This window comes from Juglans microcarpa x Juglans regia, chromosome 5D, assembly GCF_004785595.1.
Source record: "Juglans microcarpa x Juglans regia isolate MS1-56 chromosome 5D, Jm3101_v1.0, whole genome shotgun sequence".
Classification (NCBI taxonomy): domain Eukaryota; kingdom Viridiplantae; phylum Streptophyta; class Magnoliopsida; order Fagales; family Juglandaceae; genus Juglans; species Juglans microcarpa x Juglans regia.
In genome coordinates, this window is record NC_054602.1 from 8,352,904 (window position 1) to 8,477,450 (window position 124,547).

The 124,547-nt window shown below is 35.9% G+C and overlaps 11 protein-coding genes and 2 long non-coding RNA genes across 18 annotated transcripts; 4 read left to right on the plus strand and 9 right to left on the minus strand.

Annotated features, from left to right (window-relative positions):
• Positions 1-1,418: 1,418 nt before the first annotated feature.
• LOC121264181 (derlin-2.2) lies at positions 1,419-6,154 on the minus strand. Its single transcript, XM_041167252.1, has 6 exons — positions 5,860-6,154; positions 5,228-5,327; positions 3,423-3,637; positions 3,058-3,141; positions 2,786-2,839; positions 1,419-1,806 (listed from the first exon to the last, which is right to left on the minus strand). Exons 1-6 carry the CDS (start codon positions 5,956-5,958, stop codon positions 1,624-1,626), a joined length of 735 nt encoding a protein of 244 aa, XP_041023186.1. The 5' UTR covers positions 5,959-6,154; the 3' UTR covers positions 1,419-1,623.
• A 5,402-nt stretch (positions 6,155-11,556) lies between these two features.
• On the plus strand, positions 11,557-28,785 carry LOC121264182 (abnormal spindle-like microcephaly-associated protein homolog). The gene is given in 21 exon segments (XM_041167253.1): positions 11,557-11,743; positions 11,746-12,389; positions 12,733-13,201; positions 13,308-13,393; positions 13,631-13,744; positions 13,833-14,021; positions 14,145-14,210; positions 14,415-14,471; positions 15,180-15,302; positions 15,385-15,501; positions 23,433-23,540; positions 23,628-23,760; positions 24,417-24,551; positions 25,105-25,281; positions 25,368-25,960; positions 26,156-26,333; positions 26,421-26,662; positions 27,409-27,598; positions 28,023-28,248; positions 28,356-28,511; positions 28,644-28,785. Coding segments are annotated over 21 exon segments (4,134 nt in total). The 5' UTR covers positions 11,557-11,706; the 3' UTR covers positions 28,738-28,785.
• Positions 27,974-28,647, minus strand: LOC121264183. Its single transcript, XR_005940470.1, has 2 exons — positions 28,488-28,647; positions 27,974-28,299 (listed from the first exon to the last, which is right to left on the minus strand). It is a non-coding gene; the product is annotated as an uncharacterized LOC121264183 (long non-coding RNA).
• Positions 28,786-30,112: 1,327 nt separating the features above from the next.
• LOC121264184 (15.4 kDa class V heat shock protein) lies at positions 30,113-30,947 on the minus strand. The gene is made up of 2 exons (XM_041167254.1): positions 30,642-30,947; positions 30,113-30,493 (listed from the first exon to the last, which is right to left on the minus strand). Exons 1-2 carry the CDS (start codon positions 30,778-30,780, stop codon positions 30,228-30,230), a joined length of 405 nt encoding a protein of 134 aa, XP_041023188.1. The 5' UTR covers positions 30,781-30,947; the 3' UTR covers positions 30,113-30,227.
• A 1,845-nt stretch (positions 30,948-32,792) lies between these two features.
• Positions 32,793-35,988, minus strand: LOC121264186. Its single transcript, XM_041167255.1, has 3 exons — positions 35,779-35,988; positions 34,402-35,473; positions 32,793-34,367 (listed from the first exon to the last, which is right to left on the minus strand). Exon 2 carries the CDS (start codon positions 35,422-35,424, stop codon positions 34,513-34,515), a length of 912 nt encoding a protein of 303 aa, XP_041023189.1. The 5' UTR covers positions 35,425-35,473; positions 35,779-35,988; the 3' UTR covers positions 32,793-34,367; positions 34,402-34,512.
• Positions 35,989-38,021: 2,033 nt separating this feature from the next.
• On the plus strand, positions 38,022-42,710 carry LOC121264187 (polyadenylate-binding protein RBP45-like). Of its 2 annotated transcripts, none has more exons than XM_041167256.1 (6): positions 38,022-38,439; positions 39,484-39,955; positions 41,844-41,899; positions 41,977-42,107; positions 42,219-42,318; positions 42,416-42,710. In XM_041167256.1, the coding sequence occupies exons 1-6, from the start codon at positions 38,155-38,157 to the stop codon at positions 42,575-42,577; spliced, it is 1,206 nt and encodes a 401-aa protein (XP_041023190.1). In that variant the 5' UTR covers positions 38,022-38,154; the 3' UTR covers positions 42,578-42,710. The 2 variants fall into 2 exon arrangements, with proteins under 2 accessions (XP_041023190.1, XP_041023191.1); XM_041167257.1 differs by having other exon boundaries at positions 42,219-42,315.
• A 4,603-nt stretch (positions 42,711-47,313) lies between these two features.
• On the minus strand, positions 47,314-49,273 carry LOC121264189 (mediator of RNA polymerase II transcription subunit 21). Its single transcript, XM_041167262.1, has 5 exons — positions 48,914-49,273; positions 48,418-48,495; positions 48,261-48,312; positions 47,498-47,656; positions 47,314-47,460 (listed from the first exon to the last, which is right to left on the minus strand). Exons 1-4 carry the CDS (start codon positions 49,127-49,129, stop codon positions 47,580-47,582), a joined length of 423 nt encoding a protein of 140 aa, XP_041023196.1. The 5' UTR covers positions 49,130-49,273; the 3' UTR covers positions 47,314-47,460; positions 47,498-47,579.
• Positions 49,274-52,642: 3,369 nt separating this feature from the next.
• LOC121264188 lies at positions 52,643-56,835 on the minus strand. 3 transcript variants are annotated; one of them, XM_041167259.1, is made up of 2 exons: positions 56,572-56,835; positions 52,643-54,212 (listed from the first exon to the last, which is right to left on the minus strand). In XM_041167259.1, the coding sequence occupies exon 2, from the start codon at positions 54,158-54,160 to the stop codon at positions 52,889-52,891; it is 1,272 nt and encodes a 423-aa protein (XP_041023193.1). In that variant the 5' UTR covers positions 54,161-54,212; positions 56,572-56,835; the 3' UTR covers positions 52,643-52,888. The 3 variants fall into 3 exon arrangements, with proteins under 3 accessions (XP_041023193.1, XP_041023194.1, XP_041023195.1); XM_041167260.1 differs by having other exon boundaries at positions 56,651-56,832; XM_041167261.1 differs by lacking the exon at positions 56,572-56,835 and adding an exon at positions 56,434-56,513.
• Positions 56,836-61,509: 4,674 nt separating this feature from the next.
• Positions 61,510-63,607, plus strand: LOC121265634 (uncharacterized mitochondrial protein AtMg00810-like). The gene is made up of 2 exons (XM_041169324.1): positions 61,510-61,818; positions 62,891-63,607. Exons 1-2 carry the CDS (start codon positions 61,510-61,512, stop codon positions 63,605-63,607), a joined length of 1,026 nt encoding a protein of 341 aa, XP_041025258.1.
• A 7,582-nt stretch (positions 63,608-71,189) lies between these two features.
• LOC121265635 ((-)-germacrene D synthase-like) lies at positions 71,190-72,686 on the plus strand. The gene is made up of 4 exons (XM_041169326.1): positions 71,190-71,260; positions 71,358-71,573; positions 72,453-72,486; positions 72,573-72,686. The coding sequence occupies exons 1-4, from the start codon at positions 71,190-71,192 to the stop codon at positions 72,684-72,686; spliced, it is 435 nt and encodes a 144-aa protein (XP_041025260.1).
• A 1,335-nt stretch (positions 72,687-74,021) lies between these two features.
• On the minus strand, positions 74,022-79,813 carry LOC121264190 (protein DETOXIFICATION 40-like). 2 transcript variants are annotated; one of them, XM_041167263.1, is made up of 8 exons: positions 79,309-79,806; positions 78,447-79,078; positions 77,401-77,457; positions 76,769-77,007; positions 75,274-75,392; positions 74,908-74,994; positions 74,328-74,491; positions 74,022-74,220 (listed from the first exon to the last, which is right to left on the minus strand). In XM_041167263.1, exons 1-7 carry the CDS (start codon positions 79,651-79,653, stop codon positions 74,426-74,428), a joined length of 1,545 nt encoding a protein of 514 aa, XP_041023197.1. In that variant the 5' UTR covers positions 79,654-79,806; the 3' UTR covers positions 74,022-74,220; positions 74,328-74,425. The 2 variants fall into 2 exon arrangements, with proteins under 2 accessions (XP_041023197.1, XP_041023198.1); XM_041167264.1 differs by lacking the exons at positions 74,022-74,220; positions 74,328-74,491; positions 74,908-74,994; positions 75,274-75,392 and adding an exon at positions 76,024-76,281 and having other exon boundaries at positions 79,309-79,813.
• A 28,102-nt stretch (positions 79,814-107,915) lies between these two features.
• LOC121264191 lies at positions 107,916-111,907 on the minus strand. The gene is made up of 3 exons (XR_005940471.1): positions 111,823-111,907; positions 108,542-108,543; positions 107,916-107,928 (listed from the first exon to the last, which is right to left on the minus strand). It is a non-coding gene; the product is annotated as an uncharacterized LOC121264191 (long non-coding RNA).
• Positions 111,908-113,405: 1,498 nt separating this feature from the next.
• LOC121264192 (protein DETOXIFICATION 40-like) lies at positions 113,406-120,182 on the minus strand. Of its 2 annotated transcripts, XM_041167265.1 has the most exons (7): positions 119,757-120,177; positions 119,006-119,637; positions 117,631-117,687; positions 115,621-115,859; positions 114,570-114,688; positions 114,089-114,175; positions 113,406-113,747 (listed from the first exon to the last, which is right to left on the minus strand). In XM_041167265.1, the coding sequence occupies exons 1-7, from the start codon at positions 120,066-120,068 to the stop codon at positions 113,694-113,696; spliced, it is 1,500 nt and encodes a 499-aa protein (XP_041023199.1). In that variant the 5' UTR covers positions 120,069-120,177; the 3' UTR covers positions 113,406-113,693. The 2 variants fall into 2 exon arrangements, with proteins under 2 accessions (XP_041023199.1, XP_041023200.1); XM_041167266.1 differs by lacking the exon at positions 114,570-114,688 and having other exon boundaries at positions 119,757-120,182.
• Between the last annotated feature and the right edge of the window lie 4,365 nt (positions 120,183-124,547).

Below are 124,547 nucleotides of genomic sequence, written 5' to 3' on the forward strand. Positions count from 1 at the left end.
TTCCCGTAAAGGATTGGGAAATCATCCGACCCATTTAGATTACAAGGTCCCTCCATCCTGTCTCCCGAAAAAGGAACAACCGAAACAAAACTTTGATGGTAGGAAAAGCATCAAGTAGGAAAAGTAGGAAAAGCACAGCAAACAATCCCTCGTCTCTCCTCTCTTCCCACTCGGTGTGTGTATACAAGTAGGACTGTAATCAAACAGAGCCGACTCGATTTTTGTCTTGCCGAGCTCGGCTCAATTCAAAATAATCGAGCTTGAGATTAAGATTTTTTTTTTTTTTATTCGAGCTCGACTCAATAAGTTAAACTCTTAACTCTAGCTCTTCCTACAAACGAGTTCGAGTCGAGCCGAACTCGAGCTCAAATTGTTTATTTTTTTATTTTTTAATAAAATGTAATAATTAATAAAATAAATAAATAAATAAAAGATCTAATATTGAATTTATACAATTAATAAGTAAAACCTCTATTAAATTATAAAATTTTCAAAAATTTATAACTAATTGATATTTATCTAAAATAACAATATATTATATGCCTACATATATTATTAATATATATATACTTAATATGATAGCAATTATCAATTTCATATATGATTCTCACATATTAGTATATGAAATTATTAAATTTTATCGACTAATTATTATACAAATTATAAAAAATACCTATGAAGTATAAATACTATATAGACATAAGTAATTAGATTATATATTATATATTTAATTATAAAAGTTGTATGCTTATATAGCTAATACATATATATGTATATATACATAGGTGTATGTATATATTTTTCAATATATAAATGAGTTTTAATTGAGTTAAACTAACGAGTCGACTCAAGCATAAACGAGCGGACCTTAACGAGTCTTAGCCATGTCGAGTCGAGTTTTATTGGGTATGTGACATTATAAATCGAGCAAGTGTCTGCTTTCATGAACAAGCTTTTTTTTTTTTTACAAGTCGAGTTCCATTCAAGTTTAACCGAGCAAGTACCGAGCAGTCTACCGAATAGACTGGTTCATTTACAGTTCTTTACACAAATAACAATAGTCTAGCCAAGAGATTCTGTGTCATAATTTCACTACATAAATGTTTACATTCAAATTAAGCTCGTCTCCTTTTATAAGACAATTGTGGTGAAATGTGCGCTTACCCTACCCATACTTGGAAAAACTTAGATCATTCAAATCCTCCAGCACCTAAAATAGCATAAAAAAGACGAATAAAGGGAGTGGAAAAGAAAATCAAACATAGTATTGTGGTTTTCAACTTTTTTCCTTCCCCAGGAACAGACTGAAAGAACAACAACGAGAAACCAAATTCATATTTCCCATGACAACAGAAAAAAATTAAAAAGAAATGAAGACTGACTTGCAGAAAAAGAAATGAGATCAGTGTCACAAATCATAAAAGGAACAACAATTTTCTGAAATTTTAGTAAAACCTTTGATCATATTTTTGCTAAACCTTAAATTAAACAAATGCACAAAAAGCAAGTAGCACATCAGCGTAAACTTTAATATATTACAGAACTAACAGCTTCCTGTTGATGGTTAACCGTTTCTGATGCCTGATGAGGGATAGCTACCATAAGTCCAGTTCTCAGTCTTGACTAACCTTGAAGAACATCCTCTGCAGGTGGTGGAGCAAAACGTACATTTCCAGGCCTTGCCACTACAACATGCTCATCTGCAAATAGTGCTTTAATAAATGATGGAGTTTTTAAGGGCCGACGATCTGTCATCCGTGGATACACATCTTCAAGAAAATAGTAGGCATGACCAGCAATCATTCCCTGAAAAATGAAAAAGCAAAAAGTTTGACATGGAAGGGCCATAACGGGGTTTGGGGGGCAAAGATGCAGATAAAGGCGGGCGATAAATAGAAGAGTCTACACATTAATGAAAGATTACAGTGGCAACACATCGCAAGGCAACCATCTGAGTGGTACCATCCATCCCATACAAAATTCGTTTCTCTTCATCCAGCTAAGCCTACTGCAGTAATTTTATACATGGTTAATCCCAGCAAGCGTCTAATTCTTTAATCTCTTGTATACTATTAGGATGAGAGGTGGCGTTGAGGATAGGATCTAATGGGCTTAGTCTAAGAAAATAAAGTTTAAGTCAGAAATTTGTATCATATGTTGCAGCTTGCGTGCTTCATTTTTGTGGAAGGGCATTTTGCAGAACAAAGCTCCATTGTGGGTGACATTGTTAGCGTGGGCTGCTGCACTAGGGAATATACTAATTGTGGATACTCCGAGGCAAAAATTTTAGCAATGAATTGGTGTTTTATGTTCAAGAAGAGAAGGGGAAAAACTAATCATCTCTTGACAAACTGCAAAGTAGCTAGAACAGTATGGACCTCGGTATTCTATATATGGTTCCTTCATGTGCAAGGTAACACATGTGAAAAGAACACAATTCGTGGAACTTTGAAGATTGTGAGAAGACAAGGGATGAGCTTAGTACAGTGCTAATAACAACCTATGTCTGGGTCAGGTCATAATAACAATTTATGTCTAGGTCGGGTAATAATAGTTCTAACTTTTTCTCTTATTTAGATTTTATCTCTTATTTTCCTTCGCCTCCTTAGTTTTCCCTCTTGTATGCATCTCATGTCCTTAGGTCTAGGCTTCTCCCATTATGTAAGGCATTCATTCAGGAGGAATAAAGAAATTACGGAACTAGAAATGTGGTGGCTCAAGGTTTTGCAGGACGTTTCTAGCAGCCATATCAATTTGATATTTCAACTTTGGTGCAGAGTCTCACCAGTAGATCCACCCAAGCGCTGGCACCGACAAGCACAGAAAATCCCAAAAGAACCTGCAGGAAAACAAGGAAATAGGCATTACAAACTTTATTAGGTGGGGAAAGATTAACTGCAATGTAGAACATTTGATCGCAATAACTTATGTCTCAGGTTCAATTTTGAATAATGAACAGAAAAATAAAATAAATAGCAATGATACCAATGTAGTTATAAGTTCAAACAGGATACCAATCCAACAAGATAATACAGGCAATCATAAAAGGTCACTCACCCATGGTAGGTAAGCTGCTGTGAAAGTAAAAAGGCCCAAGAAACTCATATGTATGAAAGGATTTTGTTTGCTCCACACATAGACCTGTAAAACAGGAAAGAGAAATGAGACTATTTGGCAAAGTATAATCCTTATGGCTTCATTCGAGACATGAATCACTAAACTTATTAAACCAGGAGAAATCTAGTGAAAGCAAAGGTAAGAATAACTTAGTTTAACTGATATTTAATGATTTTTGTTTTTTTTTTTTTTTTCGCTTTTCTCCATCATACTATGACTGCTAGATGGCATTGCCATTGAAAAATAATTCGTAGTAATTGTAGGGAAAGTAGCCATAATATATCTAAAAAAAGAAAGAAACCAACCATCATGAATGTCAATGAATTGCTCAGGAATATAATTTTTGCAAACGACTCCGACAAGTAAGGTATCATGCCCCCGAGAAGAACAATTCCAGTTAAAACAGTGGCACCAAATAACAGCATGTAAAAGAAATCAGCTGTCCTTCCCCTGAACGAGTTCTCTTCAAGGAGCTTGCAGTATCGAGCGAGAAAGAACATGTGAAACATAAAGTCCAAGTCTGCAGTACCAAGTTAAAAATCATGTTTAAAATTACAGAAACTGGTGATTACTTAGCCTCAATCAGAATTCAAATAACCTACATAAATAATTATTGGAAGCATAGTCTTTGAGATACATCCATCAGGAGTATGGATGTTCTACTGTGCTAGATTCAATAACATGAATGAACAGCGGAAAACAGAAACATAACTCTTGTTTAATAAACTATTGTATTAGTACTGGGGAAAGTGCAGAGGGTGCCTGATGGCAAGAAGCCATCATGTCAAAATGTGCAAGGGACTTTATTGTTTTATGAGTAAAAGAGACTATTTTATTTATTTTTGATAAGTAATAAGAGATTTTATTAAGACAAGTAAATAGGCATAGCCCAAGTACACAGGGAGTATACAAGCGGAAACACCTAAATACAAGCTAGGGACTAGGAGCTAGGAAATGCTAAAAGAAAATCATTTAGATTATCCCCATTCAATACAAGAACTTTAGCCCAAAGACAGTTTGAAAGAAAAACTCTCTAAATTCTCCCAACGAGTGTTCTCTATCATCAAAACATCGTCCATTCCTTTCCAGCCTTAGGCACCACATCAAACATAAAGGAATCATCTTCCAAATAGCAACAATGTGGTGACTACCCATAAATCCTTACCAGCAAGCAAAGAAATTTTATTTTTGATAAGTAACAAGAGACTTTAGTTCAACAGGCTAAGTGTTCGAATAGAATCTGTGCTGCCAATATAGGGTCGTCTAGATATTAAAAAAATAACAACCCAGGAATATTGTCACTTTGCCTACAGACTCCCACTTAAGTGAAAAATAAATATATACATATTCAAAATTTTCTCAAGGAGAACCTGAAAAAAGGGGGAAAACATAGTTAGGATTAGAGACACCACAATCAACAAAACTTCTAAATTAACACAAGATTATCCCATATACAATCCAATGGACCAAAACCATCCAAACAAATGAAACTGACCAAATATATTCCACGACAATATGCCTCACATAGAGGACTGAATTAGCATATTCTTCTTAGGCCTTGAAATTTGTTTGAAAATAGCACATCAAACTACAATGACATTGCCCACCATGGTAACCAAACCGACTACTTGAGCAGCTGTGAGCATGAGTCCATGCAGAGAGAATGAGGAAAGAGCGAAAGATTGGAAGTGAATGCACACCACAGGCTTCTTACTTTATGTAACAACCATCACATGGTTTTCATTTGAGTCAAGTTGCAAAAAAAAAACCGCATCACAGACAACAACCATGGTATTTCACTAACAACACAGAAAACAAGTTCAAGCAGAAAAACAAAAACAAAATCCCAAAGTTGTTGGGAGATAGCCCTCTGAACCATCCTATTTCCAATATTCTTCAAGATTTCTTCTCTTTCATACACTCTTGCAGCTTTGTCATCATCATGTCAAGCTTTTATTGTAAACGTTAGAGTACGAACTACTGAGAGGAAACATCGAAGCCGTGAAGACAAATTATGTTACGTTAAAATTAAAAATCAGAATCCCACTAAAGAAAATGTCACTGCCAATCAACATGAAACTTCCAAGACTGAAGCTCAAAAAAAATTTACCCATTTTCCGGAAGTACAAGAAATTGGTGACGAGACGCCAGAACTGATAGTGCTTGACCACTAGTAGAGGGTTCAAGTACAGCTTATATGGTGATATAATCTGCAAATTTTAACTTTGTGAATTAGTAACCGGTTACTTCACCTTGCACACTTCCAGCTACCCTTCCTTAAATACCACCAGGAAAACAGGAAAAAGAAAACAAAAATGATTGCAACTACCCAAGCAAAAATTGAGAAGGAAAAGCCAAAACTTTCCGAAACTACAAAAAATCCAATTACAATCAATCAAACAATATAAATTCAGCGGCACACGGATGGGTGTCATTTACACCATCGCTAGTTAATCATTCAGATCACCCAAAGGCCAACAGGCTACAAACTGAAAAATTGGCCACAATACAATTGAGAATTACTGATTTTAAAATAAAAACTGGTTGAAGACTAACCAAACCATACAACCCCATCAGCCCACAAAACAAAACCGACAAAGTTCAATATATATATATATATATATATATATATATATATATATATATATATATCAAAAACAAGATCCAAATATTTCAGCACATTAAGCCCTTGACACCATCCTAGAGCGAGAAAGGTTTAGAGGAAAAGAGGAATGTACATACGTCAAGGGAGCAACCGACGGTGGTGACAACAACGGCTGTGAGATAGGAGCGGGTGATTACAGGCATCTGCTTGTACCATTCCTCGATTGCCTGAGCCATTCCAATATTTTCCGATCTCAATTTTTTTATAGCAACTTTTTCAACCAAGCTTTCTGCAATTCTGACTAGAACGTAATTAGCACTAGGAGGATTAGGAGCTTTGGGTTTTGGGAATCGGGTACACAGCGGACGGGAGAGATGGATAGACTATTAGTAATGAAGGACGACAAGAACAGGCGAATCGGCACGCGCGAATAGCCTGCTTTCGGAAGCCCATTGCTTAAGAGAAAATGGGCCTTATGCCTATATGTGGACAACCCTCAGTAGCCCACGTGTGACCCAAGCATTCTGTCTCCCCTTATCCTTATCTCGAGTTTGTGGACAAGTTTATTAGGAAAGGTTCTAGAATTAATCCATTCATCAATGAATTTTATTTTGTTTTAGAAAATAATTTATGAAGGTCTAGGCACATAAGTTTGGTGCAGACAATTTGAAAAATATGAGATTCATCTTTTTTTATGGTGGATTTTTTAAAAAAAAACTACACTCACTTTAAACGCTTTAAGCTTGTATATAACATTACTGTCGTGGTTTGATATAGTATATCAAAATATAAAGTTACTTTTATTATAAAATAAATCTAACGTATTCTTTGAAACCACATCAATTTGTAGGTTTGCTTTATATAATCTCTTTATGTCTGTAACAGTTTTCATGATCGGAGGTTTACACCCTCCTCCCCCAATATATTGGAAGTCTTTATCCATGCGAGATCCAAAACGAAATTTTCTCCAAAAGTTAATCATGGGAGTGGAAGCCGGTTAAGAAACTAACTGCAAGCTCATTATAAAAGAAAGAAATCATAATAATAATAAAAAAGAAATACAGAAATTTGGTGTAGAGATATAATCTCATATCACATAAAATGAAGGGGTAAAAACCATAGACAAGGTGTAGATATAAGCCTCTATAAAGTTTTCCCCTCAACCCATCAGGTCTAGAGATAGCACACCTCGTAATGATTCAGGAAAGAGGCAGCCTAATTTACAGAACAATTAGGACATGACCCACAACCCACTAGCCATAGGAGGAAAATAGAACAATTCACTTTGAGAAAATGAATAGTGCAATGCGTATTGACAGATATCTCACCATATTTAGCTTGCACAAAATTAGGAATCATCTTAATTTTAAGAATCAATCAAATTAATCTACTTATCTTATGTACAATTTTCTATACTTATTCTCTTATATATCTATTTATTTGTAAAGTTGAATACAAATCAATATACAGTTTGAGCAAAATACTTTTCCCCCTTGTTTCTTAACATAGTATCGGCCTAAATTGATCCATACACGCTGTCATATGGCCAACTCTTCCACCCCACCCATTCCCTCCCCTTACCTCCTTCATCCCTTAAATTCTTTAAGTTTAATCCTCGTCAATGGTCTCCTTACGGACGACAACTACACAAAATGGCAAAAAGTCATGACTAGAACACTTAATGCAAAAAACAAACTTAGCTTTGTTGATGACACCCTCAACCCCCGATCCTACCACACCTGAATACACTCAATGGAACCAAATGAAAGATATGATTCTTACCTAGATCCTTAACTCCATCAACTCTTCCCTCACTAATTCTCTTGAGTATCATATTAATCCCCGTGCTGTTTGGCTCGACCTCTCTTCTCATTTTTGTCAGGGTAAAAATGACTGAATCTACCACCTTAAACATGCTATTTCCTCCCTACAACAAACCACATCCTCCTCGGCCTTAACGACTCCTTCGCCCTTCTTCCCACACAAATATTGGCCATAGATCCCGTTCTCCCAATAAGCAAAGTTTTTTCTATTTTATTTCAGGAAGAACAACAGAGGTTGCTCAACCTTCAACCATCATCATCGAAAATGCTTGCCATGGTTGTCCGAACCGCTAGGCATCCAAAACCTCCTCTGAAATGCATAGTGTGCGACTGATATGGCCATGTGTGCGACCGTTGCTAGATCATCGTGGGTTATCCTCCTGGTCGAGAGCCTTGCACCAAATCATGCCCCTCCATTCTTGGGCAGCCTCCATCAACTGCAAATTAGGCCTCTCTCACTCCCTCGGCTTCAAGTCTCGTTCCTGGTTTGTCATCAGAATTGTACCAGAAACTCCTCACCTTGCTCACACCGTCACCCCCTGTATTTCATCTTCCTCTGCTCATTTTGTTGGTAATCGCTTCTACCCCACCTCTAATTTTCCTGCAATTGGCACCTCCATTGGGTGGTCAACAATGGCGCGAGTTATCATATTTGCCACCGACGAGAGGTCTTTGCCGACTTGAGGAGCCTTGCCTCCCCTCACTGCGTTCAGCTACCCACGGGACACATTCCAGTCGAAGGGTTGGGCACTTGTGTCCTTTCTCCCTCTTTCACATTAACAAATGTTTATTTTGTTCCCTTTCTATCCTTTAATCTTTTATCAGTTTCCCAAATTACCCTTCAAAACTCTTGTGTTATTATTTTTTCTTCTAACACTTGCTTATTTCATGACCCACAATCGATGAGGCCGATTGGAGTGGATGATCTATGCAATGGGCTTTGTACCGACCCTTCTGAATGTTTACGGGTGTTTATGGGTGATCAAAACTCCTCAACAAAATGGCATTGCAAAGCGTAAACACCGGCACCTTATGAATTTTGCCCACAACCTTCGTTTCCAAGCACGCTTACCTCTACCTTTTTGGGGTGGTTGTGTTCTCACTGCAACATATCTCATCAATCGCACTCACAGTCATATTCTCCAAAATAAATCATCTTTTGAAAATTCTTTTTGATAAAACACCCAATGATGATAATTTTCATGTGTTTTTGTGTCTTTGTTATGCACAAACTCTTCGTGCTCATCGCTACAAATTCTCTTATCATGCTACTAAATGTGTCTTTCTTGACTACCCAAGCACTCATAAAGCATACAAACTCTACAACCTTGATACTTAGTCTATTTTCTACTCACATGACGTCATATTTCACGAAAAAAAATTCCTTTCTAAGATCGCAAACACTTCCTCTTCTTCTCCTCCCATCATTCATCTTCCTATCCCTGAACCTGTTGTATCTATTTCTTCATCCCATGACTCTCCTGACCCCCCTCCCTCCGATACACACTCTCCAACCCCATCTCCACCCTTTTCTTGTCCTCGCCACACCATTACTCAGCCTGCCTACCTTCACAACTACATCTTCCCCACCTTACATACGGAGCCCATGTCGTCTTCACCTACTACACAGGCCTCAGGTACTGCTCACCTTCTATTTGTTTTTCTTTCATATTCCTGTTTTTCTCCCTCACTTATCACTTATTTAACTACTCTTACCTCATGTATTGATTCATTTTGCTATTCTGATGCTATCCGCCACTCCCACTGGCGTAAGGCAATGTCCATTGAGATCCGTGCATTATAGGATAACTCCACCTGGATTCTTGAACCTCTTCCTCCTAGTAAGAAACCCATTGGGTGTAAATGGGTTTTCAAAACAAAACTCAAAGCCAACGGATCCATCGAGAGGTACAAAACTCGGCTAGTTGTCAAGAGTTATACTTAGGTTGAAGGCCTTGACTATCATGAGACCTTTGCTCTGGTTGCCAAAATGAGCATTGTCTGCTGCATATTGGCAGTCGTTGCTACAAAAAATTAGATTAATACATCAACTCAACATCAACAATATTTTTTTGCACGGCGATATTGATGAAGAAGTCTACATGACCCCACCACACGGATAATGCACTCAGGGGAAGACTCGTGTCTATCGGCTCAGAAAATCCCTATATGGCCTCAAGCAAGCCTCCCACAATTGGTTTTTTAAACTAAGTATTGTGCTTCTTGATGCAGGTTTTCATTGATCTCAGACAGATCATTCTTTATTCACTCTTGTTACCCACACCAGCATCACTCTTATTCTTGTTTATGTTGATGACATTTTGGTTGCTGGAAATGACATTTCTCAGATCGAAGTTTTCAAAAGAATTCTCTCTACTCATTTCAAAACAAAAAGATCTTGGCTTTCTGAAATGTTTTCTTGGACTCAAAGTTGCCCACTCTACAAAGGCATATTTCTCAATCAACGCAAATATACTATTGACATACTTTCTGATAGTGGCCAACTTGGTGCTCAAACTGCCTCTTTTCCTCTGGAACAACATTTGAAGCTCGACAATCAAAATGGCAGTCTCTTCCCTGATCCTTGCCTTTATCGTCGCCTAGTTTGTCGCCTCATCTATCTGACCATCACTTGACCTAACATTGTTTATGCAATCAGCATTCTCAATCAATTCATGCATTTTCCTTGTGTTCCTCATATGATTGCCGCTACTCGTGTTCTTCATTACATCAGAGGGAGTCCCGGCCAAGGCATTTATACTGATTTTGATTGGGCAAGTTGCCCCACCACACATCGCTCCTCCACCGGTTACTTCATTCAGTTAGGCACCAGTTTGATCTCATGGCGTACCAAGAAATAGACTACAATTACTCGCTCTTCTACTGAACCTGAATATCGAGCTATGATCGTTACCACCTGCGAACTCACATGGTTGAAGTAGCTTCTTACTGATCTTGGCATTTCTCATCCCGAGCCTTTCACCCTTCATTGCGACGATCAATCTGCACTGTATATTGTACACAGTTCTGTGTTTTATGAGCATACTAAACACATTAAGATTGATTGTCACATTATTCGTAATAAAATTCGCTCGAGCTTCCTCAAAGCTATTCATACTTCTTCAAATGAGTAAGTTGTCAATATCTTTACCAAAGCCGTATGACATGAACTTTTTCATCATTTCTCGTGCAAGTCAGGCATTGCGGATCTCCATGTGCTAACTTGAGGGAGAGTATTGATAGATATCTCACCATATTTAGCTTGCACAAAATAAGGAATCATCTTAATTTTAGGAATCAATTAAATTAGTCTACTTACCTTATGTATAACTTTATATACTTAATCTCTTGTACATCTATTTATTTGTAAAGTTGAATACAAATCAATATACAGTTTGAGCAAAATACTTCTCCCTCTTCTTTCTTAACAATGTGTGTCAAGAGTAAATTATGCAAAGGGAAATAAGTGTGAGGTAAGTTAACTGATACCAACTAATGTAGTTAAATGTAATATGTTAACTTTTAACCTTATTTTATCTTCAAACAATTAATAAATGAGAATTACTAAAGCATTTAATAAAAGTAAATTCATAAATTGAATAATTTCATGTAGTACAGATTATAAAGAATAATAATACATACAGTCATAGAGTGTGCAGGTGCAGTGCAGTAAAAAAGAGGGAGGTCTATTATTAAAAATTTAATTTTTTTTCATATGGATCTTGTATTTATTTATTTATTTCAAAATAACTGTACGATATTTATATATTTATGACTACAAATATCATTTCTCATTTCATAAATTTATTTTTTTCGATTGTATTTATAAAGTTAAGATTTCTCAAATAAGAGATCCGTAGAACGGTATAATCAATCCGATTCAAATTGAGAAGCCCGGTAACGCTCTCACGGCCTATGAGGGCTTTTATAAAGCTGTTTTCATAATATCAGCGCCCGCGCACGTGACCCGCACTAGGATTCTCCACTCTCATAGACTCATAGTCATAGATTGCATTGCCCGCTTCTCTTTCACACATTTCAAATTCAAAGTTCTCATCATCGGCTACCGTTTCTCTTTCGTTCAGACACCCTAACGGTCCAAATCTCTTACTTTGCAACAGAAATTCGAGGAGAGTTACACAACATTCAATCAAGACGACAATGGAAGGCGAAGAACCGCCATTTCTCTCCCCGTCACCATTCCCTCTTCTTCTTCTCATCTTCTCAAAGACATCTCAAATTTCAAGACCCCCAAACGCCCCTCCCAAATTCCCATTTTCCACTCCCCCTGCCCACAGTTCTTCACTGCCTCCAAACAAACGCCTCGCATATCTTCGTCTTTACGCCGCCACCGCCCTTCTCTCGCCCCACCCTCCACCGCCTCGGCACGCTCCAAGGCCACGGCCCGCAGGCTCAAGGCCTTCGAGCTCGAGCAGTCCAAGTCCTCTCGCAGGGCCCTAATCAAGAAAGAACACTCGCTGAAATCCCTGGCCAAGTCGCTCACCGTCTGGCTCAACTTTCTGTTCGAGAACCCCGGATCCTGCGGCTGTGATTTACCCATCCGCGGCGATGGGGATCGTGCGGCCGCGAAGGGTAAGAGGGACAGTGGGCCTGGAATCGAGGTTGGCGTCGATGCCGCGTGGCGGAGCCCCAAGAGGCAGAGGGATTTGCTGTGGCGGGCCGGGGAGAAGAACGCGGCCGAGTTTTCGGATTCGATGTTTTCGAATTTACGGTGTTCTTTGAAAGATGTGTGCAGCTTCGACGACTTGAAGCAGCGAATGCGTGTTTATTTGAGCCTGGGGAGTTGCAAGCAGATTTTCGAAGTGATGACTCAAGTGACCAAGGTTCTCTCTCTCTCTCTCTCTCTCTCTCTCTCTCTCTGTGAGAGCACGCGCGCGTGCGCGCGCCAAATCAAGAGAAAATAAAATTGTATCAAGCTCGGTTGAGTTACGCTGAATGGAGGTTTTCATAATGCAGCTTCTGTAAGGCTTGGGACATTACCCATGCTGAGAATAATGGGTGATAATTACGTTACTATTAACTAAATCTCAGATTTCCATCATATTTCTTTAATTGAGATGTGACTATCCTAATGTTGTTTTTTAGATACTCACGGAAGATTCTTGATGTATGCATGTAAAAATACTGATTGGGGGTTGAATAATTTTGGTCTGTTTTATTTCTCAGAATATTGATGAAGGGAGGTTGAAAATGAAAGCAAATTGCCCTATAGTAACAGATTTTGGATTGAAAGAGAAGGCCACTAGAATTCTCATGAGTTATAATCCGATATGGCTTCGGATTGGATTGTACATTGTATTTGGTGGCGATTCTTTGTTGTCCAATGCAGATGTTAATTCCGATCAAGAAATCGCATTTTTGAAAATGATTATTGAGAAGCAGTTCTTCTCGCACGCGGGTCTTGCAAAGGCTTATGCCTATAACAAGATGGTAGAAGGCCTATATAGACCTGGTTACTATGAAACTCTTGGGAATGTTATATTGAAGAGATTTTTGCTGCTTGCTCTTGTCCTTGATAAAGCTAAATGTCAGAGTAGCCTTTCCCTTAAGTACGGTATCGATGGATTGGATGGGGGCTCTCCGTTATTGTTTATGGTGCAATCTGGTATTAAATCGAGCCATCAAGTGGTCCAAGGTAATTATTTATGCATTCATCATTTCAGTTTTTTGTTGATTCTGTTGACTGTAATTTGTACATTGTGGGCTGAATTTTGTCTCTATTTTTTTGGGGTTTAAATCAGATTTTCTTTCATCGGATGTAATGCATGGGGAGGGTAAACTTTTAGCACATCTGCTGATATTGGGATACAAGGTTACTTATAAACAGGTATGTGGTTCATTCTCGTATTATGCTGATTTCCGTGGATATATATTGCCAGAGGTATGGTTGCGTCCATCTGTTTGTAACTGTGTATGCATATTTCTCTAGGGTGTACATGTTGCTGTCTCGTAAAATTGGTTTAGACTAGCACTCGAGTGTTTGCTTTTATGCTTTAATGACGAGGCATAACGGAAATGATTTTTTCAGCTTGCCATTTGAGAATTGATGTGCATGATTGTGCAGAGTCCACTCATTGAATATGACTTCAGAGTTACAGATTTATTCGTGGAGCTCCAAGATGGGGTGCGGCTCTGTAGAGCCATTCAGCTCTTGCAGCACGACTCTTCTATCCTCACGGTTGATCTCTCTCTCTCTCTCTCTCTCTCCCCTATTGTTTTTCCTGAATGCGTTTCCGGTCAAATTTGATTCTTTATTGTGTCGGCAGAAAATTGTTGTTCCATCAGATACTCGAAAGAAGAATTTGGCAAATTGTGGCATTGCCCTGCAGTATCTTAGGCAGGCTAGTGTGATGCTATGTGATGAAGATGGAATGATGATTGTGGAAGACGATGTCGTTCAGGGAGATAAGGAACTTACTCTTTCCTTGCTGTGGAATATTTTTGTTCATTTGCAGGTATGTCGGTTTCTATCCTCTGAACCAAATTTTTCACAACAGTTGGTTGACGTTTCCTTTAAAAGCTTATAGTATTCTACTTACTCTCATTTTAATTAACTTACTCTGTCATGAAACTTGCAGCTACCTCTTCTGATCGACAAAGCAATTCTATTTGAAGAAATTTGTAAAGTCCGTGGAGTTCACGAGGTAGGACTTAATAAGGATAGGCTTCCTCTTATTTAGCTGACTTGTTAAAGAATTTAAACCATGAAAAAGCATCAAATTCAAGTTTCTTTGTTTTCCGATTTTTGGAAATCAGTTTAAACCAAAAGAACTTGATGATAATCTATCTTATCTTTCCTCTTCTGTTTTTGTTTTCAACTTGGTTTGCTTTCTCTTTCATTTTCACAGGAGGACTCAGGCAGCCTGAAATTCACTCATTTGGAAATGCTTTTGAATTGGGTTCAGGTATAGCTGTAGTGTGAGAAATTGTATTAGGAAATTCTCTATCTATGCCTTAGATACCACTTTTTTGCAATCTAACAAACAATGATCAAGCATTTATCTTCATCTATGACCTTGACACCGTTATTTGGCAAAAAGAAATGACTATGTATATAGGTGGTACATCCAACTACCATAAATGCATTGTGCATACTATCATCGCTGGCATTTTCATGTCATGGCATCAATTGTTTTTTTTCTGTTTAGTATTAAGTAACAAATTTGAACAAAATTTGTAGCACAGAAGTGGCACTATATTTTACCTTCAGAGAACTTGGGTTTTTCTCAGTCTCCCCGGTGGAAATCGCCATGTTTCAATAAGAAGATGATTGGTACTTGTGCTAAGTTTCACATGTTTTTTGTGAAGTTGTCAATTGGATTTAAAGCCACTAATTTCTTCCTCTCTTTCGGCCATCTGAGCTCATATCTATCTTTCTTCAATTATTTAATGACTTTTTGTCTAAATTTAGAATACTGATGAATTTTGAAATTGTGATTGCATGTACATTACTCCTTTTTCTTTTCACCACCTTGCAACTTGGACCGTCAGCTTGTTTATGGGCCTTGTTAAATACTATTGTTGGAATGTGCATATTGCATTTGTTCATACTTTAGGTATTCAGAAAAAAACTGATTTATCTTGACTTGACAGTCATTGTAATTGGTTTCCAGGCCATATGTCAAAATTATGGTTTCAAGATCGAGAAGAATTCTTCATTGGTTGATGGAAAAGCCATATGGTGCTTGCTTGATTATTACTTCCGCAAGGAACTTCATTGTTCTTGTTCTTTAAAGGTGTTTTATATACCTCTATCCTTGTTAATCTTGTATATGTACAGATCTGCTTTCTTTGCTTATTTTAGTTCTTTGTTCACAGGATTCTCAAAAAGCAACTAGTAAAGAATCAATCATGTCAGCTGCTGATTATCCAGATGCGGTGCACAATTTTATTTTATCACAGAAATTGACAACATTATTGGGAAATTTTCCTGAGGTAAGTGTTGCATGGTTTTCTGATTGTATTCAACCACCTTATCAATCTGTACATGCTGCCGACACTGGGAAAAACATTGGCCTTTTACCCTAAGTTAGAATGATGTTGTTAACAGTATAAAATTCCTGGATTTCTGTGGCTAAAAAGATCTTTAAGATATTTTTAATGATTTAGGTTTAGTTGCAATTAAATTTCCAGTGTCATTATTATTGGTATGCAGTGTGATCTGTTGCTATTGAAACTCCATCAAAGTTACAAAAGAAAGCAATTTAAAGGTTCAGACCTTCATGCACAATGCGTGTATAGAAGTGCATACTTGCTTTAGGCTTAAACTAGTATATAGAGCAACCCTGCTTCAAGTTCTTTGTATAAATTTCTAGAAACAATTTATTCTGAGTTTGTGAAACTTGGTTTCTCCATAGTGTTACAGTCTTGCACCAGTTATGGGTCCTATATCCGTATATCGATAGGCTAGCTATATCGTGGAAAAGCAAATTCAAAACTGAGGTTCAGAGTGGCAAATTCTCTGTTTTATTTTTATTTTTATTTTTATTTTTATTTTTACATAGAGGAGTATAGTGAATGATTTTTCTGTTTGGGAGGAATCCATCTGAAAATATTTCCACAATATGAGTTTAACTCCATATCTTTAAATTGCTTTGAACTGTGGTATAGTGAATGATTTTCCTGTTTGGGAGGAATCCATCTGAAAATATTTCCACAATATGAATTTAACTCCATATCTTTAAATTGATTTGAACTGTGGATTTTTTGTCTTTTCCATAGATTTCAGCAACTTGTATCTTTTCAAGCCAGATGCAATGTTTTTTTTTCAAATATATATATATATATATATATATATATATATATAATGTTTTGGTCGAAGGACATGATTTGGACCCACTACTTCTACTGTACAGTTAAGCCAAAAAACTTTTGGAAAAGACCACCAATAGGGGTGCTACACTGCTACCCACCCGTAGCTGGTGGGTAGCCAAAGCCCCCGCCCTCGGCCGGCAAGGGGAGGGGTTAGTTGGGTCTCGGGCCTTGGCCCTGTCCTGCTTGGGCTGGGCGGATTGGCCCCTGGGCCGTCTGCTCAATGGGCCCAGAACTTTTTTATAGGCCATAATCTATTTTTGGCCCAAAACCAATGTTTTAAATTTCGTACTGTACCAGCCAGTACGGCCGAAATTTTTCGTAGGTACAGGTACTATATCTATTTCGTACCGGTCAAAATACCAGCCTCAATTTCGATCTGTACCGGCCTATATTTCGGCCTGTGTTTTTTTTTTTTTTTTCGTTTTTTCAAACTACAAACTTATTTTTTAACCCTCAATTCAGACTAGACTATTTATAATTTATATATATATGTATTTGTATATAATTTATTTATATATAGACTATTATTTTGGAATATAATTTTTATATATATATATATAATTTATTTATATATCGACTATCCCGAAACGTTATCCCGAAACGCTATCCCGAAACGGTACCGGAACTGAAATATTTCGTTCCAGTGCCTTGACCGGTATGGTATTCAAAACATTGCCCAAAACCCGTTTTCACTTCAAAATTACATATATTAATACAAAATTTAAAAATTTAAAATATATAAATTAAATGTTATTTCAAAATATAAATAAACCTATTAAAGTTGCTAACTAATAATCCTAACGTATTAAAAAGTGGTATAAACTATTACACATTAATATAAAAATATTACAAGTTAATCTAAAAGTGTTACAAATTGTCAAATAGCTTGAATGAATCACAATGTTACTGTTGGGTTTTTTGTATGGAGCCCGATTTTTCACTTGTTAGTGACTTGAGTGAACACCAGACAGAAAGTTTGGTTTACATTCACTCGACTAGTCGCTTGAACGAACTTCAGACAGAGAGTTTGTTCGATACTCGCTCGATAGTTGGCTCGAGCGAGACATTAGGTAGAGAGTTCGCTCGAGCGAAATACCCGATAGTTGACTTTAATTAGGGTTTCGTCACACACACACATAGACACACATATATATATATATTGTACTTTTGTATGGTAGTATAGTGATTTTGGCCACACAGTGTATTTCGACTTTCATTCTAATAAAATCCTCTGCAGCTTCGTGGACGTAGTCACATTGCTGAACCACATAAATCTTGTGTTCGTGTGTGATTGATTTCGTTTCTCTTTACTTTTTTTATCGTTCCCAACAACTGGTATCAAGAGTTTGGTTTGAGTTTGAGTAAGAACGATGGCTAGAGAAGAAGTGAGGTGTGTCGAATCGAGAAGTCTGACGGCACAGATTTTGCTTATTGGAGGATGAGATCGAGGATTATCTCTACAGGAAGAGACTTCATCTTTCTCTGTTGGGGAAGAAGCCAAACAATATGGAAGATGCGGATTGGAACTTGTTGGATCGACAGGTTCTAGAAGTCATTCATTTGACCCTATCAAGGTTAGTTGCACACAACGTTATCAAGGAAAAACCACTACGGATCTTATGGCGGTCTTGTCTGGTATGTATGAGAAGCTCTCGGCTAATAACAAGGTGCATCAGATGAAGAGGCTGTTTAATTTGAAAATGACAGAAGGTACGTCTATTGCTCAACACTTGAACAAGTTTAACACTATCACAAATCATTGAAATTGGGTTTGATGATGAGATTCAGACTTTGATTTTGTTGGCCTCACTGTTGAATAGTTGGGAGGCCATGAGAATGGCTGTGAGCAATTTTGCTGGTAAAACGAAGTTGAAATATGATGATATCCGAGATTTGACTATTGTTGAGGAGGTGCGCAAGAGAGATTCTGGTGAGACCTTGGGTTTGGGTTTTGCCTTTAATATTGACACTCGGGGTAGAGGACATGACATGAACTCAAATAAGGGTGGGTCAAATTTGACAAAAAAGGGCAGGAGCAAGTCAAGATCTGGGCAGCATATCACTCGCTGGAATTGTGGCAAGATGATTCACTTCAAAAGAAATTGCAAAAATCCAAAAAAGATTGAGAATGATGTTGCAATTGCAGTGATCGAGGAAGTGCATGATGCTCTACTTGCAATTCACAGTCCGGTTGATGATTGGGTTTTGGATTTGGGAGCTTCATTTCACACTACTTCATGCCAAGAATTCATGCAAACTATGTTGCTGGTGATTTTAGTAAGGTGTATTTGGCTGATAGAGAAGCATTGGATGTCATGGGAGCAGGAGATGTGTGCATCATTCCACACCACTTTACATCAAGAAATCATGCAGGATTATGTTGCTAGTGACTTTAGTAAAGTGTATTTGGTTGATGGAAAAGCATTGGATATTGTGGGAAGAGGAGATGTGTGCATTATACTTCCAAATAGAAATGTGTGGTCTTTGTTGTATCCGAAGTCTCAAATGAGATGATTTGGTTAGTGTTTCTTGGAGGAGTTAGGTAAGAAGAATGAGAAGGGTACTCTCTAAAGTGGCAGTTAAAGTGCCATATTCCTTGCCCAGAATCCATCATTTCACTCCAGGACCAAACATATTCAAATTAGATATCATTTTATTCGATCTCTTCTTGATGATGGTTAGTTGATACTTGAGAAGATTTGTGGAAGCAAGAACCTTGCAGATATGTTAACTAAGGGTGTTACACTTGAGAAACTGAAATTGTACACAACTTTAGTTGGTCTTATAACCTGAGGACAGGAGCTATGAGCTACAAAGGTTGAGGTTGAGGTTTTGGAGGTAGTGGTTGAGTCTCCAATCCCGAATGTTGGGTCTTTTGTGTGGAGCCTCATTTTTCGCTTGTCAGTGACTCAAGTGAATGCTAGATAGAAATTTTGCTCGACATTCACTCAACTACTTGCTCGGGCGATCTTCAGACATAGAGTTCGCTTGATAGTTGGCTCAAGTGAGACATCGTACAGAGAGTTCGCTCGAGCAAAATACTCGATAATTGACTTTAATTAGGGTTTCACCACACAATACAATGATTTTGGCCACATAGTATATTTTGAGTTTCATTCTAATAAAATCCTCTGCAGCTTCATGGACGTAATCACGTTGTGTTTGTGTGTGATTGACTTTGTTTTTCTTTTTACTTTTTCTTCTTATCGTTCCCAACAGTTGCACCAATGGAAATACATTAAAACAAAAAAAAAAAAAAGAAAAAGAAATAAAGGTAACAACATAAGAAATCATTTGCCAACTCCAAGTGACATCATAAAACCTAAAAAAAAGTAAAAAAAAATGAGGATATAAATAATATGATGTCTAAAAAGAAAAGAACGTCAGTTATGAAAAAATAATATAGCATAAGTACAAACTACTAAGAATTAATTAACAAACCAAGTGTATCAAAGTCAACTATCAATTTACAACTAATGTAGATTAAGATGGAGTCTCTTTTTCCGAAGTTGTCCCTACAACAATTAAATTTAAAGTTAAGTGTTGTCAAATAAATATAACACAATCTATTATAAGCAAAAGCAAAAAATGAATTAAGAGCAATTACTGCTTCTAAGGTGATTAACATCCTCCTTATAGCTCTCCGCAAAGTCTATCATCTCTCGAACTTAAATTGACTTCCATTTGATCCAATTCTGAGTGCAAATCAAAGCCTCCATAGTGCTAGGAGACAATGAACTCCGAATCATTGGGCTGCCTCGATGTAGTTCAAACTTGATTGGGTCTCAGATTGAAAATATAAAAAATCAAATTTCGGATTTTCAAAGAACTTATGGCTTTGAGATGCCTACAAGGGGAGATAGAGAATCCCTAGGGGTTGGCTCAAGTGGCAAAGGCTTTGGGTTTGGAGGTATACTCCCTTCAGGTCTAAGATTTCAATCTCACTGGGTGCAGACAATTTCTAGTGGCCATTAGACTGAGAGATTTTTTCCTCGAATTACCTGAGATGCATTTGCGGGAAACTCCTTACTGAGAGCCTGTGCACCTTCGGGATTAGTCGGGACGTTGTTTCCGGACAACCAGTGCCAATAAAAAAAAAGTGAGATAGAGAGAAAATGAACTCGGCAACGATAAGTGAGAGAGTTTGAGAGTAAGAGAGGCCTGAGAGAGAGGTTGACGCCGGGGGGGGGGGGTTGAATTAAAGCTATGATGAAACGATGTTGTTTTATAAACTCTTGTAAACGACGTCATTTCATTATAAAAATTATTTTTTAATATATATATACACGGGCTGGGTGGATGGGTGAAACCCAGGCAGGACCAAGGCCCAGCGTAGCACCAGCCCCTTGCCTTTCTGCATGGGTGGGCGCCCGAATGATGTTGACGAATAACCCCACCCACCCCAGGCGGGGGCCGGGTACAAGTAACTGGCACCTAGGCCTACATACCAATACTGTGATTAGAACTCACAGACAAAATATGAAGAGAAAATTTGCTGTGTTGTTAGTATATACTGTGACGCTCTCGAACCCCATGTGTTATTTTTTTTTTTGTGGAGTTCGTGCACCGGGATGATGACCACACGGATCACGCACCCCAACGACCAGTGCTCAAGTGTGTACAACATACAATAAATGTACAGTATAATATTCGCAGCGGAGAAAATAAAAGAGTCTTTCTTTATTAAGTACCAGAATTGTACAAAAAGCAGTAAAATAACTTTACAAGAATTTTACAGTCTTCTGACAGATAATTTAAAGAAAACAAATAATATAAGGGAAATAAGTCCCAAAACGCTGAACAACATAACGGCGACTTAAGCTTCTGGCGGAGTCGGTCCTTCAGTTTCATACTCGGGCTCTGCGTCAAACTCTACGGCACAATAAAACGGAACCGTAGGGTAAAACACCACTATGAGATTATGACATCTCAACAAGTAATTAACCAAAACAATATCCAAGAGATTTAAAACACAATTATATAAACACGTGTTCCCATACGGACAAAATAACAACCCACATTCATTTTTTCCAAAAATACCATTTTTTATACTTACACCAAAAATTTCATTTTTTGTCCCAATCATATTTATTATGAAATTTAAGCATGCACCATGGTATCCCCTATGGACCGTCCGCACACCTTGGCTCTCTTCGTCACATCACGGGTAACGTCCGTGCATGAGACTTCGTAACAAGCGATGTCCAGTTTCCCGCCCAGTGCGTACATGGCCAAGCATCCTCTAACCTCGCCAGCCAAAAGGTCACGGAATCGGTACGAGAGCGTTACCGTCTCGTCCGTTCCCGTCGTCGCCCTGCGACAACTCAGAGGACGTCACGTCAGTCTGTTACCCTCCCGAGTGACCAGAAGAGCTCCACCGAGATAATGCCCCATCTCAGCTTGGGGTCGTGATACACACGCACCCACGCCATTAATAACAATAGTTTCAATTTCAACAGACAATGTGACATCACAGCACAATTTATTATAAACGATAAATATGCATTGCAACAGTTTATTAGAAATTTAAATATTTCATTTTCAATAAAATAAACCTCCATTTTACAATTATACAGTTTCACAAATACACGCAAAATCCCGTCCTCCAATCCGGCCCAAGGCCCAAATCCAACAACTCCAATTTAACAAACCCAACACTTCAACGGCTCAAGGCCCAATTTCCAACAAAAACCAATAGTTTAATAATTTACAAATGAACAACAGTTATGATGTTAATTTAAATCACTTGATTTACGATGGAAAATTACATACACACGATGATGGGTATTTCTGAAAGATCACTCAAGGGCATTGCTCAAGGCGGCGGCTCAACGGAACAGTGCCCAAAAATTGGGTTTTATCACACGGCAACAACAACCCAACCGATCAATCAATTTCTCCTAATTAAAACAAAACCAAGCACAACAAAAATCAAAGCTCTCGGATTCAACCACCCAAACTTCACAAATTTCAGAATTGAAGCTCTCGGATTCAATCACCCAAAACTCACAATTTTAGAATTTGAAGCTCTCGGATTCAATCACCCAAAAATTTTACAGATCAACACACAAAATACCAAGAGGTGAAATGGCTTGAAAGAGAGAAAGAGGATGAGGATCTCCGAAAAATTAATCTGAGGAACCCGTGGACTATAAATAGACCAACAATGGCGGTTTGAGGAGTTGTGTGTCGCACAGGTAGAGAAGATGAAAACGGCATCAAGCCGTGGAGGAGTGAGATGTCTTTGCGCGGACGTGTGGTGCGGCGGCAAGGACAGCACATTCGGAGCCCATGCCCAACGCCACCGAGATGCTTACGGAAGAATGAGGTGGTGGTGTGGGGAACGGCAGCTCGACAGCAAGCTTCGGAGTCACTACCGAAAGACACAGAGAGGAAGAGGCAAGGTGGAGGTAGCGGCTTGCGGCAAATTTGTGGAACGAAGTCCCGATTGGCGTCGGTAGCAGCTGCGTGGAGGAAGGGAGAAGAAATTTGCAGAAGAAATGAGAATGAAGGAGAAGGAAAAGTCGCGTGGTGCAAGGGAGAAAGGGATGAAACCTTAAGCCATCCTCCAAAACGACGCCGTTTCTGATAAGTGAGGGCTGAATCTCACAGGCCGCATGGGCTGGGCCGCGCTTTGCACACGGTCTGGGCCCTTGCTGGGCTGGGCTAGAATCAGCTCACCAAACTCACACACCCACGGCCCACAGTGAAAAATACACATACACACACAGCCCACAATGAATAATACTACAATAAAATTACACAAAAATTACTAACACATATATAAAATAATTAATAAAGAAATTAAAATCCCAACATACCAAAAATAATTAACAATAAAATAATACACTTTAAAAATAATAAAATAACCCAATAATATAATTTAAATAAATAATTTAAAACCCATAAAAATAGGGATCTCACATATACAGTTACTCTAATATTGGTAGGACATGTTGCTAAGCTGAGAAATTTGATTTGTCAACTGTTTTTGGTGAATTGTATCGATATATGATCTTGTGAGACAAAGTGGTTATATTGTTCTTTGACAGGTTCTGCAAATCAGTGATATACTTGAATATAATGGTGCGTGTAATGATCAGAGTGTGGCCATTCTGCTAGTGTTCCTTGCATCACAACTGGTTATGAAGAAAAATATGGTACTACTTGAAGTATTGTGTTGATTGATAATTAAATTCTATTGGTGACATTCTTAAAAAATTATATTTTATTTTTCCCCTTGCTAGGATCAGTTGAATTTCCATAAATTCTTAGGTTGTGATTGTAAAAGCCAAGAGAGAAAACATTTCTGTCTGGAGCGGTGCTCTGTCAGTTCTGAGGAAGTACAAAATCAAGAGACGGATTGGCACAGTACCAAAGGTTTCTTTCTCTATACTATAACTGTCTTGATCATTTTTTTGGTATGGTACTGAATTGAGGCCCAAATACAGCAGTACCTTCCATCTATATGGCCCAAATTTTAGTTCCTAGTGATTCAGCGGATAATATGTATGTGGTCTGTACTATAATGGCTGCAACTTCATTGCTGTAGCAATTCTCTATTTTGAGAAAGCACAATCCTAGAAAACTACAGGAATTAGACGAATGAGATCTCAGATCATCATTAAAATAAATTTATAAAAGCAAGTAACATTATATTTACATAATAATTTCAATGTCATTTTTGGGGGATTGGTGCTAACTTTTACACAACTATTGAGTGATGGTGCGGATTACTTTCTTGTCTCATGAGACAAGAACCATTTGCCTTTCTCAGTTATTCTCTCTAACAAAGCCATGAGTCCGTAAGTTCCTTGGTTTTTTGGTACTTGGGGTGGGTCCTATGCTGTGCTTTATGTTTATATATTTTTGAAGAGTTAGAAGTGAAATTGTACTATCAGGGGAAAAAAGAAACAAGTTGTATTTGAATGTGCAGAGTCAGCAAGTTAGTTGGGGCTTCCTTGTATTATGATACTTTTGCTTCTTCAAGTACTTCCGTTTTTGTTTCCCAATCTAATGTGTCTCTGTTCAAACAGATGCCGTCAAAAAGTTTAAGGCCATCCAGGCTTGGTGGCAAAATATGGTTGAACAAAATTACAAAAAAGTTACAAAACCAGCTCCTCCTTCACCATGCTTATCAACAGTCAAAGACATTATTAGCATTCACAGAGGTAATAGTCATGACCTTCTGTAGCTTATTGTCCTGTGATTGTGATCTTTTTCAGCAAGTACGGTGATTTCTTGCTACCATGTTTCCTTATTCTTTTCATTAACTGCTGCTTGTTTCAATAACTTGTGGAATCAATCTCCTCAATAAAATGTCGGTAGTCTGCTTGAAATTTTATCTAAAACAGTTGTAAAGTTTCTTTTCTTTTTCCCTCTCTTTTCTTATTATATCATTTGTTTTGTTATCTGATCTGTATTTAGAATTTTTCTGGACTAATCGATTGTATTATTTATCTGAAGTAGTGATAAGTTGGACCAGTAGAAACTTCAGTGTAGTCTTTACCCTCCAATTCACTTTTCTGAATTGAGAATCCAATATTTGATTTCATGCATTTCTACGTGTATGCATTTACTTTGTTTTCTCCTCTCAGTGGTTCAAAAGGTAATTCTTTATGGAAATATGCGGCCCTTACCTTATTGGTTTCCTTCATACTTTGATATCTAAAGTTCTGTTAGTCAAACCTTTTCTGACCGAGCAATATCATTGTATGCTACCAGAAGACGCAGCAAAAGTGATACAATCTCATTTCAGACGATTGATGGAACGTCGCTATTTCTTGAAGATGGTCAATGCTGCTTCTTTTTTGCAAATTGTAATCCGAGCTTGGTTAACTGTGAGAAATAAATTGACTAGTATAAATTTTGACACTGTTCGAGTTGAGGAGTTGTCGAGTGGTATGGTCTCTGCTCTGTCTCAATAACTCTTTTATATGCATTTGTGCATATTACTCACTAGATTATATGTTTGGCTAATCTCCCAGGAAGATGGAAACAAACAAAAATAGGGGGGAGATATTTGATGTTCATTGCTGATAGGCACAGTTTTGTCAAGTTAAAGAGGTCAGTGTTACTTATCCAGCGAGCGACAAGGACTTGGATCAATCGAAGACATCTCGGTGGGAGTGTTCTAACTGGTGATGAGTCCACTCTTGATATGGTCAATGCTTCTGTTGTTGTAGAGAAATCTAGTTGTGGATACATTCATGTGGTTGCTTTAGAGAAAGGTTCAAACTTGTGTGAAGAAAAGAGAGCAAATGATCTTCAAGCAAAAGCTGTGATTAAAATTCAGCTTGCTTGGAAGAATTTTATCATCTGCAGATCTCTCTGCAATCAGCACTCTGCTGCAACTAAAATTCAGAGTCATTTCCTTGGTTGGCTATTGAGAAGAAGATTTCTAAATCAAAGGCAAGCATCAGTAAAAATACAAAGTAATATCCGCATGACGAGATGTTGGAGGGCTTACCAACAATACAAAATTGAAACCATCTCAGCCATTGTTATTCAATCTTTTGTACGCGGATGGATTGTCCGGAGAGGAGCCTGTAGACGCAAGCATCTCATTGTTGCAATCCAAGTATGTTCTATTGGATTTAAAATACCTGTGTTGTAAATAATTACTATTTTTCTTGGTCTGTTTCTGGCTACATTTGCTCTATGCAATTAGATTCATTTGCTCCAACATTTCTATCATCATAGATAAAGGCGTAAACTAAATGTAATCTCTAATTCTAACATTAAGTTAATCTGAACTTTGCTTTTATGATTCCAGAGACATTGCCGTGGTTGGTTAATAAGAAGAGACTTCTTGTTCAGAAGAGAGGCTGTTACAAAGGTACAAAGTGCTATTCGATACGTGATATGCTGGAATGCATTCCAGTGTCAGAGGCATGCTGCACTTGAGATTCAACGGTTTGTCAGGGGGCACATTACTCGGAAAAGGCTCTTAGGTAGATTCATCTTATCAATAAACATGTTTGAGTTCAGAGTTCTGCTGTTCTTCATGCTATAATTTTTCTGGTAATTGTTTGTTTCAGGGGCTCGTAGCATGCGTGCTGTCAGTCCTGGTGGTTGCTTCTTAAAGAGTTCAAGATGGTGTCTCAAGAGTATTGAACTGGAAATGTTTTTATGCTCAGTTGTGAAGTTGCAAAAGTGGTGGAAGAGTGTTTTGTTTCTTAAATTGAGAACTGAAGCTGCTGTCATTATTCAGTCTCATTTTCGTACTTGGTTTGCCAGGCGAATTTCTGCTAGAGAGAAGCATCGTATTGTCGTGATCCAAGTAATCTGGATTCTTCCCTGCATTACTATATTTCACATGCATGGTAGCATTGGATAATGCATCTAGGGTGCTACAAAGTGGTGTTTAAGGAATTATGTTTTGGTTATCCGCGTTTCAATAAGGTAGAACAAGTGGGAAAGTATGGTTTATGGTATAGAGTATCATAGGAGGTGCTCTGCTAAAGGCTAATGCTTACTGATCTACAGGCTGGATTTAAGCTTTTTGGACAGATTGAAAACTGTTCCTACCTCCTAACCCCCTTACCTGATTTTCTTGGTGGAAATTGTAATGTATAAGAACGGGAATTTGGAAGAAAAGCTGTTAGCTGTAACCCACTTTGATGAACCAGTGCATACCATAGTGGTTTTCACGGCCAGTGTTAAATTCAGGATATGACAGTTGGCACTGGAATTCTTTGGGTGTTAAATTCAAGATTATTTGTGGCAATTGAGAAAATATTACAAGTGCAGAAGAACAATTTTTTATTTTATTTTATTTTTATTTTTTTTATAGTCATTCAGATATATTATGGAGTGATAGTATCATCCACAGTCTACATATTTGAGAATAACATGATGGTTATTGGGACTTACAGGATAATTTGGAAGTTTTGTTTTTGAGGAGGTTGGATGAATATGCAAAGTTGCCGTAGATTCAGTTACTTTTAACAGTATGCTGTCTTTTTCTTTGTTTATGGGAGTTGATTCATTCAAGGTATCCTTATTTATTGGTGTTTAATTTGACAGTCTTACTGGAAAGGTTACCTTGCTCGTAAAGAGCTAAGAGGGCAGCTTCTTGATTTGCGCGTTAGAGTGCAGAAGTCTTCTACAAATGTGGATGACAGTCGGCGTATCATAAACAGACTTCTTACGGCACTTTCAGAACTGCTTACTATGAAAAGTGTCAGCGGCATTCTTAATACTTGCGCAACTCTGGGTAAGAGTTTAGATTGATGGTTTAATTACAGTGAAAGCATCATTTTAGTGTGCAATTCTTGTGACTTTCTCGAATGTAATGCAGAAGCCTTCCATTGTTTTGGTTAAATTCTTAGGCCTTACATATTCTTAAATTTGTCGATCTAAATGGTGAACATGCTTTGGTAAAGATACTTCTAGAACATGCTTTCTTGGTAGATAATGCAGACCGTCGTAGCAGTTTCTAATATATATTTCATAAGACTCTTGTATATGGTCCTTGGTCTGTTTCTGAATCTAAATTCAATTGATTGAATTTTAGATTTGAGAATTTAGAAGAAATATAGTCTGTCTTTGTGTGCTTACTGCTGTCACAATGAGCTAGATGACCCTGACAAAAGTAATCATGGATATTCATACACTTTAGGTCCAACTTTTCCTTACAGATATGGCTACTGAACATTCTCAGAAGTGTTGTGAAGAACTTGTGTCCGCGGGAGCAATCGACACCTTGCTGAAGCTTATTCGTTCAGTCAGCAGAAGCATACCAGATCAGGAGGTTCTAAAGCATGCTCTCTCAACTCTCAGAAACCTTGCCTGCCATCCACATCTGGTTGAAGCACTAATTGATAGTCATGGATCTGTAGAAATCATTCTCTGGGAATTCCTAAGGTCTGGTATCTATGCTTAGAGTCAAGAAGAACAAGGGTTTCTCTTTATCATCTGCATTAATAATGGGAAAGAATAATCAAGTCCTATATTTTAATAACTCTTTTCAGGAGCAAGGACGAAGGATTTTTCATTGCTTCTGAGCTTTTGAAGAAGATATGTTCAACTCACAAAGGTGTTGAAGCCATTCGCAAGTTACCAACCCATTTAAAAAGGCTTCAGAGTCTTGTTGAGGAACTTACAAGAAAAGCAAGCCACGAGAAGAGGTTAGATTCTGGCAGAAGAAATGCCTATTAATTTTTACTTCAGCCCAATCTTATGGGAACATGAATCCATTTCTGGCTCATTAGGCTAACAGTAGGATATGGTGATATATCAAATCAATGCTGCTAATGCAGGAATACACGAGTTCCGGCTGCAAGAGAAAACGTAGAGAGAAGATTAAGAGAGGCTATCCAAGTAGTAAAAGTGGCAGCAAATGGTCGAGTTTAGCAAATGATGCTTGCAGTGCAAAGAGACATATCTTATGTTAGGAATGTAGCTGTGCATACAAATATGATAGGGGAACTTGACTGTCTTGGCGAGATTTGATTGTTGTGGTTGTCAGGATCTATTCTGCGTGCATGATCAGTGCATGGTCGTATGGTGGGAGATTGCAGGAATCTGTTGTAATCAGTGCCTGTCTCTGTACCTTGATTTGATAGATGATTTTTTGGAAGAAGTTCGTAACATGTCTGTCAGATTTAAGATGCCAGTCTTATCTTTCCCCCACTTGGTTGAAATCATGCCCCCTCGTTACCCTAGGAAGATCACATGGAACGGACCTTCAGGCTAATTTATTGTTCTATAAATTACTTGCTGAGTCATATATAATTGTGGTTCATACTTTGGGCAAAAGGTCCTAAAAAAGCGTGCAGGATTTTTAACCCACCGTTTACTCGACCTATGGGTGACCCTTGGGCTGCTTTTGAATTGGTGCCCCAAAATGAATGGCTTCCTCTTCTTAATTTGGTAAGTAGAGAGGAATTTATTTGTGATCGTATATCTGGAGACTGGAGTGCATGTGATGTCTAGAGACAGGCCAAATTAGCTGAGCAACTTGCCACTCTCTTTTTATTTATTTATTAATCTGGAATTTGGCAAGTTGCAAATATTCTAGTCAATTAATTATTAGACACTACTATGTGGGTCTGTAACATGAATCTTGTGGCCCGTATAGCTGCCGTATACAAATCTCTCTTTGCAAACAAATGAGATTCAGATTCCTCGAAAAAAAAAATCTGGCAACTATTGACGCTAGGGCCTAGGCTTGTTTGAATAGCCAGCTGATTTATGCATGATGCCCCAAAACATGGTCGCAAAAAGTATGTTGCGAAACAAATTCCCAAAAGAAAGTTAAAACTGTCGGCCTTTTGTCCTCGAAAAGCGTGCAGCACTGCCAACTTCGGTCATCTGGATCTGTTTGGCAGCTGGTGGGAAGTTGATAGTCAGGGGTGGGGAATATCTGCATCAGTGTTAAGCGAGGGTTACCCATTTCACAATTTAAGCTGTTTAATTGTCTTTCTATTTTTTCCCCATTGAACGGCAGAGGGTAAAAAAGATGCATTGAATGTGATTAGTCACAAAACAGAAGAAATAAAGATGCATTCATACTCTCAATCAAATTGTCTTATTCAAATGCAATATGACGGTGTGTTGAGAGGGGAAAAAAAGCGCAAGATATTGGCAACTCTTTTGCAGAATCTATTTAGGTTAATGTAATAGAATCTTAGGATGGCAGATTCATTCTACCCCATACCATTACAGATAAATTATCGATAGGAGTCGTTAACTCTTCTTAGTCAACTAGAGAGATAGGACCAACATATATTGTAAAACAATCTTGTGCAAGGAACTCCAAATCTAGCACACACCACCAATGATTGGAAACGCTCCAATAACCTAAACTATTTAGAACCTAAGCAAACCCCATGTGTTTCAATTCAAGCAGCTCGTGCAACAACTTCTAGCTGCTCTGGCTTGTCTGCCGGGTCGATATAGAAGCCATTCCTTCGAAATCTAGGCACTGTAATTGTTAGGACCCCATCTTCATACCCAGCAGAGATTCCATCGAAATCGATCATGCCCGGAAGCCGGAACTTCCTCATGAAGCTCTTAGCAGGCTCTGAGGATTCATCTACTGCCTCAGTTCGGATTATAAGGTACCTTGAGTCCTCAACTTCCACTTTTATTTCTTCTTTCCTCACGCCTGCCATGAAAACAAAAAGAGAACTATTCAATTCCTACGACAACATAACGGGAAAAATATGATGTTGAAGCAGAGACTCTCCAGCCTCTAGGTGCTTTTATCTCCCCACCAGTTGGGACGCAGAGAACGAATATAACCGAAGGCTTACCAGGGAGGTCGGCTGAGAAAATGTGAGACTCCGGGATCTCAGTCCAGTGAACATAGTTTTCCGGGATGAGGTGGTAGGGGAAAAGGAGATGAGTGGGGTAGAGATATTGCAAAGAAAGGTTGAGAGCTGGGAGCTCCATTTGAGAGAGAGAGAGAGTAGTGCGATGTGGGTTCGGCTTGTAGGTGGGAAAGGAGGGTCGTTGGTTGTCTTTTATAGGCCAAGTTGGGGTATGGGCTTTGGAGTTGGCCGGAGGGGATTCAGAGGTCTCGGGACATTACCTCCTATCTTAGCCATTCTTAGGAAATGACGAGTGTCAAATTCTGAGGTTCTGATTGGAAGTATTATGAGATGCTAGATTTACCCCTAAATGGGCGCTAAGTAATTTCTCTCTCTGTTTTTTTAACCATTCCGAATAGTCGTAATTAACATTGAGTTGGTATGCCGATGACCTTGTAATCTAGTGATATTTGAGTACTTTGAGAGATATTTAGAGATCGAGCCTCCATGGTTTATAACTCAATTCTTTTATTAAAAAAAGTTGAGTTGGCATAATAAAATCTGAGTAATATTAGATATAATTTTAAGGCAGAATAATACTACATACAATCGTAAAGTGCATAAACGCCGCACAATCACTTTAAAAAAGAGTAGAGATCTATGATTAAAAAATTAGATTTTTTCATGTGGATCCCGTATTTATTCATTTTTTTCAAAAAAATTATGTGACGTTTGTGCACTCGCGACGGAAAATATCATTCTCCTTTGTATAAATTATTTCCCAAGAAAAATAATGTGTAAAGGATGCTGCTGGCTGCCCAGCATTTACTGTTGGGCGTGCCCTTAGTGTAATTGCATTTTTTTCTTGTTCTTTTCCTTTTTTTTTTCAAGTATTTTTTAAACATCTTTAAATATTTAAAAAATACACATGTACATTATTAGTCACTTTCTTAATCATTAAAAAAATGTACAAACAGTCAAATCCTGAAACAAAATGAAGAGCCAAACTAGCATTTTCCAACGTGTAAAACACCCTTTGATCAATTAAGATACTTTGTGTTGTTGGAGATCCCCTATCTACCCCGATTCGGAAAGATTGACTGAGATATGATGAACGAAGCTTTTACATGGTTGAGTGTATTGAAGGCAACACCAATATGGTATTAAATCAAATCCATTGAGGAAATCTCTAGCTTTTTTTATATATAATAAAAAAAAAATACACGCATGGAACTGCTTTAGTTTTGTTAAAAAATACAAGTTTTAGGGTTTAGTGGTATGCCCTAGTTGAAATTAGATTTTTTGTTTCAAATATCTCAAGCATTTTATCTTCCTCTATAGCCAAAAAAGTAATGTTAGATACAAGTTTTAAATAGATAAATTCTGCGATCTTTTATAAAAAAAAATAGGTCATGCTAAAGAAGAATAGCTTTTTTTTTTTTTTTTTTTTTTTTTACACTTTTTCAATGTGAGATCTTTTTTTTTTTTTTTTTTTTACAAAAGTTGGCGTGAAACTTATCAAACTTGTATAAATTATTTCTCTAACCAAAAAGTCAGATAGTAAGAAGCCGGTGGTGTTTCTCCACTAATTTAAATAGAGAAATTAACAAGAGGAGAAAATCAGGAATCCGTAATAAACCAGAGAGGTGCCTCCAATTTTGAAACTCCGGTGAAGACAGAAAGTCCTGGGAAGCTTCAGCTAAAGTTCCGACTCCGATCTATAGTTTTAAAAAATCTAGCAATTCAATTAACTTAAAAGTGGTCTACAGGTCCATTTCATAAAAAGGGTAAACAATCTAGTGAATGCACAGACTAACTAATGAGAAGGGATTATCATCCATTGTTTTGTTACCTAATTCTGTTCCACATTTTCTGAACCAAAACCCATGATTTTTGAGTGGAGGGGAAAAAATTCAACTGCGGATGTACAAAAAACAGCCAATAATCTCACAAACTGTTCACAGTAACACCGCCAATCCACAAACACCCCCCCCCCCCCCCCCCCCCCCCCCCCCCCCAAAAAAAAAAAAAGAAAAACCAAATGCAGCCATCCTAAGATGATTATTTAATCAAGTCCTTATGTTCTCCTTTTTGCAGTCTTTTTCTGTGTCTTAAGAAAGTTAAAGGGAATTTCAGATGCAGAGCAGGACACAGTTAAAGAAATGCATTATGAACAAACACATTCCCAGAGATTGGCAACGAACAGTCGATCATGTCTGTTGGTGACTCGTGAGCTGCTCACGGTAGATTGATAACAAAAAAATGAAAAAAGAAGTGTTTTACAACATTAAGAATGTCCACAATAAAAAAGCTCATGATTTCAATTGTATGAAGAACTCGATCACATTACATCACCTGTCCTCCCAGTCTCAAAAGCAAGTCATTGCCATCACCTCGCAGAGAGAGCAGCAGAAATTCGCCAAGGCATTTCATGGCTCCTAGCTCATGTATTCACCCCAAGCACAAAACCATTGCTGTATGAGGGAAGATTGCAAGAAGCCCCATTATTTTTCACCCGAAATGGCTTTGGCATTACAGGTAGTGTGATATGCAGTACAGCACTACGAAGAACCTTTTTAGCATTTGCACATGAAATTTCAGATTGATCTGTGAAGAAGCAGGAGTGCCCCTGGATTTTATCATATCAAGAGCTCCAGCCCAACTCACATAGCTATCCAATCCACAATTCATAGCAACACTAACATGCGGAGAAGGCAACTTCCTCCTGATAAACACCCCTCACAAGATTCACCCTCACTCTGCTACACATTCCTGAAGTCGTACCAGATAGATTTGTTGGAACTTCAGGTCCCACCATTACTATTTGTATATTGCCCAACCCATTGAGTAAATGACCAACCTCCGCAAGTGCTGGCATCCAGTCCAACTCCCCTTCAGGCTCCAGGTAACGAAGAATCACCTCCTTCCCCTTGAGTAAAAGGTTCTTTGAACTAATATGAGAGCTGTTAAGATGTCATAAACAGTCAACGGGTGGGAAAGAATGTCAGCAACAGGACTTGACAATGGCAGTGACCTGAGATTATAATACTCTTACCAACCGGAAAGAAGGATTGGACTTGACAATCATGAGGGTGCTCTTCGTCATCAAGCCCACCCCATGAATCCCATAACCCACCTTTCATAGGAAGGAGACCATAAGGGCAGTGAGAATAGCAACTACAACTTCTCCTCCACATGCCCTTCTGACGGATGCCTAACAATTCAAGCCATTTACAAGGCTGGTCAGCAGAACAGGGGAACATGAAACATCTTTACTGCCCTCTTCATCATTTTCCATCATTTTTTTTTATAAGTAAGAAAGACAATTTTATTAAAACGAATGAAATAGGAGTAGCCCATGTACAGGATGCATACAAAAGAAAACACCTAAATACATTCTAAAAAGCAGAAAAAGACAACAAAAAGTCATGAGCTGGAGCTCCATTAATCACTAAAGCAAAGAACCAATGCAATAAAGAGTGTACAAAAAAATTCCGAATTTCCTCCAAAGTACGCTCCTTATCATTAAAACACTGCTCGTTCCTTTCCAACCAAATACACCACATAAGACACAAAGGAACCATCTTCCATGCCGCAGCCACTTGAGAGCAACCACATAGCCCATTCCAACACGCAAGAAGATCAACCACTGTCAAAGGCATCACCAAGCCAACCCAGTTCTACTAAAAACTCCATCCCACAAAGCCATTGCCACCTCACAATGCAAAAATAAATGATTCACAGATACTCGTAAAAAAAAAAAGTAAATGATCCACAGATGCTTTTCCATCATAACCTTGTAAAGATCACACATGCTTTTACGTGTCTCCTCCCAATACTGATTCTGGCACACAGAACTGCAGTAAACCACTGCTCAAAACTGCCCACAATAGAGACACTGTTCTCCATGAACTTCTTTATCGCACATATCACACTGCCTCCAGCCAGCTGTTGAGTATAATTTAACATCAACAAAAGAATCCTCCTTTGGTGGTTCTGCATACTTGGTAGGAGTAGAGCTAGCTGTAGAAGTAGCCTTTTCTTCGTATGTCTGACCAGGTGGGTGTGAGACTGTAACTGCAACAAGGTCACTGCTCTTGGACAATTCTGGAGGCCACTGAACATCAACTGTCTCAATAAATGGTTCAAAGTGCATTAACATAGACCACTTTGGACCACCTTCCCTATCTACCTGAAGCAATGGGTGTACAAGAGAGGTGGCTTTCATGAATGCATATACAAACCTAAGCTCCTCCAGTGTCGGGTTCCTAAAACGAAGATCCCCTGAAGATGTGCAACGTGCAACATCAATTACAGGAAAACGATCAGTCCCCGATGCTTCCAGTGACAAAGACTTGATCATTTTCCTATTTGAAGGAAACATCAATGACTCACGTTCATACGTAACCCTTAAAAGCTCAATGTTCGGAACCCGGATAGTCTCTCTCGAGCCTGTCATCTTCTTTGCATCATTATAGGATCGAAACATGATGAATCCTATATCCCCACCATCCCCTCCAATGAATTGAGCACATGGGAAAGGCTGTTTCTTTCCGGACCAATCCAAATCTTTCCCCACCTTGATACCCAAATGATGTCCTGGCCGCAACCTTCTCCAGGGATCAGTCCTATATAGAGCTGTTGAAGCTTTAAATAACGACTTAACAAAATTAGGAGCAATACCCTCCACCTTCATGAGACATGTCCCAGATCCAAGACCAAGCCCTGGACCAGACCCAAATTGCTCCTGGAATCTATCAAACAGATTCTTCAAATGAAGATCCATGCCGTTATCGGATCTAACTAAGAATTGAACCTCCTAAACCTTCATGCACCTGTAAACCCCATAACAAAGGGTTATATAACTGCATAAGTTTTGTTCACGTACAGTGACGAATGTTTCCAAAACAAGAACCCTGCAACTACAGGGAGCAGTGAAATAGCGCAAGTGAAGGAACAAGGATAATTTTACTTGGCGAATGTTGTAAAGTTAAACCTCTAAAGCAGATCACAAATGACAGTCACGGGAATCGCATAATTGATTCAAAGACCCTTAAATCACATTACAAATCATGATAACAGTACGGAGAGTATATGAATTTTCTGATGTTGAAAAGATATAAAGGTTAGAGCTTCATACCGGGTTTCTGGAGTCTGGTTTGAGTGAAGAGTTCTCTGTCGACGCAGTAGACAAGCGTGTTGGAGAATGGAGAGTGAGCGACCGCGTTAAAGAGCAAGTCAGATTCGGAGGGTTTTGGACATCCGACCAGTTTTACTTTGGAACTGGGACGGACAAGAACTGCCAAGGTAAAAGTCATGGTCCATGGAGACTATTATTTGACTAAAGAGAAGAAAAAAGATTTATAGAAATGGATTTATATGTACAGTGAATTACTATCCTCTACTTTTTAAGGCTAAAATCCTTGGTTTTAAAATGCAATTGTTTTGTTTGAATATAAGAAAAATTGGACACCTATTTTATAGGGTGAGGCTACTGCCCATCTTTTTACTGCTGGGTATATCGCTTAGGCATTTTTTTTTTACATTTATTTAATATATTTAAATATTTTTAAAAAATAAAAAAATATATCAATACACTTAAAATTACTTCTTTAATCACTAAGTAAAAAAAAAAAAATTGACCAATGATCAAACAAAGTGGACAAAGTAGTGTTTTCCTATTTTATAAGAGAACTGCTATACATAATCTTTTACCATCATCATTCTATCATCTTCTAACATAGACTTAAACGATTTAAAAATTAGTTATCATTTATTATTTATTATCCAATCATAAGATATCTCGCATGAAGATAGTGAAAACTAAGAAAGAGCGGTGAGTATCATCGCTCCAAGTGACCGTTGGGTCAAATTGACTTTTTCATTTTTGTTCAATTGTTTTATTCATATTTTTTTTTATCATTTTAAAATATTTTTAAAAAATATAAAAAAAATCAATACACTAATAGTCACTTTTTTAACTATTAAATAAATACAAAAATTAAAATACATGAGGTGTCAAAATGAGGGGACAAGTTGAGTGGGCAAAGTAGCATTTTTCATTAAGAAAATGATGAATATAATTCCTCATATTGTATTGAGAGGGATATTTTCCACCTGACCTCATCGCGAGTGGGCCTAAGCCCAGTTTCTGAGTGTTCAACGTTTGTCTCATCATCTTGGGGCTCTAGATCCATCCAAAGGGCTCAAGTTCTTTGGAGTTACGGAATTGCACCAAAGAAACGAGAGTAAGAAACATGGGAAATCATCCATAAAGGATAGACGAGACTCGCTGATTCTAATGTCCCCTGTTACATTTGTCATTAAAGATTTACGGCGGTAGAATGAATAGAATATGCAGATGACCCTCCATTCTCTGACGGGGAGACCAAAAGTGACTGTCCCGTTTACCCACTACGAGGACTCACCCAGGAGTCATGCTACATTAAGAGCGCCATGTCAAAAGTCACGCCGCATTAAAGGTCCTGATTCAAGCAGCCGCGTCACATTAAAGGCTTAAGCTAAGATGTAGATAGCCGAGATGACTTAACCCTGACACTGGGAATAGGATGTCCCCTAGGGACTTAGTATAAAAGCCCCCCACACAAGTACCAATGACTTTCTCTAAACTCTAAATACAAAAGCCATTATAATACGTGCAAAAAAACTAATTTTGGTATCAGAGACTTCCCATACGACCGTGAGCCCACCTTCTTTATGTTTGCAGGTGAAGATTTTGATTTGAGTTGTTAGAACCTTGCCTAAGCATACAAAATACGGTGTTAACATGTATAGTACAAACTACAATGAGTTCTACTCAGCAGTCCTACACTACATACTTATTGAGGAAAAAAAAAAAAACAAGTGTGTGGTGTAGGGATGCTTAATAGAATTTTTCGTATTTTTTTCAAACAATTTTTTTTTTTCATTTATTTTCCTTTACAAGTTTATATATTCCTGCACACACACAAAATACTCATTCATTTCATTTTTCGTTTCAATTGGAATTAGATAAAGTCAAATCCTAGAAGGTTTTTTTTCCCTTTTTTGTTCGTAAAAAACCTTTTTTTTTTCCAAAGAAAAATGACAATTTATTACCGAGAAATGTTGAGAAAAGGAAATTATGTTTGAGATGACATAAAAATAGCGAGTCTCAGGGCCCAGGTAAAGAAAGAAAATTTCGTAACAGTTAAATTTACAACAGACTATTTTGTGATAGTCTTTTATTTTATTTTATAGGTAGCTTTGATACTTGTTGTGAAATACAAAAAAGCTACGGACAATATCCTCGGGTATTGGCCCAACTACCCAAGCCCTGCTTCGAATCCGCCAAGCCCAAGCGTACAGTATAGATGAGATAAACCCAGTCCAGTCTAATATTAACCCCACAATCCCATCTCATACCATCACATTCACACACGCATACTCTCTGCCTCTCCCCCTTTAGGGTTAGGTTCAGACCAAAACGCACTCACCGCATCGCGCCCTCTCTCTCTCTCTCTCTCTCTCTCTCAAAATGATGCAACCTGCTCCGACGGGCGTGGCTCCGCAAATAATGCCCCAACAGGCGCAGCAATACCCGCCACAGCAGCAACAACAATCACCTTACATGATGATGCCTCCACCGCCAACAGCGGCTGCTCAACCACCACCTCAGATGTGGGCGCCACAGCAGGTCCAGCCCCAGGCCCAACAGCCCCACCCCACCAGCGCCGAAGAGGTCCGCACCCTCTGGATCGGGGACCTCCAGTACTGGATGGACGAGAACTACCTCTTCACTTGTTTCTCTCAGACCGGCGAGGTACAAACTGCAACCCCTCCATCGAATTCTTTCACGTTTTCTTGTTTACTTATTATCTTCTCTTTTAGGTTTCCAAGATCTGGGATTGCCTTACAAGTGTTTCCGATTATTTTATTTGTTTGATTCGTCTTCTTGACCTTTCTTTGTTTTTTTTTTTTTTTTTTTATAAGTAATAATTTTATTCAAAGAAATAGGCATAAGCCCAATACACAGGACGTATACAAAGGAAACACCTACAACTTCCAAAAACGAAAAGAAACTGACACCAGAAAACTAAAACAGATGCAGAAAATTATCCTCCATTACAAAAGCTTTAACCCAAGAACTCAAAAGTACTCAAGAAAAAATCCCTAAGATCTCCCAATGAGCGTTCTTTATCTTCGAAGCATCTCCCATTTCTTTCAAGCCATATGCACCACATAAGACAAGGAGGAATCATCTTCCAAACTCTCGCCACCTTCTTACAGCCCTTCAAACCCTTCCACCCTACCATTAAATCCACCACTTCTCTAGGCATTACCCTAGCATTTCCAGCAGGAATCCACACCATGCTATCCTCTCTTTCTAGCACCAACTTTGAACTGTAGAGTTTAACCAGCAGAGCCTTAATTTCATCCACTTCCCAGTCATTAATGTCCCTTTCAAAAATGATATTCCATTCAACCTTCTTGACCGTTCTTTGTGAAAGGTTGTTATTTATTGATTCCTTATTTTCTGGTGTCTGCGTCCCTCTCGCCATTTTTTTTAAAGTTATTATTCCTGATGCTAGTTTTTGGATCCCGTAAATGTTTTTGTTATTTCTTGGTAGTGAAACATTGTGGGTGTTTATGGCTCATTGGTACGTTTTCAGCACGAAGAAGGTTGGTTTATTCTTGTGAATATACCATGAGCAAAATTCTCAAAAGCTAATGTTGAAGCAGCAGCACTATATCATCATTAGTCCAAATGTTAAGTAATAATTCACAAATAAAGAAGTGGGAAGTTAGGGGATTCCTGGATTTTAATTTTTGTTTTCGTAATTATGTAAGATGTTTGTGCTTGCAGATTATATCGGTGAAAGTGATCCGTAATAAGCAGACCGGTCAGTCAGAGGGTTATGGATTTATTGAGTTTTCAACACGTGCCGGGGCAGAGAGAGTACTTCAAACGTACAATGGTACCATAATGCCAAACGGTGGTCAGAACTTTAGACTCAACTGGGCAACTTTTAGTTCGGGCGAGAGACGGTCTGATGATACTCCTGATTTCACGATATTTGTTGGAGATTTGGCTCCTGATGTTACCGACTACATGCTACAAGAGACCTTCATGGCCCGTTATCCCTCAGCTAAGGGTGCAAAGGTTGTGATTGATAGGCTCACTGGTCGGACAAAGGGTTATGGTTTTGTAAAATTTGGAGATGAAGGTGAGCAATTGCGTGCCATGACGGAGATGAATGGAGTTCTCTGCTCTTCAAGGCCTATGCGAATTGGGCCGGCTACAAACAAAAACACTACCGGAGGTCAACAACCAAAAGGTATGGAAAATATGTTACGGAATTCTCTTGCTGGTTATTTTTTTTTTACTGGCCTTAATGGAAAAAATAAAAAAATGCATCAGATACCTGTGAAATCTTAGTATTTTTATTTTAAGAGAGAGTTGTGATCAGTTGAATTTGATTTTGGTACACTAAGCCTGTGTTCTTTCATTGTTTAAAGTGTCTGTGGTTAGTTTGTATTTCCACATTCTTTTGGTGAGCTTCAGATAGTCAATTGTTATTCTTTCTGCTGTATTCTAAACGATATGGTTTAGTTTGCTTTCTTTAAGTTTTGCACTTGAAGATATGCAGCACTTTCAAGTCATTTCCTTCCTATACTCTCCCTTAAGATTTGGCCCCTGCAAATGCTATTAAATCTTAGAACTTATAGAACTCATGTTGTCTCAAAGCAGGGTGTCAAGAGGCTCTGTCATCTAGGGGCCTGGAACTGATTTCAGCTGAAATGGTTACCCTTATAGTGCATGGCCTCACTTAGGTCAGTTTGCCAGTTATGTCTTACCCTTTACTTTTGTGTGGCATTTAATGCTACATTTTCAGATTCGAGTTTCAGTTCATTCTTTTGGTTGAGCTTTCGGTCAAGTTACATTTTGTGACTTCTAGTTATTAAGAGTTTTCATCGGTCCAATAGAGTTTTTGGTTTTTGAGTTTTATTCACTTCGTTGGTGCTTCTAATAGAGTTTTTCAGAATAATTAATTCTTTAATTTATCTTACCCAATTTCCTTGTGTCAATTACGTTTTAGCTAGAATTATTGTTTCCTTTGCCACTACACAATGCTTAATTCTGGTCAATGTTTATAGATTTCAATCAATAGAAATATATGTTCCAGGTGTGGAGCTAGAAAATCATTGTAATTGCCAGAAATTTCACGTTTCTGGCTGGTTTCTGTTTTGCGCCCCCCCCCCCCCCTCCCCTCCCCGCGCCAAACTTAATTCTGTCATATTTATAATAGGGTTCTGCCGGTACTTCACCTGTCCATGTTTTTTTTTCATATTGCTGTTATTTGTAGTTCTTTTCCTCTTCATAAGGGCTATTCTGGTTAGATGAATTGTAGATCATTCGTCAGTAGCTTGTCATTTCTTGCCTGTGGAGGCAGATGTCAAGTTCCTTCAGTGTTTCTGGGATTGCAATATTGACTCAGTAGTTTATGAACCAGGTGAACAATATATTGTCTGTAAAACCCTAAAAGCTATTGGTGGTTAATGGTTTATGTTATTGGTTTTTATCACTTGGGGATGGCTACAGGCATTGGCCACCTGTCTTTCATCCTATCTTTTGGCTGCATAAAACTATTGATGGTGATTTCATTGATCCTTGACATTATATGGTAAGTATGGTGGTTAATGCCAGATTTTACAGCAGTTATAGGTAGCTTTGTTGTTCTTCTTCTCCTCTTTCTGTCTCCATCTTCTCTCTCCTCTTTCTTTTCCTGGCATCTCCATCTTGGATCTTAAATTGTTTGTTTTTTTATTTTTAATCTTTTTGCTATGGTGGTTCAAGGGAGATGGATTATGCTGTCAATCCTCTTTGTTGCTATTCATCGTTAGGCTTCTAATATTGGAGATAATTTAAGTCATGCATCAAATGGAGTTCTCTTGTTGACTGGCAAGATTCATTGGAATTTGCTAATGAGATTTCTTTTTGGTATGTTGGGATTTACTAATGAAGACTTGTTAGCTTTTGACTGCAAAATAGGCTGCCTTTTTTTTTTTTGTTATAAGTGATGGGCGGTTCAATTTCTCTATTTGCTTGTTATTGTGTTTTGTAACGGAGAGCTTCTATTGTTGGTGACCTGTTTAAATCATGTTTTGCCAAAAAACTTCCCTTTTTTATTTCCCTTTTATTCCACCTTTATATTTCACATGCAGCTTCATACCAGAATGCTCAAGGGACCCAAAGTGAAAATGATCCAAGTAATACAACTGTGAGTATATAATTTGTATCCTGCATTGAGGTTACTTTTATTGTAACATGTTTCTTACTCCACAACTTTCACTGCAGATATTTGTTGGCAATTTGGATCCTAACGTTACAGATGACCATTTGAGACAAGTTTTCAGCCAATACGGGCATTTAGTACATGTTAAGATACCATCAGGCAAGCGATGTGGCTTTGTTCAATTTGTTGACAGGCAAGTAAATTTACCAGTTTTTTTAATAAGTAATTTACCCGATATGTGTACAGTGGTGTTTCTCAATAGTACAGCATGTGTAGTTTTTAAGTTGTGTATGTGATACATCAGAAGCTGTGCTGAGGAAGCATTGAGGATGTTAAATGGAACTCAATTGGGTGGACAAAGTATTCGACTTTCTTGGGGTCGTAGTCCTTCAAACAAACAGGTGGTAAGTTTTACCTATCACTCTCCAATGCTCTCTCCATCAAAGTTTCCATTTTTGCATGAATTTGACTAATGTGAAGGGTATCGCTGTTGGTGTTCAGCTTCAGCCAGATCCAAACCAGTGGAATGGTGGCTATTACGGATATGCATATGGACAGGAAAGCTATGGATATGCCCCTGCTGCCCAAGATCCCAACATGTATGGATATGCTTATGGAAATTACCAGCAGCAGGCACCACAGCAGCAAGCGGGGTATAGCTAACAAGTTTGTCTTTTGTGGCTACCTTGGTTTTGTTAATTTAATAAATAAATTCAGTAGTGAGATCCTGTTTGAATCTACTTTGATGCTCTTCCCAGCCTTTCCAAGGAAAACCAATATAGACCGATTCTTCTTCTGTCTTATTAACATATTCACTTGCTAATGTTGTGTTCCTGATAAGGTTTTGCAATTCTAAGGCATATGTACTTTTCTTTGATGGTTGGTTTGTGTGAGCTAGCGTGGACTCTTCACCCCCATGGCGTTGATGGTAGGGTGTAATTGATGAGAAAGTATTCTCTGTTCTTGTTGCTGTGCTTATTGTTCATGAGTTCGGCCACCTTAACCTTACAAAATATATTTTTCGTCGAGATTTGGAATGACCTCAAGGATTGGGCTTTTGTGTACGAGTCGAAAGTTAAAACTCACCGGTCTCGCTCTTCCGAGCCCAACTCCAACCAGAGGTGGAAAGTGCGCAACCTAAATTGGGAAGATGGGAGTATTAGATTGGGAAAGAGAGCTCATAGAGGGCTTCTTCATGGAGGGTGAGTCGAGGATTAGATTGAGTTTTACAAAATTTAAGAAGAATAATAACATTTTTTTATTTATAAAAATGTTAAAAATTAAAACATCAAATAAAACTGATTTCATCATGTTTCAGAAAACGGTTGCCATAACACTAAATTCAACACAATGGACGCCTTGATCGCATTCTTGAACAATCCATTAGCCACCAACACTGGTATTCAGTCACAGCCACCTCCACCAAGAGCCTCACTCGTCATCTTTGTTACTAGCCAATAACTTGAACCCTCAATTACTGCATCCCACAAGATTTAGTGCATGTTTGGGATTGCAATGGATAATATAACGTATAGCATAAAACCTATAGTTTGAGAGCTTAAGTAATAAATTCTGTTACTAAAAAATAATTTGTTGTTTAGTAACTATATATCTAAAATACTTTCAAATATGTTATATTTGTTTGTAAATAACATAAAAAGTGATGTCTGTGGTAAAATGATATAAAAAGTCATTTGAAAGTTGTAGTGTTGTGCCTATGATAATATCAAAGGGCAAAATTGTAATTATATGAAATTTTTATAAGTATTTTCTTACATCGATAGTCTTTTAAAATTGTAACTATGTTCAGCATTATCTAGAAAATTACATTTGAGGAAAGTTTAAACATACTTTTTAATTTATTTGAGTTTAAAAAGTATTTTAATATGTAACATTTAAACAACCTAATTTTATAATTATAGGATTTTTAAGACTATTTAAACACTTTTTAAAAACCCTTAATGCAACTTCAAGTAGGCCCTTACTCAAATAGGAATCATTGATTTCTCTCCCAGCATTTCGCTCTCTACCCAGCCAAAATCCAGTCTTCTCAACCCAGAGGGACGGTGGACTTTCGACTCCTCCCTCCCTCTTCCCATCTGGCTAGTCCAGATACTATACAACTCTTCTTTTTTCAGTATTTTTTTTTTGTCCAAATGAAGGAGAAACGCTGATCTGTTGTCTACTAGAGCCCAGTGACCACCATGTGCCCCACTGCAGGATTCCCTAGCCGCTAATCTATCAAACGGTCGAAAAATTTTGCTGAACGTAATGGAGCGGAGCAACATGCGCAGATCAAAGAATGCGTGAGACCCACAAATCACCGCATCTCGTTGCATTTCTGGGCCAGCAACCTCAAATCCTTCATATCTGACCGACCACCACACTCCTAGCGTGGTGCGTGTTCCTCACGCCCCTCCACAGTCTCTAACAGTCATCCTTCAGCGATTTGATGGCTCTCATGTTTGCTTTATGCCTATGTTTTGCTTCCCCTAACCAAGAATCGTGGGAAAGATGTAGTGGAAGTCTCCTGCAAAATGCAATACAAATCACTTCACTATGACTTTTAGTTGTAGTATCACAGTCTGTTTATTGGACTATATCAAAACCCATTTAAGCGGCATTCCCTTGTGGGAATTGAGTCGAGGTCAATTCTTTGACCCCAAAACTTTTTTTTTTCTTTTTTTTGCTGGTTTGGGTTGAATGTTGGGGCCTCCCACCCTGTTGACTATTGTATCTTGTAACTGTTTAATATATTTATAATATACTTGCTTCAAAAAAAAAATGCCCTTACTCCCCACTTATGATCATAGTTGTCATCATTCCACTGATTAAAAAAAGTTATCATCACACTTCAATGGTTTGTGACTACAATCCCTCCATTGCAGACTTGCACCCAACGTTGAAATGGTTGCCACTACTTTGTTATCATCAAAACAACCACCACCACCACCACCACGACCAATCATTTTTGCAGGCTTTCAACTGTCAACACTTAGGATTAAAACTAGGGTTGTGCGAAAATTTAACTCTTAACTTCGCTCTGACTCCGCATTGTTGGAGTTGGAGTTGGATTTGTTGTTTAACGAATCTTGACTCTGAATTTGACTTTTGGCTCTGTCTTTGACTTTAATAAAAATATGTATTATTTATATATTGATTATATATACTTATATAAAAAGGTTTAGAACTTATTATAAAAAAAAAAAAAGTCTAGGATAACCCACCGATAGAACTAAACTCGAATGGATAGGATCGTACTGCCACTACCGATGTTGTTCCTTCACACCATGTATAATGTATATATTGTAAGTCTATTAATTTATTATCTATATTCTAATATTATGTAACTAGATTCGAATACAACATCTAGCTTGTATTTAGATGGTTGGTTGTGTTTCCTATTTTGTAATTTATTGAGCAATGAATGTTTGGATGATGGATATTGCCATTGGACCATGATGACTCATGATTGCTCTTGCTTAGCTACTTGTTAGCTGTTATTTGGGGCCTTGGGTGTTAGTTTAGGCCTTGGCTAGATCATTGAACAATTATTTTATTGTTTTTAGTTGATTTTAGAGTCTGAGACTCTAATATGAAATTATGAATAATAGAATATCTTTTTTTTTTATCAGTTTTAGTATGAATAATATTATATCAAAGAGAATATCTTCACACAGGTATGTCCAATATTCTTCAAATAACAGCAACCAATGGTAGGCTGCCACATAGACCCCATATCCTCCCAATGGTGGACTGCATTGTAGAGGAACAAAAAAATTCCCAAGGTCGGATTCCTATTCCCCCCCCCCCCCCCCCCCCCCCCCCCCCCCCCGAAACACACTCTGTCAGAGCTCTCTCTCTCTCCTTCCCACGAAACCATGTCGAACAACACGTAGGAATGCTGACAGAAATGCTACTCCCACCAAAGACATAACAATATCAATATCAGAAGAAGAACCAAAGACAAAAGGGTTATAGATGCAGCCTTCTTTGTTCATGGTGTATATATGCACATACACACACCATGACATGCAAGACGATTAACCCTTGAACATTGGGGTCGGAAAAGCTATTCCTATGGTGGACCCTCCATGACAGATACCTTTTTTTTTTTGTCCTTATAACATGGTAGCTTGTATTACTGAGTCAAGATTCAAGATAAAATGAAGTGGGAAAGAGGAATTGGCCAGGGGATCCATGATAGAATTCATTGAGTACCATTCAAATGATACAAAGCTAGCTAGCTATATTAAAACTTTCTGAAATATCTAAATATTCTCCTTTTTGAGATCCACGGCTAGAACAAGATCAAATGGTCAAAACAACTCATCTTCTTCATCAAATAGATCGTATTATTCACTATCAGGAAAAAAACTTGGTTAATGTGTTAAATTCAATCTGCTAAGATCAAAAAATGCAAGATGGCTACGTAGTATCCTTTAGACTCAGTGACTTTCTAGAAGCAAAATGATGCATACCATGTAATTTGCAGAACAAAAGATGTCGATGAACTACAAAAAAATGGGCAGCGTGTGGAGGACAGCAGGTTCAGGATGGTTCCTACGACTACGGTGCGGTGCACTGGTCTGGTCTAGAGCTCCTCCACCGGGATTGAAGGTCGTACGACGTGCTATGGTGTGAAGGGATTTTCTGGTGTGATGTGGGTTCACAGAGATGGTGCGATGCGGGTTCACAAGGATTTCTTGTCGAAGTGGGTTCACCGAAGGTCGAAGTGGGTTCACAAGGATGCAAATTTCTTGTCAATGGCATTTTCTGGTCAATGGGATTTTCTGTCAAAGAAGGTAATGCGCTATGGTAGGTTCCCAGGGTTTCATTTTTGTGCTATGGTGCGATGCAGTTCAGGTTGTTAATATGTGCTTAGCTGGCGTGTCACTTTCTTATTGGCTTCTGATAAACCCATTACATAGGATACGCCGTTCCAAAGAGGAACTGTATATCCAAAGTAGGCTAAAGGGCCTATATATTTTTAGTTATATTTTTTTAATTTTTCATATCTTAAATATGTTTCTTTTTCTTTTTGTAGTGTTTTTAGTAAACTTAAACTTGGAAGCCCGCAAAAAAATAATATGTTATACGTAAATTCTTGTTAAAAATGAGCTACATATGAAACAAAAAAAGTCAAAATCTAACTCCGGTTAGACTCCAATCCAATAAATTGAAGTCGGAGTATGATTGAAGCCTATGTAAGTCGGAGTTGGAGCTATCCATTATGGCTAGTGTGAAATAGAAGATATAGGCATATCAGGTTCAGACTCAAACTTTGACAAAGTCGGAGTCGGAGTTGGATTTCCTGGATGCCAACTCCGATTCAGTCCATGCTCAACCCTAATTAAAACTGTCGGTTCGGCCACCAAATGATTCTTAAGGTCATCAAATAACATGCCAAATATAAGTACTTATATATGGAGGGGAAAAAATGCCAAACAGGCAAATTGTCTTTACCATCTTTCTGGAGTTTGAAACTTAAGACAGTGAAATTGAAGGCACTAAATTAGAAGGCTTTGCGTCAACAACCTCCACTAAACACCAACTAACTTTTTTTTTTTTTTTGATAAGTTACACACCAACTAACTTTTGAAAGCTGAAATCATCCCCTAATAATATTTTTGCATGATTAAAAGACAATGCGTTTCACTTTTCTTCAATCTGGTTTCTTCAAGTTCAAGCAATTATCTGTCGCTTGACCGAACAATTCTTGGACCTGTTTTAACTCCTTCTCTGGCACCACCATAAAACAATGAGATTCTTAGATCCAAGCAGTAACAAAACTATTTTTCATTTAGCAAGATAAGGAACAAATAAAGAGAAATGTATTGGCTTAGAACCATGATCATCCAAAATATTTGTTATTCACTTTTCTATAGGCGTCGGATAAAGGATTGTTGTATTACAAATCAAACACCTGTGTCCTAGAGAGATATATAAAACAGATGCCAGACCATCTGAAGATGCCTAAAAGAGGTGGATCGCTTGACAGAAGATCCATCCATACATCCCATGTGCTCGTGCACACATTGAAGATCAAGTAAGACAGAAACCAGGGTTTTATAAACTAGCATAAATTGCTATTCATCATCCTCTAATGTGGCATCAAATGTCTGGAATTAAAAATATCACAGTTTTCTAATCATATAATGCCAAATGGATGATAAAAAAGATAATAAATAGTAATTTTCAAAACTAGTACCTTTTGGTAGGCATTTGAAATTAAAATTTCTCTTTCCGGCTATTTTTCCTCTAAACAATTGCAATGAGAGATTGCTTCGCAATCGTACATGAATTTTAATGAAAGATTAGACTATGCAGAAGGCCAGAGACATACCTGCAGCTTCGAGTTGTCTCTGAAGTTCCTGGCCGACAGCATCGTTTTCAGCCTGCACAATCATATTTCACATTGGAAACTCTTTAGAGACAAGATGTTAAATTGTTAAAATCCACCATGCGAGAGCTGTTGGTCAGTCAGTCAGTCAACTCCATACCTGGAGCTCCGCGATCCTTTTCAGTTGAGCTTCTTCACCTCCGTCGGACAATGGAAGTGCTGCAACCAGCGCATCAAACTGCGAAAGCACAAAGCGTTAGCATTCATATGGTCGGGGCAGAATCGAATACATCGACAAACAAGATGTTATTGTCAAATCCTACGCGGATGGATCAACAGAAAGCAAGTAATCATATCCCAAAGTTTTTCCATATATTTGAAAATTTTTACATCTTTTTTGGCTATTGATACAAATTTCATTCCGAGTAAATCAATCAAACTTGCAGTAAGTTTCCTCAAACATAACCGGACATGCTTCCTAAATTTTCAGTAGTCCGCTGCCAGTATGAGGAGGAAACTGCTGATTGCTGAAGTAACAAAATTTTTGAACCATTTAATTTTCTGAAAATATTCAAAGAGAAATGCAATTGAATGTATATATGTTGTTCAAAATGATGGAAAATCACGACAATATTTGAGGTCTAAAATCAGTTAACCTGTTTAGCGGCCTTGACAAGACCGGCGCCGAGGAGCTTGGGTTGTTCAGAGGTGTTGGGAGCTTCGGCCGCATCGTCGGTGGGATTAGGTGGTGGTTCAGGGTAATTGGGAGAGAGTCGGACAGGGGGAGCGTCCCTTTGGAGTGCACCGAAAGTGTTGAAGGCTAGAGCTGCGACCGTGTTGACTTGATCTTGCAATTGGGAGATTATGTCCATCTTTTTTCCGCAAGACAAAGCTTCACAATCCCTAATCACATCTTGTTTGCAGACAAATTGGTCCACGATCTGACTTCTGGGAGACGATGACGATGGAGCTCCAAGAGGAAGAGTATTATTTTATCTTGCCAATAGAACGTCGGCGTTTGGATGAATTACAAAGAGGGGATATTGGTACCTTTGTCTAGAAAGGAATATGGGCTTAATCCATAGTCTGTCTGGGCCTGCGGCAATGAATCAAATGATTCAAATCGTACCCAAAAAAATGATAGAATATCAATAAGAGTGTAACCGGTCCGGGTTTAAATAAAATTTATGATCGAATCAGTATATATCGATTTTATATTTTGAAAAATTGATTATACACCAATTATTCTCTAAAATCAGTACTTCTGGTTTTATCAGTTTCGGTTCAGTTCGATCTGGTTTTCCTGTTTTAATCATCTACGATAAAAAAAAAAAATTTTGCCATAAAAAAACTACTCCCATGTAAAAAAACTGCTGCCATAAAAAATATTTTATAAAAAAATCTGCTATAACAAAAAAACTGCTATAGAAAAATCTGCTATAAAAATATAAAATCTGATATAAAAAAAAAAATACTGTAACAACAAAATATTCCCTAAATCAGAAGCTCATTAAAGTTTTTACAATATGCGGTTATGTACGTATTGATACCAGTTCACAACAAATACACAAAAAAAAAAAAAGAAGGATTAACCAAAACTGACTATTTTTATAAGTGTTCAATAGACAACAAATAAATTGATATAAAGGAATCTTAAATACATGAATTGCAGCGACAAGCCAAAAGGCCAAAGTACCCTGCCTCTCGTTACATGGCACATGGCACAAGAGAAAAAGCTTCTGAGTTCCTTATATCAATACACAGAATAAAAATTAATATATAAAGAAAAATTATCAATGCGATAACAGAAAATTCAAATAGAGAATACACACAATGCAAGAAATATCATAAAGAATATATACAAAAAGAATACACTCAGAATACACGCATAAATAAATTCAAATAGAGAATACACACAATGTAAGAAAATATTGTAATGATTCAAGAACACACAAGAAAACCAAACCAGTAGAATCACTGATTGACATCCATATAACCCAAAAAAATTTATCTGGTTCAAATCTACTAACAGATATATATGAACAAACAAACAAAATTACCCACAAAAATAAAAAGAAAAGAAATCAAGCTATTTTTAGCTGGATGGGAAACTATACATATTCATCCTCGATTGAGAGCTATACAATATATATAAATCCTAAATCCTAAAATATAAAATATAAAATTATACCTTCCACAGTTATAAAATACAGATTCAGCTTGATGGGGAGTTGCAAAAAAAAAAAAAAAAAACTACAAAATATAAACCCTAAGGAGATTTTGAACTCTATAAAAAATCCTAAATCTCAAATCTGTAAATTCGATAAAAACCCTAAATGAAATGAATCAATTAGCAATGAATTGAAACACTATAATGATTCATGAAGTAAATGTAGGATTTTGAAAATTAAAAAGCATATATATGTTCATATACCGATTAGCTCGTCGAAAGAGGGGAAAACAATATCTGTGATTCTGTAGCCTCGGGAACAACTGGAAGTGGAGGAGAACAGAACCGACCAACAGTGTCAAAGGCGAGAGGCTGTTGACGGTGTGAGAGAGGGGCTGAGCGTGAGAGACAGCTACGGGGACTCAGGGACTCGATAGGTGGAGCAGAGATGGTCGAGCGCCCTGGAGAGGGGGGGGGGTATGTGTAATAGTATTAAACGATGCCATTTGGCCTTTGGGACTAAAATTTAGTCTATATGCATAATATATAGTATACTATAGTATATATTGTAATACCAACTATATATTATACTATTATAGTGATACTATCATAATAATACTATATACTATATTAATACTAATACTAATACTATATATAGTTATAGTGATTTAGTATAACTATATTAGTATAAGTATAACTATAGTCTATATTAGACTATTAGTATTAGTTATATATTAGTATTAGTTATAGTGATTTAGTATAACTATATTAGTATAAGTATAACTATAGTCTATATTAGACTATTAATATTAATTATATATTAGTATAGCTATATAATATATTAGACTATATAATAGTATCAATATTAGACTATTAGTATAGCTATATATTAGTATTAGTTATATATTAGTATTAGTTATATATTAGTATAGTTATATAATATATTGGACTATATGATAATATCAATATTAGACTATTAGTATAGCTTTATATTAGTATTAGATATAGTGATTTACTATAACTATATTAGTATAAGTATAACTATAGCCTATATTAGACTATTAGTATAGTTATATATTAGTATAACTATATAATATAAGTATAACTATAGTCTTTATTAGACTACAAGATTAACTATAGCTATAGTGAATTTGTTAATTGTTATATCAGTATTTGTTAATTGTTATAGTGAGTTTAATTTATTATAACTATATTATAGTGATAATATTAGTATAGTAATTTATTATAGTGATGGTATTAGTATAATAATTTAGTATTACTTACTATATCATTATTTTATATGTGATTATTTAGTATAATGATTATTTAGCTATATATAATATATCAATATTAGTTATATAATAGTATAGTTATAAATAATTTAAATATATATTTTATGTTTAAAACATATGATAAATTAAATTTTCATCTTTAAGATTAAACTTTTATTTTATAAATTATAATAACATTATCTTATATATAATTATATTAATAACATATGATCAAATAAATTACAAATGTTCATATTTAAGATTAACATTTTATGTTACAATTTATAAATTATAATATGAAATTATTTCATATACAATTATATATTATATATAAAATTTATATATAAAAAATTTCATATATAATTATATATTATATATAAAACTTATATATAAAAAATATTTTGTATAATATTAATTTTGTATAAAACTTATATATATAAAATATTAATTTTTATATTTTTTTTTCTCCAACCAAGCCGGTCTTGGAAACCATAAAATCGGGACCAGATCGAGTCTGGCTGGTTTTACGGTTACAAGAACAAGTCCTAGACCGATTTTTCAGTTCAAATTTACACCCCTAAATATCAGTATTGTTTTTTTTTTTTTTGAATCTACTTTATGATAAGAATTTTTTTATAATATAATTAAGTAAATTAGATGAGTTTTGCTACTCATTATCCCCACACACCACACATATTTTTTTATTTTTTATTTTGTTTTATTCTTCTTAAACTAATTGATTTCTCTACTCATTATCCATATATCATATATTTAGTAAGAGAAAAAAAAATAAAAAAAAATAAAAAATTATGTATAATATCTGGTGTGAGGATGATAAGTAAAATTTTTCTCTAACAATAGTGTGCGTAGGCAAGCTGGCCCAAGAACTAATAAGATACTAGGCACAAAACCTACAGAAATATCATGGGTAAATCATCACCAGATAAAGATAAAAACCTGACATTAATTTTCAAGAGAATAACTTGACACAGCTTACAAAGATAACAAAACCAACCATTGAAGAATTGTCAGATATAGGAGGAGACTAGTGTTGTATTCAATCGTCAACTTAACCATGAGAGCCATGACAGTCCTGCTACCTATTTATTATCATCAAACCTGACACCATCCTCATATCCTTTCTCCTATGTTTAATTTCAAGAAAAATTCTCAGGTCCTATTGTAGGGATCTAAGATTGTGGTAGCAGGTCATCTTTGACACCATTTTCAATATTGCTCGTGGTACCAGAACTATGGACCTGGGGTTCCATAATTCCTGGAATAACATATTCTTTGGAGGCAAGCTTGGACACTGCTGGAGTAACCTCTCCCTCTAACATCATTGCCGGCTGGCTGGTCTGCAACATTGGGTGTGAGCCCAACTCAGCAGCGTCAGCAGAATCACTTGCAGGCCTTCCATTTGAGAGGGACGCGCCAGTTCCACGTAAAGTCTCAATAGCAAGCTCCGGTTGTGTATCTTGTGCTATATCTTTCTGTGGAGAGACCTGCTCTTCCATCAAAATTTCCACGGGCTCCTTCATCTGTTCAGGAGACATGGCTTTGTGTTCCGCAAATAAAGGAGTTTGGAGTTCAAGATTTGGGTTCTTCACTTCATCATGAAGCAATTCATTCCGCTTAAGGTCAAGACTAACGTCCTGATGTTGAATTTGAGGCTCTTTAGTAGCAATTTCAACGCCTGGCACTATGTCAACAACTGGTCCAGAAGCTGATTCTGGTTTAGATCCTTTTATCAGTGGGGAAGCTTCGCATTCCAGCAATGCCTCATCATGTTCAACAGCCTTGTGATGATCCAGCTGTGCCATAGTAGATGTAGATTGGCTCTCAAGTCCAGAGTCCAATGTTTGCGGTGGCACTTCATTTCCTCCCAAGGAAAGACCTGCATCATTGTTTGGCACGTTGGCAGCCATAGTTACCACAACAGAGGCAGATTCGTTCTCAGGTGGATTTTGGATTGGTGTCCAAAGCTCAGGAGATAGGAATTGATCTGAAAGCTCAGGTACGTTACCACCTTGTCCTGATAGGGGAACAGAATTATGTAGCTCTGTTTGAGGGTTGAGAACTGCAATTGGGATCTCTTTTCTGTTGTACATCTTAACATGTGGAGCAACATCATTTGCTGCCGTAATTGGAGTGAACCGTCCAGGAAGAAATACAACACCCCTCAGATGAGTGTCAGTGTCCCCTACCTTAACATTAAGAAGATATCCAGCATCAAATGAACCTTCAATGACACCAGTGACCACCTGACCCACCATGCCACCATTAACATCATCACTTTTATCCGTTACTTCTTTACTTTTCCTCATACTGTCAGATGCAGCCATCATGGGATTCCTCTTCCCAATCACCGGATTTTCATCCTTGCGTGGACGACCACGTTTCCGTTTCGTAGGGAGGTCTGCAGGAGAAAAAGAACTGGTTCTTTGACTCTGTTGGTCCATCTTGCACAAATGGATGCAAATGACAGTTTTACAATGGCCTTAGAAATTTTCCCTGCAAACAATAAAGAAAAACCAATTTTATGATTTGCAAAATACTTGGTCAATGATATAAAATTGCTGATTTTAAATACCACCACCAAGAGTGCATATATTGCACTAAATTATGCTTCAGTTTATTGGCAAAGATATTCAATTTTCATATTATCTCAGATTATTGATAAATCAATATACCTGTGCCAATATAATTATTGCTAAGCTACGACTTACTCCATGACTGATTTATATGTATATATATATATATATATATATATATATATATATATGGTCTAGCTTGGTTCATGTTACTTATATATATATGTAAGTAACATGAACCAAGCTTAGCTATGGTCATATGTGCTAGAATGATTCACCCAAGGAGATACGATAACACCAGCATCCTACTGCAGGATAAAATGTTGATAAGAGTAGCATGTCCAACAAAACTACAATTCTTTTGGGCGTGAAGGGAGGGGATCTGCAGGACTACCTCAATAGTTAAGCAACCATTACAAACATGTCATGTAGAAACCCATACCAAAACTTGTACGCATGTCCTAAATATGACCCACTAATTATGCATCCAAAATTGCAAAAGACCAAAAGTATTACTTAGAACGCTACCTTAGCAACAAAGAGAGAGACGGTAAAAAATGATAGAAATACCCATTTACAGTAAATATGCCACCATAGTCCTAATTTATAAAAAAAAAGAGCATTTTCATATAAATGAATTTTTTATAGTAAGTGAAGAAAAGCTATAGAGATAAAATCGGCTCAACCTGCATAATCTATGTTAAGCCGTGAAGCTAGAGCTGAACTCATGACATGGAAATTTGGCTAAGTTGGGTGGGTAGCCAAACTATGATTTAAAGCAAAAACTCATGAATTGTTCTCTCTTCATCTGAACCTCTAGATGTCATATAGTAATGTTAAAACACCATGATGCAATGAAATATTTGAAGACGAACTTATTATTGGTCTGATCCACTTATACGACATTTAGGTTTGGACACAAAAAACAATTAATCTCATCTCATCTAATTATTACAACTTTTCCAAATTTCCACACAAAATACAATAAATAATTCAATTTTTTCAAATCCCAAAACAATAATAATATTAAAAAATAATATTCTAACAATATTTTATTCAACTTTCAACTTTTATCTCAACTCATCTCATCTCAACTCACTATCCAAACCTCTCCGCTTCACAGCAATTCTCATCATGTATCGTTTTTCATCAACAATGTAAAGAAAAAAAAGCTCACATTCTAATTCAAGAATACTGACTGTTTTACTTCATAAGAGCATAATTTTATTCTGTTTGTATGGAATAAATTTTGTAAATCCTATCACAAGTAAACAATCAACAGACTAAAAACACTTGGATAATTTATAATATCAATAAATTCTTTAAGCATAAAAAAGTAATATAAACCAAGCTGAGAAAGTCAAGACTTCCCAAAATTTCCTAATGTTCACAGGATGGTCCACAATATTTTTTATTTCATGATTAACAATTTAACATCAAGATCCACAGGAAGTTTTTTATCTCCACCAATATTCGGTGAAAAAAAGAATAGAACAGTGATTTTCTCCCAATAGGAGGTAAGAATGGAACAGAGAAGCAGCATCTAAAACTTCGAATTGTGAACGAGAAGCTTGAGGAAAGTCCAGAAATCCAGCCATGGAACTAAATCGTCCTTGTTTACTGACATTTGCTTACAGGACCATTCAACAGTCATACCTATCTATATTTATATGTTACAAAATTCAATTTGGCAAAATAGATCTAAATCCTCCGTTGCCAGAAAGACATGATCATCACAAACAATAACAAACATAAAATTCAGGACGAAAACAAGTATCCGAAGAAAAAAGTTTACATTTTAATAAAACAGAAGACCCGATACAAAACAGAACAACCTAAAGATTGTCAATAGGCATAGGTTTGGCTCCAAGTAAGCTAGGTCGATCTTAGGGTTTAACAAAACCCAGAAACAAACTGCCATGAATGATATAGCATCACAAAAAGAAATGTACAATATAAGTCACAAAACCACAAAAAGTTCACACCCTTTCAAAAATTTCATGCAAAAGAATTCTATCCTAATGCCCAACAGTTCTATATTTTGAACTGCATTAACCATTTCAGTCAATCTGATCAAGAGTTAGAAATCTCAGCTCACTAATGAATTAACGCAAAATAAAACAAGACCAACGCCGTTCTACCTCGGATCAAAACCCTAAATAACTTACGGGGCCCAAGAAACTATTTTTCACTTCTGCATCAACAATGATACAAAGTTGAAGACAATTACACAAATGTAAAAATATTATTATAAAAACGCAAAATGCAGATTGAAATACTTATATAAAGGTTGCCAGGGCGCCAATGAATTGAGAAGCGAAAAGGCTTTCGAGGAACCGACCAAGAAATCTGAAAAACCTGCTGTAATGGTGGGAAATACTAGGTCGTTTATTTCTTTGGACTTCTCTCTTGTGTGTTTGGTTCGTGGGATTTTCTCACAAACCGTAACGGAACGGACTAGGAATTGGCGCTAGGTTGACGACCGTTTCTCCTCGGCTCTGAAACGTTGCGATAAGGTGAAAGCTTGTTGGATTAGGAACAGAATGATGGTCTGTCATTTTATGAACAGTCCAATCAAGCCCATGTCGTTCAGTCTTTTGCCCATCAAGTTCATGTCGTTTAAGTCATTGGTGGCTGGTCGGGTCAGATTAATTACCGAGCTTTGAACTCCAAATATCAGTCCAACTTAACCCTATGGCCCATAAGTTTGGGCTATGGGCCAAATTATATAACCTTGGACTTGTCATTTTCGGTCGGGATTGGATGGGTCCTATTTTCATCCAGTGCTTCATTTTTAAAATATTAATAATAACTTTAATTAAATTGTTTAGGTTTTCTTCGACCTTGTTTGGAATATTTGGATCTTACATGGTTTCATGAACTGTGTAAGAGTTTTTTGAATAGTATAAATTTTTTTAAAATGATGGTTTGACAGTTTTTTGAATGGTTTGATGTTTGACTTGTCAATGTTGTCATCCATGTGTGCAACACCTGATCTAATGGACCAAGTTTCAATTAGCCCCATCTCTGAACGTCTAGTAATCTGGCGAACCTGTCAGAATTGGGACAAAAGTTCAATTTACAATGTGTTTACGTATTATATTGGTTTTAAAAATAAAATAAATATATCAATAAATATGTGTGTTTTAGGTATATGTGTTTTTAAAATTTGTATTAAAAAATATTATTGCATATGTTTTTAAGATATATATTAACATTATTTTAGAATATAGTCTATATATATATAATTTATCCATTTAATGTCTATTCCAAAACAGTACACCGAAACGTACTAATATCAAAATATTCTGTTCCGGTGACTAAACCGGAATGGTCACCGGAATAGATTTCAAAACTTAAAAGTTGTTTTAGAGGAACTTTTAATGAACTTCTTTCTTTTCTGGTAAGGAAACTAAGCAAAATGGATTTGGGACTTATGTTAATTACAGCAAGGTTTACTATATACACACCAGTCTGCAAGTAGAAAGACACTAATTATTATAAAGAGAATAAGTCTAAATTACAATTGGAGTTTCTCAAAATTGCTTTAAGTTCAACATGTATATATGAAACTTAACATCATGTAATGCTATCAAAATTTATCCACCTAGACATGATCCCGTGTACGTTATGGATGTTATATTAATCCCCTTCGGTGCATGATCATGACAAGATTAAGGCTCTTAATTTCTCTTTTGACTTCTCCATATCATGCATGGGCTATATATATATATATATATTTATATATCTTCCATCCAGTACTACTATCTGCGATATTATTGCAGCTGCGCGCTCGATCGATCGGTTAGGTTACGTAACAGATATAATAAGAACACACATGTTTGCATTTATAAAGTATTACTAAAACATTAATTTTTGCTGTGTTTGATAAGAAGAATAATAGAAATATAATAATTAAATTGAGATATTGCTAGCGTACAGTTTGACTTGGATTAATATTGAAATCTTTTTAGTTCAATAATTTCTACTAATTAATTTATAAAACTCTAATAATAGATGACGCTAAACTATACAACACATATAAAAAGCCAGCTCCCACCTATATATAAATCACAGATCAGTGGACCAGTGACGGTTTATTTAGTTAGAACATATAATCTTAGTACGTACGTATAACATTAGCTAGTTTAATTAATAAACTCTCTGATCTCCTCTTAACCATGGTATTAGCCTATAGAAGTTAATTAACACGTACAGCTATATATATATATATATATATATATATGGGCAAGCTAGGCCACTCTGCCGGCCAGACTTTGTTTTTTTTTGTTCACATTTTTTAAATAGTTTTAAAAAATAAAAAAAATACATCAATACACTTAAAATCACTTCCTTAATCATTAAGTAAAAAAAAAAAAGTTTGACCAGCAGTCAATTAGGGCGGTCAAACTAAATGGGCAAATAAGCTTTTCCCTATATATATATATAGTATACGGCTTAAATGGTAATATAATATATGAGTAACACTAGTTAGATATATAGTCATTGATTGTGTAAGCATCGCACACTTTTTTTGAAAAAAAGTGGAGTTCATCATTAAAAAATTAATTTTTTTTATGTGGATCTCATATTTACTCACTTCTTTTTAAATGAGTCACTTCTCATAATATATATGATGTAATGTGATTCATCATGCACGCAACTCCTAAACCTAAAACGGTAACGTCATCTTGTCTTTCTCTTCAAATATATAAATGTTGATGATAATATTGATACATATATATATATATATATATATATATATAAATCTATCATGTAGTACTAATGATATCATCGCCTTTTGTCTTAATTATTGGACGGCATATAATTTGAGAAAAAACCAGGCAATAGAAATAAATTTTACTAACTACGTAAGTATATACTGATCTCTCGACTTATGTCAAAATCAAATTTTGGTGGAGTTATTCTATCTGGGCATTCTAGTAATCATGAATATATCAGGCATATATAATGCTTGATAATTGCTCCTTAATTGGCTATTAATTGTGATATATTATATGCAAGTGGAGGGGCATGCATGCACGTCCAATATTATTATTGTGGTGCCTCTCCATTTAACATAAACATCTAACTTATAATTACAAAAAGTCTTTTATATACCGGTAGTCATCATGTACAAATAATTAACATGCTCTGTGTAAATTCAACCTTTTAATAGAATTCATGAGAGCGTGCATGATGATCTATAATTGTCTGACTGAATTGCAGACAAGGGTATATGCAAGACAGAGGGCCGATGCAACCTCCCACTTTGATAGGTGCTTGGATGCGTGGACAGATGATCGAGATGCATGCTTGGATATATAGGGGATCGGCCTCTCTTGTGCCCTAATGCAACAATTAGGTCAAAAAATTGCCAGCAAACTAGATGATCTGCTTCGTTTATGTGCGCTAAAGTCACCAGAGAGATGAACCAAACACCTCATTTCATGCATTTCATATATAGATCTGCTCTTACCATCTACACTAGTACTACTGTATTACAAGCACTATTTAGAAAAGGGGGTCTTAACAGAATAATGTCTATTATGATTAATTTGTGCAACCTCAATGTGCAGTCCTTCCAAAAAAAGTGGAAGATCACTAAAAAAATTATTTTTTATAATAATGAATTTCACTTCATGTTCTAATAGACTGCACGAGACTTATATATTTCCTACGTTTATACATATCTACTCACCCGAAAAACTATATGGTTAGGAAAGGGCCAAAATGTATATCCTAGCTAGATTAAATAATAGTCTAGGAATGCCATCATCTATAAAATTATAAATTAACCTCCCTTTGCCGTCGGTGAGTTGAATCTTAGGGAAAGCCACTGCCCAATTGCTTGATGGCCGCCAACTTACATCGGGTTGCTTCTGTCCCTCTCACTTTCTTAGGACAATTGATCAGTTTCTCTTAGTTTGTCGATTATATTATATATAAGATCCACATAATTAATATCATTCAAGCCGGTGGAAATTTGTCTGTAATATATATATATATATATATATATATATTATATGCATTATTGGGGTTGGGGGGGGGGGGGGGGGGTGGTGAGCGTGATGCCCCTTTGACTCTGGAGCTCCATCACTAGTACAGCAGTGACCAGCCCAACAAAATCAGAAAGAAAATGCCCTCTGGTTTATTAATATATAATGTGCATTAGCTTACTTATACTGTTTTCTAGATTCCATGCACAAGTACTGCTACTGCTCTATAATATAATGCAATTAATTAATAAACTCTCTAAGTGGAAACTACTGCATGGACTAGACGACTTTAATAATGTCATAATTTAAACATTAAGTTGTATTTAATTAAGTCACAATTATTATGGTCAATAGGCTATTTAATAATCTATAATAATTCAGCGTAATCAACCACATGCATATATAGATATATATACATATGCATCCTAAGGGCTCGTTTAGATACAGAAACCTGCATCACATCTCATTATTATAACTTTTTTAAATTCTCACGTACACAAAATATACTAAATAATTCAACTTTTTCAAATCTCAAAACAATAATTATATTAAAAAAATAATATTCTAACAATATTTTATTTAACTAATCTAAAATTAATCATTTCATATCACTATCCAAATGAGCCTAAATCAGTGATTTAATATACCGCTAATTCATTATATTTTTAATTTCCTAGCATCCTAAATCAGTGAATGTACTTATAACATATTCTCGATCTCATTATCTTCTATATATGAGTAATGAGATACATGCATTTAATTTTTTCTACAAATTTTCCAAAATTCAAAATAGATAAGAAACGCAAAGTTAAAATAAATTAATATTTTTATGAATTGGCACAATCGTATTAGTTGGTTAAAAAATGAATCGCAAAAAGTTATGTCCATATATATCATTATTATTTTCTTTTACGTGGATAATGAACTTTTTATTTCTAAATGACATCAGAGATGCTGAAGGCCGTTAATTTAATTAATTAATTTACATCATGACGCAAGGCCAGCTAGGTAGAAGAACATTGGAGCACATGCATGCATGCATATGCCCTGGCCAGCTTCATCACCATGTATGACCTCCTCTAAGACCCACGCTGCCTCACAAACTCCTTATATATCCTCTATAAATATACATTTCAATAACATCTCAGCCTACACTGTCACTACATCCATCTTTACTCCCTCTCGATCGCTAGCTACTCTCACACGCAAGCTGTCCCAATGGAAAAGGCTCTTCTGAGGGGACAATTATATGCTTACTCAAAGCTCGATCATGAAGACCCAGAAGAGAAAAAACATCGGCAGGCACAGTTCTTGATCCATAAAGTACTTTTTCAGGCGGATAATCTAAGAAGACCATCGTTTTTTAGAATCAGGATATGCAAGCTGAAGGTTAAGATTGGGAAGAGACTAAAGAAGCTGAGGAAGAGCGTGTTGTTGGGAATATCTGCGGCTAGAGTTGGTGTTTACAAACGAGTAATCATTTATATGAAAGCATGGAAGCGGCTGTTTCACCGTGGGCAGATCATTGTTAGCCTGCCTTCTGTGTTCGCTTGAAGTTTTTGTTTCAAGTTTTCATCTTGTTATAAATATGTCAGTAATATATATGTACTGGCATGATCCGCTTCTGATCTTGTACGCTTGTTATATATATATATATATATATATATATATATATATATAATAGCATGGTTATACCACTTTTTATGAAGCCCGATCTAAATCTAGTTACACCTTTCAACGGACACGGAAGCATCAACTAAGTGCTCCAGAATATGGTGAGATGAATGAAGAAAAGAAAATTAGTTCGTGAGATGAAGCACTCGATCGATGCTGTTACGATAGTTTCTTCTTGTTTTAGGCTTTGATTGTAGTCTTTGTAGATCATTTCTTCTAGTTTGGGATCAGACTTTTATTTCATCTGGTTTTACTAGTCTTCCATGTATAACACTGAATGATCTACTCGTGAAAATGGTTTATCATGTCAATTGAGCTTTATGGGCTTATAGCGCTCATGCCTTAAATATTACGAAACGAAGATCGTCTTTCCTTGGACTAAACTATATCATAAACTAAGGAAAAAAATAAATAAAATGAAAGTCATGTTTTATCATTATTGAACTAAATTAATGAAGTGCTTGATTCAAATTGAAACCGGTCAAGTTCGTGATCAGGTGTCATCATGCTTAGCTCGTTCTTCAAATATTTAAATGAAAACAATTTATATTTGTACATTCATTGTTCACACATGTATCATGTACGCCGTACGTTTAAAACGGCTCCCTAAAAATCTGCCATATTGTCGTATACTTATCCTCACCCTCCATGAATGAATTGTGGGCAATATGCATGGTTAGTCCATCTAGATTCCAGACCAACCCATGTGTCCTAGTCAGCCCAACTCCCAAGAGTAGCTAATTTACAGATGAGAAAATCTTCTAGCTGGTTGTTGCGTTAATCCCTTAAAAACATCCGCCAATCAAAATTCACCACCCCATCTTACTGCTCATTGTTTATAAAAAAGTCAGCAACCACTTTTAGGGCACTGCTTGTTTATGTTGATGATGTGTTGCTAGTAAGTGATGATTTGGAACAAATTCAGCTTTTGAAGAAGTTCTTACACGATCAATTTACAATTAAAGACTTGGAACCATTGAAATGTTTTCTTGGTCTAGAAATAGCAAGATCTAAAACTAACATTTCACTTTGTCAACGAAAATATGCCTTGGACATATTACAAAATACTGGTAACCTTGGCTCAAAACCTGCTGCTTTTCCAATAGAATCAAATCTCAAACTCACTGTTGATGATCTAGAGCTTTATGAAGATCCATCAAAGTATAGGAGACTGATTGGTAGATTGTTATACTTGACAATTACCATACCAGATCTTGCCTATTCTATCCAAGTGTTAAGTCAATTTCTAGCAAAACCAGCTGTTAGTCATCACAAAGCAGCAATGAGGGTCCTCAGGTATCTGAAAGCTACACCAGGGCAAGGTTTGTTTTTCTCATCATCATCAAAACTTCAACTCAAAGCCTTCTCAAACAGTGACTGGGCATGCTGCCTCGACATTAGGAGAAGCATAACAGGTTTTGCAATATTTTTAGACAATTCCCTAATTTCTTGGAAGTCCAAAAAGCAAGCCACAATTAGTAGATCCTCTGTTGAAGCAGAGTATCGAGCTCTTGCAGCTACAACATGTGAGGTGCAATGGTTGGTCTATGCCTTGCAGGACTTGCAGATTGATCATCAACAACCCACAGCTCTATACATAGATAGCAAATCAGCAATGTCTATTGCCACCAACCCAGTTTAGCATGAAAGAACTAAGCATATACTGATTGACTGTCACTTGGTTCGAGAGAAATTGCAAGAGAAGCTTATCAAGCTGTTTTACATTCTCTCTCGGCTACAGTTGGCAGACATACTCACCAAGCCATTAGGTTCATTGCCTTTTCATCACACTCTATGCAAGATGAACATTCTCAATATTCATATTCATCTTGAGGGTGGGGTGTTGGAGTATAGCATCCCATATAGAAAACATGGAGCTAAAGTCCAAAGAAGAAAAGGCTAAAGCTAAAGTAGACAATATACATTAGTTAGTTATTTTCTATTTTTAGTATAAATAGATGTAAACAAAAATGGTCACTCACTTGATTCATTCAATACAATTCTTTCAGATAGTCTACGTACATCATACTTTTCTGTTCTTCATATTTTTCATTTCCAGTTTATGAAACTCTTGACAGAGTTAAAGCGGAAAAGGTTGTCTCGCTTCAATGAAAATATCCCAATTTCTAGAGACTCCATTCAGAAAATTGGATACGAAGCCAAAGCTAGTATTTTCAGAATATTAAAAGACGACGACATTTTCAATTTTATCATGTGTGATGCTGCTCATTAAACTAACGCGCGTGTCGAGTGCTTTGGTTTCTTGCTTTTACTGGAGAGCGTAAACCCCTGAGAACGGCCCATCCGTTCTGAAGTATAACTGTTTACAGATAGCTAGTTATGATTGGGATCTGATATACAATATGCTTTTTTATTCAAAGCTTCTATATAATAAACACACATCCATATAGCTTAATTAGGATTCTTCTTGATTTACTCAAACAATAAAGTATTAATATAAGAACTATTGAACCGGCAAGGTTCATGTATGGCACGTCATTCGCTAAACACCACGCCATTAATTACATGCATGAACATTAATTAATTAAAATTTGAAGTGTCGGATTCACTTTAAGCCCTTGACTCCAACCTGATGATCATCATAAGATCAGTCAACGGTGCATAAAGTACTATATACGTTTTTCTAATTTAATAGTTACATATTTTGCTAGACATGCATACCAAAACTGCATGCACTTGATTGATTGGTGGTAAGATTCTCCTCGGGCAAGAACAAAATCAAATAAAATCAATTTCGGTCTTGCTTTTATTTGTGCACATGATTTGATCAATTAGCTTGAGCTAGCTCAATATTAACCCTGCGGTACCATTCGATAAATATATATATATATATATATATATATATATATATTACTAAAAAGAGAAAAAGCACGAAATTAAATAACTCATGACTCATTGAATTAGTTTTTTATTTTTTTTCCCACAAACACAAAAAAAGCTTTGGAAACATTTTTTCCCTTAAAATAAACGATAAAAAGGAGCCAAAGATCAATGCGCGAATTCTCTTCATGAAAGCTTTTGATCCACTATTTCCTTTCTTGGCTAATATCAAATTATTATCAATAACCACCATGCATATCGGTCTCCAACTTTCTTAATTATCTCTCTCGATATTTCAAACTAAAGTCGTGCACCAAACCACTAGAGGAGATCAGCACGCGGCGTTGATGGAGCACTTTAAGGGGCTTGCCTGTTGCGAGTCTCCATGCTAATAATCCTTTGCTTGCAAGACACTGCTTCTAATTGCCTTCCCGAATATCCAATGCATTTCAACCTCTTGACGGTCAGTACGTAGGACTACTTGATGGTCTGTACCCAAAACTTTGAACTGTCAGTACATGTACATTCAAGGCTTTAGACATAATTACCATCTTGACCTGAACGATGAAATTCCAACTGTAGTGAACATCAACTACCAGATCATCAAGCAGATAATTTTCTTTGAAATACTTTATGAAAATAGCCCCAAGAAAACCTAAATGTTACAGTACAACCAAAAAAAAAAATGCTTATTCGTCGCAAATAAATACATGCATGGCCACAAATAAGCTTTTCTTTCGTAGTGTTAAGAACTATCGTATAGTCATCTATAAGTATCGCAAGTTCAATATCCATAATAAATAAGTTCAACGAAAAACAAAGAGATAATAGATAGAAATAGAAGAAATGGTGGAGATCATCATCAATAGGCCAAAGCCTTGGTGTGGCTACTCATATCCTATAATTGTAACTATATATTATATATGCATACATGTGTACGAACATAGGGTTAACAAATATAGCCTAACTTCGAGGGGAGGACCTCTAGAAGAGTAGAGAGAAAGGGAAGGAAAACTTTACTGAAATTTTGCATAAAAGAAATTGACAGAGCATATTCCCCATTTCAAGGGTATCAGTAACTAACTAGAGTCTTGTATACTTGATCCATCCTCACAACATTACAAATTATAACCAGTAACATTTCACCACTTATTCTACTTAAACAGAAACACAAATAGAAATAAAAGCCAAGTAAAAGTCTTCTAGAACTCTTCCTTCCATGCGCTGGCTTAATCTCGAGCATCAATTTCATCCACAGTCACTGACTGGCCAACTTGGTCTTCTTCCTTGCTTACTCCTTCAAACCACTTTAGCCCCAAAACCACTTTAGACATGTCACAGAGTCTCCCTGTTTAAAACACCTTGCCCACAAGTAGCATCCTCCTTCTATTGGCCTTGCCACTGTAACAGAACCTCCACCAACAGCAAGTTTTCCTTTTTATGAACCCTTCTCTCTAGCACCGCCACAAGCTCTGGTTTCACAACTCCTAGAGAATCTATAGGAGGTAGTTGAGGAAGGGGATGTATTTCTTTTCCCAATTTCTTTTTCAGCAAACTTACATGAAAGACAGGGTGAATTTGAGCAGACTCGGGGAGTTTCACTCCGTATGCCACAGATCCGACATGGTGAGTCACCTGGAATGGCCCGTAGAAACCCGATTGTTGACGGTAAGGTTGCAACCTCATAAATATCCAATCTCCCACCTCCAAAGTTCTTTCCTTTCTTTTTATATCTACATACTTTCACATTCTTTCTTATGCCCTTTGTAAATTTTGCTTCAGTAATGGCATGATTTTTCTCTAGAGCATAACATAGAATCAATAGCATCCACTTGGGTAGATCCAGCTTGGTAACTTAGAAGTTTCGGGTGAGGGTATCCATAGAGGGCCTTGAAAGGGGTGATCTGTGTGGAGGCATGTTTGGTGGTGTTGTACCACCATTCTGCCATGGTGATCCATGATGCCCAGTCACGGGGTCGATCTTCACTGAAACAACAAAGATAGTTTTCTAGGGCCTTGTTGACGACTTTAGATTGACCGTTAGTTTGAGGATGGTAGGCTGAGCTAAAAGCCAATTGAACCCCTTGCAACTTGAAAAGCATCCTCCAGAATTTCCTGTTGAAAGTCTTATCCCTGTTTGAAATGACCTCATTAGGCATCCCATGTAGTCTAAACACATGCTTAAGGAACTGTTGGGCTAGGGTAGATGCAATGTATGGGTGATCAAACAGAGGAAAAAAGTGGCTGAATTTGGTTAGCCGATCTACAATAACCCACAAACAGTCAAAACCTTGAGATGTTGGTAACCCCTCAAAAAAGTCCATCAAAATACTAGTCCATGGCCTTGAGGGTATTGCCAGGGGATGTAAAAGTCCCACTGGTAGACTGTTATTTGGTTTAACACACTGACACACATCGCAATTATGGATATAGTCCTTCACTTCAGTATTCAAATAGGGCCAGTAAAACCCTCTCCTAATCCTGTGTATTGTTTTCTCATAGCCCGAGTGTCTCCCACTAGGGCTGTTATGAAGCAGCTCCAATAACTTCTTCTTCAAGGCCCTACCATTGGCCCTAGGCTTGTTTTTGTAGTACAACAGGCCATCCCTACAAGAGTAGTTATGATTGAGTTTCCCCTCATTCTCTTGTTGTAATAAGTCTTGTTGATTAACATCTGTAGAGTACAACTGCCTTAGTTCATCTAATAACCTCAAATCAGACATTGACACCATAGCAAGTGTCATCATTACACCTTCATTTTCTTCCCCCCTTTGAGATAGGTCATCTGCCACCCTATTTTCTTTGTCTGTATATATTCAACCAAAAAATTGTATCCCAAGAGTTTGGGCACCCACTTCTGCTGCATGGGTGTTCCTACCTTCTGATCTAGGAGGAATTTCAAACTTTTATGATATGTTTTTACTGTGAACTTAGCCCCTAGTAGATAAGGCTGCCACCTCTTAACTGATGAAACAAGAGCCAACAGTTCCTTCTCATAGGTTGACATCATTAAGGCCTTTCCTTTCAAAGCTTGACTATAGTATGCTATGTGATATCCCCTTTGTAATAAAACAACCCCTACTGCCTTGCCTGAAGCGTCACATTTAATGCTGAAAGGTTTGGAAAAATCTGGAAGGGCCAACACAGGAGGTCTCATCATAGCCTCCTTCAATCTCACAAAGGCCTTTTTAGCTTCTTCATTCTATTGAAACCCTTCTTTTTTTAGAAGTTCTGTCAAGGGTGCTGCTATACCCTCATACTCTTTGATGAACCTTTTATAGTATCCTATTAGTCACAAGAATCCTCTAAGGGATTTAAGGGAAGATGGGGTTGGAAGTACCAGGTTGTGAGAATCAATAAAGGGAATGATATTAGAATTTTGTTTTTGAAAGGGAAAGAATGACTCATAGAAGATTACATCCCTTGAGACAAAGCAAGAATGATCCTCAAGATCATAAGCTTTATACCCCTTGATGCTAGGAGGGTAACCTATGAAAATGCATTTTCTTGCTCTGGGACTCAGCTTGCTTCTATTACTCTTGAGGGTAGAAGCAAAACATAGACATTCAAAAACTTTTAAGTGAGTATAGGAGGGGATGGATGAGAAAAGAACCTCATATAGGGACTTATTGTTGAGAACATGTGTTGAAACTCTATTGATGAGATGAGCTATTGTTAACACAACATTTACCCAAAATTTCAGTGGAAGGGAAGCTTGGAAAAAAAGGGCTCTAGCAGTGGAAAGGAGATGTTAGTGTTTTCTTTCCATCACCCCATTTTGTTGAGGGTTATAGATGTAAGTTCTTTGGTGTAAGATGCCATGAAAGTTATAGAAATATGTCATTTGGAACTCAAGGCCATTATCAAACCTTATTTGTTTAATTTTAGTATCAAACTGGTTTTTAATAATGTGAACAAAACTTTATAAGATGGTTCTTGTTTCAGACTTGAATTTCATCAAGTAAACCCAAGTGACTCGACTTTTGTCATCTACAATGGTTAGAAAATATTAATGACCTTGGATTGAAAGATGAGAGTATGGCCCCCAAATGTCACAGTGAATTAATTCAAAAGGAAAAGAAGTGGAAATAGAACTCAAATGAAATGGCTTCTTCTTTTGTTTAGCCAAGTGACAAATTGTGCATTGCATTTCACTATTACATTTCATATTAGGAACATGGGACTGAATAATGTTCATCCTCTAATGAGGTACATGGTCACTAATAGAAAAAGCCACATATGCGGCCAAACAATATTGCCGCGAGCAACAATTGGATGGCAGAAGCTGTTTATCAACTGTAGCCGTGTTTTTCTTCTGGAGAGCAAGATATTCACCTCTAGAAAGACTATTTGTGGCAACAATATGTCACCGCAAATATAATCGCATATACAGCCTCGTGTATAGCACGTATGGGTATTTATGGCGACGTTTTCGCTTTATTTGCGGCGATTTTTAACTGCCGCAAAATGTCACATTAAAATCCTACGTACGCCCCTTTCTTTTTCCCCCTTGTTTTTTTTCCTTTTCCCCCTTTTTTCTTTTCCTCCAAATCGATACTCCCTCTCTATTCTCAGTGAGTTTGCTGCCGCCCTTCCAAAGCAGTGCCCGCTGCCGTGCCGTCGCCACCTCGCTAAGAGGTGAGTCTCTTAATCCTCCGTCTGTTTCTTTCTCTATCTTCATCTGTGTGTGCGCGTCTCTGTCTCTCTCTCTGTCTCTCTCCCTCTCTCCTTTATCTCTCTCTGTTCGTTTCTCCCACTCTCTATTTCGCCCTAATTATCTCTCTATTGGTTCCATCGTCGTACGTGGGGATCTCGACCGGAGCGTGGACGAGGGCTGCTGCTCAATGAATGGGTCTGTGTTTTTCAATTTTTTCCCCTCCCGTTTTAGGTATATGTATTGCAAGCATTTCATCTGAGCATAGTGCTATTGCCTTCATCTATGTTTGTTTTGATTTACGTAGATTTGGAGTTCCTGTGTATGAAAGTGGGTAAGTTCACTTTTATTTGGATATTCTCCATGATTGATTGTGAATCTGTTACGAATTTATTGTGAATCTGTTATGAATTGCAGTGCTTTATCTACATTAGGGACTTTTTGATGTTGAAGGATGGGTTTGGATTTTAGACACTGATTTAGAATTGATTTGGGGTTTTGAAAGCTTGGTCGAATGTTGTTTTGGGTGATATACATCCGGGAGTTCATGAAAGTGAGTTTTATCTGGTTTTAGTTAATATGGGGTTTTATCTAATTTTAGTTCATGAAAGTGAGTTTTATCTGATTTCGCCCTAAAAATGTTCTCAAAGGAAACCTTTGAAAATATACTATTTTTACATCTTCTATGAAAGTAATTCTAATAAATAACAAGGACATGAAACGGATACTAATGAACATAGGAAGCTACTGCATGCATATGCCAAATATTTAATATAATTTCCTTCTCCATGGATTTTGTGAAATATTTAATTCACATCCAATCAAATAAATGCATGCTGAGGAGGGTAGTAACAGAGAGTTTTAGAGTCTAAAATTAATGTTACAACCAACCTTGTGGTGGTGGAGAACTTGAGGCAAACTTGAGCGCCAACTTCAAAATTAGACAAACTTGAGGCAAACTTCAAAATTAGATAGCTTAAGGCTTTCGGTTTAGGCTCAACAAGTTTGTGCTTTGTTCTTTTATTGTTTTGTTATGTATTTGGTATGTGTGCACCTGTAAGTGGGCTTTCATGCTTATAAATACATATGTGAGTATTATCTATCGAAGTTATGCTTATAAATACATAGTCTCACTTGTCTATGGTTTTTTGAACTAATTCTGTTATACAACTCCTTATAATTTTTTGATGTTGGATAGGTAATGGATCTCTATTGAGGTTTACATTCATTGACTCTCTATATTCATTAACAATTCAATTGCAATTGAATTACATAGTTTTATGATTAAGATATCCATACTCATGAAACAATTGTTTCTCTTGAAATAATAAAAACCCCATTTGTTTCTTTAGCTTGATGTTGGAATTTATGAAAGCGAGCTTGTTCACCTGAGGTGAAATAACTAGCTCATATTAATCTTGAAAGCAAAACATGCCAGAATCCCCATCTCTTGTTCACCGAAGGTGAAATATTCTTTGTAATCAATAATATTACTTGATATTGATGGCGATTGCTCTTTTCCTCTTCTGTACATTTACAACAATCAGCAATATTACTTGATATTGAAATATTTCCATCTTGTAAAACTGATATTTGGTCTGCATTTTTTTTTATTGTTGACAGCCTATGTGCTACCACAATTGTTGTCATGTTCTTCATCAATCTGTCCAGAGTTTGTTGCACCACACACTCTGACTCCACACCTAGTCTCGCTTGTTCACCTAGAGCTATGAATGAGTTGACTCCACACCTAGAGCATGAGGCTCTTAGTTTCACCACCACTCAACTATATATCGCCAGGTATTGCCATGCATGACATTCATAGCACTATATATGTCAACTCATTTTTTGAGGTGCATGTCACTGATCAATGTCAATATATTTAATTAATCTGTAGGTGGTGGAAAGATTTAGACTTTGCAATGAAACTACATTTTGCAAGAGACAGAGTTGTTGAGTGCTTTTGGATTGTGGCAGTCTATTTTGAGCCCCAGTACTCGCTTGCAAGAAAAATACTAACCAAAGTTATTGCTCTGACATCCATCATAGATGACATCTATGATGTATATGGCACACTCGAAGAGATCAAGATCTTTACGGAAGCAATTGAAAGGTTTGAAAGTAGTGATATCGAGTGGTTTTTTATTTTTAAAGATTTTGGTGTATGATATCATGAGTCTAATAATTACTTGATCTGCTGTGAAATGCACATTATTGCTTTGATGTTGTTTCTTTTATTCATCCCTTGCATTTCTTTACACAGAAAGCATGCAGAGTAAAACTTATTCAAAATTGCATTTGCTGAATTTATTGCAAACATATTTCTGAGGAGGTTTTGTCAATTATACATGTGACAAAATATAAAATTAGTGGATTTTGATGAATACGGTGTTCTGCATTTATATTTTTTTGGGCATAATTGTTCTTTGCGGCGAATCCTAATTCGTCGCTGAAATTTTTTTAAATGTTTATCATTATTTGCGGCGAATACTACTCGCCGCAAATAATTGTTTCCAGAGAACTAAGCTACGGCAAAAATGAGTTTACCTTGTGTGAAAATTTTATTTTCGGCAAAATGTTTTCGTGGAAAAAGATATCCCATCCGATGAAATCTAAAGGTCACTGTAATTGATCAAGACAGACGATTTATTCTCGGCCAATTTGCTGCGAACGAATATCGGTCGGATTAAGTCTTTTGTGGCGAGATGTATGCCTTTTGCGGCGAATAACACTCGCCGCAAAAGTAAAAATTTTTTGTAGTGGGTCTAATCTAAAATGCCATAGATAAAATCTTTGTGGTTGGCTAGAGCTTGAGTCAAGACTGTTAAGAGAGTGAGTGATTGAGAATTTTTTTGGTTGATGAAGGACTTTTGATAGCATAGCAGGAAAATGATTGAGGTATGAGGATCCAGGAGAGTATCGAGTTGTTGTATCGGAGCCAAGGGACATAAAGGGTGCTGGAAAGCTCAGGTGTTTCAATGGTTTCATCTAGAAATCCAAGCTTGTTTTTGATTGAGATGGCCAAGGTGAATGAACAGTGCCAAGAGAGGTAGTAGGGGCCTGTGAGATGAGGTGTGACCACCACAGTGTTAGCATTGTCACTGTGGTGCAGATAGAAAGGGCTGTTGGGGGTCTTCAGATGGGGAAGGGTGAAGCTGTGGATTTGCTTCAACCATGGGAACAAAGAATTACAGATAGAGTGACGAAGAAGGAGATAGAAGAGTGATTGATAACAGAAAGGAATGAAGCATGTCAGACCTACTCTGATACCATGTTAGAAATGTAGCTTGAAGAAGGAAAGAATGAGAGGAAACTGAGGCCCAAGAAGTGAGAAAATTCTGTCTTTCTTATTTCATTTACTGCACTTATATATACAAAATCCTTTATATGTTCTATTTACAGCTCGAATGAATACAAAAGATAAAAAAGGAAAATAACTAACTTATGACATAATCACACAAATATGTTTACACATTTACACAAGGAGGAATACACTAGCATGACCATCCTAGGCACTTAAAGCAGACTGCAGGCAACTCATTGTCTCAGTTTACTGTCTGCTGGTCTAGTGCTTGCAGTGTAGTGGCTGCATGTTCCTCTGCTTCAACAGTAGCAGAGTTGGGTCGTCCCTCCATGGGCCTTAAGTGCAGTTGGCCTTTGAGCCATGGGCCTTGATGCATTTAGTCTTTGTGAAGAGGCTCTCAACATGATGTACAGTTCTGATACTATTGATATTCAACTAACAATTCTGTGATTTAAAACAGCGTATATGTGAAGTCCACTTTTGGTGTTTTAAATTTCTGAACTCTGTTCAAAATGAATGTCAAGCATAATATATGTTTTAATTGATCGTAGAATAACAAAACTTCAACGAGCATCATATAGAAGCGTAGCTCAAGATGAGTAAGTTACGGAGTCCAAGTACAAGGAGGAGTCTCATAACGTACGTAGATGAAGTAGGAGTTGTAGTTGTCAATAGTTGTCAATAAGGGGATGAATACCCATGTCGTGTTATTATCTAGTTGATGGTTTGTTTCAGGAGTCTTAGTCGTAGTTATCGCGATCGTTTGGAGTCCTAGTATATATATCTGCAGTCATATATTATTAATTTGAGTCAATTGTTTGGGCTATTTAAGGATCTAAGATGTAAGAAAAGAGCAGTACTTTTGATGATTTAATAAAATTTACATATTGGATCTTGAGATAGAAGAAATCTGGTGAGACGCGATCTTGAGATAGAAGAAATCTGGTGAGACGCAAATTAAAGTGTGCAAGTTTTATTTTGTTTACAATATTGGGATCAGGTAGTCCTACGTACGTCTGTAAGTTATGCCGACTACGCGCTGTGACGTTGCCTATGCTTTATTTCGATTGCATGAAAACACTATTTTACATGCCATATATTCAAGGATACAACAAATGAGACCCTGTGCCAAACCCTCGAAAGAAAGTTTATTTTTCACTTATTATATTATATTTTCACCCTGAAGGTTAATTACGTACGTTCTACCCTCCAAACATTTTATCTCATCTAACTTCAATTTCAATTGGATATATATAGTTGAAAGGGATCAGTACTCTTTTTTTTTCACATTTTTTTTTTTTTTTAATGTTTTTCATCCTACATTTGCTTGCTCTCTTTTTATCATTTTTTACATTAAACCGATGGGGTTCTGTAAATTGTTCAGGACATGCAAACATTTAATGAGATCCAATAATGCCATTGATCAATAGCTCCAGTAAAGTTAAAAGAGCACATTGAGCGAATCAATGCCTTCATTATCACACACTACATTCAGATATCTGAACCAGCTCAGCATTCCGCAACCCAACTCCTGCCAGCTTGACTTCATCAGATCACTTTACGTGGACCCACTGCGATTTTTTTCTTTATTTTTGTGGGGTCCATGATCTCCCACAAGCCCAGGCATCTCCTTCTGCAACTTGTTATTATCAGCATGTTCATCAGTTCTTCAGCAGTGGCTCCTTCTTTTCCTCCCATTTGTCCAATCGACTCCTAGAAATCTCCACCTGAAATTTCATTGATCATCCTCGCTCAGAGGGTTTTTTTTTTTTTTTTTAATGTACCACATGCTTAAAAATCTTCCAACGAACTAAATCAATATATCTTGCCATATATGGCGCATCTGGGTCTTCATCTGGAAAGTTTGTAAAGCTACCTGGCCTATTCAACTAGTGATCAATTGGGTGAAGGTCAGATGCCTTAAAACCAGTAAACTTATTGTTTCTTAATTTGATCTAGTGCTGCTAGGCACAAAAATGTCCCAATCTCTTGTTTGATGTGTTTAATTCATATACTAAAAGTTTCACAATCAGCACACACATATATATAAATATATATATATATATATATGATATTAGTGAGATTAGTTTCTAGTAATTCATAGTACATGAACTTACCAGTAATTCATAGTACATGAACTTACCTCCTTATCCCAATCGGTGCGAAAAGTTACCCAAAGTAGAATGAAGGTCTGCATCATAGTCCCTCCTATCATCCCCGACCATATTCCCTACATGCACAGATATACGAACTCAAATTATTTCCTTTAATCGATCGAACAGTTTCATTTCGCTTGCTTTCATTTTGAATGATAATATTTCTAAGAATTTGAGCAAGATTTTTCTTTGGTCAAATCTAAATTGATATATAATTCGTATATATATATCAGTAGTGCATGAAATGAAGGTGTAATATCATCATATCGTACTACTTGCATGGCATTAGATTTATGAGAACTATTTAAAATTATAATAAAAGCAAAGAAAGAGTGATTGATTGGCCGGTAAACCTTAGCGCCAAGGTCGAACTTAAAGCCGAGAAGGCAACCCAAAGGTATTCCAACCACGTAATAGCATCCCACATTTACATACGCCACGAATGCTTGCCATCCACATCCAACAGCCACCCCTGCAATTAAGATTAATCTTCATTTAACCTATTCACAAACCCTAGGAAAAATTGAATAATTGGATGTTACAAATATTTGTAAACGCCTCTGTACGTCAAGAATAAAGCCCTGATCTTAATGGAAAAGGCAATGATCCGGTTCAAACTCATTCACTGGTATTATATATATATATATATATATATATATATATATATATATATTAACTGCTAAAATCTACTTCCATATCATTATTACTTCAAAAAAAATAATATTTATGACAAATTATTTACAATAAAAATAACTATTTATGATGAGAATATATAGATTAATTATTTTAATAAAAAATAGTTATTTTTGTATAAAATAACTGACAATAAATAAACAATTATATATATGTAAAATTCAAATAAAATCGTAGCATATGCAGGAGACGTATTAACATCAACTTCATGCAATTTGGAATTGCGTGATGAGAGGAACTGTAGAACCCATTGACAACCTTGGTTAATCCTGCTTTGTTTCTTTTATATTTTGTTTTGTTTTGCCCCTTTTTCTGTCTTAGTTTTTACCCCCTCAAATAATTTGGGGGTTGTTTTGTTTTCAAGTTATTGAAATCAATGTAACAATATAATTTTGTTCACAAATAAATTATAGAAAATATTCTTATAAATTAACGTAATTTATATAATTTGACGAATGATATTAAATCATAAATTATACAATACCTTTATCGTATTTTCTTAGAAAAAAAAAATCACTAATTATTGATGGACGTCAAAATCAGCCAGCTTTATGATTTGGAATTCTTGAGCGAACCCACATGCATTTAATTGCCAAACTTTGGTCCCAGGTTTGTTTTGTCTGTATTTTGTTGGGAGGGTCCTATAGAGTTTATTGACTGATGTGAAACTACAACGCATGCAACGCAAAGAAAGGACAAGTAATTAAACAAGTTCACGTACAGAGAAAGAACAGCTCGATCGTTCGTTGAATATTTTCTGTGGATTTTTTTTTGTGCCCGTCTCGGCATTAAAAACCAAAGTACTCTGGAAGATACATAATAAGCTTCGGCATGGCATGCGTGGCTGACAGTTCATGGGATTTAATGCTAATAATAATGGCTGGAAGATGAAAAATCAAGAAACCCCATCGTGAGGTCTCATTCATTCGTTTCTGTATGTCCTTTAATTCTCTCTATGAAAGTAAATATATATATATATATATATTCGATTGTGCATACCCATAAAAAAAAAAAAAAAAAAAAAAAAAACGATGATCGACGTGATCACGATATTGAGGATGAGAATGAATAATGAATACGAGAAAATTACGAATTACTTTGAAAATCATATAATATAATTAATTAATGCTTCAATAATATTTACTAATTACTTACCGGATAAGACTGGTTGAATCCCATTGAGAACGAGAGTGACCGCCAAGAATGGACAGAGCTCCGAGACTGCATTAGCCACAGTCTCACCGCCGGTGAAGGCATAACTTATAACATTCCGTAGTGCAAGCACAATCACTGCTTCTATTATCGCAACAATGAAAGAAACCAAATTGACTATTATAACAGCGAATGCGGCTGACTTGGGATTGCCAGCCCCCAGCTCGTTGCTCACCCTCACACTGTACGTCATCATGTTCCAATTAAATATTTAATTAATTATACATACTCAGGCCTGTATAAGAGTAATTAATTAGAAATTATAGTATATAATTATATAGATCAAGCATCCTCATCAACATAATCAAATTGATCAGACAACTATAATATAAATATTGCTAATTACATGTTAATTAAGTACTACCCTATAATCATCATCATCATCATCATCATCATAATTAATAGCTATAAAGTAGTTAATTAATCGTGATCAGAAGAAAAAAGTTGTTTTATAATATATTTTGTCAAATTAATCGATCGGCATAAGTACCGGTGATGATAAAATTATAGATAAAAAGAATAGTATTACTAAAATAATATTAATTACAACATTTTCAATAATTATGACTACTGACCTTGCTGCCGCATTAAACCCTACTGAAACCATGAACAACAACCCATTAATCGCCATGCTGCACAAGATGATCATGAAATAATTATAATTAACAGTAATCCATCAATGATCATCACATCATGCCAAATGCGGACGTTGGTCATCATGAAATTAATTAAATTGATTTATTAGCATTCATTCATATATATATATATATATATATAAAATGGATCCCACAAAGTCCTTTATATATTAATTATTTAATGAGTCCGGCCAGCTAAGAAATTTATTCAAGACAACTATATATAAAATATATTTTGGATATGGACATACAAGTGTGCAAGTATCGTACAGTCGTTTTGAAAAAAAGTAAGATTCACTATTAAAAAATTATTTTTTTTCATGTGAGTCCCGTATTTATTTATTTTTTCAAAATGATTAATTATACAGCGCTTACACACTCACGACTGTAACTATCATTTTTAAGTATACGGTGGATAGAAAATAGATAGAACTTCCAAAAAAGTACTGCATACTGATCAGAAACCATATTGTGCTTATAATTAAGCAGCCACGATATCCACCTCTTAAGACATCCGAAGGCTTGGTATGTAGAGAAGTTATTTTTCATCCTTTCCCATATTTGTCCTTTTACCTAGCTAGCTTTATGTGTTTCCCAAAAGACATACGATCGATCGATTTCCATCATATAATATTTGTTTTTGGGCAATTAACTCCTCTCTCAAAAGTGAGATCATACGTACATAACCCTATCTCCATGTCTGTTTGCGTGAACATACATACATACATACATACTTATATATCACGCAGTTATTACCAACTCACAATTTAATTTTCAATTTCCACGATATGAAATGTAGGTTATATCAGAAAATAATATGCTTGTTTACATAAATTAGGTATCAGAACAAAAATTTTGATTTCAAGTTTCGGTCTTTCGGGGAGGAGTACTGTATGATGAGCTAGCTTTTAGCATTTTATGGATCCCATGCATGCATGATTAACAAAAAAAGAGAAAGGTGATGAAGTCGTACTGTAATTTCTTACCATACAGCTAGAGAATCCAAAGCAAGCTCGGGGTTTTTGAGCAACCCAGCAACCAACACCAGTATCTGAAAATACCATGTCTCCAAGCACAACATCACAGCCGATGCAGTCGACAACTTCAGGAACTCCCAAAGACCAGAAAATGCCTGCAAACTAAGACCAGTCCAAGTCTGCTTACACTTGTCGCTGATCAAGATGTACACGAGCTGAGCCACTACCATGATCCACCACGACAAGCTCAGCACCAATGATGCACCAATCAACCCCATGTCGAACTTGTATACAGCGAGCCAGCTTAAGAGTAGGTGCACCACAAGCGTAGCTGTGGATATGTACGCACTTGGGGTTACAATGCGTTGAGATTGGAGGAATTTTTGTATAGGGAAGTTCACTGCGTAAGCGAATATTTGTGGGATAAGACCGTAGACAAAAACTGCGGCCGCAGATGCCACAGCGGTTGATTCGCCGAGTAAGAGCAAGATGGGCTTTGATAAAACGTAGATCAAAGTCATTGGGATCCCAGTAAGAGTCAAGATGATCGTCGATCTTTGCAGATAAATTCCAAGCATTTCATACCTATGGGCTCCATACGCTTGGCCACATAAAGTCTCCACTGCGCTTCCCATACCTAACTACATACAATCAAATAGAGCAAAATAACTAAATGTTAGGAAAAATAAAATGATATGCCATTAAAATTATTTATACAAGCATTAATTTTTAATAAAACTGCATAATATAACAGGGTGAAAATACTCTATCTTTTGCCTGGTTATACATATATGTATTGATACGTGGACTCATGACATGTAAATCGGTCCATATATAAATAGTTGTTTATAAACAAAAGTTTTATATATACCATAAGACCGTAAGCTAAGAGTTGGATCCCACTATTGCCAAGAGAGGCAGCGGCAAGCTCAAGATTGCCGAGGTGGCCAGCGAAGACTCTGGTGGACAGAGACAAAAAGTTGTTGATCATGTACACGAAGACGGCCGGACCGGCAAGCGGGAAGAGGAGTTTCAACTCAATCCATGTCGCCATTTGGAGGCGCTTGAACCGCGGTAACTGAGTATCAGACAGCACCTTTTCAAGCCGGGGGTCAACTCCATGGAATACGGCTGAGATGGGCTCAGGCTCTGGTACTGGCTGTGCATGGTGCGAGTTGTTTAAGATGGGTTGGTGAAGGTCATCTTGGGAGGCCATAGTTATTCCAGTGGCAATGAGCCAGCAGCTTGTGGCCAGAAGAAGGATGTTGATAAGGAGCAAAGGAGCGAGCTTGTGTGTATGTGAATTTAATTAATAAGTAGGGATTGCACAAATATTGAGATACTTGAGATGGTCCCTTTTTTATCCGGGAAAACGAAATTAGGGAATCAAATTTGGAAGCGTTTGTTAAGCAGTATTTGCTTTTTGCTGATGCTTGATGCGCATATGTATGTATGAGTATTAACGTTATACATAGCAGTTTTATCTCAATACGTAAGATCACGTGACACTTTTATCATTATTAAAAATAAAGAAATCTCTAATAATTAACGGATAATTTAATATTAATAAATATATCACATCTTATATAATGAGATGAAAGTAAAATAATAATTTTGTGGTATATAAAATTTTTCAGTTAACGTCAGATCTAAATTATATATATATATATATATATATATATATGCAGTTTCTAATTTTTTGTTGTTCTAAATTAAGCTGACTGGTAGATAGGACTTTATATATATATATATATGGCCCGAAGCTGGTCGACGTTGATGTGAGAGCAGGAATGAATTCATGATCAGCTAGCTGCTAGCCTTGATATATGCACAAATATATATAAATATAAATGCTGGCATATATATATATATATATATATATGTACTAATAAAGAAGGGCCATGTACGTACGTTCATCAAATCATAAAAGATATACATGGCAGTACTGCTGGATTTCTTGTTCCTGATCTCTTAAGTGACCATTTCATACACGCCATCGTAAAAAATGCACTTGGTAAAATACAAACTAAGACGCAATTAAATATAATATGCTCTGACAGTTTGATCGATTGGCATATAATATCGATCCTTAAATATGATCAGCAAATTAATCAATTAAAGATTGAAACATGAAGCTAGCTGGGAGGATAGATGCAATGTTTTGTCATATCATGTATATATATATATATATATATATATATATATATATATATATATATAAAATTAGTAAAAATAGACGTCGGCGGCCTACCAACTTGGGCAGGCAGCTTCTAATTGGATAACTGCATGGGCGAATGTCGTGGAAAAAACAAAATAGGATGACATGAATCAATTAAAAGAAGACCTTACAAATTGTAATACGTTTTGTCCATTAACGATGCACGCACATTTCTCTATATATGTCTCATCGATCCCTCAAAACGTTTTAGCAACAATATTCCGGGTGACTGAATTAATTAAAACGCGTAATCTCTGCCGTCCTCCAAACAGTAGTAGTTCCAGTGATGAAACACATGTTTGTAACTTAAATTACAATATCCGAACCATCCAATTATCACTATATATATATAATTAACGCGTAACCATAGCATGAGTACTTGCCTCTTTTAGACCGTCTTAATTACACTCAAATAAGATGATGATGATGATGATGATCCAGTACTATATATATACGTAGTTCATGATGATCTGTCCCAGAATATAATTTTTCACATATATAGACTTACTTTCTAGGCGAAATTATATTTTGGTCTTTCTATTATATATCAACTAATTTGGCTCTCCGAAATTTCATTATTCGGTTTAGTTTTCTTGGTTTTTATGTAATTAAATTACTTATAATTCTTGTTTTTACCATGGCCTAGCTAGGTTGGCTCCAATTGACAGGTCGTGCACAGACGTTTTTGCATTGACCCGGCCGGCCATTGTGAATTGCCTGGTTTAATTTGCTTTAGTTAATTAGATCTACCAAACTGCATGCAACGTCACATTATTGACGGTTGCCATATTTTTTAGATTCTTCATCTCTAAAAAATCAGTTATATTGATTCTAGGAATCTGTATAATTAGTCTACTTACTTTTTATACATGTTTCTATACTTATACTCTTCTATACATCTATATATTTATAAAGTGATACACAAATGACCATATAGTTTTGAATGAAAATCACTCTCCCTCTCAATTTTAACAACATCATGAGACTACACGAACTACCAAATATTTTCTATATAGGACCAGGAAAAAAAAACTAATATATTTATATTCTAGTCGATACTGCATGGTTATTATATATAATTATTCATGCACATTATATATATATATATTATATAAATATTAGTCATATGATGACCAAGGCAGGCACCAAATCCCCGCATGTTTGTACAAGACACTACAACAAATTAAGTCTTTTGGAACAAAAATTTTTGTTCCAAAAGATTGGTATTTCGTCTCAAAATATTTTTTAGGATGAAAAAAACAGTCTCAAGTTTGTCCCTATAAAACTGTCCCAAAAGGTATTTTAGGACGAAAACGAAAAATTTGTCCCAAAAAATATCTTTTGGGACGAAATTAAGCTGGACCGTTCGAACGGAATTTTTTTTTTGGAACAATTTAAATTCGTCTCAGAAATTCGTTCGAACGCCTTAAATAACGTTCGAACCATGAGTAATTGTTCGAACGGGTATTTCATGGCCGGTCGATCGATATAAATCCGTTCGACCAAATACACATGAAGAAACGTTCGAACAAAAAAATTATCAATCAAACGCAAATAGTGAATTTCCTGTTTGAACGGCTCAGAATTTTTTTCCGTTCGAACTCTAACTTTCAATGTTCAAACGTTTATGTCCATTTTTATATGTTCGAACGTTTGATGAGAGTTCGAGCGGTTATTATTTTCTTGGACAATAATACGAATTTAAAACTAAATAGATATTTATATTTCAAAAATACATTACAAATTGTTCAATGTAAATAAAACTAATCTAATAATTCAGAACTAAATAAATAAAATACTAATAATACTAATAAAATTATCAGTACATTATACATAATTATTCAATATGCAAAAACACTTATAATGAAATTCAATTGTTTGGATGCCTAAATTGTTGCATAAGAATCTGCATTTGAAGCTGCATCTGCTTTTGTTGTTCTTGCATTTGGAGTTGCATCTCTCTTTGTTGATCTTCTTGCTGTTTTATGCGCATCTCCATATCTGCTTGTTTCGTCATTTGAGCCTCTAACTCCCACTGTTTTGCCATCAATTCTTCGATCATAGAATTTGCATTCTCTAACGCAATGGCAGTAGTGCTTGATGTTGATGAAGAGCCTGAAGGCTTTACACAGCGACCCAAACCCCTCAAGTAGCCAGAACGTTGACCCAGAACTTGTGTAAAAATTTCAACATCACTTGTTGATGAATTATGATCTGATGCAGCTTCAGCACGAATGACAACCATTTTATCCTACACACAACATATAAAATTAATATTGACACAATAATTTAAATATGATTAATTAAAAGAAATTATAATACTTACATAATTCTCACGAGCATCGGGATGAGTCCACTCTCCATTACTATTAGTATGTGATGCAGTATATAATTTTGTTAAATCATAATTGGTGTCTGACTCTTGCTACAAGAGACATTGTTAAGATATAAAGTCTATATTAAAAACAAACTGCATAGAATAAAAAAATAAAAAAATACATTACCAATTTTTGAGATAGTCGATGGAAAGATCTTGAGCCTGCATGATGATGAATCTTTAACTTTGATCTATTCGTTTTGTTTATAGAACTTCGCTCCTGCATAGAAGTTGTAAAAGTTAGTAAGTGAAAAATTACAAATATAACACATAAAGAATTCATTTAATTTACCTTATATGATAGATCCTCAAACATATCGCAAAGTTTTCCCCATTCTTCAGCTCGAACATCCTGAAAAGAATGTTGGCGTGCATTTTCCTTGTTCTCGTACTTCTTGTAATGCTCGCGACATCTTGCCTTATACTTGCGGAATGCATTAGACATAAGCTCTTCAACAGTTCTACGCTCCTCTCTCCAACCAAAATTTAGTTCGAAGTCATCATTGAAAAAGTATATACACAAAGATCATTTAGAATATTAAATAATATGAAAAAAAATTATTTTTATTTAAATATTACGTACCAAACAACGCTACTTTATAAGTTCTTTCACATCTTACGGGACTTTATGCCATGAACTCGTAGCCAAAGTTGCATAAGTCGGTGTAAGAGCACCCACATGCGAAGCAAGCCAACCTGCTTGTTGTACCTCCCCTCCAGTATGTTTGTCAAGAATGTTAACCTTAATCTTACCTACTTTACGATATTTCTCCAACGTCACACCTCTAGTAGTGCCTCGTCCGTGACGAGATTGTACTGTTATCTCTATAAAATAATATTAGTTATTTACCTTGTATCAATTATCATATATCTTAATTAAAAAAAATGAGTATTAACTATTTACCTTGTTCCATAGAGTCAGTCTCTAATGGTGAGTCAGACGGAGAGCTAGGAACATGTGGAGATGGGATGCGAACTTCTTTCCTCTTTGGTGGCATAATTACGAGATACTGTATCATGTGAACACAAAACCGATCAATCATCTGTATCAGTTTCATCTATAAATTCGCTCTCATCATCTGTAGATACTTCAGATGAGTCAACACTTTGATCAACTGTCGCTTCAACAATTTCAGCCTCAATATCTTCGCTATGTAATGAGATCATCTCATACTGGCTCAAATTCACAAATAAGTTAATGGCAGGTTGACTCTCTTGGTATGCTTCTTGAGTAGAGGGATCATCTTCTTCTTTATCTTGTCCCTCCGCCTCAGGGATAACATCAAAAATATTTCTAAGAGAAAACTTTTGTACTACTTGCTATTGATTTCCTAACTGAGGATCGTCTAAATAGAATACTTGAGATGCTTGGGAAGCCAAAATAAAAAGATCATCTTCATACCATTTTTTTGATGTATTAATACTCAGAAAATATTCATCCTAGCATTTTCCCGTTCGAGAATTGCTTAAATCCCACCAATCACACTTAAATATATAAACCACAAGCTCCTCCACATATCTCATTCCAATTATATCTATGATAACTCCGTAGAAATCAACATTCTCTCCATCATGACTTCCTTCGACAAGGACACCACTATTTTGTGTTTTCCTATAAAGTTCTCAATCAATTATGTGATATCTACTTCCTCGAGAAATACATGCAGAATATCGAGCAGCGCGCCTCGAAGGGCCACGCGCCAGTGCATATAGTTCGTCTGATATATCGTTCGGATTACTTGCATATATTTGTACAACCTACATATTAAATAAAGTATAAACATTCAACCGTTAACAATCCTCTATATTTAAAATATGTTAGTGCAAAATTTCATCTGTATTATATTCATTACCCATTGTTCAAACCATTTCGGGAACTCCTGTTCATGTGTCTGGTCTATATTATTTACTTCCAATTCTTTTAGGACGTTAATATGATCATTGAAATTAGAAATTATCAACAATAAGCATATTCGGTATGTTTGTTTAATAAGTAAATTCAATGATTAAATAACAATTAATTTGAACTTACTTCAAGCGGCTCTATATCTCTGGGTAATTATTTAGCACGTACCACTGAGCTTTCTTGAACTCTCTTTCACACAAATCATAACCACGCTGAGCACCAAGTGGACGTACTTGTTGGGAAAATACAAAAAATCCGTTCCGATGTCTTGCTTGGTCAACATCAAAGTTTCTTTCCGGCCAATCAAACTTTGTGTTAATGCCATGGAAGTATTTGGAACAGAATGTATGCCACTCATCATCAATATATGTTTCTGCAATTGATCCTTCTGGACGGGCCTTATTACCCACTGTGCGTTTCAACTTTCCAAGAAACCGTTCAATGGGATATATCCATCTATACTGGACTAGTCCTGCAAGTCGAGCCTCACGAGGCAAATGAACGGCTAAATGAACCATGATGTCAAAAAATGACAATGGGTAAATACTTTCCAACTTACACAATATAATTACAATTTCTCGTTCCATACGATCCAAAGCTTCTACATTCAATGTTCTAGCACATAAATCTTTAAAAAATACACCAGCTCAATTAATGCAATCCGTACATCTCTGGTCAAGAATCCACGGATACCAACAGGCAAGATACGTTGTAAAAATACATGACAATTATGGCTTTTTAGTCCAGTAATTTTCCAGTCATTTGTTCACACACACCTTGTTAAATTTGAGGCATATCCGTCCGTTAATTTAATCTTCTGCAACCACTCACAAAATGTAGCTCTTTCGTTCCTTAACAATGTATACCATCCAATTGGCATGTAAACAGACGAACCACTTTGTTGCAAGTGCATTTCAGGTCTAATTCCCAACCGCTTTAGATCTTTCCGTGAGTTTATATTATCCTTCGTTTTACCTTCAATTGACATCAATGTTCCTAATACGGACTCGCATATATTTTTCTCAATATGCATAACATCGAGACTATGTCGCAATTTTAACGTCAACAGTAGGGGAGTTCAAAAAATATACTTTTTTTTGTCTAATTGAACTCATTCGCACTTCGTTTTCTCTTCCGTTATTTCTTACCAAAATCATTACTTCCAACATTCACAAACTGTGCAATAATATCTTCGCCAGACAATAATGGTGGAGGGTGCGCCCATTCAACAGTGCCTCCAAACATCCTACCATTTCCACGCCATCTATGGTCACTAGGTAAAAATCGACGATGACCCATAAAGCATAGTTTCCTCCCATACGTAAGCCATTCAGATTGGGTATGTTTGTTACAAGTCGGACATGCCAATTTCCCCTTAGTGCTCCAACCTGACAAGTTTCCATAAGCGGAAAAATTATTTATTGTCCATAACACCGCAGCATGCATCTTGAACGATTTGCATGTTGATGAATCAAATGTTAAGACCCCATTCTCCCACAAATCTTTCAATTCTGCTATCAGTGGCTGCAAGTGTATGTCTATATCATTTCCTGGTGATCTTGGACCTGGAATGAGTAAACTCATCATGAAATATGAATTTTTCATACACTTCCACGGTGATAGATTGTATAGCATAAGTACAACTGGCCAAGTACTATGACTAGTACTCATGTTCCTAAACGGATTAAATCCATCTGTTGCTAACCCAAGTTGAACATTACGAGATTCTTCAGCAAACCATGGTGTTCCAAGTCAAATTCCTTCCAAACTTCTGAGTCTGCAGGATGTGACAAAACATTATCATTCTTGACTCTAGATTATGAGTGCCATGTTATATCCACAGCCGTTGAACATGACATAAATAACCGTTATAATCTAGGTATCAATGGAAAGTGACGTACAACCTTCCGCGACACATTCTGCTTCTCAGTTGTCTATCTTGATTCATGGCAAATGGGACACTCGTTCAACTGCTCATTCTCTCGCCAAAATAACATACAATCATTCTTACATGCATGTATTACATTGTAATCAAACCCAGTCCTTTTTTCAACTGTTTTGCTTCGTAAAAGTTGAGAGGTAAAATATTATCCGATGGAAGTGCCAATTTAAACAGCTCAAGCAACATATTGACAGCCTTAATAGATATTCGGCACATAGATTTTATATGAAGTAGTCTAACTGTAAATGACAACTTACTATGCCTTCTACACCCTGGATATAACTCATGCTGTGAATCATTCCACAAGTGGGTAAAAGTGTTATGGTACAAATCATTTGAATTTGATGGATCTGTTCCACTTTCATCCATAAACATTCTCGCACCAATGTCGCCCAGCATTTGTTCCATATCCTATTCGGCCTCGTCACCAACAACCTCAGGATGTACATCTTCATCGATATCTTCTTCTTCATCTTGAAGTTCAAATGACGTTGGATACGGTTCTCCATGTAAGACCCAATCGGTATAACCTTGGTCAAAACCTTTGACAAACAGATGCTCTCTCACTAACTCTATCTTATGAGAACGTAAATTCTTGCAAAGTCGACATGGGCATCTAATACGACCGTCACTGCCAATTGTACAGGATGCGAACTCCAAAAATTTCTTGATTCCTTCAGCATATACATTGTAATCATCACCCAACTAATCTCTTACTCGCATCCAACTCTTATCCATGTCTAATATCCTATTACAAACAATCACGTGCATAAACAAACAATCAATTATCTAACATGTAGTACAATTTCTTCATTTTACGTGGTAATTGGTCCTATCCCATTCGGGATTGTAAGATTATAATCGCCAACCTACCAACTATTATCTGTCACTTCCAACAAGATTTCGGCAGCATCTCCCCATAGTTCTCCAAATATGCTCGTTGGTCGTGCACACCAACAAGTAATACATCGATGCACATTCACCGAAACTGCATATCCGGAGAATAATAAGGGATGACTCTACCAAAATCATAATGTCGGATGCAACAGATATAGTTTCATAGTTTGCAAGAATGATCTTACAATCTCAAACTGTCCACTCTGGACAATTCAAGAGTTATCAATCAACCGTTCAACATGATTGATAACTCTCGAACGGGTCTAAGGTTTATTTCAATACCAAGTAGAAGATACTATATTAAAACACAACAAACATACAATATATATTCAGTATCCTAACATATATTAAAACACAACAATTTATTTTTAATATTTGTTAAGTTAGTCCTCATAGTTTAATAGTAATTCTCTTTTATTATTTGTTAAGTGAATCCTCATAGTTTAATATTAATGCACCCAGCTATTATTTGTTAAGTTAGTCCTCATAGTTTAAGTATTAATAATCCTTATGTTTTTATATGATAATTTTAAGACATATGAAATAATTAGTTGTAAGATAATTTTTACAACTATTCTCTTTTAAATATTAATATGAGTTTAAATATTATTAATCCTTATGTAATTATAATATAATTTTAAGACATATTACGTAATTAGTTGCAAAATAATTTTTACAACTATTATCTTTTAAATATCAATACAAGTTTAAATATTATTAATTCTTACATATATATACTATTTATAATCTACTATAATATTACATATTTATATGATATGTAAGATAGTTTTTTCAACCGTTCGAACAAGGTAATATCCTGTTCGAACATGTTTATACCGTTCGAACAGTTTCAACCCAGATTACAAACTCCAGCCAGTTCAGACTAGTACTATTAGTATTTCACAAACTTATATTCAGAAAACACTACAAATATACTTCGAATGGCACCCTCTAACAAACATACAACCGTTGAACGTCTAATAATAATCCTCTAACAAATATATTCTGAGTTTAAACTAAGAAATATCTACACAATATATATATAAACTACAAAATCATACCAATAAAAAATGATAGATTTAGAAGTAAAATGATAAAGAAAATCATACATTTAACTAAAATATACTAAGCAATCATCTTTGAATGATGATAGAATGAAAGAGTTTGTGAAGAAAATGTACGATTTTCGAGAGAAAATGCATAAGAGTGAAAGAGATGAGAGAAAAATGAGGGCCTGGCGGCGTGCGGAAAAGATATAAATTCTGACCAATCGTTCGAACGTCAATAATGTTCGGTCGAAAGTGAAATTTTTCAGCGCGCCAATTTCCCGCCGGCACAAATTTCAGGTTTACCGTTCGATCGGCTAAAAATTCAGTTAGAACGGTAATCTAGCAGTCTTTAATTGGCGGGATATTTTCCCACCACTGCAATAATCCTTTCAAACAATAACAAGTTACATTCGAACGGTAGTCCAGCAGTCATTAATTGAAGGGATATTTTCCCACCACTGCAATAATCCGTTCGAATAATAACAAATTACGTTCGAACGGTAGTCCAGCAGTCTTTAATTGGCGGGATATTTTCCCACCACTGCAATAATTCGTTTGAACTATAACAAATTACGTTCGAACGGTAGTTCAGCAGTATTTACTTGGCGGGATGTTTTCCCACCATAACAATAATCCGTTCGAATGTAATTTTATACTTTCAAACGCCAAATATGTATTCGAACGGTTTACGAGTAACGTTTGAACACATCACCTTTATGTTTAAATATAATTTTTCCCAAGCGGATTAAATGAAAAGTACTATAAGATCATATTTATTAGTTATATATACTATCATATATATTGTAATCTATACTAAATATCTTCCGATATAGTATTGTATACTAGAGTATACTATAAACATGTAAGATGATATCTATTAGTAATATATACTTTGATATATATTAGTAATATATACTATATATCATATATATATAGTATCATATATATTATACTATACTAAATTAGTATAAAGGAAAATATATTACTAATGATTACGATATGATATATAATAATCTATACTATATATGATATATATCGTATCATATATATTATCCTATACTAAAGTATAGTGAAAAATATAAGATCATATGTATTAGTAATATATCCGGAGAACATATATATAGCCTCAAATATACTAAGGTCACATAATAAAGTATAGAGAAATTTATAAGATAATAATATATTAGTAATCTATACTCTATATATACATGTTGTATAGTATCATATATAACTTATATAGTAAAGTATAATAGAATATATAGTATGATATATTAGTTAAGTACAAACTCATACCATATAGTTTTATATGCTATCATATAAATATATAAATATATATATATATATATATATATATATATATATATTACAACCTCATATATAACACTTTGATAGTAAAGTATTATGACATATTACTATTATACTATAAAAAAATGCATATAAGTTATTATGTTTTCATTTAAAGCATTCTACTATCATAATATATATTATAATATTACATATATATTACAGTATATATAATCTACTATAATAATATATATTATATTAATTTATAGGATTATAAATATAATATACATTTAATATAATTTTTACTAAGCTTAAAACAAATTACGTCGAACGTGAAATATTAACGGTCGAACGATTTTATATTACCGTTCGAACATAAAATATTAGGTTTTATATTAACGTTCGAACGTTAATATTTCACGTTCGAACGGTTATGCACATATAAATTATCGCGGGTAGAGATTTCTCTCACGTTGCCATCCCCACCGTTTGAAAAAGCGAGAAAACGTTTGAAGAAAACGTTTGAACGCACTACAATTGCCGCCGTCTGCCTCCGTAATCAGCATCTACGTCAAACACTCTTCCTCCCAAGTAAAGGTATCCATTTTCAAACTCATTTTACGGTTTATTTTATAATTTTATGGTTTTATTCATTTTTTTAAAATTAGATTTTTTCATCAATAGTCACCGTAAAACACCATAAATATACCGTAGGATGTTTAGAAATGAAGAGTACTATGTATTTTGTCGAAAAAACCACGGAATCGATGCTATTTTAGGTGTTTTCATGGCCGCTGAGTTGACTCAGCCATGGCCGAGTTGATCTGGTTTCCGAACGCGTTCGAACGATTTAACCTTTACGTTCGAACCATACATTAAGCGTTCAAATGGTTTTCAGTTTCCGTTCGACCATATATTATATTCGTTCGAACGCTTTGTTGTAAATTCGAACTATTTTGTTTATATTAGATTATTAAATTGTTTTCATCGTTTTATTGAATTATTCTATCAATTAATTTATTAAAGTATATAATTTTATAAATCTTTTCGTTGTAATTAGATTTTATCACTAATGTTTAATATATATTTTATTTTTAAAATTTCAAGTTCATACTAATGTCTTATCGGGGCCGTAAACATGGAAGATCAGGAGAACCTTCCATCCAAACAGTTCGAGAGTGAACTGTTTTACTTGAGTGATAGGTAAAACTGTCTGATTTTGTAGCTCTTATATGGGAGGGTTATTCTCTCCCATCAGTATTCAATGATCATGGTTGGGCACCAATCTTAGATCAACGAGAAGAAGGAATGGAGCTCGTTTCCTTCATTGAGATTGTTACTAAGTTCTATAAAGAGCTCGATGCTGCCAGCCCAAAATATGGAGGGGCATATAGAATCTTAGTCCGATGAGCTCCTCTTATATTTTCAACGGACGGACTCGCTGCATGTCTAGGTATTCCTAGGTTTCTTGATGCCTATCCAAACCTACCGCCTAGAGAGTCTGATCCTTCAGGTGATGCAGCTATGTCTCAGGATGAGGGACCGGATTACACAGATGAGATCGATACACTTGCTGATCATGAGGTCAGAGAATTGATTGTTGGTCCAGATGCTCCAGTGTACGATGGGACGAAGAGTATTAGGCAGGCAGATTTATCTTCTTTCTTCAAGATAATAAATTTGATCATTGCCAACAATATTGACCCACGGCAGCACAAGACTGAGGTCGGCATGGATCGAGCGAGATTTATGATACGGGTCGCTCATGGCATCCCGATCGACCTCGTTGGTTATATATTTGAGAGGATCCGATCAAAGGCACGGTTCATTACGATAGATATACTGCCATTTGGGATCCTCATCACTCAATTTTTGATACATGTCGGGGTCGTGTTCGAACTTGCCAAGCGTTCCCAATTTCCGATGGCACTGATCAACAGCACCACCCTGTCACGGAGCACGGGACACTCGAAATTTCATTTTCGTAGGGCTGTTCCTGACAGGGCTGAGATTCAGAGAGATGCACAGCCGGGAGATACTAGAGTATCGGCTGGTGAGACATTTGCACAGGCTGAGGCATCACGCATATCTATTCGCGAGGAGATGGCTGACATATTGCGTGTTGAGCTCGACGTACACACATCAGCAGTGATTGATGCAGTGCATACTGCAGTACATACTGTAGTGCATACTGCCATATCTGAGTTGCGTACAGAGATTATGGCCAATAATGAGTTACGTACAACAATTAATGCCAATAATGCAACTCAGGTCACGCTCAGTACTCAACTGACACAAGTAGAGACACAATTAGCTGCAGTTGAGGATGTATGTAGAGACCTCGCATCACAGTGGTTTCTATTTTTTATTTATATTTTCTTTTGTTATAGTTATGAACAATATATATGGTGTTTTGATAATTTGCTTTATTTGTAAATTAAATATAAAATCTTTTTTGGAGTAATTATTGATTTATATTATGTGGTGTATGGTTGATTATATTTATTTAACTAAAAATCTTATTTAACATAAAAGAAATCATTAAAATATTTTTAAATTAATTACATAAAATTAATTAATGAATTTGTATATATGATATATATTTTTTATATTTTGAGTTTCGTACCGAGATTAATATTATACCTTCGAATGTATAAATATGGTGCTTGAATATGTTCTAGCTAAATATATTCCGTTCGAACGGTTTAGAAACTTTCCCGCCAGGATTTGCCACCAGATATTTTCCGTTCGAACGCAACAAATAATCGTTCGAACGTTTGTGAACTTTTCCCGCCATAATAAATTAATTCTCCGCCAAATTTTACTTTTCGAAGTTTTTTTTTATGTTCGAACGGGAAAAAGTTTTTGAGACGATTTAATTCGTCACAAAAAATTCTGTTCGAACGGTTATTGTAACGTTCGAACGATTTTGTAAAGTCATCAACTTTTTGGGACGAAATTTTTTTTATCCCTAAATAATTTCGTCCCAAAATCTCAAATTTGTTGTAGTGAGAATCGTAAATTAGACCACTTTTCAAGGATTAAACAAAATATACATACACACACACATTTTTTTTTCGCAAAAAAAAAAAAAAAAAAAAAAAAAAAGACATGTTTATATAGTACTATACGATAAATTAACTGCATGTTTTCCAAGCGAGCAAGAGGAATCATGTCGGCCTGATCAGACGAGAAGAATGTTATAAGTTGGAGCTCTCTCTCTCTCTCTCTCTCTCTCTCTCAGCCGGTTGTGATCATGGTTTCAGTTTGAGATTTGTATGGTGATCAGCAGTACAAGTACTGCATGGAACAAGTCGATTGTTGGTCTTTGTCATTGATTAGAGGCCAGGGATCCGGATTTTGACCTGATCATCATGTAGTCATATGCGTGAACATGATCACGATCACTTAAACCCATCATGTTCGTCCTTTTTGTGGTGATTATTATCATTATTTGTTTTGATATATATGTATCATGCATGGATCGAAACGTGATCTCGATTCTCAAACCCAATTAATTCGATAACATATGCTTAGGATCGATCTACAAAAAATGCCGGCCGTGCAGGTCATGCAACGCATGAAACTACATTAACAGAACTAATTATTGTGGGCAGACATGTTTCTTTTTTTGGTTTTCTTTCTTGTTTAATTATGATTTCTGAAGCATTACAAGTTTTAATGATCACATGTAATCAATAAGATATTGAAATAAAAATTAGATTAAACTAAATCAATATTTAGATACTAAGTTCATGAAGTTTGTAAGATCCATTAATAATTTGTAATGAGTTTAGCATTTTCTTTATTTCTCAGTTTTTATTTTACCAGCTTGGCTTGATGACGGCCAGCGATGATCTGCTTTATATGATTATATCTACCAAATTAGTTATAAAATCTTTAATTTATAAAAATAAATTGGTGTGAACCGTAAATTATTTTAGCTGTTTTGTACGGTCTCTCTCATGCCCTGTGAAATCTCTAGTATAAATAACAGTAATCTTTGTACAAAAATCGTAACCAACGGACTAGACTCTTCCAGGATTAAACCAAAACAACAAAAAATTACAAAAAGCAAAATAAGGTGTTCTATTACGTACTATAGTCGGTGGATGAATATCAAGAAATAAGGTTGATGGAGCCGAAAATATATATATATATATATATATATATATATATATATATATATTAGCACAAATTAGATATATGAATCAAAGCCTGATTTGGATAGTAAGATAGTCTCATGATTCTATCTCATCTCATCTCATTTTATCTTAATATCCAAATACCACAAACATAAACACTTTTTAATTTCAAATTTTTAACTTTTTCATCTAATCATTACAATTTTTTCAAAACAAAATACAAAAAACAATACATTTTTTTAAATTTTAAAACAAAAATTATATTATAACATTATAATATTTTTATTTAAAATTTTCTCTCTCCTTTTTCAAAATCTCATAAATATATTAAATCAAATAATTTTACTATTATTCACATATTATATGATCATTTTATCTCACTATTTAAATGGGGCTTACATTTTTGCGCCAAGTTATATGAGATTGTAAAATGAGCTTGATTATTAGTATAACTTATATGAGATTATAATAAAGAGAGCCGAGTGATCATTTGCAGCAAATTATCTTGTTATAAATTATAATATATTCTCCACGTTATTGCAAGTATTTTTATCTGTTTTAGTACTTACATTTTTTTAAAATCCTAGCTATTTTGCTTTCCTCCCTAAGTATCATTTCCTAAGAAAATAAATTTAGAATATTAATTTGTAACAATAGATGTTAATGATGATGGTCATTAGTAACTGACATGCATGATCGTCAAGGCCAGCTTACACATATTGGGCTGGACTAGCTAGCTAGCGTAGATATACATTAGCCATAATATATATATATATATATATAGCTAGAGACAAAACTAATAAATCCGCACTTATCCATTAGATCAAAATCTAGTAGCACCTATATATATAGTGAGGTAAACTGGAAGTGATAAAGAACAAAAGTAAAAAATATATATATGTAAAAACTAGGGAAGGAAGTACCTTGAAGCATTAAATCATGACTGACTCAAAATGTTACAAGCTGCTAGCTGAACATGGTGGGGAAAAAGGGACAAAGATGGCAGCTTGATCTTAGCTAGACCAAGGACCTCATGATGAGTTATGAGCAGGCATGTTTTTTTTTCTTCTTCTTCTTCTCTCGCAAGAAGTCTACTATTTTATAGATAAAACTAGAAAAAACTAATACATCATAAGTTGTCTGATCGAAACTTAATTATATAGAGGTGGATCTTTTTCACTATGAAAAGACAGTAGAGAAGGGCAAATTTGGATTAAAGGGATATTGTCGTAGGCTTGCGTCGTCGCTGTCCATTACACCAAGTTATGCGCGTATCGATTCAATGAACGATGTATTTTCCTAGCTTTCCATTCTTTGAAAGAAATGGGATGATGTTTGATGTCACCCGTGATTGGAATCATAGTCCAGTCTTGTACTACCGCAGGGTTGGATATTGCCTCTATGGTGGTGCTTGAATCCCCTTCCAATAGTATTTTTTGCAGACCCAACTTTTTTGCTTCAGTAACTGCCATCAAGGCTGCCTTGGCTTCTCCTAAATTTGGACTCACACTGCATATGAAATCAGTAATTGCAAAGATAGCTTCTCTTGAATCATTCTAACAAATAGCTGCAATGATAGAGTCTTGAGCCCAAACTGCAACATCAAATCTGATAAAGAAATAGTCTACTTGATGATGCCTTAGGTCCATTTTTTGTGATTGTTCTTTAATAATGACCCAAGCAGCTAAGTGTTGATTGAAAATGGAGAAAACAGACTCCATGAAGGAAAAAGGTGTTGGAGGGGAGGGAACCTGATTATGGATTTTTTTATTTCTAAGAAATCGGATACTATCCATAGCTATCAAAGCAAAAAGTTGAAAAGAGTGACATTCTTCATCAGGAATTTTAAGGACGATTGAAGGATTTAGAATGTTTTTTAGCCAAGTCTAAATGGGTTGTCTCGAGAAATAAGAAATATCAATTGGCCATTTAGAGCGCCTCCACAAAATTCTTGAATAAAAGCAATTTAGGAAGAGGTGGGACATATCTTCTGGTTCAGTGTTGCATAACGGACAGAGAATTTGATCTTCGTTGAGATACAAGACATTGTTGATCCTAACTTTGGTAGGAAAGATATCATGGCTTGTTTTCCAGAAAAATAATTTCAATCTATCCTGCACTTTCATTTTCCATAAAATCTTCCAATTGAGGTTCTAATTGTTGGGATTAGGAGCGTTATTTTCCTTGACAAGTGCAGCATAAGCTGATTTAACAAAGAATTTTCCAGAAGAGTGATGAGTCCAAATGATCTTGTCTTGAGCATTCTGATAATTATGATTGGTCAGGGGAATTTTTTGGATTTCGCTAGAGGAATGTCTTGAGAATAGAGTATTGAGGAGAAGAACATTCCATCGTCTTGGTTCCTCTAGTATGAGTTCTGAAACATGTATATTAAGATCAGGCTCAAGATTGTTATCAGGGTTTGGATCAGGGATAGAGTTATGAATGGTAGGGATCCAGGGGTCAGTCCACACCTTGGTAGAACTCCCACTATTAATTTGGTAGCAAATGCTAGATCTCAGGAAATCTTTCATTTTAAGCAAACTTTTCCAGAACCGGGAGTCAGAAGATTTAGGAGAAACTTCCAAGAAAGTTTTTAAACCAAGGTATTTTATTGAAATGGCCTCTTTCCAAAGACTATTTGGCCCATTAAGAAGAGATCAAACATTTTTTGAAACCAGGACGGAATTAAAAGATGACATAAGTCTGATTCCAAGACCTCCTAGTGATTTAGGAATGCATATAGAACTCCAGGATTTTGGGGTGAATTTCTTTTTCTCTCTCTATCTTCAAAACCCCACCAGAATCTTCGAAAAAGGGAATCAAGATTCTTTGTTATTGTTTTGGGGACTAAAGTGGAAGACATCACATATGAAGGAATGAAGCTTGCAACTGCTCTTATGAGAACAATTTTCGCTGCTTGAGAAAGAATCTTAGATTTCCAACCCTGAAGCCTGTTTTAAACTTTTTCCATTAAATTCTCAAAAAACTTTTTCCTATCAGCTCCATTGGAGAGGGGTAGCCCAAGATATCTGGAATTAGGAGGGGAAATTCTAAAATTGAAGGATGATTTGACCTCATTAATGGATGCAAGGGAGACATTTTAGCTAAAATAGAGAGATGATTTGGTTATATTGATGCTTTGACCAGACCATTGTTCATAAGTCTTTAGACAATCATAGAATGCTTTAGCATTATTAGCAGATGCTGATCAAAACAGAAACAAATCATCAACAAAAAGAAGATGCGTGATGCTAGGACCGCCAGTTGAGAGCTTAATACCCTTGAGGCCACTAGAATGTTCTTTTTGTGCAATTAGTCTAGACAAGACCTCAGTACCAAGAATGAATAGAAATGACGATAACGGATCCCCTTGTCGGAGACCTCTAGAAGGATGAAAGAAACTTTGCGGGGAGCCATTGATGATGATTGAATATGTCATAGTAGTGATACATTCTTTAATCCAATTGATCCATTGTTGTTTAAAACCTGCATGTTTTAGGATATCAAGGAGAAATGACCATTCTATGGCATCAAAAGCCTTAGCCATATTGATTTTAATGGTCATTTGACCAATTCTTCCCCTTTTTTTTTTCATACAGTGGAATATCTCTTGGGCCAAAATAGTATTATCTTGGATAAGTCATCCTGGTACGAAGACAGATTGGCACGGAGAGATGATATTGGGGAGTATGGATTTAAGCCTCTTTGCAAGAATTTTTACTATAATTTTATAGCAAACATTGGATAGGCTTATGGGTCTGAATTGATTGATATCATTTGGATTGCCAACTTTTGGGATCAGAACTAAGTTGGTATGATTGAGTTCCTTTAACAATTTCCCATGGACAAAAAAACTCCTAACGGCGGCAATCAGATCAAATTTAATGACTTCCCAAAAGATTTTGTACAAGAGACCCGTGAAACCATCGGGACCGGGAGCCTTGGTAGAAGGAAGATTTTTAACGATGGAAGCAATTTCATCCTCAGTTGGAATTTTGCAAAGCAGTTCATTTTCTTGATCAGAAATTTTCCTTGGGAAAAGAGAATCCATATCTACTGGGGATTTAGGATGTGTGGAAGAAAAAATAGCTTAGAAATGTTCTTGAAGTTTGGATGAGATGATGTTATGATCTGCCGTCCAATTATTTCTTCCTAACTTGAGACAATCAATATTATTCCTTCTTCGTCTGATAGAAGTGGAAGCATGGAAGAATTTTGTATTCAGATCAGAGGTTGTCAGCCAAGTTATTCTGGATTTTTGTCTCCAGAGAGATTCCTCCCTAAGAAGCAACTCATTAATTTTTTCTTTGATTTCAGCTTTTGAAGAACTAGAATGTGGATGAACATTTTGATCTTGCAGGGATGAGAGAATAGACATCAAGGTTTTGAGATTAGTCTGGATATGACCAAAAGTTTTTTGATTCCAATCTTTGAGGGCTTTTTCGGTATTTTTTAATTTCCTTGATAAAATAAAAGAGGGGGTTCCCATAAAGTGAGAATTCCAGGCTTTTTTAATAATTTTGAAAATGGAAGGATCACGAAGACAGAATTCTTCAAATTTAAAGGATTTTGGAAAGGTATTTCTCTTTGTAGTATCCAAAAGAATGGGAGCATGATCAGATGTGACTTTGGCTAGTATAGTAAGGATGGCATGGGAAAACAGATCAATCTAGGAGATATTAGCAATACCTCTATCTAGTCTCTCCTTAATCAGATGAGGGCCAGATCTATTATTGGTCCATGTGAATTTAGGACCCAAAAAACCTAAATCAACAAAACCAAGATTTTCCATGAAGAGTTTGAGATCCTTGGGTTTTGACGATTGGGCAAAAGGAAGACCGCCAGATTTTTCATTTTGACAGATAATGGAATTAAAATCACCTAAAATCAATGTACAACCAGGAAATGAAGAGCTAACTCCCGAGAGAAGGTTCCAAAAATTATCCTTTCTATTGTGGGACACTGGACAGTACACCAAATTAAGAAGTCATGGAAAATGACAAGGGTCAGAATACACCAAAGCAAAAATAATATTACTAGAGTTATGTACAATTTCAAGATCGACACCAGGTCGATTCATGAGCAGAAGACCTCCCTATTTACCGGTAGGAGGAGAGTACACAAAAGAGACATACCCCAACATATTCACAATACGAACACAGTCAGTAGACGATATTAAACATTCTAAAAGGAAAATAATATCAGGGTTGTGGACCCTAATATTTGCCCTGAGGGATCTTATTGCACGAGGCCAGGCAATGCCTCGGCAATTCCAAGCAAGAATTCTCATGGAACTTTTGGTGGCAGTGAAGACCCTGCCACTTCAGCCATTGGATTCATAGAAAATAAATTCATGGTTTGAGACTGAACCTTGTTGCTCGTTGCCTTCAGATTCTGAGTTTGGTATGGAGCATATCTAATGATTGTTGAACTCTTCTTCAACTGCTTTTTTTAGGACTGATTTTTCTTCGAATGTTTGACTGCTTTGTTCTAATTCATCTGCTCACTTCCTTGTTCATGATCTACTACATTTGCTTCAGTGGGTATTGGTATGTCAATGCTGAGTGAACATTTTTTGAGTGGGTTAAATTGCTCCATCTCAGAGAATGAGATTTTCCTCTTCCACTTAGTGTCGTTGTGGGTGAAAGTTGGGTATTGAGATTCGGCATCTGATGGGATATTCATTTCTGGTAGGGTTTGATTTAAAGATGGGTGGTCGAATTGGGGGAGAATGGCGTGAGGATCAGAGTAGAATGGATCGGGTTGATGAATTGGGGAGAAAATATTTGTAGGGCTAAGCTGAATGGTGTTAATTGCAAAACAGGCATTGCCAGATGGGCTTACTAGAAGGGAAATATTATGGCTCAGATTCTAAAACTCAGATGGGCCTTTTTGGTCTTTAAGTTGAGAGATGAACTATTTAATGAATGATGGGTTGGGTTTGGGTTCAATTGAGAGAGGCTCGATAGGAATTTTTCTCGATTTCAGCAATTCGGGTGACTTTGAGCTTAAGGGTAAGGACGGGGGGACATTGAGTTGACTTTCAGTGCATTGGTTTAATGAGGTGCAGGACACGTGGAGGTTCAGGGGGTCCTTAGCAGACAAGTGTGTCGGTGACGTAGGGTCCAAATTATTGAGACTGAGAGTTTGGCTGATCACCTTAATGGGATCTGAAAATTTTGTTTGGTGAATTGAGACATTTCCACGCGGCATTGAAATTGGATCCTGGTGCAGTAACTTGGGATGAACAGTGTTTTCCCTTAGGGCTTCACCATCATTTCCTGGAAGTGTAGAGAAGAGCTTTTTTATGCAAAATTCCTTCCTTTGGCCTTCTTCCGTATTGATGATAATGGCTTTGCCTTTGCCCATGTGCTCAACTCTGTTATTCTTTTTAGTTGGCTCACTAGTTCCTGAACCTTCCAAGAAAATTGGGTTGATTGGTTCTTTAAAGCAGACCGGTGGAAGGATAAGTGGGATAAACTTCACTTGATCCGAGAAGTGAAGGGTCTGGGCACTGAATTGATCTCTTTAGTGTTCTTCAAAACGCATCTGTCTTCTTAGTTCTTTTGACTCAACTCACATCCATGGACCAAAAGGAAGTTCTTCTGCTGGATTAAAAAAAATATGACATGAGTGTAGAAGATGGCCAACTCTTCCACAACTGTAACAAAATTTTGAAAGCCTTTCATATTTAAAACTGATTTTAGTTGGGTTTCAATTAGGACGAGGAAGAACGAACCCATCGTAAAGGGGCATTTCTGTGTTGATCTCCACTCGAATCCTTAGACATTGTTTGACCCCATTAGCAGGAATAAAAGCTTGATCGATTTCGAGTAGATTACCCAGAACTCTTCCAATTTTTGCAGCATTATCTTTAGTCATCATTTCTAGTGGTAACCCATATATTTGGATCCAAAAAGCGGAATAGATAAGGTCTATTTCTTGGAGATTTAATCCTGGGGGCCATTCTTTAACCACCATGTGATAACCCTTGAAATTCCAAGGTCTTTGTGAGAAGACTCTAAATTTCTCATTCTGTGATGGAAAGGTGAAGAGAAAAAAGTTGGGCCCTAGATCTTCAATGTTGAGACCTTTTGTGAAACTCCAAACCGCACAGATTGTAGAATGAAAGAGATGCTTGTTCAGATTTTTAGAGGAGACCAACTTACCGATCAGAGCATGATTCGAAATATTTGTAGTTGTATCTACTTCCGGAACCAGGATAATGTCATCCCAAGTTAAGGCCTTTGTGCGTTCAATGAGTGATTCCAGACTTTCTTTTTCCCTTTTAGTTGACATTGTTGGGAAAAGGTTTGGTTGATTGCAATTTTTGTGGGAATGATAGCTGAGAAGATTGATGACAAAAGAGTCTAGTTGATGGGCAGGTGGTTAGCGGAAGGAGTGAGTGGGGTATTGATGGCAATGGGTTTCAAGTCAGTAATGGAGAATAGAAAGGTAGGTATGTCAAGGGAAGACTACTAAGAGGGGAGGAAAAACTCATCTTCAGAGAGAGAGAGAGAGGATTGTGTAAATGTACCACTTGCTTTGTTGAGCAGGCATCTTTATGTAAGCTCGATCTAGCATGCATATATATTATGTATTAGATTCTTATGAAAAATGGGATGCATGGTTAATTAATGGCTGGGGAGGAGCCCAATTTCCATGCTCGCAAATTAAATTGGGTACTACTGTTAATCCTTCGAGTCACCCACTTATCCAAACGATTCTTTGCGATCAATTAATTGTTTTTCGCAAAATACCTCAAAAATGGATTATATATATATAGGTGTATATGACCTATATATATATACACACGTGTGTATATTTTGAATAGGACCCGTTCGATGAAAGACACGTACGTATCTATTGGGTTACAATGTTGGTAGATATGCACGTGTCTTGCAGCCTAGTTATATAAGTCTGGACTGAACAAATATATATATATATATTACAGTAGAAGGTATTTTTGAGTTGATCAGCTCCTCCTGTAATATTTAGAATCAAGAATGTTAGTTGAGACGTTGGTGATCTTAAGGTCAGCAGGCAATAAATTGATTATGATGGTCCAGAATTTTTCCCTGATGTGCAGGCGTGTGATCATGATTATGAGCACTTAAACCTTAAGTTTCTTAGTTAATCATTGCCAAAAGCGAAATATTTAGTTACAGTTAATTTTTATATATAAGATGTTAGTTTATATATATATATATATATATATATATATATATATATATAGCATATAAGATGATAGTTAACAATTAAAGTAATGATTAAATTATATGCATATTCATGAGTACTTTACGTCTTCCTAATTCCAATCTGCTCGAAATGTGATCTACAATAAGATCGACACTACAAGAAATTCAGTCTTTTTCAGCGCTACAAATTCGTTGCTAAAAGCCCAAAAAACATTGCAAAAAGTTTTTTCGAGCGAATTTCTAATCACTACGGGTTGGTTGCCAAAAATCGGATACAATATCTTATTTCCGACGAGTTTAAATGGCCTCAAATAGTGAATACAAACACCAGGAAAAATCCATGCCGTTGATGATATCGGAAAGCTTATTTCCGGCAAAGCTTATTTCCGGCAAATCTGTTTTGCCACAAATGTATACAATTTCATTGCAAAAAGCATTTTGCATGTTTGCGACTATTTTCTAAAATGATTGCAAATACTCATTTTCGGCAAATTTTAGGCGCCGAAAATAGTTTTTTAATAAAATAAAAAAATACTATTGAAACTGTATAGCTATTGAAACAAGTAGGCTTTCTGCAGCTCAACAAGGTTCAATAAAACAAGGTTCAACAAAGCATATCGTTGGCTATTGGATGTCCCATATACTTTAAATGAGCACGTATCACAGAGAGAGAGAGAGAGAGAGAGAGAGAGAGAGAGAGAGAGAGTAGAACTTGATATGATTCAGCCAAGAAAATAATAAAGTTAGGTAGCAAAAGCATTAGCATGTAAATGAATATTCACCCTAAAACAATGAAATGCGAAAGGGCTTTGTAAAGAAAATTGAAAAGCACAACAAAAAGTTCACATAGCCAGCTGTGAATGAAAAAATGGGAGAGGAACAAAATATCAGAGCATACAAATACCCACACTGACAGCAAAATCAAGAAGGCAAAACAAAGACCATCAAAAAGGCTTTTTTTGTTTCATGGAAGTTACAAAGAGCTCTCTTAAATATTGCTACAAAATCAAATATTCCCCATTAAACTTATCAATTTTTCTTACTTGATGAGTTCGACCTGTGATTGATTCACACAAAACCTTTTTCCACATAAATATGAGTAAAAACACTGTCAAGTATATATTTGTTCAGCATATAGATTATGTATCGACCTGGATATATAGATGAAATTGAACCAGCAAAGGTGTAAGCCACTCAAAAGTACACACAGGAATAAAAATACTAATGAGTCAACCTGAGCATTTTCTTCTAATGAAATGCAATGACTTAAAATTATCTTTCCTTTCTACCACATTCACACCAATCTTATTTTATTCAATAGGTCGCTTAATAAAAAAAACGACTAGGTACGTTGGGTATCTTTGACTAGATGGTTTGTTTCGGCTGCATGTAAACAGTACCAGTAGCATTCATTCACTTTTAGTTTCAAAATAGTACTAGCAATAATCATGCGCTCAAAGTACTTCATGCTTAAACATCACAAAAGCTAACCATCTAATTCTCCTATGAGAATTAGCTATTTAACACCTTCAAAATAAATTTTCAATAAATATGCGATCAATAGTTATCTAAATGCAACTCAATTAGTACCAAGAGATGGATCTATACCTCTATCTACTCTACTTTTCCTTTGTTAATTAGATCAACAACCCCAAGTTAAATCATATAAGTGAAGTGAATCTAAGATTCTATATTGGGATTCCTACTATGTGAATTCAATATCTTTAGCGGAGCCATATTACAAATCTTCTCTTCTAGCCTCTAAACGATGAGAGAATACTGATATAAAGCTACCATGCTATTTATTAGGATCCTTATATTCTATAACTTTTAAGAGTCACTATCACTAGTGGTATACCATCACTCAAATGTATATTCATACTAGTTGTTGAATTACTCCCACTATTTTCGACGATCTTTTAAAAAAATTAAAAAAAATTAAGGTTAAGGTAATGTGAAATGAAACGTGATGAAAACGTTCATTCCAAAAAATAAATGTTACAAAAATTTACAATTCTCCACCCTGATAGAATTCACGTTTGCACAAAATAGTCTCTCAACCTTTCTCAAAGGCGAATGAACTCGATCTGAGGATGACAAATCAGAATTAAAGCCGTAACCCCATATTACACCAACCAAAGTGTGATGTAACAACTGTTTTGCGCTATAATTCATTTATAACACTATTATCAACAAGTCAATAAACTGCGAGATAATTGTTCTCATCATATAACTCATACGATTGCGATTTTAAAAATATTTTAACTAAAAAAATATATTTTCCTAAAAAAAATTTGGATCGTATTTATATAATGAAACAATATTTTTAATTATCTCATGTCCTTAGTGTGCACGTATAGGAACTTTCACATAGAAAATGTTCATATTGTCTTTTCTCTTTGACTCTTCTAAATAAAGGAGAAGGATCTCATTAGCAAAAAAAACTTGAATTTCTCAAACTTCACACCCATCATCCTATGCCTCCACGGCACATTTTTAGCATATCATTTCTCCACTCAAGAAATAATATTACTAAGTCAATGAGTAACCATTAGTCAATGAGTGACCATCCAACTCCTAAACCTTTAAGAATTCTCACTAGCACCATTGTTTTCAACGAGTCTTAAATCAAATTAGGTATAGGTTTCTTTAATATCGCATTAAAAGCGCTAATAAAAACATCGCTTTGCGCAACAAATACTGTATGCGACGTTTTAGCCGCTAACTAGCGACATATTCATATTTCTCACGTACTAAGTATTTTTCATTTTTTCCAATCCACTCTAGGAGAGAAAAAGAAAAAACTTTGAGAAAAATTATTTTAGCCGAAAACCTATCTTGCATCAGCGCAACTATGAGAAGATTTTTAGACTTGATTAAATCGTACTTAATTATTCAGACTTTTGCCATAGTTACCATGCAAACCTCCAAGGTGCTTAGTATTTCTCTTAAGGGGTCCTCCAAAGTTTATATATTTGCAAGAACCTATTTGTTCTCGCTAGAGAGAAATAAAATTTAAACAAGATTACCAGTGCTAATACTACATAAAGATGCACTGATAAAAACTTTAAAAAATGAATGTGCCAATCAAGAATGTCTTCGACACTCTTGCACACTCAAATTTTAATGTCTTTACTTGTCAGACATACTAGCAAGTAGGGTTGTACAGAAACTGATGCCACTGGCCGCCACTGACACGAACCAACCGGCTGCATCAGGAACTGGCCTGAACCAGTGGAGAACAGGTCGGCGTGCAGTGGAAATTTGAAGAAACCGACGTTCAGCTATTCGGTCTCAGTTTGAAACTGGACCGGACCGTTGAACCAACCGATAGAATAAAATCTTTTTTTCTTTTAATATACCCTTATCGAAATGACGCCGTTCCACTTAAGTTTAAGTGGAACGGTGTCATTTTAGTTAATTAGTATTATAACAGATAATGGAAACGACGTCGTTTGGTATTAAACCAAACGGCGTCGTTTTATTAAGGACGTAAGGAAAAAAAATGAGTCTGAAACGACGCCGTTCCACTTAACCCTCTCTCTCTCTCTCTCTCTCTCTCTCTCTCTCTCTCTCTCTCTCTCTCTCTCTCTCTCTCTCTCTCTCCTCTGTAACTCTCTCTCTCCTCTGCAACTCTCTCTCATTATTATCTCAATAGAACTGCTAGCGAACCGACGATGACCGAGAACCGTATCGGTTTCTTCGTCCCCATCGTACGGTTATGGTCAGTGTCTCTCCCATTTTTTTAGACGTCGGTCGGCGTTGGTTTTGCCCAAAAATCGCTCCGATAACGTCGATTTTCACCCCTACTAGCAAGCAGAGAGGGTAGTACTTATCTGTGAGTTAATCTAAATTACTTCAAGATTATAATGCGCAACCTCAAATATAGGAGCAATATAATCTTTGCGTTACAAAAACAATATACAACTTTTGTATTACCCACAAGATTCTTAAAGGCAAAATAATGGTTTAGCTCTTATTTGATAGTTGATCCCATCAACTTCTATAAAAGTTGCAGTGCATGTGTCCCACGCACACTTTCAATTTTATTCTAGACCTTTCAGAGGTTTCACAATAATGATGGTCTAAGACTACCTGATACTCATAATAATCTACATTCATTTCCAACTACTATTCATAGAGGAGATTAATGCGACAACTAAGTTACATATATAATCTCTAGGCTTTATTATGGGTTATTTCAAAGTTACTACCCTATGAGCATCTAATTGCACACACATATAAGAAATTTGCCACGTTAATCTAAGTTAAAAATAAAATTAATACGTCACAAGATCGAAAACTCGCTAAGCTTACTAATCATCTCTTGTGCCTCAATACCTAATTATTAATTTCTAACTTAATTTTTGCGCAAATTTATATCGTATAGGAGATTAATTCCAAATCAATCTCAACCATACTCCTACTAGAATAAGCAATCTACCGAGTTAGTCACATGCAAAAAATAATTTCTTCTCAGATCGAAGAAATTCATTTGGGCTAATTGTAAGTATGGCTATTCATACTCAGGCTACGTAATCCTTTATTTTGTCACATTCTAAGAATTTGAAGACTAATTCCTAAAATTAGCCTAGCAAATACTAGTGATAAAAATAAGCTCATAGTTTCACATGTAAATATAATACATGTACAAAAAATTTATCACATTTCGCCCAAACAATTATTATTCACAAATAATAATAACGTAGGCAATTTGCAGTATAAAAATAGAAGTCTTAACAAATGTGACAAGAATTATCTCATAATCTCATGGCATGCATATATTCAATAATAATAATCATGCAAACAATATTTCAAAAAACTATTTGTGCCATAACAATATACTCTGGCCTTGAGGTTGAGGTTATTGCATGAGGGGTCTTGGGCTCAAAACATCGCAAAAAGTTTTTAAAACATAAAAATTTTTTTAGTCTTGGACAGCGAGTGGGCTGCACCCTCTTGGGTGCCCAATTGCAAAGCAGGCCTTTGCTTGCTGGGCTCACGGCCCAAATCACTCAATGGCCTCTTTTTCTTTTTTTTTTTTAAAAATAAAAAAAATTAATAAAAAAGAGTTGGGCTTTCCTTTTATAACAAAACTAGAACAGATGATTTTTTAAAAAAAATGTTGCCAAAATCTATTTTAGCCCAAAAGAAATTGTTCACATCCCTTAAAAAAAAATAGTTTTTAGCCTAGATCTCAAAACTTTATTTGAGTTTGTTCTGAAGCCCATAAATGATTTTAAAACATAAGCCCATTTCTTTTTGTAGCCTCCAGCCCAAAACTTCATCACAAACCAAATGAACACCACTGTTCATCTTCCTCCTTCAGCCAACGGTTACAAAACAATGTAACGTAAAAAAAAAAACTTGAAACAACAGCTTGTAACCGGCACCTGTTGCAGTGGGTGGCCATTAACCAAGACTCCGAAGGTCCTAGCAGAGGCACCGAGCCTTGGCATCGCCGCCCCCACTCTCCACTGTGTGCGCGTTGCACTGCACGCATCAGAAGAGAGTGTCGCCGTCGAAGCGTGTGCCGCTTTGCTTGCAGTAGAGTGCACCGCTCTCCATGGTGCACACCATGGCAGTGCCGCTCCATGCAGCACAATGTGCAGCGATGCTTCTCCTTCAATGTTGCGGTCTATGGTGCCAGCAGTGTCTGCATGGCTACACAGCACAACTGAGCTAGTCGTACCTCCAGGTGAAGACGTCGTTGGCTGCCGTCCTCAACAACAGAAACTGCCACTAGGCCTGGTGCGCGATATTGGTTGCCGCAACACCCTAGGCAGGCGCAGTGCCGTGGGCTACTCTACAAACTTTAGGCGCATAGATCTATGGAAGGCAGAGACTGCCACGCCACCCATATTGTAACACCCTGTTCCCGGAGGTTTGGAGAGTTAGCTCCTAATACTCAAGAACATCTCCAATAATCAATAACAAATAAAAAAAAACTCCACAAAATACCTAACTTATTTGTTCAATCCAAAATCTGTGTCCCTCCACAGAAATACTAAACAAAAATCTCAAAAAAATAAATCACATCTCCACAAAGACTCAAATTATTCATAACTTGACGTACTAAAATAACCGCTAGAGATAAAACTACTAAATATGATCCTCCAAAATACTTGTACCCTTAGCACTCATTCATCTATGATCATCAGATTTTTTTCAATACTTCATACTCTTGTTTTCCAGCTAAACATAAAAATATCTGAAAAATATTATGAAGATAAGGGGTAACTTATCAATAACTCAGTAAGCATATAGCATATGCTAGTATGTAAACATGAGCATTTTTACAAAGTTCAAAATGCAAAAACAAATTATTTCAGTTTCAATATGCAAATCTCAAAAATACATATTATCAGAAAATCAGAACGATATTTCAAACATTTCATATTCAGAAACCAACTTTTCATATTCAAAGACTCCTTTGGCACAACATGACTGAACATCTTCATATTATCATATCATATCAGAGCATCATATCAAAACAGAGACCATGTTTAACCCCCGTGGTAGGATTGTGCATTCTGCGAAAAGTCAAGTAGAACATAAATCACCATATTATCAAAGCGATTACACTCAGAGCAAAGACAACTATTATATCCCGTAGTAGGGCCAAAGGTCACTGTTATATCTCGTGACAGGGCCAGAGGTCACTATTGTATCCCGTGACAGGGTCAGAGGTCACTATTGTATCTCGTGACAGGGCCATATATCAGAACAAAACAAAATCAGAATCACCATATCAAAATCAGAATCAGAGTTGTTACAAAATCATAAAGTCATCAAAAGGTTTTTTAGATGCCACATCATATCAAAACAGAGTACTAAAATTCATATCATTTCACATTTTCCAAAAACAGATTCAGAACATCTTCACATCACATGCAAATTTATCAAATTTTCATATTCGCTCAATTTTCTCAGTTCAATAACAGAATGTTAAAGATAAGCTCATGTCTACACTAGTCATACCAGAAATACCTTATTCTTATACAGAATTTCATGAGTAATGCAAAACAAATAATTGAGGTCGTTTCAAATTTCTTTTCATAACAAAACATGTATATTTTTCAAAATTGATCTCAGTTCATTTTATTTTATGCACAATCCAGTATAGAAATCTCGCTTACATGGACTTTTTAAATTCTTTGAATTTCCTCACAACAGTGCCAAACGAAAATCAATCGTCACCTATAAAGTAGTCACGTACTTCTGTAAATTTTCAACCAAACACGTAACCTACTTAAATATTTAATTAAAACATATTTTAACATCTAAGTTTGAGAATACTAAACTAACATATTTTTCTTAAAAATCTAAAATTCTCGAAACCCTAAAAAATAATCTTCTCTCCAAAATTATTGAAATCTATTAAAAATCTCTAGCTAACACCAAGTCTGAATTATTCTCCACCTTCAAATACCTAAATTATCCGGTTTTCATCACAATCACATCCTAAAAATATTAATCTTACGGTCAATACTTATTAGAAATGTATTTACGTAACATGTTATCTATGGGATTAAAATCGTAGACGTGCAATGAAGAGGCAAGGTGGACTTACTAGACCGTCATGCGACATGGTTTGTCGCTACGATTTTCAGCGAGGAACTGGCGGCTGCTTTCTGGAATTGCAGAACATGAAGAGTGAGAGAGAGAGAGAGAGAGAGAGAGAGAGAGAGTGAGAGAGTGAGTGAGAGTGAGAGTGAGTGTGAGTGTGTGTGTGTGTGTGTGTGATGAGGGAGAGAGAAAGAGTGAGAGAAGGAGAGTAACGTGCGAGGGACTCACCTTGAGGGCAACGACGAAAAGGCAACAAGGTAGCTGGGAGCAGCAGCAGTGTCGTCTTTTACGACTGAGGCAAACGGCTTGGGCGGTGGCTTAAGGGCAGTGGGTTGGTTGAGTCAAGATTGCTCTGTTTCGGGGAGCAAAAACAAAGGTCCTTCGATAGTGGTGAAGTAGCGTCTTCCATCGTGCAGGGGGAATTGTCGTGTGGGTTGTGGCGTGGAAGAGCTTGGCAGTGGAACTGCCCTTCGGTGGTGGTTGTGAGGTTGGGGCAGGGTGGTTCCATGCGGTGGACATATGCGGGATTGGGCTTTCGTGGAGTGGCTCTCGGTAGGTGGGTCTCTTGCCGTGCGATCTGAGTGCTCGTGGTAGAGTTCGACCCCTGCTGGCCGTGGGTGGTGCACTGCAGAAGTGCACGGTACGAGGCGAAGGACGGTGTAGTTGTGGACGGCAATGTGGAGAGGCAGTTATGCGTGGGTTGCTGCAGTAGAGTATGGGTCAACAGTGAGTGGACTGACTGCTTGAGGAGGTGCATATGCGGTTTCGGGCTGCTTCTATGGTGGAAATAGGCATGAAGTAGGAAGAAAATGACAGTTACGTGAAGGAGGTGATTCACTAAAAAAAAAAAATTAGGCTGCGGCAACTTCTTTTGGTAGAGAGAAAAACAAGTATTTATAGAGTTGATTGGAAAAAACCCTAGATGAGAACAAAAAGGAGGGTAACCGTGCATGAGAGACATGCATGGTATCAAACATGGAATGTGTCTGGCGTGGAAACTGGTTCCTGGCTTCATGTGCTTGGGTTTTGAGCGTAGATTGGGCTTTTTTTTAGTTTTGGGCTTTCGATTCAACTTCTAAAATTAACTAACTTGTCCCACCAATCTTCAACCCATAAAAGGATTTCACCTAATAAAAAAATATTTAATGATTCTAACCTAATTAGTAAGCCAAAAGAAAATATATTCGACATCCGTCACAAATAAAATTTCGGCTCGAAGGGGGTTTCAAAAAAAATGCTTGCTAATCTCAAGTGAGACTTTCATCCATATAAACCCAAAAAAAAATTAGAAAACAACTTGGTGTTGGACCTGGGTGTTACACATATGCACTGTTCCGCGCACAATAGTGCCTGCTGCACTGGCCACGTGTGCAACTCTGCTTTGTACAGAGCTTGTTGTGCTGGTCAGGTGGGCAATTCTGCACGCAGCAGCAGCCACACTGCATTGAGGTGCTCATTGCACCTCCAGGTATGTGACATTTTCAAGTACCTTTTTCAGTTAAAAGGTTCGGCTACGACACCAGCTGCCTCACGCAGCATTGCAGGCCACCTTGCGCTACTTCATATGACACTTTTGGAGCACTGTAGCTCCTTTGTCATGGCAATGTTGTTGTCTTGTGTGGCCTAACACCAATGTGCACCACCACTTCTCAGGTGGGGAAAAACAAAACTTTTCTTCATGCTTGAAAAAAGATTTTCATCATGCAAAAAAATATTTCAATAAACAAAATCACAATATGCACGTCAAATACAATCGGGAACAACCAATTTTGGCTCTAATAATGATGTTAGAAATACTAGATTAGAATACGTAGCGGAAACGATATTACCTCGTTGGTAAATCGTAGATCTAGTGCGGTTGTTCTACAGATTCTCCAACATCATTGCTCGTCCACAATCTTCACATCGATGGTGGAATGTACTACATGGTAATACTAGAGTAACACTCACACGTTCTATAATCTAGATTTCGGGACTAGAGAGAATCATTTGAGAGAGAGATTTTCTATTTGTGATGCAAGTTGTTATCCAAAGGGGGAGGGGCTATGTAAATAGCCCCTCTAAGTGTAACCTCCGGCTAGCCATCAAGGGCCAACCATCAAAGCACATGGAGTCGTTTAAGAGCCGCTTCATAACCTCCAAGAAAAGGTGAAGGAGTTCCCACTATAGGTGCCTCTTTTTTACAATTTCAATCAAATTAATTATATATTCACGACTTGAGACCATCAGAGATGGCTCAGAGCCAACACGGAAAAATGATCAACGTGGAAAGATGAGATAACATTCACTTTGACACATATTTGTCTAAAAGAAAATTCTATACACCATACTACCATCTCACTTTCATCCCACTAAGTATGATGTGGTACATTTATCACCATTAAATGATTATTTATTGCATATTTTTTTATCATCTAATGGTGACGAATGTGCCACATATTACTTAATATGATCAAAATAAGATGAGAGTGTAGTGTATAACATCACTTGGCTCTATTCCTAATTGGTCGCCCGTCGCCCAGGCAAAGGGCAGGTCTCTATGTACCGCACTCCATATCATGCCCAACATTTCTATAGAAGTTTTGTAAGCGGTAGCTTGCCGAGTAAAATAAATTGGCCACAATGGCCAGTGAACTAGCACCATGTGATTTAAAGAGAAGATAGTAGTGAATTAATTAATTAAGCACGTACAAGTTTGCAACTTTCAAGCTAGCCCAGACATCCAGCAATTATCAGATGATCAATTGCCTAACCAACAGTTAATTAATCTTATCACCCAAATAAAGATATATATAGCTTGTCCCTATCCTTTCTGAATTTGATTTGTAATTAACCTAGTCAGTCAGTCAGTCTCTTTAGTTTTGATTTGAACAATGACAACCTGGCCACTCCTATCCTCAACATGCATGATAAGTATTGAATCTTTTTTGAGACCTACTTGCCGGCCACCTGTTTTAAGGGGGACAGATTTCTTCAGGCTACAAGCTGCTCTTCAATTGGTATTTAAATTTTAACAGTTCTACCATAAGTATAGGCCTTTAATCAAATTAGGCTGGAATAGCTTAGATGGACATTGGCGCCCATGATACAGTCACTAGAATAATGATATATACAAGTCTAAAATATTCAAGTGTCACACAGGCCTTTTATTAAAAAAAAAAAAAAAAGGGTAGACCTCCATCATGAAAAAAGTATGAAAAATCTATTTTTTCTCATTTTTTCATTGTAAGATTTATTTTTTTTTACAAAAGATTTGTGCAAGGCTTGTGCATTTGGGAATTGTACTTAGCATTTCGCTAGTCACTAATAACGTGCCTCCGGAGTTCTGTAGTACTTCTGCATTGAACCAATAATTCCGTATAAATGTACAAATTAGGAAAGGATCGAAATACCAAGAAGCTAGCATTAAATCACTAATCAATCCAGATGTTACAACAATAACACAAGAACATGGGGGCAAAAGAAAAGAAGAAAATGCAAAAGAGGGACCAATTTAATTAAATGATGGCTTTCTAATTAAGACCATGCAGCTGAGACCATATATAGAAAAGGATTATTTGCCGAATCACGGTAGCCGTGAATTAACCTTATGAGATCACATACAGGAGTATTAGCTGAGTCAATTCCCATTCTCGCAAGGGGACCATTCACTTTGGCTGGAAAGGGGGTTAATCCTTGGGGTCTAATTCCCACTTGTCCAAACGATTCTTTGCCTTTTCAACCTGAAATGTTTGCATATTTCAGTACATATAAAATCACCCCCACTGTTTGCAAATTGAACAAATTGAATGATCAAAGAATGTTAGTTAGTTGAGATTAAGATGGCACAACAATAGTCCGCAGGGAACAAATAAATAAAATATTGGCACTAGTAGTGATCTTGTCATTAATGATATAGTCTTCTCCGAATTTTTCCCTGATGTGCGTGTCATCATGATCACTTCAACCCAAGTTTCTTCAAGTTATCATCATGATTGCCAAGACTCAAGAGATCAGAAAGATTTAATTATATAAATTAGTTTTGGTAAGATGCAGCCAATCATGAACAAAGTATTGAATTTACCTCTTTCTTCCAATCTGTCCGAAATGTGACCCACAATAAGATGAGAGTCTGTATGAAAGTGCCTCCTATCATCCCAGACCATATTCCCTACACCAAAATACGTTTTGAGCAATTTCTATTACATATTATTTAAGTTGAAAAACTCAAAAGGAAAAGAAATCCTTAATTCATGGTACTAATTAAGTCAGCATAAATAAGATCACAGTAGAAGATTTGGAAAATTTTACTGATAGTATATATCTCAAGCCAAAACAATGAATTAAGCCAATCATTTTCTTATGGATGTACAAATTGCAAGAATTATATAATTATATGGATTTAAAAACGAGTAAAAAACGTTAAAGATTACTATAAAAAAACTGTTTATAATTTGTAACCAATTATTTCTAGTAAAAATAATTATTTTTTTTTTAAAATGAATCTATTTTTATTATAAATAGTTGTTATAATTACAAATAATCCGTTAATAATATTTGGGTACCGGAGCTCCTAGATCGAATTTGAAGCCAAGAACTGCACCCAACGGGAGACCAATAATGTAGTAACATCCTACGTTCACGTACGCAACAAATGCTTGCCATCCACAACCGACAGCCACCCCTTAGAAAACAGACAAAACAAAATGCCATTTAATATTATATCATATTGTCCATTTTCTACAAAATTCTTTAACTAGCCCAGAACTAACACTAATAGATGGACCGTTAGGTTTATTTACTAGTTTCACTGATTGATGGTTATTAATTTACATATATCTTGATTAGTCTACTAGCAGTACTGACTTGACTGCTCCGAGGTTCTCCACTAAGGAACAGACAGATCAGAGAAGACACAGACTCATCACGCTAATTCACTGAAACGACAGGTTAATCTATACCAGTACGCTTTTTGCGTTGTTGGTTTACGTAGCATGCTAGCTAACAAAAGCTAGCGATCTCAAACTCTTATGATGAGATTGGGAAATTTATAAATAATAATAAAACAATTTATGATGAGATTTGAAATTTCAGTTCATATAATGGCCATGCCGGTTCTTAGATGTACTTACGGTTACAGTTTCATTTTTCTGTCATTTACTTAATTTTTATTATTATATATCTTTTTCTGGAGAAAAATAAACTAATTTTGTGGTGGTCGATAAAGTTATTAAATACATGTAGGCCCAGTACTCGACTAGTACAATATCATTATTTTCCCTTCCAAGATTTAAATATCCGATTAAATAAGCTGGAAAATAATGGACAGACGATATTATATAAAACATCCTCGTTTGTCGTCATATTGGTTTGTCTTTTGTGCACACATGCATGCATGCTTCTTAGGTCGCTAATTTTAAATAATTAAAATTAACAAATTAATAATATATGACAATCACAATAAGGGATAAACAGTATTTTCGTCCATTATTATTTTCCTGTTTTGCCCCTGCTTTTATAAGGAAATTCCGTCCGCCCATGCAGGAAGGCAAGACTAGCTAATATAATAATTGAGCAGAATTAATATTCCAAGTGAAGATCAAAAGTAATACGTACCGGACAGAACGGGTTGGATTCCGTTGAGTACGATGGAGACGGCAAGGTAGGGGGAGAGTTCTGCGACTGCATCAGCTACAGTAGTACCACTGGTGAAAATATAGCTTATCACGTGCCGAAACACGAGCACTATGGTGGCGCAGATCACAGCTACGACGGAAGAGCTTAGAGTTACTATCAACACAGAAAAAGCTGCTGATTTCGGATGTCCGGCCCCTAGCTCATTGCTCACCCTCACACTGTTTTTGCACAAGTACTTTCACCAATATAATTAGATCACAAGCTAAAATACGAGATCCTGGCTCATGGTCATTTATGAAGATGGAAAATGATAAACATGATACAATCATTTTACAATTCATTATGCAATTATACTTTAAATGGAGGGTGTGTTTATAAAATAACTTATAATACTAACATGTCTTTACATAACTATTATCATATTTTAAAACATGTTGGTGAAAAGTGTTTGTAAGGAGGTTTTCCTCACATTGGCCCGTAAAACAAGCCCAGCCAATCCCAACAACCCTCCTCTAAAAAAGAGTTAGTGGGCCTCTACAGAGTATTCGGCTTATGAGCAAAACTCACCCACAAAGCAACCCACATGTGGAGAAAGCGGACAGTAGAGGCAGATGAGACTCGCCGCCCTAACATGGACTTGACACCTCTCCGATGACACCCTATCCTCAAGAACCTACGCAAGCAAGTGGGTTGAAAATATGGAAAATCCTTGATCTCTTGACAGCAGGCATTGAGGAACTTAACAGAGAATGTCTGCAGGATAAAGTGACTCTGGGAGCTATATCGCATTAATGGCACCACTCCCCGAACTCTATGCCGCATTAATGACAAGAGTCGCGCCGCATTAAAAGATTCTGACTAAGCGAACAGTTGAAGTGACATAGACTCTCCGAATCCAAGTGTGAGTTGCCCTCACCTGAAAGCCTAGTATAAAAGTCAACTCCCAGATACGAAAAACTATCTCTGATTCCTCTAAACTCAAGCACAAATTATTAAGAAAATATACTAACTTTAGTATCAGATACTCTTCGGCCTCCACCAAGGCTCTTTTCGTATTTTTCTAAGTGTGCAGGTGAATTATACGTATATGATTAATCAACCAAGATAGGGATTGTGCACCAATTTATCAGGCCAGAACTTTAGAGGAAGTGTCAGACTCAACGAGATCAGAGACAAAAATGTTGGAAAAATGACGACAGAATCTCACTAAATTAACCCAAAAACTTAAGTTACTGTATATTGAGGTACGAAGCCAGTTGCGGCCGGTGCGAATAGCTTGCTTTTATTGACCAGTAATCCATATATATAATATATATAAATATATTATATATGTGTGTGTGCGACTAATTAATACTTACTACTTGAGCATTCATAACAAATATTGGATCATCTCGAGGTGACGTTTTTTATCAAATTTCAACTATAACAAATATGCGCACGAAATAATTAAAGAAACGAGAAAAAGTACATATGATTGAAAGAAGTGTTTTTGTTGATTAAATAAAATATTGACAAAAAAATAATTATAGATGAACAGTAACTTTTCTTATTTTGAAAGTTACTGTACAAATCTCAAAAGTTTTTTTCAAAAATAGTCGGCTGGATGGAGAGGATGTTTTTTTAGGCAATGAGCTCCTAGCTGGATATTGAGATGAGATGAATTGAGATTAAAATTAAAAAGTTAAATAAAATATTGTTAGAATATAATTTTTTAATATAATTTTTATTTTAAAATTTTAAAAAATTAAATTATTTATTTTATTTTATGTGAAAATTTAAAAAAATTATAATAATTAGATGAAATGAGTTGAGAGAAATTACGAAAACAAACAAAATCTAAATCACCTAACTATTCATCCTCATAATCGTTCTTTCTAGCAAAAGTAAAAAAAATAAAAGAGAAGTGTGTATTAATGCATGATCATGATCAGTTTCTTTCGTAGAAAGAGACATGCTGAGTGGAATAATAACAAGACATGTACAACTAACCTCGCAGCCGCATTGAAACCCACTGAGATCATGTAAACCCATCCAGATATCGCCATGCTGCAATATCCATCCAAATAATTAACCACGTACGTATTCTCGATCATCAACTATTCATTGCTAATTCAGAAACTGGCAGTTTTTATAATTCTATTCTCATTATTATAATTTTTTTAAATTATCATATAAAATATAATAAATAATTTAACTTTTTTAAATCTCAAAATAATAATAATATTTTAATAATATTTTATTCAACTTTTAATTTAATCGCAACTCATCCCATCAACTAATCTCAATATATTATCCAAACATCCCTAATTTGAGGCAAAATATATTATAAAAATCCTTGATGTTTACTGTACAAATAGTCCATAGATAAGTATAGGACCTCAAATAATTAATTAATTGATAGACTATGTATTATGTACTTTTATCATTTAAAGTCATGTGAGTTTATGAATTTACTTTAATAAGATCTCTCCATGTAACAATTCTCTATAAACATTGTTAAACTACCATAAACGTTGTTAAATAATACGTTAAATCTATTTTATAATAAAAATAATTTTATAATTCAATATACCACGTGATCAGACTATGAAAACTTATGAGTTTATTTTTGTAAAATATTTTTATTGATAAAACATTTCTCTTATATATATATATATATCACCTTGCAAAAATACTAGAGGTGCTGTAGAAATTAGCATTGAAGCCCCGTTTGAATAATAAAATAAAATGAGATATTGATTTTAGATGAAAATTTAAAGTTAAAAATATTGTTAAAATATTATTTTTTTAATATTATTATTGTTTAAGAATTTAAAAAAATTAAATTATTTATTATATTTTATATAAAAATTTAAAAAAATTGAAATGATGTAAAACCGTTTCTCGAAACGTGTCCTAGGATAAAAAAAAATCCGACGTGCGGATAAGGAGTACGTACAGCTCATGAAAAACAAAAAAGGAATGGTAGCAGAAGGAAGGGAACGGCAGAATAGGTAGAAAGTTCCAAGTTGACTGTTTGTTAACTTCTATTATTTTTCCCATTTTTCTTCTAACACGTTACTTTCAATGAAATTCGTAGTGATCTCAAATATTATTTTTCGATCAGAAAAAATCAAAGCGACAAAAAACGATTGGGGAGCCGACTTTAGGACCACTAAAATTGGAATGGTTTTGCTAAGGTCTAACGTCGTGTGTTCGTCTTCGTATGGTATCCACTCAACAGTAGATCCACCAAGCACACAAGCCAAGATATTGATCAAGAAGTTAGTAAATCATCATGTGTACAGCTCCCAAGCACACAATCATTGCGATCAAGATTGAAGCAAATTAGTAGTACTAGTAAGGGCTTAATTTCGATCCTTACCAGATGGAGAGAGCGTCCAACGCAATCTCAGCATTTTTTAGCAACCCAGCAATCAACACTAGTATCTGATAGTACCAAGTCTCCAGGCAAAGCATGACTGCTGATGCTGTAGACAATTTCAAGAATTCCCAGAGCCCAGAGAAAGCCTGCATGCTGAATCCAGACCATGTGTATTTGCACCTCTCACTCGTCAAGATGTACACGAACTGTGCCACCACTATGATCCACCATGAAAAGCTTAACATCAGTGATGCGCCCAACAATCCCCAACCCAGTTTGTAAATAACGAGCCAACTCAATAATAGGTGTACTAAAAGCGTGGCCGCAGAGATGTACGAGCTAGGAGCCACTATACTCTGGGATTGGAGGAACTTTTGGATGGGAAAATTGGCAGCGTAGGCAAATATTTGTGGGATGAGGCCATAGACAAACACTGCAGCTGCGGATGCTATGCTTGTTGATTCACCTAGCAAGAGCAACAGGGGCTTGCTGAAGATGTAGATAAACATAACTAGGACCCCAGTCGACATGAGGAGGATCGTTGATCGCTGGAGATATACACCTAGCATTTCGTACTTGTGAGCACCATAAGCCTGGCCGCACAGTGTCTCCACAGCGCTTCCCATTCCAAGCTGCGCAGAGAAACGTCATGATATATACATACACACACATATATCTTTTATCGAGAAACTTGGACGCTATAATTAATGTGGTAAACAAAATCTGGAACAAACCAGCTGATGGTGATTACCATGAGGCCGTAGGCGAATATTTGGATGCCATTGTTACCGAGAGAGGCCGCAGCAAGCTCAAGATTGCCGAGATGGCCGCAAAAGATTTGAGTGGACATTGAGGTCACGTTGTTGAGCAAGTAAACCACGACCGCAGGGGCTGCTAGTCGGAAGAGGGTGTTCAGTTCGAGCCATGTGGCGGATTGAAGGCGGCGGAAGTAGGGAAGGTGGGTGTTGGAGAGGACGTCTTCTAGTGCGGAACTCACTGGCTCTGGTGTTGCTTTTTTGGTTTGTAACATGGGTTGATGGATCTCATTGTCAGTGGACTGCATCCTTTCTTCTCCCTCTCAGTCTCTCTCACACACTTGACACAAAAAGCAGTAGGCAGTTTCTCTCTCTCTTTCTCACACTTAACACAAAATATTTGTATATGTAAAATAGTTTATAAAGGGTTGTACATGGAGGATAGCCATTGGAAAATGGATAGGGATATTCGTGCAGTTCGAGGAAGATTTGTTAGAGGGATAATCCTCAATCAGTTCAGCTAAATTTTTAAGTTTTGCTGTATACAAGTTTGGTACACCATATCTTTATATTTATAAAATATTAAAAATGGTTAAAATATTAATATTTTTAAAAATTGTAAAATCTGCGTTAGTGATTTATTGAGTGTGTCTAAATATAAGCTTGAAAATAATTTTGAATTCTATAATACTCTGTATATAATATTTATTGAATATTTAATTATTTAAGAGATTGTATTTCGATAATATAAATATTAGAAATCTTATTTCATGTGTTTATTTCTTTATCTTAAAATAAAAATAAAAAAACGTAAAGATATGTACTGCACTTCTATTCTACTGTACATAGTAAATGTGACATTTTATATTATTATTAGATCATCCCATGTTATTTAAAAATTTTAATAATTAAAAAATAATACTAATAACATAGAAGGTTAACTAAAGTTCATTATTATATTGCATTTTCTTTTTTAAAAAAATATTAAACAATGAAGACCGGAAGAGATGTCTTGGTCCTATGGCAATAAGCTCACGATTAGAGGACAAACTCAACCTACAGGCCCAAGACTAGAAGACTCATTGCCCAAGAGCCAATGGCACGGATTGTGTAATATGATAATGCTGATAAATTAGGGTGATTGTCTCGTCTATTTATTAAAAGATTATTCAAGATGAACCCTTACATTTTATAGTTATCTACGTCCTCAGTACCTCTATAAATAACACTTGAAAGTAATAGATTATTCATTCTTATCTACATACTTATATTGAGATTATGATCTCGTTTATTTTCATAAATGAGATGAGATGAGATGAAATGAGTTAAGATTAAAGTTAAAATGTTAAATAAAATATTATTAGAAGATATTTTTTAATTTTATTTTTATTTTAAGATTTGAAAAGGTTGAATTGTTTATTTTATTTTATTTTATATGAGAATTTAAAAAATTATAATGATGAGATAAGAGGTTTTCAAAATTTTTAAAATTTTAAATTTTAGTATTTAAAACAAACCAAGCCTATATCTCTTTAACTAGAGTATTTTCATTGGGTTCTCCATAAAATTTCCTATAATTTAGTTAAAAAGTACATTTCTTAAAAGTTTTTTCTAAATTTTACTCATCTTTAAAAAATTTTCTATATTTCATTCTCTATCTATTTCCTATTCTATTAAAATTTTTTTTTATTTTTTTTCTCTCACTTTCATTTACAAATTTAACTATTCAATATTAATTTAAATTGTTTTTAATATTTTTAAAATTATTTTTTTATATTTTGTAGTTATTTAAATTATTATTTAAAACTAAAATAAATATGAGTACGAGAGAGTTTAGATGATTGGAAGAGGAATTAATTTAATTAAAATAAATAAAATATTAATAAAAATAATATAAGGAATGGGATGTGGAAGGTTTTGAGAGTAATTTTCAAATTTTAAAAACAGGTTACGAAACCAATGGGAATGTTAGGTATCGAAACTTCTCTGAACACCCTGTATCGCCTTCACATTTATTGCAGGTTGTCCAAATAGTCAGGGGTATGAAATACGTCCTTTGCGAAGACTTTGACAGTGAGGAAAAAAAGAATATATTCTTATTAAGAAAGGCGAGTTAAAAGGCCGGCTGATGGAGGAGCTCGGGGTGTATGTCTTCATTAATCGATGAGTCAACTCAGGAGATGAATGACAGTCCAAGACTTAGGGGTGTATGTCTTCATTAATCGATGAGTCAACTCAAGAGATGAATGATAGTCCTGCGATTGCAAGGCTGCAAGCTGCAGCAGGCACATTATAGCCTCTCATTTTTTTTTTTTTTTTTCGTTTTCTGGTGTCGCTGTCGATATCTGGTACTTCCTAGGGATACATAAAGGTTACCCAAGCCGGCTCAATCGCCTAATGCCACCCACCCAAACCCCACCCAAGGCCTCTGGTCCTTGATGTTCCGTACTCGCTCTTGCAAACAACGCTTCGCCGGCATGCATTACTCGTCAAAAACAAACAAAGCACGTATTGTAAATGACACAAATTAACAAGGGAGGGAGGGAGAAAAAACAAGAAACAATGGAAAGGTGGTTTTCTGAGGTCAGCAGTACTACTGCCGGACTAGTATTCAGGAGTCAGGACCAGCGAGCGGGCTTGACTAATCGTGGGCAACGTCGTACGCATGCTGGCCATAAATCGAAATCAGTACGTGCTGGTCGACATTAATGGTCCACTAATTAGATGCTTCCAGCACTCTCCGCCAGCCAAACTGGAATAGTACTTCTAGGCAGGTTGGATGCAGTTTGTACGGAACAAGGAAAATAAATTATATATTAAGAAATAATATTGATAATATAATTATTTAAGAAATAATATTAGAAGGCTCCAAAGGAAGTTCTCTAAAAAAAGATAAAAAGACTATAAAGAAATTAAAATATCTAGAAATACTAGTTGCTAGTTGCTTTTGCAACCCTTCTTTTTTTTTTTTTTATTCTCATTTTTTTAATATTTTAAAAAAATTAAAAAATATACCAATACACTTAAAATCACTTTCTTAATCATTAAGTAAAAAAAAAATTTCCGAACAGTCAAATAGAACAGTAAGAATTGGTGGGCAAAGTAATTTTTTTCTTAAAAATATTTATATTTAAATAATGTTTATGAAGGAAATGAGATGAGATGGAATACTGGATAGGATGGAATGAAATAAAACTTTTTCCAAATATCCCTTTAGTCCTCAATTTTAATTGCGACGCCTTGTGATGAGCCATTAGGAATAGCTTGTGGTTAATCTCACACCCATTCAACGTTTGGGTCTTAGGCTGAGTTTGAGTAGTGAGTTGATTTCAAATGATTTGTAAATAATAATAATAAAATAATAATAATATATTAAATAGTAATAGAGTGATCACTGCCAAAACACAACCTAATACAAAAATAATAAGGATGGAGTACTTTGCAAATAATACATTAAAAAACACGCAGCTGTTATCAATACAGATATTGCTGAAGTTACTATCTTAACACTCAGAAAGAAATCACGAAACAGAACTTCACATATTTTCCTCTTTGAGTAATGCTATATTTTTTTTTAGAGTTTGCAAGTTTTGTCCATTTCTTTTAAAATAAAGTGAAATTTATCATTAAAAATAATTTTTTACATGAATCTTAAATTTATCTTTTCTTTTTTGAAGAAATGTATAGAATTGACACATCTTAAAATTGTAAATATTATTTCTTTTTCTTTTTACATCGTGGAGGCATATATCATCAGTTCAATGTTTGCCAATTGAGATCTCTATTTGTTTTTTGTTCGAATTAAATAATGAAATAGATAAACACAATATACAATATTTATATAAAATTCACATTGTTTAAGAGTTTTAAACAAAAAATATTAACAATTGGATATCGAGTATTGATGAACTGAGGACAAGTCCCCCACAATTTTAATCCCATGGCTGTAGAAGCATCTCTCTAATCAACATTGCATTCGGATTTAAAATGTGTGGATCCACTCTTCTTTAATTGTTTTTTATTTTTTTCTGGGATCTTTTATCTGGTTTTTTTGTAGTCCGGCATTAATTATAAAAGCTTTAAGTTATGCGAGGATTTCGATGTCCTGAGTTTTTTTTCTTATTCTTTGTAGAATCAAGAATGTAGTGGGTGCCATTAATGGAGGTACCAAAAGAAAGGGCAAAAATGTTTGGTTATTGTATGGCTTTTTCCCTTTAATAAAAGAAATAAGAAATACAGGAAAATATATATAAATTTCGTTAGCAGCATCCATCATCAACCAAACGACAGGAAAGTTTATCACTAAGCCAACGCAATTATGTTCTATTTAAACGCTAGATGTGATGAGATGAGATGAATAAAATATTATTAAAATATATATTTTTAATATTATTTTTATTTTGAGATTTGAAAAAATTGAATTATTTATTTTATTTTGTGTGAAAATTTGATAAAATTGTAATGATTAGATGAAATGAGAAGAGTTAAGATAAGTTGTAAAAGTGAACAAAGCTCATCTTAGGTCTCGTTTATTTTCACAGATGAGATGAGATGAGTTGAAACAGAAGTTAAAAGTTAAATAAAATATTATTAAAATATATTTTTTTTAATATTATTTTTATTTCAAAATTTAAAAATATTAAATTATTTATTTTATTTTATATAAAATTTAAAAAAACTGTAATAATTATACGAGATGAAAATGATTGTATAAAACAAAGCAATGTCAATCATTCGAATAAAAAGTTACTTAAATATACTACTTATCTTTCTCTTGAAAAGGATTG

What these genes read in the sequence shown, in the direction of transcription:
- LOC121264187 (XM_041167256.1), top strand. Translation starts at nt 38,155, where the DNA reads ATGATGCAACCTGCTCCGACGGGCGTGGCTCCGCAAATAATGCCCCAA. An exon ending in GTTTCTCTCAGACCGGCGAG is followed by an intron (nt 38,440 to 39,483) that starts GTACAAACTGCA and finishes TTGTGCTTGCAG; the next exon opens with ATTATATCGGTGAAAGTGAT. An exon ending in CGGAGGTCAACAACCAAAAG is followed by an intron (nt 39,956 to 41,843) that starts GTATGGAAAATA and finishes TTTCACATGCAG; the next exon opens with CTTCATACCAGAATGCTCAA.
- LOC121264190 (XM_041167263.1), bottom strand. Translation starts at nt 79,653, where the DNA reads ATGGCCTCCCAAGATGACCTTCACCAACCCATCTTAAACAACTCGCAC. An exon ending in GGGTTTAATGCGGCAGCAAG is followed by an intron (nt 77,008 to 77,400) that starts GTCAGTAGTCAT and finishes GATGACGTACAG; the next exon opens with TGTGAGGGTGAGCAACGAGC. An exon ending in GATTCAACCAGTCTTATCCG is followed by an intron (nt 75,393 to 76,768) that starts GTAAGTAATTAG and finishes TCTTAATTGCAG; the next exon opens with GGGTGGCTGTTGGATGTGGA.
- LOC121264186 (XM_041167255.1), bottom strand. Translation starts at nt 35,424, where the DNA reads ATGGATCTTCATTTGAAGAATCTGTTTGATAGATTCCAGGAGCAATTT.
- LOC121264189 (XM_041167262.1), bottom strand. Translation starts at nt 49,129, where the DNA reads ATGGACATAATCTCCCAATTGCAAGATCAAGTCAACACGGTCGCAGCT. An exon ending in TTGTCAAGGCCGCTAAACAG is followed by an intron (nt 48,496 to 48,913) that starts GTTAACTGATTT and finishes GTGCTTTCGCAG; the next exon opens with TTTGATGCGCTGGTTGCAGC. An exon ending in AAAGGATCGCGGAGCTCCAG is followed by an intron (nt 48,313 to 48,417) that starts GTATGGAGTTGA and finishes ATGATTGTGCAG; the next exon opens with GCTGAAAACGATGCTGTCGG.
- LOC121264192 (XM_041167265.1), bottom strand. Translation starts at nt 120,068, where the DNA reads ATGCAGTCCACTGACAATGAGATCCATCAACCCATGTTACAAACCAAA. An exon ending in GGTTTCAATGCGGCTGCGAG is followed by an intron (nt 115,860 to 117,630) that starts GTTAGTTGTACA and finishes GTGCAAAAACAG; the next exon opens with TGTGAGGGTGAGCAATGAGC. An exon ending in GGACAGATTGGAAGAAAGAG is followed by an intron (nt 113,748 to 114,088) that starts GTAAATTCAATA and finishes CAAACATTTCAG; the next exon opens with GTTGAAAAGGCAAAGAATCG.
- LOC121265635 (XM_041169326.1), top strand. Translation starts at nt 71,190, where the DNA reads ATGAATGAGTTGACTCCACACCTAGAGCATGAGGCTCTTAGTTTCACC. An exon ending in TTTACGGAAGCAATTGAAAG is followed by an intron (nt 71,574 to 72,452) that starts GTTTGAAAGTAG and finishes GGTTTCATCTAG; the next exon opens with AAATCCAAGCTTGTTTTTGA. An exon ending in TTTTGATTGAGATGGCCAAG is followed by an intron (nt 72,487 to 72,572) that starts GTGAATGAACAG and finishes ACTGTGGTGCAG; the next exon opens with ATAGAAAGGGCTGTTGGGGG.
- LOC121265634 (XM_041169324.1), top strand. Translation starts at nt 61,510, where the DNA reads ATGGAAAAGGCTCTTCTGAGGGGACAATTATATGCTTACTCAAAGCTC. An exon ending in TTCACCGTGGGCAGATCATT is followed by an intron (nt 61,819 to 62,890) that starts GTTAGCCTGCCT and finishes GAACAAATTCAG; the next exon opens with CTTTTGAAGAAGTTCTTACA.
- LOC121264188 (XM_041167259.1), bottom strand. Translation starts at nt 54,160, where the DNA reads ATGGACCAACAGAGTCAAAGAACCAGTTCTTTTTCTCCTGCAGACCTC.
- LOC121264184 (XM_041167254.1), bottom strand. Translation starts at nt 30,780, where the DNA reads ATGGAGCTCCCAGCTCTCAACCTTTCTTTGCAATATCTCTACCCCACT. An exon ending in TTTCTCAGCCGACCTCCCTG is followed by an intron (nt 30,494 to 30,641) that starts GTAAGCCTTCGG and finishes TTTTCATGGCAG; the next exon opens with GCGTGAGGAAAGAAGAAATA.
- LOC121264181 (XM_041167252.1), bottom strand. Translation starts at nt 5,958, where the DNA reads ATGGCTCAGGCAATCGAGGAATGGTACAAGCAGATGCCTGTAATCACC. An exon ending in CTTGTACTTCCGGAAAATGG is followed by an intron (nt 3,638 to 5,227) that starts GTAAATTTTTTT and finishes TTGGTACTGCAG; the next exon opens with ACTTGGACTTTATGTTTCAC. An exon ending in ATTCATTGACATTCATGATG is followed by an intron (nt 3,142 to 3,422) that starts GTTGGTTTCTTT and finishes CCTGTTTTACAG; the next exon opens with GTCTATGTGTGGAGCAAACA.